Consider the following 130327-nt stretch of genomic DNA (forward strand, 5'->3'; position numbering starts at 1 on the left):
CGGTTAAATACAATTTTCTCAGCAGTATATAGCAGTCTTATGACTTCTATCAGTGTCTGGTTAAAGCTTGTAGGAGGAGTTTTCATTCTGCTCTGACTGTCCTATAAGGCTCCAGGCAGGCACATACGGAGAAACACTGGTACTAAGGCTACCTATAGGGTCATGAATGGATATCATGACTCTGAATGGTGTGTAACCCAAACCATTCTATAGCCTGCCTCCATGTATCTATTGTGGACTATTTGGAAGTATATAATCTGGCACCGTTTGGCATGCTCCCTATTCCTTAGTAAGGCGGACACTACTTGTGAGTTGGACGAATGCGTCCCTAGGGCAGCAAACAAACTATAACACAAGAGCCCAGTTATCACGTTCCCCCTGGCTCTGTGAACCAGGAAGAGGAAATAAATCCCTACAGAGGACAGGATTGTATGACTGTCACCACAAGACAGGGGTTCCATATTACCCATTTAGGAGAGCATTATAGACAAAGCTCGACATCTGTGTTTGTACACCTGATCATAGGGACTGCGATTCTCCCTACCTGTCATCTAAACCTCCATATACAGCAAGAAATATCGGTATTGCTCGGTCTCTCTGGCCCTGACGAAGCCTGATGCGAAACGCGTTGGCTCATTGGGACCCACAAACCGAATATCATCAAAGACTTGTATCAACATCAGCTTGAAGCATGTATTCTTCCCTTAACAGGGATTTAATTCTGTGCTGTTGTTTTTAACATTTGTCCAATATATGAGGGATGTCATATGTGTCTCATTATACATCCCTCATTGTATATAACCTTCTTTTAAGATATATCAATAAATTATTTTATTTTAATGGTTGGTTCTCTGGTCTTCCTTCTCCCAAATTAGCCTTGAAACCCCTACTTTGTCTCTAGATTTTTGTTTTCTGCATATATATTGGGGCATGTCCTATAAGGCTCCAGGACCCCTGACCCTCTGTCTGGACAGTGCTGATTGGTCCTTTGCTGATCACATGCACTCTCCCAAGAAAAAATAAAACTCACTAGCAATACACACCAAACTGAGCATGTACAGCGTGCCCCCTAGCCTCTGTTCTATTCAGAGATGGTTTGGGGACTGTGGAAGAAGGGGAGGATCAGAGAAGACAGGATCAAACAGCCTTTGATGGCTGTACAGCTACCAGATCCCTTCCATAGACCCCGGTTGTATGATTCCCACAAATGACCCCCCACCCGCCATGTTTCCTGGGCTCCATTATCTCACCTGTGTACTGGGCCCCCCATGGTGTGTGTCAATGGTATAGAGGAAGGAAAACATTAACCACTTCTGGACCGGAAGGTTTTACCCACTTAATGACCAGACAATTTTTTGCAATTCGGCACTGCGTTACTTTAACGGACAATTGCGCAGTCATGCGACGCTGTACCCAAATAAACTTAATGGACTTTTTTTTTCACAATATTAGAGCTACCTTTTGGTGGTATTTGAGCACCAATTTTTATTTTTTGCGCTATAAACAAAAAAAGAATGACAATTTTGAAAAAGAAATTAAACATCTCACTTTTTTTTATCATTTTAGGTCAATTTGTATTCTGCTACATATTTTTGTTAGAAAAATGCCAATAAGCGTATTTTGATCGGTTTGCGCAAAAGTTGTCGTGTCTACAAACTAGGGGAAAGATTTATGTCATTTTTATTTATTTATTTTTTTTACTAGTAATAGTGGCAATCAGCGATCTTTAGCAGGACTGCGACATAAAACAATGAAAACAATAAAACATGCGAACAGATCGGACCCCTAACTGACATTTTTGACACTTTTGGGGATACCAGTGACTTTGCTACAGTAAACAGTGCTAAAAATATGCACTGTTACTGTAATAATGACACTGGCAGGGAAGGGGTTAACCCAGGGGTGATCAAAGGGTTAAATGTGAGCCTAGGGGGTGTTTTCTAACTGTGAGGGGGATGGGCTTATTGGATCAACACAGGGACCTGTGTTCCTAAATAGGAGGAACACAGGGGCCCTGTGATGATAACTGACAGAACAGCGGTCTGCCGTGTTTACAACAGCGGTGTGCCGTTTTTAATTAATGAAAGTGTTTTCTTTTTTTCTTTTTTTTAAATTGTGTTTGAAAAATTGTTGCGCAAATACCGTGTAACATAAAAATTTGCATTGACCGCAATTTTATTCCCTAGGGTTTCTGCTAAAGTCTTTGAGGGTTCTGAGTAATTTTCTAGCAAGAATGTACATGTAGGAGAGGAATGCCAGAATTTGCCCGGTATGGAAGTGGTTAAAAACTAGTCAGTACATGCTTTATTACATGCTGTTCATACACACTCAGTCACTATGGGGTTCGTTTTCTGTATTCTGTAAACAAACCTGTTTGATTCTGCTGTTCACTGTCCCTCCCTCCTTGCCTGTGTCCCCGCTGCAGCCTGAGATTGTGTAGACCAGCCGTTGCCACATCTACTGAGCATGCTCCAGTTTCAGTTCCCTTTTAAGCTGTTCATTTCCTCCTTTTTCTTGTCTGTGCAGCCCACATGACTATAGACTCACACATGTGGTGGGTGTATACAGACTAGATGACAGCCCACTCTCTCCCTCCACCTCTATGCCCGCTTAATGGCCAAACACAATGGAGGTGGGATATTACATGTTAATTGATGGAGGCATCACCTCCCAGTAATTCTTAACATATACGAACAGCAGACACAGGCTGGGAGGAGGTGAAACAGTCCATGATTGGCAGATACTCCCCTAGATAGCCCAAACCATGTTTTTGCACAAAATAATAAAGATTTGAGTTCAAATACTTATTTGTATGACAGTTTAAAACATTTATTTGATATTAAATATGCATTTTCCCTCTTTATACTGAAGGCTGTTTTTGTTTTTAAACATGTGACCAGCAGCGGATGACTAGAACCTCCTCCCTCTGATGTTTCCCTGCAGACAGGCTGGGAAAGATCTGGGTCATTGATATGGAAAATAGGTACTTAGATTTTCTATTAAAATAAATACAGTCCCATCATCCATCTACATAAAGAGAAGGGACAATGTAAATTAAACAATGTATGTTTAGTATCACTTTAAGTCATTTCCTGGCATGGCTGTCACTTTTCGAGGCCACTGTGGCCTCACCAGGGAAGAAGCTAATGGAGCACGATCTGTGTACCATTAACTTCAGAGGAGGGCAGGTGAGACATCAAGCCCCTAATGTCATACTAAAGAGAACCTGTCATTGCAAAATGCTATCACATGGGGGACTTTTGGTCCCCTATGTGATAACAATAAAGTGAAAAAAGTGAAAGAAATGAAAAAAAAAATTAAAAAAAAGTTGAGCCTTTCCACCTTATCTACTTTTGGACAGCAATGTATAATGACTTTACACTGCCCTTTCAATCTAATAAAAACATTGAACAAGAAAATAATGTTTGTGTGCCCTAAAATTAACTTTAGTGTATTTTTTTTTTCATTGAAAAATTCTTATATTGTGTGACATACAAAATTTGATCTATCACCAATTTATTTCCCAAGGTGTCTGCTTGGAAATACATAATATTTTGAAGTTTTAATTAATATTTAGGCCAACATTTCTTTTTAAACCTGGGTGCAAAAAATGTAAAAAAGGCTTTGGCAGTAAAAAAATGAAATGCACCATGTGAATGTAAACATGTAAATGAGTCAATTTCTTCTCTGTCTACATGAATTATATAGTGACATCATGATTACAGGACTCTCAGTGACTGGCTTTGTTCATTCATTGTATACTTGATAAATGATGTAGGATGTAGCTATTGTCTGCCTGTTTTCAGCCAAATACTTATGGCTGTTAGATCAGAGAGAATTCCCACAATAAATGACTTTTAGATTTTTTTTTAGTTAGCACATATACAGAGTGCGTGGATGGCAGAGATACATGATAAACAGACACATAGCAGGGTGCATCTACCATAACTAGAGGTTAAATAACCTAAGGCTCCGTTCACATATAGGCGTTTCAGATCACAGGCATAATTGCCGCGATTCTGCCCGTGACTTGCAATAGCACCCCAAATGTGGCGCGACTTTGCAGCGATTGTCGCCCAAAGAATCGCGGGGCGCCTGACGCCCAAAAGAAGGTCTTGTACTTCTTTTGGGTGTCAGGCGTCCCGCGATTCTATTTGCGAGATTTTACCGCGATTCGTCGGGCCACAATTGCGGCAAAATCGCGACGCATTTGGGGTGCCATTGCAAGTCACAGAAATCGCTCGGGTGTCCTGTGACTTGCAATAGTTGATGAATATGTGAATGGAGCCTAAAGCCTAGATATTGGGTCCCATGATTGGCTACTGTTATACTGTTACATTCGTGGCAGTGGCATCACTCGGATTGGTGTCATCTGGTGCGGTAAAATGTGGTGTCACTCCCCCCCCCCCAGACTCGGCATAGAATGTACCATATTAATATGTGGGGGGGTTGATAGATGGAATGTACTATGTCAGTAGTATGTCAGTATGTTGGGGGGTTGATTAAATATACCATTTCAGTATGCGGCGAGGGTGATGGATGGATTGTATAATGTTCGCATTCGGGGGGGGGGCTATTATTGAGAGGGGGTGGGGCAGGGGATAGATGTCTCCCCCTGGTGGTAGAGGAGGAAGTACACAGGACACTCACTGACCTGCTGTTTCTCTCGCTTTCTCTCTCTCTCTGGTCTTCTCTCTAAACTCCAGCACACAAGCAACGGAAATCTTTATCCCATCCTCTTCACAAAACTTTGACCCCAAGTCTACGCCTCCTATCCCCGCTTCATGAGTGCTGCCATCTTTCTGGCTGCCCCTATAAGCAAGATTGGGGGTTGGACTCCGGAAACATGGTGGCTCATCCCAGCCAGCCAGGGGCGGAAGCGACACTGGACAGGTGTCCCCTCTCTGGCAGGTATCACTTGGGTGCAGTCTGCGCCCCCATAGTGATGCCACTGCTTCGGGGGAGTTTTTTTTATTAGACTCTAGTAAATGATCTTTCCCATTCTCCTTGTATAGGAACATTCTATCATATTGTTCATTGTCGGGACACATTGTGCATGAAGTAGAGCATGATTTGCATCCAATCCTGCCCCTCTCTCTCCAACACAAGTGTTACCCAAGTGTTACAGAAATACTCCGGAAATTCACCTTTTCACCAAAAAATGGTAAACTCCCGATATCCTGGCCATCGGTGTTAATTTAGTTGACTAAAATTTGACTAAAATTAAAAGAATTCAGAAGACTAAAATACAACTAAAACTAAAATGTTATTTTATTCAAAAGACTATGACTAAAATAAATTGAAATTTTACATCTGTAGTGCCTGTTCAAACCTTAATACCATAAATAATAATAATAATAGAGTTTTACTCCAGGAGTATAAAGTATAAGGAGTTTGGAAATTCTAGAGAAATGCTTGAATAATGCATTATAATTTAACTAAACCCATTACATTTTAGTCGACTACTACAATGTACTGGTCGACTAAAATACGACTAAAACTAAATCAATTCAGTTGACTAAAATATGACTAAAACTAAAATTACTTTTAAGTCAAAAGACTATAGGGTTTTAAAAAACGGAAAGTGCAAAATCGAGTGCAGCTGTGCATGGTAGCTAATCAGCTTCTAACTTCAGCTTGTTCAATTAAGCTTTGACAAAAAACCTGGAATCTGATTGGTTTCTATGCAGAGCTGCGCCAAATTTTGCACTCTCAAGTTTTAGTAAATCAACCTCTATGACTAAAACGAAATCAAAACTTTACGTCAATTTTAACACTGCTGGCCATCCCTCCAGACCCCTCTGTAAATAGCGGCCTTGATGCCTGTGCACATAGGGGGCTCTCTAAGTAGGCTAATTAGGCGGTCGCCTAAGGCCTCGCGGACAGTGGCGGAGTGACAACATTTAGAAGGGCGCAGTCAGGGAAATCTCCCAAGTAAAAGATTGTTTTAAATCCTCGGATATAAAAGTTGCAGCAGTGTGCTGCAGTCCCTTCACTGCGGCTGCCAGGTGTCTGTTGTCCGCTGACACTTATCCCGCCTTCTCTGCCTGGGGATTGGCCGTCTGATCATGTAATCCTAAGATGTGGAGGAATCGGTGGGCGTGTACCTGCATCAGTAGGAAGTGACTGCCCGGTCAGCTCACTCTATCATCGGTTGTTGCTCTGGGAGGAGAGCTCTGCCCTGGCCCAGGAACATACAGGTAACCAGGCCCCCGACTTGTCACTCTGCAGGCTGGTCATAGATTTGTGGTGTCTACTACGCAAAGGGGGTGAGTAGCCCCAGGGAAGTTGGAAGAGTCTTAGAATGGTTGGTGGAGGAGGAGGAGAAGAAGAAGGCCCTGGGTGGCTGGGGGAGAAGGAGATGGCCCCTGGGTGGCTGGGGGAGAAGGAGATGGCCCCTGGGTGGCTGCGGGAGAAGGAGAGGGCCCCCTGGGTGGCTGAGGGAGAAGGAGATGGCCCTTGGGTGGCTGGGGGAGAAGGAGATGGCCCCTGGGTGGCTGGGGGAGAAGGAGATGGCCCCTGGGTGGCTGCGGGAGAAGGAGAGGGCCCCCTGGGTGGCTGGGGGAGAAGGAGATGGCCCTTGGGTGGCTGGGGGAGAAGGAGATGGACCCTGGGTGGCTGGGGGAGAAGGAGATGGCCCCTGGGTGGCTGGGGGAGAAGGAGATGGCCCCTGGTTGGCTGCAGGAGAAGGAGAGGGCCCCTTGGGTGGCTGAGGGAGAAGGAGAGGGCCCCTGGGTGGCTGGGGGAGAAGGAGAAGGCCCATGGGTGGCTGGGGGAGAAGGAGAGGGCCCCTGGATGGCTGAGGGAGGAGGAGAGGCCCCCCGTGATGCCAGAGTCAGTTGCCAGGGAAGAGAGTGGAGCTGAGCCAGTATCTGACATCAAAGCCAAACATAGTGGAGCTGGAGCCCTTTGCTCTCCACAATGACAGCACCCGAGGTGGAAGGTGAGGGGTAGCGGGGCTGTGACATTATATAGCATATGGACTCTGTACATTATTGGTAGTTTTTGTTGGAGTTGTCCTTTAGATGTTTAACTCTGTTTTTTTCCCCCCCAGCTGTGAGGGAATGAGGAATGACAGCCCACTATGCTGGGACTTATAGTGCCCAAGAATGTGGAGGACTGAGGAATCCTCAGTCCCTCACAGAGGGCACTACAAGTTCCAGAATAGCAGGCTGCCATGCCTTAGTCCCCACAGAGGGCACTAGAAGTCTTAGCATAGCAGGCATTAGTTCCTCAGTCCCCTACAGAGAGCAGTACAAGTCCAAGCATAGCAGGCTTCCATTCCTCGGGGAGGAATGGCAATACACAATACTGGAATTTACAGTGCCCTCTGTGGGGACTCAGGTATGGCAGCCTTCTCCAGTGGGACTTGTCGTGCTCTAGACTGTGGCGGACTGAGGAAGGGAAGTGTAAGGGGGTATCTGGAAACTCTGATGCAAGGGGGAGCTTTGGTGACCACAGAGTTCCCATTTACACCAGAGTCCCCAGCTTTCCCCCTCAAATCAGGGTTCCCAGAACTCTCCTTACATCAGAGTCTCCAGCATTCCCCCATAAATCGGGGTTCCCAGAACTCCCCTTACTTCAGAGTCCCCAACATTCCCCCTTAATCAGGGTTCCCAGAACTCCCCTTACTTCAGAGTCCCCAACATTCCCCCTTAATCAGGGTTCCCAGAACACCTCTTACATCAGAGTCTTCAGAGTTCCCTCTTACAGTGTAAGGGGGAAACTCTGGAGACTCTACTGTAAAGGGGGCTCTGTGAAATTTGATTTAGGAGGGGGACTCTAATGTTAAGAGGAATTCTGTGGACTCTGATGTACGGAGGAGATGCTGGGGGGAATCTGATTTAAAGGAGAACTCTTATGTAAGGGTTGACACTGAACTCTGATGTAAGGAGGGATTTAGGGAATCATGACCTATAGGGAAACGCTGGGGACTGTGATGTAAGAGTAGACATATATATATATATATATATATATATATATATATATATATATATATATATAGATACATACCCGATGTTTAATGATCTTTGATTAAAGAAGAATTGGTTAGAGAACATTCTAGAAACTGTGAATTCATAGTACAAAGGTTAAGGCTCTTAATATATGCAATTTATACAGTTAATTTTTATAGCTTGAATTATTTTTCCCATTATGGGTGTGAGTGGGGCCTCATATCCAAGTTTTGCCTTAGGCCTCACAAAGCCTAGAGCCGCCTCTGCGAGTCCCATCCGCACACGTACACAACCCCAGAGTGAATATCAATCATTGGTCAGCATGCCCACGGGACCATGATGACCAATAAAAAGCATTTCTTTCTTTTGGGACACCTTACCAGAGGAAGAAGTCTGGGATGCTCTTATCATTAGTCAGCATGGTCACGTGGATGCACTGATCTAAGAGCGTTTACCATTATGAGCACTATGATGGATACTCACTCAGGGTCTGTGTATTGGGGTGTATGGTCTGCTAAACCAGCAGCATGGGGCATCAGGACCACTAGATGCAGTGGGGTCCAGAGGGGTGGCCCGGACATCGGGAGTTTGTCCACATAGTGTTTGTATTTAAAATTGCATATATATTACATTTTTATACAACGACTTGAACTGGTGTCTTTATATATCCGCTTGGGTTCAGCTTTAAGAAATTAAACTGAGTGGTCAGGGTTAGTGTGTACACACATTCTCCACCTGTGTAATAAATTAACTACTGCAGTGAATTTCCGGCTCAGTGTAAGTTGCATCTGGTTATCTGACTCTTGCCATTTTCCTGACAATAGACAGACACCAGATATCCTTGTGCTTCAGTGTTACCATAGTGAAAAAAACCTGAGATCCTCTGTCACAGACTGTATCAGTGATGGGTCTTTGTGTCTGGACTGTCTACCTTTGCAGAATCCTCATAAGATGCCAGCTTAAGAACTATTATAGAACTATTTTTTTTATTTTACCTTTTTTATTATAAAAAGTTACTGATGAAGAATTGTGCATTTACTACAGAAGTCCATGGATTACTGAACCACATTTACAATCAAAAGTGGCAGACTTCTTCATACATTGACCAATATTGGCCGGTCCTTGCTGAGAAGGGCTCAGTTACTTAAAAAGGTTGCACACATGTAATTTTGGTCTTTTTGTTCATAGAAACATTCTACTATACCAAGGAAAATATGTTAAAGAAAATCCATTTAGCCTTTCATCCAAATTCCTGCAGTCGTGATCTTGTGGACAGTAACCCATCATACAATGGCACCCTATCACCGGTGCGCCTGGTCCGCAGCACTTCCATGTATGTGGTTGGTGGGGGAAGACAGACTTCAAGTGAGTCGCTTAAAAAGTACAAAAGTACCACCAATATTGAGGAGACCGGATGCTGCCATTTCAATGATGAGGACTCCGCATGGATGTTTGCCAAGACACAAGACTTCCTAGAATACCTCCAGGACCTGTTAGCACTTCGAAAAAAATATCTGAGCAGTCTCCATAACTTGAGGTATATGACAGGTGCCTCCGAATGCTCTCCATCCAGCAAGTCTCCCAAAAAGCCAACCTCCCATCAGACTGGTGACTGTAAGGTAAGAAGAGAATCATGGGATATGATTGATGCTTAGAAAAATGGGTGTGATTTTGCTTCACAATATACAATATAAACATACTTTTTTCCCAGTAATGGCTTACTGCATGTAATATATATATATATATATATATATATACACATACACAGTGGGTATAGAAAAGAATCACCTTCAATACAGTGCAGTTTAACCCCCTTCCTGCCCAGGCCAATTTTCAGCTTTCAGCGCTGTCACAGTTTGGATGACAAATGCGCAGTCATGCTACACTGTACCCATATGAAATTTTTATCATTTTTTTTCACACAAGTAGAGCTTTCTTTTGGTGGTAATCACCGCTAGGTTTTTTATTTCTTACAAAAAAAAAAAGTCAGAAAATTTTGAAAAAAAAAAAACGTTTTTTTATTTTCTGTGAGTAAATTCTGAAAATAAGTAATTTTTCTCCTTCACTGATGTCCGCTGATGAGACATCACTGATGGGCACTGATGAGGTGGCACTTATGGGCACTGATGAGGTGGTACTAATATGCCGCACTCATGGGCACTGATAGGTGGCACTGATAGGCGGCACTGATGAGCCCTGAGGTGGCACTGATGGGCACTGAGAGGTGGCACTGACAGGCAGCACTGATGGGCAGAACTGATGAGCACTGACTGGCAGCACTGATGGGCACTGATGGACGGCACTGATGGACACTGATGGGCACTGACTGACAGCTCTATTGGCACTGATTGAGGGCACTGTGGGCATTGATGGTGGGCACTGTTTTTTTACTTTTCTGTAATCAGGGCACTAATGATCAGTGCCCTGATTACCTGTCCTAGGCTTCCCTTTGAGGAGGAGCCGCTGATCGGCTCTCCTCGCCACACACTCTGACAGTGTGAGGTGAGGAGAGACGATAAACGGCACTTCCTCATTTACATGTGAACAGCTGTGATTGGACACAGCCGATCACATGGGTAAAGAGCCATGTCATTGGTTCCTTACCAAGATCGGGGCCGTGCCGTGTCCTAGCAACACTATCGCCGCACTGCGCGCCCCTGCGGACACGCGGGAGAGGCCGTTCTGGTGCACTCTCATATGAAGGTGTTCCAGAACAAGAGCCGTACCGCTCCGCCGTCATTTGACAGTGGGTGGGCGGGACGTAGTTAAAATAATCTCATTTTGTTACTTTTCAGCCTGAAATGAAGACAGACACTGTTTTTGTTTTAACCAGCGGTATTTATTCAGTACAACATATAACATCCAAATGAAAGATATAACACCAAAAGAAAAAAATTCAAAAACAATCACTGAGTTGGAAAAAAGATCACCCCCTTGTGTCAGTATTTTGTTGAACCACCTTTTGCTTTAGTTACAGCCTTTAGTCTGTTGGGCTATGTCTCTACTAACTTTGCACATCTAGACTTTTCAATATTTGCCTGCTCTTCTTTGTTGAACTGCTCAAGCTCAGTTAAATTTAATGGTGACCGTTTGTGGACTGCAGTCTTCAAGTCAATCCACAATCTTTCAATGGGGTGTAAGTCTGGGCTCTGACTAGGCCATGCAAGGACATTCACCTTTCTCCTTCAACCAGTGTGGTCATTTTTGCTGTGTGCTTTGCGTCATTGTAATGTAGGAAGGTAAACCTTCTTCCCATTGACAACTTTCTGGCAGAGGGCAGCAGATTTTCCTTAAGAATTTGACTTTATATTGCCCAATCCATTTTTCCTCCTATCCTGACAAGTGCTCCAGTCTATGCTGCAGAGAAACACCCCCATAGCAGGATATTACCATCTCTATGCGCTACTGTAGGAATGGTGTTATTTGGACAATGATCTGTATTGAATTTCTGCCAGACATAATGTTTGGTGTTGAGGTCTAATAATTGAATTTTAGTCTCATCTGACCATAACATCTTTTTCCATTTGGCCTCAGAATCTTCAAGGTGCGTTTTGATAAAGCTCAGTAATAACTGCATGTCTGTATGTGGCCTTTCTTTAGGAGTGGCTTTTTTCTTACATCCCTCCTTTACAAGCCACATTTGTGGAGAATTTGTGATATTGTCACATGCACGCAATGACCATTCTTTGCCATAAATTCCTGCAACTGCTTCAGAGTTGCTGTAGGCCTCTTGGTAGCCTCTGTGACCAGTTTCCTTCTGGCTCTTTCATCCAGTTTGGAGCGAGCGGGCTGTGTCTGGGGTGTGGGCTGTGAACAGTGGGCAGATGCCCATAGTTCTCTGGGCTCTGTCTCCATTGCAGGGCCATACGCTGTTGCGGGGGGCATGTCCACGCCTACGTGACACGATGGCCACACATGCGCAATGGACCGGCCGGGAGTCCTTGCAATACAAATAGGGTCCAGTTATGGACCTGAGCATGGCGGCGTATTCCCCATCCGGGGAGGGTGGCGTGTGTACGTTTGGAGTCTATTAGGTGAGCTTCTGCATTTACTTGATAATTCCCATGCACTCTCTATATGGCTGTGAGACCTGGACATGCTGGCTTAGCCATGTTCTGGTCCCACTTATAGGCCCTTTGGTATCTTCCATTCTGTTATATATATATATATATATATATATATATATATATATATATATATATATATGTATATATACATTTTTTTCCCCTCTTTGGGGTATACTTACCGGCCCCTCCCTTGATATATTTATGTCGATCATATTACCTGGCTACTAGCCTCTATGTAGCTACGTATCTCCTTACTCTGTGATACTTACCTGGTAGGTGAGTGAGGGCTAATTTTTGCTTTTTGTGGTGCTGGCATTACTAATCTTTGCATGCACTCACTGAGGTGGTAACCTTAATACTTCATATTCCCCTTTTTTCTTTTTCTTTTGTTTCTATCATTTTTTATCGGGCGGCTCCTCTGCTGTGATCATGTATTACAGTACTTGGTAGCATTACCATATTTGTCACTGGTGGTTATTTATCTGTACCTATTTTAATCATAATTATGTGCTAATTTTTCTTCATCTCTTATCTAATTCTCACTTGCTTTTGGTGATCTTCTTGGTACAACCTATTCCTCTCTAATACTCTCTTTCTGATACCTGGTGTTTTTTTTTTTTTTTTTAAACACACCTGACATGGTCTATGCTCTTTGAGATACAGTGCCTTGCGAAAGTATTCGGCCCCCTTGAACTTTGCGACCTTTTGCCACATTTCAGGCTTCAAACATAAAGATATAAAGCTGTAATTTTTTGTGAAGAATCAACAAGTGGGACACAATCATGAAGTGGAACAAAATTTATTGGATATTTCAAACTTTGTTAACAAATAAAAAACTGAAAAATTGGGCGTGCAAAATTATTCAGCCCCTTTACTTTCAGTGCAGCAAACTCTCTCCAGAAGTTCAGTGAGGATCTCTGAATGATCCAATGTTGACCTAAATGACTAATGATGATAAATAGAATCCACCTGTGTGTAATCAAGTCTCCATATAAATGCACCTGCACTGTGATAGTCTCAGAGGTCCGTTTAAAGCGCAGAGAGCATCATGAAGAACAAGGAACACACCAGGCAGGTCCGAGATACTGTTGTGGAGAAGTTTAAAGCCGGATTTGGATACAAAAAGATTTCCCAAGCTTTAAACATCCCAAGGAGCACTGTGCAAGCGATAATATTGAAATGGAAGGAGTATCAGACCACTGCAAATCTACGAAGACCTGGCCATCCCTCTAAACTTTCAGCTCATACAAGGAGAAGACTGATCAGAGATGCAGCCAAGAGGCCCATGATCACTCTGGATGAACTGCAGAGATCTAGAGCTGAGGTGGGAGACTCTGTCCATAGGACAACAATCAGTCGTATACTGCACAAATCTGGCCTTTATGGAAGAGTGGCAAGAAGAAAGCCATTTCTTAAATATATCCATTAAAAGTGTTGTTTAAAGTTTGCCACAAGCCACCTGGGAGACACACCAAACATGTGGAAGAAGGTGCTCTGGTCAGATGAAACCAAAATCAAACTTTTTGGCAACAATGCAAAACGTTATGTTTGGCGTAAAAGCAACACAGCTCATCGCCCTGAACACACCATCCCCACTGTCAAACATAGTGGTGGCAGCATCATGGTTTGGGCCTGCTTTTCTTCAGCAGGGACAGGGAAGATGGTTAAAATTGATGGGAAGATGGATGGAGCCAAATACAGGACCATCCTGGAAGAAAACCTGATGGAGTCTGCAAAAGACCTGAGACTGGGACGGAGATTTGTCTTCCAACAAGACAATAATCCAAAACATAAAGCAAAATCTACAATGGAATGGTTCACAAATAAACATATCCAGCTGTTAGAATGGCCAAGTCAAAGTCCAGACCTGAATCCAATCGAGAATCTGTGGAAAGAACTGAAAACTGCTGTTCACAAACGCTCTCCATCCAACCTCACTGAGCTCGAGCTGTTTTGCAAGGAGGAATGGGCAAAAATTTCAGTCTCTCGATGTGCAAAACTGATAGAGACATACCGCAAGCGACTTACAGCTGTAATCGCAGCAAAAGGTGGTGCTACAAAGTATTAACTTAAGGGGGCTGAATAATTTTGCACGCCCAATTTTTCAGTTTTTTATTTGTTAAAAAAGTTTGAAATATCCAATAAATTTCATTCCACTTCATGATTGTGTCCCACTTGTTGTTGATTCTTCAAAAAAAATTGCAGTTTTATATCTTTATGTTTGAAGCCTGAAATGTGGCAAAAGTTCGCAAAGTTCAAGGGGGCCGAATACTTTCGCAAGGCACTGTATGATTTGCCTTTGGCCATTTTTGATTCATACGTATTCCTCAAATACAGGCATAGCTTTTGGTGGGCACACGTCTGGGCCGCTGGCCAATAGTGACCTACAGTACGTCTCTGCCGATTTTTGATGATCTGGACTCATTCACCCTCCCCGTTATATGCTAATTTTTACTACTATTTTTTGTGAATTATTGACTAGATACAGGTAGGTGGGAGATAATGGCTCCTCTTTCTCTCTCCCCTCCCCCTATGTCTTTTTTCTTCTCTATCTATTCTTTAGTGACCATTGTCCATGGTTGTATTAGAACCACAGTTGGTTATGTTAATTATGAGGATACTTTGCTTGGACCCCCACGTTGTTTCCATTTTGCCCCCCCCCTTTTTGCCACGGTGATTGACCATCATAGTTACATAGTTACATAGTTAGTGAGGTTGAAAAAAGACATCAGTCCATCCAGTTCAACCTATGATGTGTGTGTGTGTTTGCTTTTAACCGTACATCGTATACCCCTGTATGTTGTGGTCTCTAAGGTGCCCATCTAATAGTTTTTTGAAACTATCAATGCTCCCTGCTGATACCACTGCTTGTGGAAGAGAATTCCACATCCTTACCGCTCTTACAGTGAAGAACCCCTTATGCACTTTAAGGTTAAACCGCCTTTCCTCTAGTTTTAGTGAGTGGCCACGTGTCTTATTGTATCTCCTTTCTCTGAATAGTTTGTTCCTTATGCTAGGGTCGCCAGTACAGTATTTGTACATTGATAGCATATCCCCCCTCAATCGTCTCTTCTCCAGAGAGAATAGGTTCAGTGCTTGTAGCCTTTCCTCATAGCTGATGTCCTCCATTCCCCTAATCGTTTTTGTTGCCCTTCTCTGGACTTTCTCCAGTTCCAGCACATCCTTCCTGAGGACCGGTGCCCAGAACTGGACAGCATACTCCAGATGTGGCCGGACCAGAGTCTTGTAGAGTGGGAGAATAATCTCTTTATTTCTGGAGTGAATCCCCTTTTTTATACATCCCAGTATTCTGTTGGCTTTGCTTGCGGCGGCTTGGCATTGCATGCCACTGCCAAGCCTGTTGTCTACCAGTACTTCCAAGTCCTTTTCCATCCTAGACTCACCCAGAGGTTCCCCCCAAGTGAGTAGTTTGCTTTCTCGTTTCTGGCCCCCAGGTGCATTACTTTACATTTTTCAACATTAAACCTCATCTGCCATGTAGTTGCCCACCCCGTTATTTTGTTCAGGTCCGCTTGCAAGGTTTCCACATCCTGCATAGAAGATATTGGCAAGCCTAGCTTAGTATCATCTGCAAATACTGAGATTGTACTAGATATCCCCTCCTCTAGATCATTTATGAATAAATTAAACAGGATTGGTCCCAGGACAGAACCCTGGGGGACCCCACTTTCCACACCCGCCCAATCCGAGTACTCCCCATTAATCACCACCCTCTGGACTCTCCCCTGGAGCCAGTTCTCTATCCAGGTACTCACCTTATGGTCCATACCTACCTTCCTTAGTTTGTACAGTAAGCGTTTGTGGGGAACGGTGTCAAAGGCCTTTGCAAAGTCCAGATACACCACATCCACAGGCTTTCCCTTATCTAGGTGGCAGCTCACTTCATCGTAGAAGGTTAATAGATTGGTTTGGCAAGAACAATTTTTCATGAATCCATGTTGATTACTACTTATAATACCGTTTTCATCACTAAAGTCTTGTATGTGGTCCCTTAACATCCCCTCCAAAATTTTGCATACTACTGATGTTAGGCTGACCGGCCTATAGTTACCCGGGATACATCTCGGCCCCTTTTTAAATATTGGTACCACGTTGGTTTTTTTCCAATCAGCTGGCACCATACCCGTATGTAAACTATCCTTAAAGATCAAGAATAATGGTCTGGCAATCACCTGGCTGAGCTCATTAAGAACCCTCGGGTGCAAGCCATCCGGTCCCGGGGATTTATTTATGTTAAGTTTCTCTAGTTTAGCTCTAAGTCTATCTTCTGTTAGCCATGGCGGCACTTCCTGAGGTGTATTATTTAGTTCGGCTTTACAAGCAAGGTTTGTGTAGCCCCCCGATTCTTTTGTGAAGACTGAAGAGAAGAAATTATTTAACACTTCCGCCTTTTCTCTGTCCTCAGTGGCCATATTTCCTTTATCATCTTTTATGGGGCCAATGTGTTCTAGCCTCACTTTCTTATTGTTTATATACTTAAAGAATTTCTTGGGGTTCTTTTTACTCTCCTCCGCTATATGTCTCTCGTGTTCTATTTTAGCCACCCTGATTTCATCTTTACATTTCTTGTTACACTCTTTGTAAAGCTTAAATGCTGCCAATGACCCCTCAGTCTTGTATTTTTTGAAGGCCTTTTCTTTAGCACTAATATACATTTTTGTGTTGGAGTTTAGCCACCCAGGGTTTAGTTTTGCTCTTTTAAATTTATTTCCCTTTGGAATGCACTGGCCAATCCCCTTGTTAAGTATGCTCTTGAAGCACTCCCATTTTTCCTCCGTGTTCTTTGTTCCCAGGGTTCTATCCCATTTGATATTTTCTAGCAGCGAGCGCAGTTTAGGGAAATTGGCTCTTTTGAAATTCAGTGTCCTTATATTACCCTTGTGTTTCCTATTACTGTAATTAATACTGAAACCAATTGACCTACTGTCACTGTTTCCTAAGTTGTCCCGTATTTCTATATCCGTGAGCAGGTCTGTATTGTTGGTAATCAGTAAGTCAAGTACCGCATTGTTTCTTGTCGGTGCATTCACCATCTGACCCATGAAATTGTCCTGCAAAACATTTAGGAACTGCCTAGCCTTGGCTGAGTGCGTGGTTCCTTCTGCCCAGTCTATATCTGGATAATTAAAGTCCCCCATTATAATGACATTTCCCATCCTAGCTGCCAATCCTATCTGTAAAATTAGGTCCGCCTCCTCCTCCTCCCTCTGGTTGGGGGGGCCTATAGCATACGCCCAATATTACCTTCCCCACCGTGCCTTCCCTTTGAAGCTCTACCCATAGGGATTCTGCCTCGTCCTTAGCTCCATTATTAATATCATCCCTCATATTTACTTGTATACTGTTCTTAATATACAGACATACCCCTCCCCCTTTTTTACCTTCTCTATCCCTGCGATAAAGGGAATACCCCTGAATGGTCGCCATCCAGTCATGGGAGCTGTCAAACCAAGTCTCAGTTATCCCCACATCTGGGTGGAGTTAATAGTTTTCCACAGGTGCAGACAGAATTACAATCCCTATTTCCCAATTATCAGTTGTTTTTTTTGTATGTATGATGATCTTAGTATCACTTGATTTTTTTATATATACATTTTTTTTTTTCATTTTTTTACTGTAAATATCTTTAGTTTTATCTTTGTCTCCTCCTGTTCTATGTGGACGGTTAGGAGTACTAACTTTGAGACAATTGATGAATGCATGTGATGCAACTGAACCTATTCTATCATCACCATATAGAGCATTGATCTATTAGCTCCAGAGGAAGCTTAATGCGAAACATGTCGAGCAACGCGGCTCAATGAATTATCACATCCATATGTATATACATCGTTCGATCTCCCTGGGAAGACAGTTTACCTCCCTTTCGCCTTCGGCAGATCGTCTTGATGTGAAGTATCAACCATTCTATAATGCCATTCCAATGATCTGTATCTGTTCATTACTAATCAACAATGTAATTTCTAGAATTGGTTATATTTGTATTTTTGTTCCCCCCTCCTGTTAGAAGGGGATGTTTGTGTTTTTGCTTTTCTTTTTGATGTTTTAATCTATGTGATTCAATAAAATGTTATATTTTAAGTATCCAGTGCCTTCAAAGTTCATGTTCCTCTCTACTCCATTTTTTTGTACGGTTTGGAGCGACGTCCTGATCCAGGGAGGGTCTGTGTTGTACCAAATACCTTCCACTTCTTAATAATAGACTTCACTGTGCTTCTAGGCATTGATAAAGCCTTTGAAACTTGTCGTATCCATCTTTTGACTTGTGCCTGTCCACAACTTTTTTTTTAAAGGAAAAACAAATGGTTTATTGATAATAAGCAAGAGGTTATGGCCAAATATATCCTGGATAATACAAAGTTCAGGATAATATAGATGGTTACATACAACTAAAATAAACAAAAATAAAAAAGACAACAACCCCCAATGTAAAATAGTAACAACAACAAAGGTCTGCCCAATTGGGCCAAAGGCTGGCAGCACTACAAGTAGATACATCCCCAAGTAATAAGAGAGATGTTTCCTTCCCATCCTAGCAGAGGTATGTAGCATGTACATATTCGTACAACTGTACAGGTCATCATTTATGGGTCTAGACCTCAGGTCGGTAAGAAGAAGTATCAACGGTTTGCAACCAGCGATCCCAAACTTTGTTATGCCTGTCCACAACTTTATTCTGGAGATCTCTTGACAGTGCTTTGCCACCCATAGTTGATTTTTTGCTTCAGTTGCACTACCAGGGACTGAAATGCTCCAGGAAAGCTCTTTACACATTGAGTTAACAATAATCAAAGCTAATCACAGTTGAAAGTCAAATGGCTTTGTGTGACTTTGAGAAGGTGATTAGCTACACCTGATCGAGTTTACAAGTTATTTTTAGGAGGGGGTGATTCTTTTTTTAACTGTTTTCCAACTGTGATCCAATTACAAAAGTGATTCTATTTTTGATTTTCTTATTTTTTTCTGACATGGTGTAATTTGCAGTGTGGTAATGCAAAAAAAAAAAAAAAAAAAAGACCCCTACCAAATGGGTAGACATTTTAGACAGAGTGGGACTGATACTTTCTCTTGGCTATTTCCTGTTTGTGACCTAACTGGGGTCCAAGAACTGGACCAATGTGGTCAATGCTGTGCTGACTTTGGACTTGAAAAAACACAGTGGACCAACACCAGCAGATGACAGCTCCTCAAATCATCACGGACTGTGGAAAATGTTGCATTTCAGTTGGAAATCGTGGTCCCAGAGTCTGGAGGAAGAGTGGAGAGGCACAGAATGCAAGGTGCTTGAGGTCCAGTGTGAAGTTTCCACAGTCCGTGATGATTTGGGGAGCCATGTCATCTGCTGGTGTTGGTCCACTGTGTTTTATCCAAAGTCAGCACAGCCCTCTACCAGGAAGTTCTAGAGGACTTCATGGTTCCCTCTGCTGACCAGCTTTATGGATATGCTGATTTCATTTTCTAGTAGGACTTGGCACCTACCCACACTGCCAAAATACCAATACCTGGTTTAATGAGCATGGTATCACTGTGCTTGATTGGCCAGCAAAACTCGCCTGACCTAAACCTCATAGAGAATCTGTGGGGTATTGTCAAGAGGAAGATTAGAGACACCAGACCAAACAATGCAGATGAGCTGAAAGCCACTATGAAAGAAACCTGGGCTTCCATAACACCTCAGCAGTGCCACAGGCTAATCGCCTCCATGCCACGCCGCATTGATGCAGTAATTAATGCAAAAGGAGCCCAGACCGAGTATTGAGTGCATACTATATTGTACAAGGACATACTTTTCAGAAGCCAAGATTTCTGTATTAAAAATACTTTTTTTTTAATTGGTCTTATGTAATGTTATAATTCTCTGAGATACAGAATTTTGGGTTTTCACTAGCTGTAAGCCATAATCATAAAAATTAAAATAAAGAAATGCTTGAACTATATCACACTATAAAGCAATCTGTGTAAAATGTAAGAGTTTCACTTGAAACTGAATTGAATTACTAAAATAAATTAACTTTTTAATGATATTCTAATTTTATGAGATGCACCTGTATGTCTAAAATAAAGCTGATCATAGACAAGTATATTAAAAAAAAAGGTTTCTAGTACAATTTTATAATATTCTTTAAAATATTTTGAGTGTAATTACACTTCATTTACCAACTGTCTCATCTCCATTAAAATCATCACATTGAAATACCAGCTCTGCAGCCTTGTGAGTGCTGCACAGAAACTTTGAAATCGTCAGTGCCAGGCCCACACACTTTTTTTAAAGCTGAAGTTTAGCTGAAAATAATATCTGCAGTTTTAGTGAGCTAACTTACTTCATACTGTAATGAAGTATGTCCCACATTGTACAGGAGGCTGGATTCTGTAGAAATCTTCTGTGCAGGGTTCTCTTTCTGCCTTTGAACTTCCAGTGCTGCTGGGGTTTATAGTCTTAGGTCTTCTGTACAGCTGCCATGAAACAGTACCCAATGAGGACCTGTCCCTATTAATAAGTCCAGTGGGCGGGGCGAAATGTATCAGCGTGTATGATTGGATAAAGACATGTAGGCTAAGGCCGTTCTTTATCGTTTATTCACCTAGGCTGGTCGGGAGTTGCGGCAATCCTTTCCTCTTTACATTTGCTGTTTTCTGTTTTCACTATTGCTTGATATCACCACTTGGGAGGTCATCTTCTCATATTATCTGCATTATGACTCAGGTCATATGAGCATGGAACTTTGTGATTTCACCAATTTTCTGGGTGCAGTTACCTTATTTTGACTTTGGAGATAACCATGTGGGCTGGTTTTATGTGATTTTATTGTTTTTGGGTGTAATAAAGTTTATTGTATAATTAATTTTTCCAATTATAGTGGTGCATACATTTTTGTTGTTAAGGGGTTGCTGCAGAGATGCATATTGTCTGTTCCCTTAACTTTCTGCACACTCAGTGGTGCTGGTTCGTTTGTCAGATGTGGTCAGGTTTTTATTGATATCTGTGTTCCCATTATGGAAACACACTCTCTCTTTTTGTTCCAGTAACCATTGTCGCTGGGACTGAAAGTGAGGGAAAACCCAATATTTATCCCCAGAACAGAAATAGAAGTAAAATCTCCTAATGGGACAATTGCCTAAGTGGGCATTTCCGTCACTTTGGAGTTGTTTCCTCTTACTACCTTTTGAGCAGTACCCAGGCTGCCTTGCACGTGGCCACTGTGAATAGCTGGTCTACCCCCAAATTTCAAAAGGTTCCAGGGCCCATACGAGAGACCAAACCCTTCCAACCACCTAACTGAGCTTGTTTAAACCCCTCACTCCCAGGGATAATCACCCGCTGAGTACAGTGCCTGTTTCCAGGGCTCTGAAACCAGATCTGGGCAGATAACACTCCTTCTGCTACACTTCCCAGGCATTGGCTGTGGATATACTTCCTATTCACATGTTTACACAGAGTCCAGATCCTAATTAAAAACCTGCTTTACTTAAAGGCTTAAGTCAGCAATACAATTATTTGAAAGGACGACATGAACATTATCCAGCAAATGGTAAAACTGATTACAGTTCTCAGTTGATGGTAATTAATGGTAGGGCAATTAATGGAGGGTCTTCATGTGGGAGGTATTTCTACCTTTGTAGTGACCAAGTAATTTGACTCTACCTAGGCCCTCTACCCATCCATGGCTGTACTGTACTCCTTTTCGCTCAATGCTACCTCCATATCTTCCAGGCCATCCACTGTGGGGACCCCTCTGCGGGAATCATCGGGGCCTGCAAGCTCCCACAAACAACAAGCAGCACGGGCAAGAAGCATGGTGCACATACCAAAATAAAGTCAACAGTAGAATCACCACAGATAGATCAACATACTGAGTAAAGTGTAATGCATGGAAAAAAAGAATATAAAAGTCTAGCTCCCTTTGCCCAAGGACCCATTGACAAGCTTATATCCTGTATAACTTTATCAGTATAAATGGAAAAAGACTAAAACAGAGATGGAGAAGAAAAGTAAACGGGGAAAGAAGGAACCAGAGAAGAGGAAGGGGAAAGAGAGAGAGAGAGAAAAAAAAAGGGAGAGGATAGGGGGTTAGGGAAAGGAAAAGTGTGTGCACTGCCTGAGTGGGGTTGGCTCAAGAAAAACTGTTGGGGTCAAAGGCATCACCACAAAAAGAACAGTCAATGGTGTCATGGCTGAGAGCCCAGAATATCCTGATATTTAGATGAGAAAGTAAATTCCATCCAGTAAAATCACATTTCTTGGACCTGTTCCTCTCTATGGTGTGCCCCAGCCATGAGATCTTCCATAAGATCAGGGGTAGGCAACCTTTTAGAGGTTGAGATCTACCTGGAAAACATGTAGGAAATTAAAGATCCCCAGGGGGAGGGGGCGTTGTCATTGTAACCCTTTAAAAAAAAAAAGCCTTCCGAAAAAAACATATTGTGCCACAGTAGTGTCTTATGTCCCGCTTCAAATCCCCCCCCCCCCCACAGTAGTATCCTCTGTCACACACCCCCACAGCAGTGTCCACTACCCCTTTCACATCATCACCCCAGTAATATACTATACCCTCCCTAGTGTCCTCTGCCCCCCCCCAAACTTACACATGGTAGTGTCCCCACACACACAATAGTGTCCTCTGACCACTCCAACAGTAGTGTCCTATGCCCCCCCAAAGAAGTGTCCTCTTACCCCACTTTAGTGCCTTCTGCCCCCCCCCATAGCAGTGTCCTCTGCCCCCCTGTAGTGCCCTCTGCCCCTCCCATAGCACTGTCCTCTGCATCCCCCCCACAAAGTAGTGTCCTCTGCCCCCCCTCTTTAGTGCCTCCCCATAGCACTGTCCTCTGCAACCCCTCCCCCCCCCCCACAGTAGTGTCCGCTCTTATGCCCCCTCCCTGCATAGCACTATCCTCTGCTTCTTCCACCCCTCAGTAGTGTCCTCCCCTCTGCCCCTCCCCTGCATAGCACTATCCTCTGCTTCTTCCCCCCAGTAGCGTTCTCCCCTCTGCCCCTCCACCGCATAGCACTATCCTCTGCTTCTTCTCCCCCCCCCCCAGTAGTGTCCTCTCCTCTGCTCCTCCCCGGCATAGCCCTATCCTCTGTTTCTCCCCCCCACCCCTCCCCCTTAGTGGCCTGTGCCCCTCTATAGGTGCTGTCCCCAAAGAAGTGTTAACAACACACAGCTGAAGGTAGCTCTCTCCTACTTTACAGCGGCTTTACATAACAGTGGAGTGATAGGCAGTACAGTGCTGGATGGAGGACGAGACCGGGAGCTGCTTTAGTTAACTTTTAATGTTAACAAGCTAATGATTGGTTGCTAGGGCCACCTAGCAACCAATCACCTGCTGGTTAACTTGCAAAGTTATCTAAAGCAGCTGCTGTGCTCCCCCCCATCCTCCACCCAGCACTGTGCTGCCTCTCACTCCACTCTGCTAGTAAAGGGAGAGTGGCGCCGGCAGAGACAGGGGGAACAGCTCAGCACAGACCTGATCATTATCTACCTGCCGGCTTCCCTCGATCGACAGGTAGATTGCGAACGACGGGTTGCCGACTCCGGCATTAGATGAAAATCCTTGATCTTGTCAAATCAAGTCCTAATGGAAGGGGTGTGGTTTGTTTCCATGATTGTGGAATACATGCCTTCGTAGCGTTCAGCAAATTAGGTAATAGGGATCGTTTGTAGCTTTGCCTTTTCTTTCTTTATCTAAAATAAAATGAAAAAAAGCTTTGGCTTAAGATTTACTTTTATAAGCATTTTTATCTTGGGTGGCACACAGCCATTACTCGCAGGACTGGAGTATTCCTATTTTGACAGGAAGAGAAAGAAATCCCCTCGGTAAGGACAAAGACACCAATAATAGGTCTAACCCATTCTTATGCTATCCAAAAAAAAAAAAAAAAAAAAAAACATTTTGGTTGAATCTGGGCTGAATAAACTTAAAAAGTGACCAGGTAGTGAGTTTAAGAATCTTTGCTCACAGGTCCAATGGGTGAAAGGCACTTTAAGGGAAACTGAACATTTTTACTTAAGGTACTGTTAGTTGTTAGGTCTTATTTAGTTGCATTGTAAATGCAAAAAAATTAGAAATTTTGAAAGCACAAAGGAAACATGTCCTATGGATGTATAGATGAAGCAGTTACTTACTTCCATATAACATGTGCTTATGCCACTGATATCGAATTGACTTTGCCTTGTGTGTGATTAAAGAATGTACAGACTCCAAAAAGCCTTTTGACTTGGCAGCAAGCAGCAACAATGTCAATAACCTCTGTACTGAAAGAGCTGTTTGAATACATAGAAGGAGGATTAGGAGGATTATGAAAGAGGACAAGGCCCTTGATGCCAACTGTCCTGGATTTGCCAGGACAAGCCTTCATCGCTGTCTTCTGTCCCGATGATGCTGTGTCTCGGGTTGTGCCCAGAGATCATAGCATCACCCTTATCTGAGTTACACAACAAGTGCGGTAACTCAGAAAGGGTATTAGCTGATTGAGAACATGGCTGCAAGTGGGCAGTTCCCTATAATCAGAGGCAGGACCACCCGAAAGGTGGACTTATCAAGTGTGGGACATAGGTGGGGGTCTTCTAAAGACTGGGATGAAGATAATAGTATGTATGTGTAGCGCTACCCCCCGTACGGGCTGCTGGTGTATGTGGTTGTCTCCCACCCTGCACAGCCAGGCACTTGAATTTCCACTCACTTCAGAGACAAGAAGCAGTCCCTGCAGCTTTGTTTGTTTTTGTTTTTTATTAGGGGAATTGAACTTGGATAGGGAAGGGTTGATATGGGATGTCCATTTGGTCAGTAGAACTCTTTAGGAACTTTAACTATATACATTCCAGTATATACTTCCTCTCCTCTTCTACTTCCGGCACAACTTTCTTGCAAACTGTTACTCCCAGGCAGGGCTGCTGATAGAAACTTCCTGATAGGGCCCCCCCCCGGTGGGGTTGGGGGGGCCGCACAAGGAGGTTGGATTAGTGAGGGACAACTGTCTCTTTCTCAGCAGATAAAAGCTGGCAGCAGTGAGAGGGGGAGAGATCAACTTTCAACTGCTGGAGGAAGATTTCTGTAAATGTCGTTCATCACTAATCCCCCTCCCTGTGTGCTCAGGCCCCCCTGTGTGCTCAGGTCCCCTACAAGAGGACTGCTGGTACCCCCCCTATCAGCGGCTTTGCTCCCAGGACCAGCTAGCACAGGTTTTAGATCCAACACAGAACTCAGCTGGATCTTAGCAGAATGCCCTTTGCATGCGGGCACCACGGGCCCCTCTGGTATAGCAAAAAGAGAAGTCTATGGTGCTAGCTGTCCTATCTGCAGCTACCACTCCCAGCACCAACTCTTCAGGCACTGCCAACCCTCCTGGCCGCAGCTGCCTCTTTCTGCCACCACAGTCCTCCTGACTGGCTCCGCGTCCAACCCAGACTGCTCCATCCCAGTCCTCTCAGGCATGCCTCCCAGTCCTTCTGACTGTTTGTCACTCACCAGCCCTCTTGGCTGTTCCTTTCTACCAGGAGACATGCCTGGCAGTGTTCTCCCGCTGTTCTCTCCTTGCTCCCGTGCCTCCTGGCTAGGACATCTTCATGTGTCTTGAGAAGGGTCCTTTCCGCACCCGAGCCCAGGTCCAAGATCACCTCCCACCCCTCCCCAGACTGGGGAGCTCCCTCTTAGGCCATGACAGCCGATCAATCCCTCTCCAGCTTCCACCCAAACTCCCCCCAGCTGGGCTGCGCCTGAGTATTTGAGGGGGCCTGCCCTCTGCCAACCCACTGTGGGGGATTGGTTAGAGCGCTCAAAACACTCCAGCTAGCTACTCCTAGATCCCTCCCAACTGCTTATGGAATCTTCTCCCAGTTTCCAAATAACAGGGGGAGTCACCAGAGAAGCTTCCGATGAGTTATCCAGCCTTCCTGAGTCACTCACCCGAACCAAAAAAACACACAAGATGTACCTACTCTAACACAACAAAAATCTTATCACTAGCACTCTAGCAATGCTAGGGGGTGCTACATATGCAAGGTCCTCTTATCCAGTAGCAATGAACTGGGCTGCTCGCTAAAAGTTATTCTGCTGCATTTTGTCTTCCTCTGAGTATCTTTCATAAGAAATTTAACTATAGAAAAGAGTTAGGTTTTTGGGGAATACACAGTTGACTACTGTTTTTTTTTTTTTTTTTTACACAGGTCTCAAAAGGAAATCCCAACAGTGACATCCACGATGCAATTGCTTATTTTGACTCAGTTATTGCAGAACTGGACACAGAGAGGAAAATAAGAACATTCCCAAGTGATTTCAAACATGCCGATGTTGACTTTGATGGTTTGTGCTTTTTATTAAATCAATATCGTATAAAGATGGTCTAAAAGTTGCCTACTGAGAGAAAACTGGGATAGAAATTGCTGATCTACTTCTGAACTGCTGATTACCTGACTTCAATATTTTCTGTGTCACTTGCCCCCGAACAAGTATGCAAAGCTAAAAGACTGTGTAAATTCTTAAAGTGTAAATTTCCTATAAGAGATATGAAGCTGCTTTTGCCGATCTCCTTAAAATTCTAGTTGCCTGGCTTTTATTCACACTAACTTCAAAATATTCTTAGCTACTGATCTGAAACAAGTATAAAATGCAAGAAAATCAGTAAAAAGTCAGAAATCCTTTTATGCTTCATTGGCCTGACTTAAAGTGGTTGTAAAGATAAAAGGTTATGTACCTTAATTCATTCTATGCATCCAGATAAAAAAAACTTTTAGATGCAGCTCCCCCACAGCCCCCCTAAATACACACCTGAAACTGATCTTGGTCCAGTGTTGTGCACGTCTGAGCTTCTCCCCTGAGCCGGGCTGTTTGCATCTATTCAGCTCAGGAGCAAGCACGTACGAGTGCCCCCATAGGAAGCAGCTTGCTTTGGGGGCACTCTGCGGGGAGGAGGGGTCCAGGGGAGGGGACCCGAGAAGAGGAGGATTGGGGCTGCTCTGTGTAAAACCATTGCATAGAACAGACAAATATAATATGTTTGTTATTTTAAAGAAGAAATCCCAAAAGGTTTACAATTACTTAAAGCTGGCTATAAAGTAGTAACATTTTGTTCACAATTTTTCATTTTAAGAACATTTGTTGGATTTTCTAATCATTAGTAGGGTCAAATCTGGGTCAAGTAGTGTTTTCTACCGCAGGGATTCGAAAAATGTGAACGAACAGGATGCAAAATTCTTCTCAAGTAAATGAATTTTAACAGTGTATGTGTTTTTTTTTTTTTTTTTTGGAAAGTCTATTCATTCTTAAATCAAATATTAAAAGCAAATGAAAATTAAAAGTAAATAGAAAAGAAATGTTGTTTTGAACATTAGCCAAATCTTCAAAGTTGTGTATAAATGTTCATATGAATTTTCAAGAAAGAAAATTAGTTAGAAAATATACTAGTGTATGGCCAGCTTTAGCAAATAAAAGTACTGCTGTCAAAACGTCAGCAAGACAGCCGGACAAGTAGCATTTACAGAAAAGATATCATCAATTGCAGCCTCCATGGAAAGCTTCCTTTTAAGGCTCAGTTTACATATATGCGAACTGGATGTGTTTTTTACTGCATTCAATTTGCATAACATGTGAATCAGGCCGGCTTTCAATAAAGCCGGTTCACAAATGTGCGGGGTGGCTGCGGTGCGGTTTTGCACTTGAACAGGTGAACAGAACCACACCAGACTGCCACATTGAAACCCAGTCTAAGAGCTAATCTGCATTCTTGTTCTGGGTTAGTGATTGAAGAAAGAGGGTGAGTATGACTGCCATTTATTTGATGAGAACACATCAATGTCAGCCTCTATATTTCCTACAGGAAATTCCAAAACACATTGTAACCTGTTTTAATCAACCTGTTCTAGTTCTCCAAACTGTGGCCTGAGGACTAGATGTGGCCTTTCGCTTGCCTTTATCTGGCCCTTGGAGTGCTCTTCCTCCCACTGACACCAGCAATGAGACACCATTATTTTTGCTGACACCAACAATGGGGCATTATTCTTCCTATTGACACTAATAATATGGCACTATTACTACCACCTATTCGAACATTGGGGCATTATTTCTCCTACTGACATCAACGATGGGGTACTATTCCTCATCCTACTGAACCCAGGTGTTTTTTGTCCCTCAGACCACCAAGTCTGAGGCATTGTTTACTCCCACTGATGCTAGGACTTTTTCTACTTCCACTGCCCACTGTCTGGCCTCCCTAAAGTCATAGGGACTTTTTTCTTATCTGCCATGAGTATATGACATTTAGCTCATATTGTTCACCCCCCATAAAAAAAGCTCATCTGCTGTATCGACAGGAATAACAGTCAATTTTGCAACATTTCCCAACTGACCATCTCCCGGGACCACTCATTGTGACCATCCTTGCTCCATTCATGTAGAGAGCGAAAGAAGATGAGTGAAAGAAAATGAGCTTTTAAGATTCAAACTGTAATGTGAACCTGATGTTTATGGTTTATGTACTTTTAAGTTGTAATTGTGTACATTACATTGATACAGTATTTTCTCTAAGGGTCCTTTCACACGGCCGCTCCGTGTGTCCGCAAATCATCCCATCCGTTTGCGGATGATTTGCGGACATAATGTAAGTGAATGGCACTGCGGGTGTCAGCGGAATACCATCCGCTGACATCCGATTTTCCTCCTTTCAGTTCTGTTCCGTTTTTACGAATGGAACAGAACCCCATTTTTTCTTCCGTGTAAAAAACGGAAAGGAAGTAAAATCGAATGTCAGCTGTGTCATCCTCTGACATCCGCAGTGCCATATACTTACATTATGTCCGCATATCATCCGCAAACGGATGGGATGATATGCGGGCACACAGAGCGGATGACAGAAATGTCATCCGCTCCGTGGAAAAAAAAAAAAAAAAGTCCCGCAGTGGACCTTTCACACGGAGCGGCCATGTGAAAGGACCCTATAGCTTTAATGTAGAGGTTTTATTTGTTTAGGTTGATTCATTTTTTTCTATCTTTTATAAACAATTTAGGAAAGTTTCATTCATTTGCTTTCAAGATCAAATCAATATTATTTTGATCCATTGTACTGTAATGTACAGTAGTGATGGTCATCTTCATCTTGTGGCCGATGTGCGCAATACTTAATTCTATGTAATCCCACTAGAGAATGCACTTGAGAAACCTCCAGAAACCTGTGAGGGGGCATTCCTAGGTTTTGACTGCCTAAAGGCCTCCCCAGAGTTTATTCCGGCACTATCCTTTGTCAGGAGAAGCTTCCAAATATCCACTCGGTGAAAAAAGGTCTCTGCACATGCAAGATTGAGGTGTGAATGTCCTTTTCATGGCATGGCGGCGCTTGACTTCAACCCAAATTATTGTAGCTGTGGTAGCTGCACACCTTAGACTGGTAGTAGCTACACGGTGAGGGACAAAATGTAGGCTTTATGCAGAGTTTACTTTATTTTACTTAAGAGTAGGATTAGGTGACCTGATATTATTTAAGCAAAAATAATATCTGATTCAATCTAGCCAGTATAAAGCCTTTTTGACTCTCAAGGCATATCCTCTATGCCTACTACCTATATTTATGCAATATGGATTTAGTACTGTTTGTTTTCTTTATGCAGTGGCCACCAGTAGCCGGGAACATAGTTTACATTCAAACTGGATTCTGCGATCACCACGAAGAACCACAGAAGAGATCATTAAAGCATCAGGCTACAGTGAGTCTTGGAGAAGTAGCTTCGGAACCACAAACATCAAGAGGATAGAAAGACATCCAATTTATTTGCCGAAAGCTGTAGAAGGAGCCTTTAACACACTGAAATTTAAACCTAAGCCTAAGGGAAAATAAGTGAAGTATAGACTGGTTAAAGGACTATGTTAATTTTAACCTAAATGCTTATGCATAAGGGCTAGTTGCCATTGTCACTGATGGGACAGATCAGTGGCATTTTAGGTGGATATGGAAAATTCCAGTTTGGAAATAACTGAAGGACGAATTAGTGTCAGTTCACTTAAAACGTCTCTTGTTTTGAGAAGATCATAATAATCAACAATCAATTTATCAGTATCTGTCAGAGGCTCAAGTGGTGTGTTATCTACACTAGAGAACTCAATTTCTCCACCATGCCACATCTATTAGGAGGGGATCTGAGTCACATTGGTGGCTTTTTACTTATACTGAACCAAGGAACCATGGGGAAATAACATTGCCAATGGACTCTACATAACACCAACTATTATTAGATATTCAGGAAATATTTAGTGAAAATATACCTTGGTTTGGATCACTTGATTATTATGATGATGTTACATGATTATTGATGAAGAGAATGTTATTCATTTTATTCAATTTCTGCTTTTCAGTTACCTATTTCATGCTATAGGACATTTAGAATGAAAGGATTTGTATGGGCATGACTCAAATTCACCCCCAGATCTCCCTCTCAAGCATATCCCAGCATTATTGTTTATTTTAACTTGTTCCTGTAGCAATTATAAATACCCTGTAATGTCATCAGCAGACCTATAAAACTCTTACTGGGGAAGCTGCTGGGAGGAATTATTGCCAGGATGCTCTAAGTCAGTTCCCAGACCTACATCTTCCAAGAGCCCTTTCCTGACACACAGTAAGTGGGCAGACTCTTGGGAGCTAAGACAGGAAAGTTTCATTGTTTTAATGTCAAACGATAGTTATACCTATAGAAAGGGACAGGAAGGGGGCAGGGATAAGTTGATTTCTGCAGCCCAGCCCATTAGGCAGGACTGAGAGTGCTGTTTGGGATTTCAGTGCAACAGAGGAAGCATTGTCAACCAACAACAGAAAGTTGGGTGCTTATTAGTTTTCTGGCAGGATTACCACATATTTGTCTATACTTGCAGTGTTTTTAATACCATTTCATATTTCAGCTAAAGCTCTCTTCAAAACAGAACATCAGACAAGGAGCTAAATTCAAAGTGGAAATACATATGCATGTTTTTTCTTTTATATATATATATATATATATATATATATATATATATATATATATATATATACATATATATATATATATATAGACAGTTCAACCAGGTTAGTGACAACACAACTTCTCATTGACCCTGATAATTGGATATTGATGAAGCACCAGCATGCTGATGGGGGTCATAATAGAGCCTTTGGTCAGCTTACCCCTGGTATCAGACTGACAGCTCTGGGCAATAATGTGGACCATGATTGGCTTAAAGGGCTCTGCTAGCCTGTGCCGATCTGAGTAGATTGCAAAAAGCGAATATAAAGATTAAATCAAGTATTTATATCAGCTATATTTGACATAAATGCAATGATTTTTAATAAAAACATTTTACCGGATTAAACAGTCACTTTTAACCACCTGCCAAGTGCTCACAGTAAACATACTGTGCGCTGGCAGCAGGTACAGGCAGGCACAATCACATACATGTACGTGACCAGCCTTCTTCCAAATTTGGAGTGCGTGCATAATTGGACACAGCACAAGTTTGGCAGCAGATTTAAGCCAATAATTTCAGCTAAAACCTGCTGATTGGCTGTGTCCAATCACACACAGAGTTCTGTGTGTTTACAAGCACACAGAACTTTTTGTGCATAGGAACAGCGATCTGGCTGTTTCTTCTCCCTGAAAAGCAGGGAGAAAAAACAGCCAAATCAGAAAGTAAAAGCAGCCCATATTACACATTGTTAGGCACATAGTTATTCCATTGATTACCCCTAGATGTTAACCCTTTCCCAGCTAGTGTAATTAGAACAGTGTCAGTGTACAGTATTATCACTGATCACTGTATTAGTGTCACTAGCAATGTCAGTGTCAGTTCCCTCCCAGATAGTGTATTTTAGCTCCAGATTGCCCACCACCTTATCACAGTCCCTCTATAGGTTGCTGATCACCGCCATTACAGTATAGCGCCTCTAGCTGCATAAATGCTTGTGTATATATACCATATTTTGTAGACCCTATACGTTTTGCATAAACCAATTAATATACACTTATTGGGATTTTTTTTTACCACAGACATGTAGCACAATACATTTTGGCCTAAATTTATAAAGAAATGTGATTTTCCTTTTTTCTATTATTGGATAGTAGAAAATATTGGGGTGTTCCCACAATGTATTGGTCTTTTTCCTTTTTATATAATAAAAAATAAAAAAAAACAGTAGTGATCAAATACCATCAAAAGAAAGCTCTATTTGTGTGAAAAAAACGCTGTGAATTTCATATGCGTACAGTATTGCATGACCGCGCAATTGCCAGTTAAAATAGTGCAGTGTTGAATAGCATACAATGACCTGGTCATTAACCACTTTACCACCGGAGGATTTTGCTGTCTTCCGTCCAGGCCACTTTTTGCGATTCGGCGCTGTGCGAATTCAACTGACAATTGCGCGGTCGTGCGATGCCGTACCCAAACGAAATTTACGTCCTTTTTTTCCCACAAACAGAGCTTTCTTTTGCTGGTATTTGATCACCTGTGCGATTTTTACTTTTTGCGCTATAAACAAAAAAAGAGCGTTTATTTTGAAAAAATAACAATATTTTTAACATTTTTTTATATGAAATTCCCCCCAAAAAAGATGTAAAAACCAATTTTTTTAAAAATTTTTGTCCAATTTGTTTTCTGCTACATATGTTTGGTAAAAAAAATCGCAATAAGCGTATTTTGATTGGTTTGCGCAAAAGTTATTGCGTTTACTAACAAAGGGAAAGATTTCTGTCATTTTTGGTGTTTTTTTTTTTAAAGCGTAATGGCGGCGATCTGCGATTTTTTTTGCGGGACTGCGACATTGCAGCGGACAGATCGGACCCTTGACTGACATTTTTGACACTTTTGGGGGTACCAGTGACATTACTGCAGTAATCAGTGCTATATATATGCACTGTTACTGTAAAAATGACACTGGCAGGGAAGGGGTTAATTTTATTGGAGAGGGAGGGGTTAATGTATGCCTGGTGCTTACTGACGTGTAGGGGGGGAGGTGACTGAGTGAGTCATGGACAGATCGGATGTCCAGCTATGCTGAACAGTCCGATCTGTCACTCCCTGTCACTATGGAGATCCGCCCACTGTGTTTACACACAGCGGGCGGATCTCCAGACTCGATCCCCGACGATCGGGTAAGAGCAGCGGCGATCGCCGCTGCTCCTCCCCTGGCCCGACTCCCGCTGTGAATGAAAACAGCGGGAGCGAGCCTCCGGCGGCACGCAAGCGCCGCCCAGAAGGGGGAGTGTCTGACGACGTAGTACTACGTCGTCAGACGATAACGAGCCACTCTGCCGCAGTAATATTACTGTGAGCAGAGGTAAAGTGGTTAAGGGGGGGGTCAAATCTTCTGGAGGTCAAGTGGTTATTAATCTGCCTGGGGTAAAGAGAAGCTCCAGGCTCCCCCAAAAGACGTAAAAGTCAGCAGTTACAAATACTGCAGGTTTTATTTGGTGGCACTATTTGGTGTTACCACTTTAAATGTGATCTGTAACCAATTGGATCCTTGCGTGGCCATGTATGTGGATATTAGGTGAACAAAGGATTGTATGATTGTAGGATTGTATGGCCAAGGATTGTAGGATTGTGAGATTGTATGTCCAAGGATTGTATGATTGTAGGATTGTATGGCCAAGGATTGTATGATTGTAGGATTGTATGGCCAAGGATGGTAGGATTGTAGGATTGTATGGCTAAGGATTGTATGATTGTAGGATTGTATGGCCAGGGATTGTATGGTTGTAGGATTGTATGGCCAATGATTGTATGATTGTAGGATTGTATGGCCAAGGATTGTATGATTGTAGGATTGTATGGCCAAGGATTGTATGATTGTAGGATTGTATGGCCAAGGATTGTATGATTGTAGGATTGTATGGCCAAGGATTGTATGATTGTAGGATTGTATGACCAAGGATTGTAGGATTGTGTGGCCAAGGATTGTATGATTATAGCATTGTATGGCCAACTAGAACAAACAAAGGCTAATTTTGTTGCTTCTTATATAAGTTGAACTGGGCAGTATGTAGAACACAAATATAAAAGTGCCACTTACATTGTAAACAAGCGTTTGCTACAAATATCTCAGCATGTATGATATGCAGAATGTCAGTAATGAAAATAGTGGTAATATATGAGACTGGAATTGGCAGGATATCTTAAGAAAGAAGAAAAACTCCTGTCACTGAATAGGATGTATTGTTTGCCATGTGCTTGATCAGTCTTCCATAAAAGTCAACTCACCATGAAATTGCATTGAATAAAACATTTTATATTTAATTTTTTTGTGTGTTTTTTAAATTTAATTAAAGAGGCATGTTTATTACTTTATGCTAATTAACTTCTATGGGTTTTTTTCAGTAGAGTACTGTACAATAAATAAAAAAAATCAATCGGGTTTCGTTTATTGAACTCTCCTCGTTTTTTTATAAAATGGAAGAGAGACAGACAATGCATGCAATGTACACTTTTTAGATTCTGAAAATTGTAACATGGTATATCAAGTTGTAGCACCCTCCTAGGTAGTTGCTAGAGTGTACATCGTTTTTGGGTTTCCCTGCTTAACAGGGGGACTTTCAGGCAAATTTAAGTACTCTCTGCCTTACAGGGAGCAGGGATCCATTGATAGGGTCTGCTCAGTGTGATCAGATGCTGCTCATGTTGTCTGCCTGTTTCACACTGATTTAATAGGAAGGGGCATATTCAACAGGGGGAGGAAACCTGACAAATGGGAGCATGCCCTGGCCATTGGCAGAGGAAGGTGTCTCAAAGCATGCTGCGTGACTGTATTTATACCAAGAGAGCACGTGTGCAAGGGGTCTTTGGCTGGAGAGCAGGGTCCTGGAGGGAGAGGGGGTCACTGCCCCCTCCTCTGTACAGGCTGCCATGCGGCCTCAGGTGATCGACCTGAGGGTCAGAGTCACAGAAGCTGTAACCCAGATGTCCTACAGAGATGACTGGGAGAGAGACACACCTTGAAGGATCTTTTCCTGGCTACTGTGAGTATAGACCTAAGTCTAGGGGCCTGTTCTGTGAGGGCCATCCCTTCAAGCTAATAAAGTTAGTGGATGGGTGCCAGCAAGGGGGATACTGATTAGTGTCCTGAAGAATCAGATTTCATTGAGTCTGCTGCAGAGCAAGCAAAGGACTTATTCTTCTATACAAATGCTGTATTGTTCAGCAGAGAGTCTGCTGTATTGTTCCGCAGAGAGTCTGCTGTTCAGTTCAACCAAGTGAGACCAAGTGAGAGTTGTCCTCATCTGTGCATAGTTGAAGTTGGAGTATCCCACTAATCCCTTCTCCTATCCAAGTTCTACCAATAAATACAGAAAAAAAAATGAATCCCCCTAGACTGGTCATTGGATAACGAGTGAATAAGTGTGCACCTGGCTGTGTGAAAAATACCCAAGCAACTGGCTGCAGGGAGACCTTAGGGAAATCTATAATCAGCAACCCCTACGGAGGCAGTGCTACAAAGTGATAATTGTTTTCAGTGGCAGTTCATTTATTGTGGCCATTTTAATGCATGCTGCTTGATATGGTATTGCTACATTATTTTACACCCTGAGCACTGGGTTTGGCAACATTGTAATCTAACATATATATTTAAGGAGTCTACTTATAAAAAAAAAAATCACAATACCTCAAGCATTTGCATAGCCATCACCAATAAACACTGTTACATGTCTAATGTGTTTATTTCCTTTGTTAGCCAGCTCCATCTAGTGGCTATAATGCAGCATTTTCCTGAATGCAGTATGGAGAAGCAGAAGATTGGTAAACTTATCTCTCTATGACTCTGCTCCCTCTTTCTATCAGCATTATCCTTGTTAACATGAGCACTGCAGAACAATTGACTGCTACTTCTCTATCTCCCAATCTGAACACTGCTATAAAGGGCCTACAAAAATATACTTTACTGATGTATTAATGAACACAAGGCTGCATGCATTTGTGTCTTTCATATCTGTCTGGAGTTTAACTTTAATATCATTGACAAGATTATTTATGTTTTAGCGAACCCAATGGCTCAAGTTCATAGAGCACCTCCAGGTAGACATATGCAGTTTGTTTCATTCCCAAACAAAATTTGGACAAATTTTTTATTATTCAGAAATTCAAATGTATTTGAATTTCTGAATTACAACAGTAACGAATTTAAACTAATCCGAAATAACGAAATAAAATTCTAATGAAATTTGAATTCAAATCGAATCAAACTTCAAAACTAATTTGAATTCGAAATCAAATTAGAAAACAAGAGTAGAATAACATAGAATACAAAATAAAGACATAGAAAATAATAGAAGAATAAAACAAAACAGAATAGAATAGAAAAAAAAATCAAATATAATAGAAAATAAAGGAATAGAATAGAAACAAATAGAAAAGAATATGAAATAAAAGAATATAATATAAAATAATATAAAATAATAGAATAGAATAGATTAGAATAGAAATTAAAAGAATAGAATAGAAAAAAACAATAGAACAGAGTAAAATAGAAAGAATATAACTGTCTCCCGAAATTAGAATTTCAAATAGAATAAATTGGAATTTGAATAGAATAGATTAGAATAGAAAATAAAAGAAGAGAACATAAGAGAATAAAATATAATAAAAAATAATTGATTAGAAAAAACTATGGACTAGAATACAACAAAATAGAAAGAATATAACGCCTTTCAAAATTTTAATTTTGAATAGATTAAATTTAAATTTGAAAGAAAAATTCAAATTTGAATTGCTGAACTTAAATAAAATTCAAATCGAATTAAAAAACAAGTAAACTAAAATAATTCTGAAAACAAATTTAACTAATGGCAATTATTAACATAATTAATCGAAACGAAGAGAAAAAAAACTTTTTCTGCACATGTCTACCTCCAGAGTTCGGAATTTGTGGTCAATACCGAAGGACACTTTAGTGGGTAAAGTGAGCGTATAGGGTTCAATTCAAGCTGAAGGCATTCACATATTTTTCTAGGAAACTTTATAAATATTATAAATTCCCTTTAATGGCCAATCAATGCAAATTTAAGTAGGGGAAATTGTTGGAGAAAGAATGTAACTTCTTTCAAAATTTGAATTTCGAATAGAATTAAATTGAATTTAAATGAACAATTTGAAATTGAATGCTGAACTCAAATCAAATTCACATTGAATTAAAAATGAATAAACTAAACAAATTCTGAAGACAAAATTTAACAAACTTAACTAACTGTAATTATTTAAATGATCAATCGAAATGAAGAGAAACAAATCTTTTTATTATGCACATGTCTACCTCCAGGGTTCAGAATTTGTGGTCAATAGTGAAGGATACTTTAGTAGGTAAAGTGAAGGTATAGGTTCAATTCAATCAGATGCATTCACATATATTTCTAGGGAACTTAATAAATATTATAAACTCCCCTTAAAGGCCAATCAATGCAAATTTATGGAGGGGAAATTGTTGGATAAGGAATTAAAAAAAAAAATGTCTTTCATGACGATATCCTTACTTTGCTGGTCTGCCCATCTGCAAATACTGGTAATTTCCAGAACCTGTAGACTGATAATTAATTTCCATGGCTGTTGGAGCTTCTTCTGTACCCCTCTAGGAAGCAGGACCTTGTGGTGACCAATTAAGGTGCAAACTATAGGGATCTGGACATTGGTTGGAGTTGAATCTGCACATTAGAGAATTGAGGAGACTACCCCCTACTCCATCGATTCCTGGGTTATGGATTTCTAGTAAGGAGGAAGTAATCCCTAAGGCATAATTTGTACCTATAGATAAGCCCATAATAAGGCTTACCTATAGCTACTGTAAACATCTCCTAAACATGTACCGTTTAGGAGTTATTTACATTACTTTCAGCCGATGACGTCATCAACGCATGTGTTCTGAAGGAATGGCCACCCGTGGCGTTCCTTCAGATACCTGTGCCGTGAATGATGGCTACCCTGTGCATTTGTGAGAGTGACGTCATCGCGGCTCCAGCCTGTCACACAGTCACAGGGTTCCCGGACCAGGAAGGAAGACCGGGAGAAGATGGATGCTACCTCCAGCGATTACATCGCATCACTGGAGGGCTTCGTTTTTAGGTAAATGTCACATCATGTGCTAGTATGCAATGCATACTAGCACATTTTGCCTTTACCTTGCAGGTCCAAAAAAAAAAAAAAACACCAGCGGTTTTTATGCTGTTAAATTTTACATATTTTAATCAGTGCAGTTACAGTTTTTTTCCTAGTTAGCCTAGCTTGAAATCCATATTATTTTTGTTGTTGCCATGCCTCTATTCCCACTGCCCCAAACAGGTTTGCTAAATGAACAGTAGCTGTATGTAATCTGCATAATCTTATTGGCACAGTCAAAACAGCGCAAAAGGGTGACAGAGAAATATATTTCACGAGTCCACTAACAAGTCACCTGGAGACAAGACAGCCACTCTGCTTTCCTCAGCTCAACCATGGTAGGTAAACCCTTCATCCGCATGCCTTTCTTAGAGGATCAAACAAACAAGATTTTATATAAAAAAAATTCATAGGAACTCTTATTGGGTGAAGTATAATTCTGTCCTGGTAATTCAAATATTTATAAAAAATATATTTGTGCCTTATTTTTAAATTCAGAAGGCTAAATTCTTATTTGGCACCCTAATATAATATATATTTTATATTGAATAAAGTTCATTAAGCATTTTAAATAATTATTGTTTCTCTGCATTTCTAGTATGGATTCATTAATACTTGTTTAAAATCACTAGTAATTGAAAAATTCGGGGATGATACATGGCAGAAATTGAAGTAAGTAGAAACAGTAAAGTCATATATTTATTTGACATTTTAGATGGTGGGTTGTTTTTGTTATATTCTCTTTCTTTTAGTTCTATTATTTTTTAATTTTTAACAGTTCTGGTTGAACTAGATGGACTTGGGTCTTTTTTCAACCAGACTAACTATGTAACTTCGTAACACAGTTCCTTACAGATAATAATTAGGGCTCTTTCACACGGGCGTTCCTTTTTTTTTGCCCGATCAGGTCCTTTTTTTTTTTTTGTAACGGACACGGATGACACTTGTGTCATCCGGTCCGTATGTCCGTTTTTCATCCCATCCCTTTGCGGATGAAAAACTGACATAATGCATGTCTATGTAAATACGGATGTCTGCGGATGACACAACTGACATCTGTTTTTGCTTCAGTTCCGTTTTTTGAAAGGAAGAAAAAATAGGGTTCTCCTCCGTTCAAAAAAACTGAACTGAACTGAACTGACAAAAAACGGATGTCAGAGGATGATCATCCGATGACATCCGTACTTACATAGAGATACATTATGTCCGTTTTTCATCCGCAAATGGATGGGATGAAAAACGGACATACGGAACGCCCGTGTGAAAGAGCCCTAAAAGAAGCCAGCTCACTACTAATCAGGGCTGCTGTTAAAAATCATGGGGCCCCGTACAGCCTACCTTGCAGACCCCCCCCCCCCCCCCCGAATATATCAAGACACTAAAAATACACTAAAATCATTATTAGCGGACACAAACATAAACAGAGAACCTGTGCGAATTAGCCCTTTTTAAATTGTGTTTTACATTTATTTTTTAATGTGTATATATATATATATATATATATATATTTTTTTTTTTCAATTATTTTATTTTACACGTTTTTTTATTTATTTATTACAATTCTCTATTTTTTTTTTCTTACAATTTGTTTTACAGGACAGGGAAGCCTGCAGTGCTGTGGGAGGGGGAGGTAGGCACACGGGGAGAGGAGGGGGGTGGGGGGGGGCAGGTACCAGAGGCATGCAGAACAGCGAAGGGGATCAGTGTCAGAGAGGCAACTACAGTAACGATGCCATGTGCTTGTGTCTCTCCCTGCAGCAGCTAAAAGCTAAAAGCTGGCAGAAGGGGGAGAAACTGACTTTCAGCTGCTGAAGAGAGCCGCACAGGGCTTCCTTCTGTAACTGCCCCTCCGCACCGATTCCCCATGCTGTTGGGGCCCCCTGTGTGCCTGAGCCCCCTACAGGAGGACTGGTGATCCCCCCTATCTGCGGCCCTGATACTTAGAATTTTTATCCGAAAACAATTTTTTACCTAACTTATAAGGGAAAACGTTTACATTTATTAAAATTAAACGGCCAAAATAAATAGTAAAGTAAATACATACTTAAATTTAAGACTATGCATACTGTATATGATGTGCTATGCCAGTATTTACTACAATTTACCACATATTTTTTAAAAATGTATTTTGCTCTGTAGAATACGATGGTCAACTGTATACTTAAAAGTATTTTGTTTCAATATGAAAATTATCCTTCCATCCAAGATAATTTTATTAATTAATTAATTTATTTAATTTTATAGGATTTCATATTTTAATGAATTCAAACTATGTGTAAATACAAATTAAAATAATATTCAGAATATGAGGGCCCAAACTTTTAAGACATAGTCCTTAGGATTACGTTTACATTGAAGGGAATCGCCAGCTTAAAAAATGATATCTTGGTCATCGCTGCAACTGCAGGAAAGCTTGTTTTGTTGAAAAACAACAGACTTACTGGCCAGATCACTAGGTAAAAAATAAAGGATAGTAAGAAAGCCTTAAAAAGAAAATGAACGCAGACACCACATCAAAAAAATGGTAAGCTATAAGCAGGGGAGGACTGGGCCAGGGGGCAGGGGGGCAATTGCCCCCTGGGCCACTCTGATGCCCCGTAAAAAGGATGCACCGCTTCTGCCACAGACATGCCTAAAGGATTCTTGGTGAAGAAAAGTAAAAAGTCCCCACTGCTGACCTACTGAGTGCTGGATGAAGACAAGACAAGCCCAGGCCCCATCCCCCCCCCACCCAGGCATGGATGGTGTAAACTGTGTCTGAGCAGAGGCCAGTTCCATGTCCCACTGGAGAATCTCCTCCCCCTGCCAGCCCCAACTGGGCTGTCTCAGCTCCCCCCTACTGCCCCCTGGCCGGATTCAGCCAGTAAGTAGAGAGTACCTGGAGCAGGGCTTCAGCCTGGAATGGGGGTCAAGGGGAGGACAGGAAGTGAGAGAGTGTGAGGGGGGGCCGAGTCACTGCACCATGGGCCTCTGGGGTTGTAGTTGGCCCCTGGGCCGAAAGTTGCCAGTCTGCCCCTGGCTATAAGTATAATAAATGTTTGCTTTTGGGTTTAATATCACTTTACTCAAATACACTTTGGGTAGATAACACACTGGAAAGTTTTTTATTCATCCTGTTCCATTTTTACTAAATCCAGTTGAAAAACTGAATATAGGATAGGAGTGACAGAGCCCAAGTTTTTGGATCCTAGAGATCATACACTACGCAAAATTCTTTCCTTCAACTGTTGCACCACTGTCTTCTCCTGGTAGGGATATATGGGGAGGGCAGGAGAAGCCGTCCCCGCTGGGAGAAGACAGTGAATATTGCTAGCAGCTATATGAGCCACTAGCGATAATCGTAGGTAAAACCCAGCATGCTGGTTGTACCCAAGTCGATCGATCAATCAGCTTGGTACATTCAGCCTGCCTGGTTCGAATCTTGGCCGGTTCAGCAGAATTCAAAACGTGTAAGGCCTGCCTAAGTCATCCTACGGGTGCCCCAGGCATTGCCTAGATTACATGGTTTTTGGCATTGTGGTGTTCAACTTTATTAGATACTGCAGAAAGTCTATTTTCTTCCTTTTCTGGCAGACTTGTATTAGGATAAGAGAATACTCAAGGAACCACTAAGCTAGGTTACCCATAAATTAATCTTTTTTTTTCTTCCTCCATACACACAAGGGAGGTGAATGAAGGAATCCTTCCCAATGTGCTATTGTATTCTGACAGTGGGGACTCCTCCCTCCACTGTCAGAATACATTCATCAGTGGCTGTAGCTGATCGCGACAAAAGATTTCCAACATTCCCATTCGACAGAAGTGGATCGTTAGATTGACTTGTGTCGAGTGAGAACAGCCATAGATGGATTGAAGTTCAGTTGGTGCTGTCACGGAACCATGAACCAGACGTACAACAACAGATAAGTGAAAATAAGAAAGCTTTATTGAAAAACAAGCTATAAAGCAAGAGTCCAAACGGATGGCAAAACCGATGCAGAGTCTTTGCGAAGCCAGGGATCAGGAACCAGCAGGGTAGTCAGACGAAGCCAGGAACATGAACCAGCAGGGTAGTCAGACGAAGCCAGGATCAGGAACCAGCAGGGTAGTCAGACGAAGCCAGGAACAGGAACCAGAAGTAGCAGCAGTCAGTGGCGTCGGCAGGGGGGGGCTGACAGGGGCTATAGCCCCGAGTTGGCCCCCAAAAAGCCCCGAGTCTCATATTCCTTTTTAAAATGATTAGCCCCGAATCACTCCCAAGGCGTGGGGTTGGTCGGGGCTAAATACTCAGCATAATGTCCATCCAGTGATTGGTGGGGCAGCTGCAAAAGGCTGGAGCTGTCAAAACGAAGAATTGATGTCGGGGTGGGCGGGGCCGAAACGTGGGGCTCCGCCCCCTTGTTCAGTTTCCCTTTTGCAGGCAGCCTGAGAGCCAGGGACTCAAAAGAGCTCCACCAGGGCACCGCCTCCTTGACCCCGCCCCCCTGAAGAGACGAGATAGAGCTGTGTAATGTTAGAAAAGCATACACACTCCTGCTGCGAGTTGCTTTGTGTCCTGTGACAGGGAGGTCGGCTGCACCAGTCACAGGGCTGAGTGTCTCTGTCTTCCATACACTGCACAGCCCCTACCAGAAATGCTCTGCCTCCTCCCGCCCCTCTCTCAATGTGCCCGCCCACACAGGAAGCCTGTGTCTCTGAGGTCTGTGAAGAGGATTGTGTGGGCGGGAAAGTTTGAACTGACAGTCACATCCTAAGCATGAAGCCTGCATTGCCTTTTCAAGTAAGTGAACTGTCACCACTCACCAGCCTCTCCTCCTCCCCCCTTCCTGCTCTCTCCCAAATTCCTCTTCCTTCCCCTATTTCCTTATCTGAAGCTAAGGAGTTCTATTTCAGCATTGTGTGCAGTGATCTGCCCCTATGTAGTGTGATTTGGCTGCATTGCTGCTGATGTCCCCACAGTCTTCCTGCATGTTTCCCCCAGTCCCATAGACTTCTATTAGGCTGTACATTTAACTGCTTGCTTACCAGCCACGCAGTTTTAGGGCTCTTTCACACGGTCCACCTCCGCAGGCAGATCCGTATTGCTCAGCGGGGATCGATCCGCGATCCCCGCTGAGCCGGCGGATGACAGCTCCGTCTCCCCTTGCAGTGCGGAGAGGGAGATGTCTCAGCCCCCGCTGCCCTCTATGGGGGATCGGATGAGAGCGGACCGCCTGTCCGCTCTCATCCGATCCGATTACTGAACGGATGTAAAAATAGGGTTTCCATCCGTCCAGATTTCAGCACAGGATCGGATGCGGATGGCAGCGGTTGTCAGTGGAGGTGTCTCCGCTGACACCCGCTGCCCCATAGAGCTGCATGGAGGATCCGATCAGATCCGCCTAAAAAACTGACAGACGGATCTGATCGGACCGCCCGTGTGAAAGAGCCCTAACACTATTACACAAAACGGCGTACCTGTATGTCGTTTTGTGTAATAGACAGCAGGGACATGTGCCAATTGGCCAGAGGGGAAGCCAATCAGCAGGTACTTCGGACGCGATGTGTGCCAGAAACCCACAATCGCTCCCCATGGAGACAGAACTGCAGGCTGCCTATGTAAACAAGGCAGTACGCCATTCTGTCAGTAATGAACACAAGGATCCTGTGTTCCTGCTATTTAGGAACACAGGTTTCTGTGTTCATCTAGTAAGTCCATCCCCCACACAGTTAGAAAGCACTACCTGGGGACACACTTAACCCTTTGATTGCCCCTGGTGTTAACCCCTTCCCTGCCAGTGTCATTATTACAGTAACAGTGGATATTTTTAGCACTGATTACTGTAGTAATGTCACTGGTCCCCCCAAAAGTGTCAAAAATGTCAGTTAGGGGTCCGATCTGTCCGCCGCAATGTCGTAGTCCCGCAAAAAAAACGCAGATCACCGCCATTACTAGTAAAAATAAATAAATAAAAATGACAAATCTATCCCCTAGTTTGTAGATGCGATAACTGTTGCACAAACCAATCAATATACACTTATTGGGATTGTTTTTAACAAAAATATGTAGCAGAATACATTGGCCTAAAATGATGAAAAAATTCAATTTTTTTATTTTTTTTTATTGGGAATGTTTTACAGCAGAAAGTAAAAATATTGTTTTTTTTTTCAGAATGGTCGTTCTTTTTTGTGTGTTTATAACGCAAAAAAAAAAAAAAAAATTCATCAGAGGTGATCAAATACCACCAAAAGAAAGCTCTATTTGTGGGGACAGAAAGGACATCAATTTTATTTGGGTACAGCGCCACACAACCACACAATTGTCAGGTAAAGTAGCGCAGTGCCATATCGCAAAAAATGACCTGGTCCTCAAGGGGGTAAAACTGTCCTTAAGTTGTTAAAATGAAGAAAAAGAGCTTTGATGCACTTTATAAAAAGAACTGCAGGAAAAACGCACAACCTAAAATAAATCTATGGGACTGCAGCTAAGGAAAACTGTGAGTACTGCAGCCAAACTACAGCGCACCATGTGAACCCAAAGGATTGTATGCATTTGCAGCAGGCACTGCCACTCTACTGAAAAGATCCATGCTCAGGTCACTTTTCAGAGGCATTTGACAGTCAGTAAGGAGGGGATATCACTTTTCCTCACTGCCTGATTTAACGTCCAAAATGTTAACCTCCCCAGGCAATGACGTGGTTCACTTCCAACTGCACTCCTCTCCATGTCTGACCCTCTCCTCTCCATGTCTGACCCTCTCCTCTCCATGTCTGACCCTCTCCTCTCCATGTCTGACCCTCTCCTCCCTTCTCCTCTCCTCTCCATGTCTGACCCTCTCCTCTCCATGTCTGACCCTCTCCTCCCTTCTCCTCTCCTCTCCATGTCTGACCCTCTCCTCCCTTCTCCTCTCCTCTCCATGTCTGACCCTCTCCTCTCCATGTCTGACCCTCTCCTCCCTTCTCCTCTCCTCTCCATGTCTGACCCTCTCTTCCCTTCTCCTCTCCTCTCCTCTCCTCTCCATGTCTGACCCTCTCCTCTCCATGTCTGACCCTCTCCTCTCTTCTCCTCTCCTCTCCATGTCTGACCCTCTCCTCCCTTCCCTTCTCTTCTCCTCTCCTCTCCTCTCCTCTCCTCTCCATGTCTGACCCTCTCCTCCCTTCTCCTCTCCTCTCCATGTCTGACCCTCTCTTCCCTTCTCCTCTCCTCTCCTCTCCTCTCCATGTCTGACCCTCTCCTCTCCTCTCCATGTCTGACCCTCTCCTCTCCATGTCTGACCCTCTCCTCCCTTCTCCTCTCCATGTCTGACCCTCTCCTCTCCATGTCTGACCCTCTCCTCCCTTCTCCATGTCTGACCCTCTCCTCCCTTCTCTTCTCCTCTCCTCTCCATGTCTGACCCTCTCCTCTCCATGACTGACCCTCTCTTCCCTTCTCCTCTCCTCTCCTCTCCATGTCTGACCCTCTCCTCTCCATGTCTGACCCTCTCCTCTCCTCTCCATGTCTGACCCTCTCCTCTCCTCTCCATGTCTGACCCTCTCCTCTCCTCTCCATGTCTGACCCTCTCTTCTCCATGTCTGACCCTCTCCTCCCTTCTCCTCTCCTCTCCTCTCCATGTCTGACCCTCTCCTCTCCATGTCTGACCCTCTCCTCCCTTCTCCATGTCTGACCCTCTCCTCTCCATGTCTGACCCTCTCCTCCCTTCTCCTCTCCTCTCCATGTCTGACCCTCTCCTCCCTTCTCTTCTCCTCTCCTCTCCTCTCCATGTCTGACCCTCTCCTCCCTTCTCTGACCCTCTCTTCCCTTCTCCTCTCCTCTCCTCTCCATGTCTGACCCTCTCCTCTCCGTGTCTGACCCTCTCCTCCCTTCTCCTCTCCTCTCCATGTCTGACCCTCTCCTCCCTTCTCTTCTCCTCTCCATGTCTGACCCTCTTCTCTCCATGTCTGACCCTCTCCTCCCTTCTCCATGTCTGACCCTCTCCTCCCTTCTCTTTTCCTCTCCTCTCCATGTCTGACCCTCTCCTCTCCATGTCTGACCCTCTCCTCCTTCTCCTCTCCTCTCCATGTCTGACCCTCTCTTCCCTTCTCCTCTCCTCTCCATGTCTGACCCTCTCCTCTCCATGCCTGACCCTCTCCTCTCCTCTCCATGTCTGACCCTCTCCTCTCCATGTCTGACCCTCTCCTCCTTCTCCTCTCCTCTCCATGTCTGACCCTCTCCTCCCTTCTCCATGTCTGACCCTCTCCTCCCTTCTCTTCTCCTCTCCTCTCCATGTCTGACCCTCTCCTCTCCATGTCTGACCCTCTCCTCCCTTCTCCTCTCCATGTCTGACCCTCTCCTCTCCATGTCTGACTCTCTCCTCCCTTCTCCTCTCCTCTCCATGTCTGACCCTCTCCTCTCCATGTCTGACCCTCTCCTCTCCATGTCTGACCCTCTCCTCTCCATGTCTGACCCTCTCCTCCCTTCTCCATGTCTGACCCTCTCCTCCCTTCTCCATGTCTGACCCTCTCCTCTCCATGTCTGACCCTCTCCTCCCTTCTCCTCTCCATGTCTGACCCTCTCCTCTCCTCTCCTCTCCATGTCTGACCCTCTCCTTTCCATGTCTGACCCTCTCCTCCCTTCTCCTCTCCATGTCTGACCCTCTCCTCTCCATGTCTGACCCTCTCCTCCCTTCTCCTCTCCTCTCCATGTCTGACCCTCTCCTCTCCATGTCTGACCCTCTCCTCCCTTCTCCTCTCCTCTCCTCTCCATGTCTGACCCTCTCCTCTCCATGTCTGGACCCTCTCCTCTCCATGTCTGACCCTCTCCTCCCTTCTCCTCTCCATGTCTGACCCTCTCTTCCCTTCTCTTCTCCTCTCCATGTCTGACCCTCTCCTCTCCATGTCTGACCCTCTCCTCTCCATGTCTGACCCTCTCCTCCCTTTTTCCTCTCCTCTCCATGTCTGACCCTCTCCTCTCCATGTCTGACCCTCTCCTCCCTTCTCCTCTCCTCTCCTCTCCTCTCCTCTCCTCTCCTCTCCATGTCTGACCCTCTCCTCTCCATGTCTGACCCTCTCCTCCCTTCTCCTCTCCTCTCCATGTCTGACCCTCTCTTCCCTTCTCCTCTCCTCTCCTCTCCATGTCTGACCCTCTCCTCTCCATGTCTGACCCTCTCTTCTCCATGTCTGACACTCTCCTCCCCTTCTCCTCTCCATGTCTGACCCTCTCCTCTCCATGTCTGACCCTCTCCTCCCTTCTCTTCTCCTCTCCTCTCCTCTCCATGTCTGACCCTCTCTCTCCATGTCTGACCCTCTCCTCCCTTCTCCTCTCCTCTCCTCTCCATGTCTGACCCTCTCTTCCCTTCTCCTCTCCTCTCCTCTCCATGTCTGACCCTCTCCTCTCCATGTCTGACCCTCTCCTCTCCATGTCTGACCCTCTCCTCTCCATGTCTGACCTCTCCTCTCCATGTCTGACCCTCTCCTCTCCTCTCCATGTCTGACCCTCTCCTCTCCATGTCTGACCCTCTCCTCTCCTCTCCATGTCTGACCCTCTCTTCTCCATGTCTGACCCTCTCCTCCCTTCTCCTCTCCTCTCCATGTCTGACCCTCTCCTCCCTTCTCCTCTCCATGTCTGACCCTCTCTTCCCTTCTCCTCTCCTCTCCTCTCCATGTCTGACCCTCTCCTCTCCATGTCTGACCCTCTCCTCCCTTTTCCTCTCCTCTCCATGTCTGACCCTCTCCTCTCCATGTCTGACCCTCTCCTCCTTCTCCTCTCCTCTCCTCTCCTCTCCATGTCTGACCCTCTCCCCTCCATGTCTGACCCTCTCCTCCCTTCTCCTCTCCTCTCCATGTCTGACCCTCTCTTCCCTTCTCCTCTCCTCTCCTCTCCATGTCTGACCCTCTCCTCTCCATGTCTGACCCTCTCTTCTCCATGTCTGACACTCTCCTCCCTTCTCCTCTCCATGTCTGACCCTCTCCTCTCCATGTCTGACCCTCTCCTCCCTTCTCTTCTCCTCTCCTCTCCCTCTCCTCTCCATGTCTGACCCTCTCCTCTCCATGTCTGACCCTCTCCTCCCTTCTCCTCTCCTCTCCATGTCTGACCCTCTCTTCCCTTCTCCTCTCCTCTCCTCTCCATGTCTGACCCTCTCCTCTCCATGTCTGACCCTCTCCTCTCCTCTCCATGTCTGACCCTCTCCTCTCCATGTCTGACCCTCTCCTCTCCTCTCCATGTCTGACCCTCTCTTCTCCATGTCTGACCCTCTCCTCCCTTCTCCTCTCCTCCTCCATGTCTGACCCTCTCCTCCCTTCTCCTCTCCTCTCCATGTCTGACCCTCTCCTCTCCATGTCTGACCCTCTCCTCCCTTCTCCTCTCCTCTCCATGTCTGACCCTCTCCTCTCCTCTCCATGTCTGACCCTCTCCTTTCCATGTCTGACCCTCTCCTCCCTTCTCCTCTCCATGTCTGACCCTCTCCTCTCCATGTCTGACCCTCTCCTCCCTTCTCCTCTCCTCTCCATGTCTGACCCTCTCCTCCCTTCTCCTCTCCTCTCCATGTCTGACCCTCTCCTCTCCTCTCCATGTCTGACCCTCTCCTCTCCATGTCTGACCCCTCTCCTCCCTTCTTCCTCTCCTCTCCATGTCTGACCCTCTCGTCTCCTCTCCATGTCTGACCCTCTCCTCTCCATGTCTGACCCTCTCCTCCCTTCTCCTCTCCATGTCTGACCCTCTCTTCCCTTCTCCTCTCCTCTCCATGTCTGACCCTCTCCTCTCCTCTCCATGTCTGACCCTCTCCTCTCCATGTCTGACCCTCTCTTCCCTTCTCCTCTCCTCTCCATGTCTGACCCTCTCCTCTCCTCTCCATGTCTGACCCTCTCCTCTCCATGTCTGACCCTCTCCTCTCCTCTCCATGTCTGACCCTCTCCTCTCCTCTCCTCTCCATGTCTGACCCTCTCTTCCCTTTCTCCTCTTCTCTCCTCTCCTCTCCATGTCTGACCCTCTCCTCTCCTCTCCATGTCTGACCCTCTCCTCTCCTCTCCATGTCTGACCCTCTCCTCTCCTCTCCATGTCTGACCCTCTCCCTCTCCTCTCCATGTCTGACCCTCTCTTCCCTTCTCCTCTCCTCTCCTCTCCATGTCTGACCCTCTCCTCTCCATGTCTGACCCTCTCCTCCCTTCTCCTCTCCTCTCCATGTCTGACCCTCTCCTCTCCTCTCCATGTCTGACCCTCTCCTTTCCATGTCTGACCCTCTCCTCCCTTCTCCTCTCCATGTCTGACCCTCTCCTCTCCATGTCTGACCCTCTCCTCCTTCTCCTCTCCTCTCCATGTCTGACCCTCTCCTCCCTTCTCCTCTCCTCTCCATGTCTGACCCTCTCCTCTCCTCTCCATGTCTGACCCTCTCCTCTCCATGTCTGACCCTCTCCTCCCTTCTCCTCTCCATGTCTGACCCTCTTGTCTCCTCTCCATGTCTGACCCTCTCCTCTCCATGTCTGACCTCTCCTCCCTTCTCCTCTCCATGTCTGACCCTCTCTTCCCTTCTCCTCTCCTCTCCATGTCTGACCCTCTCCTCTCCTCTCCTCTCCATGTCTGACCCTCTCCTCTCCATGTCTGACCCTCTCTTCCCTTCTCCTCTCCTCTCCATGTCTGACCCTCTCCTCTCCTCTCCATGTCTGACCCTCTCCTCTCCATGTCTGACCCTCTCCTCTCCTCTCCATGTCTGACCCTCTCCTCTCCTCTCCTCTCCATGTCTGACCCTCTCTTCCCTTCTCCTCTTCTCTCCTCTCCTCTCCATGTCTGACCCTCTCCTCTCCTCTCCATGTCTGACCCTCTCCTCTCCTCTCCATGTCTGACCCTCTCCTCTCCTCTCCATGTCTGACCCTCTCCTCTCCTCTCCATGTCTGACCCTCTCTTCCCTTCTCCTCTCCTCTCCTCTCCATGTCTGACCCTCTCCTCTCCTCTCCATGTCTGACCCTCTCTTCCCTTCTCCTCTCCTCTCCTCTCCATGTCTGACCCTCTCCTCTCCTCTCCATGTCTGACCCTCTCTTCCCTTCTCCTCTCCTCTCCTCACCATGTCTGACCCTCTCCTCTCCATGTCTGACCCACTCCTCCCTTCTCCTCTCCTCTCCATGTCTGGACCCTCTCCTCTCCTCTCCATGTCTGACCCTCTCCTCCCTTCTCCTCTCCTCTCCATGTCTGACCCTCTCCTCCCCTCCCCTCTCCTCTCCATGTCTGACCCCCTGTACTCCTCTCCATACCATACCTTGACTGAGGGGGGCATTGGGTGGAGCTTGGGCGTTACTTTTAAATGTGGGAGGAGCTTGGGTGGGACTTTCTTTAAAATGTGGGCGGGGTTATCAAATTTACCTTCGGGCTGAAGCCCCTGGTCTTTTTCCCACCTAGCAACGCCCCTGGCAGCAGTCTTAGTAGCATGTGAACACAGGAGGACCAAGCAGGGAACTGAAGCCACAGACCTCCTATATATATGAGCTAGTATCCAGCTCCTCCCAGTGGGAAGGAGGAGCCGCAGGGTGGGAGGCTACAAGAAACCCAGAAACCAAGATGGCCGCCAGCACATGTCAAACGAAGGAGAACAGCAAGAAGGTAAGACCATGACAGTACCTCCCCCTCAAGGGCCCCTCCTCCGCGGAGTAAAGAACGGTTTCTGAGGGAAGCGTGCGTGGAAGGCTCGGAGCAAGGCAGGAGCATGGACATCTGCGGAGGGAACCCAGGAACGCTCCTCTGGACCATAACCACGCCAATGAACCAAAAACTGCACCCGACCGCGGACCAGGCGTGAGTCCAGGATATTGCTCACCTCATACTCCTCACGATTGCCCACTCGGACCGGACGAGGCCGAGGAACCGAGGAAGTGAAACGATTACACACCAGAGGCTTCAACAGGGAGACATGAAACACGTTGGAGATCCGCATGCCAGGAGGAAGCGCAAGGGCATAGGCTACCGGGTTTACCCTGCGAAGCACTCGGAAGGGACCAACAAAGCGAGGCGCCAGCTTGGGAGTGGGCACTCGAAGGTTGAGGTTGCGGGTGGACAACCATACACGGTCTCCGGCCTGGTAGGAAGGAGCAGGCGCTCGTCTGCGATCAGCCTGGAGTCTCTGGCGCTGCGCAGAGACCTCAAGGGACTTCTGGATCTGTACCCAAGAAGCACGTAGGACGGAAAGGTGATCCTCCACAGCCGGAATATCCTGGGGAGAGAATACCTCCGGTAACACGGCAGGTTGGAACCCATAGTTGGCCATGAAGGGAGACGTCCCAGAGGAAGAGTTCACCGCTGTGTTCCTGGCAAACTCAGCCCAAGGCAGGAGGTCAACCCAATTGTCTTGGTGATCGGAGACATAGCAACGAACGAATTGCTCCAAGGCCTGATTGGAACGTTCTGCGGCCCCATTGGACTGAGGGTGGTAGGCCGAGGAGAAGGAGAGATGAATCCCCAACTGGGAGCAAAAGGCGCGCCAGAACCTGGACACAAACTGACTCCCCCGATCCGACACAATCTCCTTGGGCAAACCGTGCAACCGGAAGACCTCCCTGGCAAAAATCGTGGCCAACTCCTGTGCAGAGGGTAACTTCTTGAGAGGAACACAGTGACACATTTTGGAAAACCGATCCACAATCATGAGAATGACCGTATGGCCTCGGGATGCAGGGAGGTCCACAATGAAATCCATCCCCAGGTGTGACCATGGGCGCTCCCCGGTGGCTAAGGGTTGCAGAAGGCCCAACGGAAGGTGCCGAGGGGACTTACCCTGGGCACAAACGGAGCATGCCGCTACATATGCGGCGATGTCGGAACGTAGGGAAGGCCACCAGAACAGACGTGAAACAGCCCAGGACAGCTGATTCTTTCCAGGATGCCCCGCGGTCTTGGAGTTATGGTAGGTTCGCAACAACCGAGTGCGCAACTCCTCAGGCACAAAACATCTGCCGTTGGGTCTCCCAGAGGGAGCACCAGATTGAGCCGCCAAAATCTGCTCACCCAGGGGAGAGGTCAGGCTGGTGCGAATGGCAGCCAGGATCTGATTCGGAGGTATGACCGAAGTCGGAATCGACTCCTCCCTGGACAGGTCGGAGTACTGCCGTGATAAGGCATCAGCCCTGATGTTCTTGGAACCGGGTAGGTAGGAGACCACGTAATTAAAACGTGACAAGAACAGAGCCCATCTGGCCTGACGTGGTGTCAATCTCTTGGCCTCAGAGAGGTAGGTCAGATTCTTGTGGTCCGTCAGGATGAGGACCGGAACCACTGAACCCTCGAGCAAGTGCCTCCATTCTTTAAGCGCCTGCACGATGGCCAATAACTCCCTGTCACCAATCTGGTAGTTGCACTCCGCGGAAGACAGTTTCCGGGAGAAAAACCCACAAGGAAGCAGAGGACCCTCTGGTGTTCTACGCTGAGACAGAAGGGCGCCTACTCCCGTCTCAGACGCGTCCACCTCGAGGACAAAGGTCAACCCAGGGTTGGGATGCGACAGAATCGGAGCCGACACAAAGGCGGACTTTAGAGCCTCAAAAGCTCGGATGGCCTCGGGCGGCCAGACCTGGGAATTACTGCCCTTCCTGGTCAGATCCGTGAGAGGCTTGGCTAGCATGGAAAAGTCCCTGATGAACTTCCGATAATAATTGGCGAAGCCCAAAAAGCGCTGCAGGGAGCGAAGACCACTGGGCTGGGGCCACTGTAAGACAGCCGAAACCTTCTCAGGATCCATGGAGAACCCCTCAGCGGAAATGATGTAACCTAAGAAGGTTACCTGGGATCGGTGAAATTCGCATTTCTCAAGCTTACCGAACAGCTTGTTCTCTCGTAACCGTTGCAACACTCGTTTGACATCCAGAATGTGGGTCTCCATGGACTCAGAATATACCAAGATGTCATCCAGGTAGACCACCACACACTGCTGCAACAGGTCACGGAAAACATCGTTGATGAATTCCTGAAAGACTGCGGGCGCATTGCACAGCCCAAAGGGCATAACCAAGGATTCATAATGACCGGTCCTGGTGTTAAACGCGGTCTTCCACTCATCGCCCGCCTTGATCCTTACGAGGTTATATGCCGCCCTCAGGTCGAGTTTGGTAAAGACCGTGGCCCCTTTAAGGCGATCGAACAGCTCGGAAATCAAGGGTATCGGGTAAGCGTTCTTGATCGTGATGCGATTGAGACCCCTGTAATCGATGCAAGGCCTCAACTCACCGCCCTTCTTTTTCACAAAGAAAAATCCAGCCCCTGCCGGGGACGAGGATTTGCGAATGTGTCCACGTGAAAGCGCCTCCCTCACGTACTCCTCCATGGCCTCATTCTCCGCTACCGACAGTGGATAGACTTTGCCACGAGGAGGAACGGCACCAGATTGTAACTCGATGGCACAATCGTATGGGCGGTGCGGAGGTAGGGCAACCGCGCGCACCTTATCGAATACATCCCGGTACTCCTCGTATTCAGGGGGCAACAGAGAGTCCGAGGAAGTACACAGCAACTTGACAGGCCCATGGATGCAACTAGCCCCACACTGCGGTGACCACGAGAGGATCTCGGCCGATCTCCAATCGAAAATCGGATTATGCTTCTGGAGCCAGGGGTACCCCAAGACCACCGAGTAGTGTGGAGACGAAATAACCTGGAAGCAGACCGACTCTCTGTGGACGGCACCAATGGCTAACCCCACTGGAAGGGTCTCATGAGTCACGTGTGGCGGCAGAAGGGGTCTGCCGTCTATCGCCTCAAGAGCCAGAGGAGAACCTCGAGCCTGCAGAGGAATGGAATTGGCGGCAGCGAACACACTATCAATGAACAAACCACCAGCACCAGAGTCCACCAACGCCTGGGTCGTCACCGAGCCCCCGACCCAGGAAAGGACAACAGTGATCAGTGGTTTGTCAACACGGGAAACCGGGGACGAGGAGACTCCACCCAAGATCTGCCCCCGACAGGATCTCAGGTGCGAGCGTTTCCCTGGACGGTTCGGACATGCCAACCGAAAATGCCCACCGAGACCACAGTACATGCATCGGCCCTCGCGTCTCCGGAGTACCCTCTCCCCCTCGGACAGGCGAGCAAACCCCAGCTGCATGGGTTCACCCCCAGACAAGTCATCCCCAGGAGGCGTGGGAGGAGAGGGAGGCACGGGTGGGACAACAAAGGTAGGCGCCAATCTGTTAGGAGGCCTCCGCAGACTCTCCTTAAAGGAAGGTCTCTCCCTGAGTCTGGTGTCAATCAAAATCAGGAAAGAAATAAGAGACTCGAGCTCCACTGGTAGGTCCTTAGCTGCAACCTCATCCTTCAAGGCATCCGAGAGACCATGAGAGAAAGCAGCGACCAGAGCCTCATTATTCCAGCCCACCTCTGCTGCCAGGGTACGAAACTCAATGGCGTATTCAGCTACGGATCGTGAACCCTGTCTGATGGACATAAGGAGCTTCGCAGCAGAGGCAGCACGAGCCGGCACATCGAATACCTTCCGAAGAGAAGCAACAAAACCGGAAAACTCGGCAACCACCGGATTGTTGTTCTCCCATAAAGGGCTGGCCCAGGCCAAGGCCTTGTCCGAGAGCAGCGAGATTAAGAAGCCCACCTTTGATCTCTCAGTAGGAAAGGCATGTGGCAGCAACTCGAAATAAATGCCCACCTGGTTAAGGAAACCTCGGCACTGAGTTGGCTCTCCCCCAAAGCGCTGTGGAAGGGGGGCAGAACCGGACATACCCCGAAACACCGCAGGCGCAACAACAGGTGTCGGGGTAGACTCTGGCGCAACAACTGGAGCGGCAGTAGGAGCGGACCCAGGAGCGACAACCGACCCATCGGCAACGGGAGCGAAATGAACCGTGCGTTCAAGCAGGGTTTGCAACGCCACGGCGAACTGACCCAACAGGTGATCCTGCTGATCAAGTCTGGCAACCAGCATGGGTAGTGAGGATGGCCCTGCACCGTCAGAATTCGTGGCCTGGGGTACCGTGCGTTCAAGCAGGGTTTGCAACACCACGGCGAACCGACCCAACAGGTGATCCTGCTGATCAAGTCTGGCAACCAGCGTGGGTAGCGAGGATGGCCCTGTACCGTCAGAATTCATGGCTTGGTCCTAATGTCACGGAACCATGAACCAGACGTACAACAACAGATAAGTGAAAATAAGAAAGCTTTATTGAAAAACAAGCTATAAAGCAAGAGTCCAAACAGATGGCGAAACCGATGCAGAGTCTTTGCGAAGCCAGGGATCAGGAACCAGCAGGGTAGTCAGACGAAGCCAGGAACAGGAACCAGCAGGGTAGTCAGACGAAGCCAGGATCAGGAACCAGCAGGGTAGTCAGACGAAGCCAGGAACAGGAACCAGAAGTAGCAGCAGTCTTAGTAGCATGTGAACACAGGAGGACCAAGCAGGGAACTGAAGCCACAGACCTCCTATATATATGAGCTAGGTATCCAGCTCCTCCCAGTGGGAAGGAGGAGCCGCAGGGTGGGAGGCTACAAGAAACCCAGAAACCAAGATGGCCGCCAGCACATGTCAAACGAAGGAGAACAGCAAGAAGGTAAGACCATGACAGGTGCCTGCTGAGCCGGCTGAATTCTGATCCATCTATGGTCAGCTTAAGACAGACTTTGTCTAAGTAAAGAGCACCCAGTTAGGATGAATTAGGTAATTGAATAGTGTAATTGGTTCAGGCATTAGAAATAATTAGTGGTGTGGTCTACCTGCTCTCTTTCGGCAGCTTTTAAGAGAGGAATGTTCTTGATTATAACTGCATTATTCATATTTGGCCAGTGCCAATGGATAACGGATGTATATTTCTTTTGCAGAAGTCTGGCTGGTGTCCAGGATACATTTATGACTTATGAGGTTTATGATGATGTTGTTACAATACGAATGGTTAAAGAAGCTTGCAATATGCTTAGTAAGTGTTCTATTACTCGTATAGTATAACTAAAGACAAAACTTTTTTTTAGTTTTGGATGGAGTGGAGATGGATTAGAATACCTGTCAGTTTTTATTGCAGTCTGTGTCCCCATTAGGGAAATTCCCTCTCTCTATTTGTCCTTGTTACCTTTATCACCGAGAGTGAAAGTAAAAGAAAATCCCAAATTTTGGGTTGTCCCCAGAAAAGTAATAGAGTGGAAATCTGCCAATGGAGACACTAGTTCTGGTGATCTGGGTGTCCCCAAGGAATTGCCTTAGTTTGCAAGGATTTCCTCCCACTTCCTGTTTGTCTATGGGACAGGAAGTGAAGAGAAATCTCCGAAAAGGGACACAGGTGGCCAAAAAAAATCCGGCAGGGATTATAACCTTCCCTTGCTTTATCTAAAATGAAAAAAAAAAAAAAAAAACATTTTGCCTATAGTTCTATTTTAATATTACACAGGCCAACACACATTTTGGTGCCCCAAATATTAGACTTGTTCCTGGGTATAATTGACCAGCTGATTCCAAAAATGGCCCTAATTTTTAGTTATTAGCTCTAGTTTTTGAGATACAGCATAAATGCCGTATACCACTCCTCACTGGTCACCCGTCAAAAACCAGGATATAAATATAGCAAATTACGTTGGGATGACTCGGGCAACACCATCATAGCCGCAACCTCTACGGTGCTCCCTCTGCCAATCATAACTATAGGTAGTATAGGATACAGGTAACAGCTTACACTTTTGAACCCAATGTTTCAGATGTAAAATTACAGTTGGAAGTATGTAAACACTCTCATTATATCTGCTAACTTGTACACTAAAAAACACAAATTAGGAAAAAAAACCTGAAAAACAAGTTGATCATCTTTTCTTCAAAATGATATAAATGAAAATGAAATAAATTGACCATATCTAAGAAACAAGAGCTGATGCAGTCTATCCAATGCTCACCAGTCGATTCACGGAATGGCCATAAATTGCTGGTGCCATATAAAAGGAAAATTAACGTGAATGTAAAGCTTAAACATGTTTTTTTTTTTTAGTTTAATTTTTGTTTAGTTAGAAAAGCTAAACTGTGTGCCATAAAGAAGATTTCCCTTCATCTTCTGTCTCGGATGCCCAGCAGGAAGTGAGAGGAACCCCCTCCAAAGTAAGAAAGAAATCCCATCTTGGGCTGCTGTCACTAACATAGGTGTAAACAAAATGGAAATGGTGGCGCTATACTGGTAAAAGTCCAATGTGCTGTTTCAATAATGGGGCACCTGAGTATAGCTAGGGGTGAGGAAACATTTAATGAAGAATAATGTAATGTCCAAAAAAGGAGACGTATTGTCTCAAAGTCTTATAGTGGTATTATATATCCATCCACAAACGGCAGCTTCCTAGTTAAGAGCTTGAAGCAGATTCTAGCAGTAGCTAAAAGTATAATAGGGAGAAGTGCCTCTAAGTGTAGGAGTAAAAACTACTGCTTGATAGTTACTCTGTAGGTTCCCCCTGGTTACCTACCAGCACCCAGCCATAAGTAAAGACAATTCCTTAATTCTCCTTGGCTCACACTCCAACAATCAATTGGTTGTTTTTGATGTTTATTGTAAAATGGCAATAGGAGAAGGAAATAGTGGGATACTCCGACTTTAACTATTCACAGTGATTGAGGACTCCTATCTTCTCAGCTTCTCTATAGGTGTGGAACAGCCAGGCTGTTGATTCATCCCGCCACTTTGGATGAATGTAGATTAGGTCTCTTATCCTTAAGATGACTTGGTTAACAACTAGTTGACTTCAGGACACTCTCCCTAGTATCCTCTCTCTCTTCCTCCGCTGACACCTGTCCACCTGACTGTCCTACAAGCAGGGGTGGCCCCCCTCAGGTCAGGTCCCTTGACATGAGTCCCTGTACTCAAGATACTGCAGTCCCCGGGTCTCCAGTGTCTCCCCTCTTAGTCCGCTTCCCTGGAGCTCTGGGTTCAGCTCCTCTCAACCGCTCCTCCGGCCCTCAGGGCGACCTTCTGTGGCCTTGTGGCACCTCTACAGAGGAGGAGGCCACTGCCCCCTCCCTCCGGGACTCAGTTTTCCAGCCAAAGACCATGCAACACATGTGCTCCTGGCTTTTATACAGATTCCCAGAATGCACTGAGGCGACCTGCCCTCTGCCAATCATCAGGACTGTATCAAAAGCTTATGCACTGATTCGTCAGGTTTCCTCCCACTGTCCAACATGCCTCCCTATTGGACCAGTGTGAAACACACTTCAGACTGAATGAATCACATACTGAGCACACTGAGCAGACCTCACTAATAGATCCTGCTCCCTGGTAGGCAGAGAGCCCCATAGATTTACCTGCAGCTCCTGTGATAAGCAGACAGAGCTCAAAAAGATACTCTCTCACTAGCACCTACGTAGGAGGGTACTACATGAATAAAAGGACAATTGGCAACTCACATAGCAAGTAGATTAAAAGGCATATTACAATAGAAGCATTATGTGAAGCTGACATCATTGTCCATCAACCAAAGCACTGGCTCCCGCCATGAAATTCCTCCACGTGTTACCTGGAAGTCGGCCGAAAGATGGATGGATCAAAGAGAGGCTGGGGGCACTCGTGGAGCGTAGCGCGAGAGGTGATTTTGTCACTAATTCTGCGACACGTTTCCAGGCATGCGTCCTGTGAATGGAATGGCAGTCGCACTGCTTTATCAAACTCTTTTCCATCTATTCCATCTTTCAGCTGTCTTCCAGGTAACGAGTGGAGGAATTTCATGACGGGAGCCAGCGTTTGGTTGACAGACAGTGATGTCAGCTTCACATGATGCTTCCATCATGATATGCCTTTTAATCTACTTGCTATGTGAGTTGCCAATTGTTCTTTTATTCATTAAAGTGGTTTTTACTCCTACACTTAGAGGTGAGTCTCCCTTTTATACTTTTAACTGACATAGGCACACTTGTATAAAGTACTCGAAACCCATACTTGAGTAAAAGTACAAGTGCTCGATCAAAAAGTGACTTGAGTAGAAGTGGAAGTGCTCGATCAAAAAGTGACTTGAGTAGAAGTACTAAAGTATTCAACATTTTTTGTACTTAAGTATTGCACGTAGTTTTTTTTTTAATTTTGCTACTCAAGTACTGAAAGTAAAAGTACCAGTAGTTTTTAAAAAAAAATTGCTACTCAAGTACTGAAAGTAAAAGTACAAGTACTGTGTTATGTAATTATTAAGGAAAGAAAAAAGTTTGAACATCAGATTGTTTTTTATTATTTCAAATGATTAACCTAAAGGACAATCACAATTCCTTTGGCTGCTGTAACTTTTTGTAAACAAAAACAGATAAAATATGTCCCTCCCTTTCCCCTTTAAAGCATCCCTCCTTCTCTTCCCTGCATGTTTTTTTTCTCCACAGCTTAATGGTGCGCAAAATCATATATAAACCAATGTGATATACAACAATATATTCCAATAATGAAATAAAGGAAGAGTGCATGAAATCAAAGTCAATAAAAAGTCCATATATATAATGCCATAATACCATATATATGTGACAAAACAAGATGAATATATTTTCAAAGGTGCAGGAATCAAACAGGTGCTATTCCAAATAATAGGTGCAGACTCCCCCCACCTTGTGGATTTCCCCCTTACCCAGCGGATGAATGTAAGTGCAAAATAATATCCAAAAATACTCTTCCAGTGAAACAAAACTGCAAAACCTGTGCTCTCAACTTCCAGTGAAAAAAGCAAAACCAGCCTCTTACCAGAAAAAAGGTCTATGTACGCTTGTGACTCTCCTTGGTTGGGGGAGGTTCTCTTTCCCCTTAACAGCAGATATGTAGACCATTTTATTTATACATACAGTAGCATTTATTTTCGTATGCGCTGATTTACACATGACATTTTTCTGGCAGTGGTAATTTTTATAATTGTAATGAGTAACTATGCAGCACAAAAAAAAAATATTGGAGTAGAAGTATTGAAATCATCGAAAAAATGTAGTGAAGTAAAAGTGAAAGTAGGAGAAAAAAATTCTACTCCAGGAAAGTACAGATACCGCCTTTCGGTACTTGAGTACAGTAGTGAAGTAGTTCTACTTAGTTACTATACATCTCTGGACATAGGTGTACTTGTTGGCAAATTTTACCCCTATTCACTTCCCAGTGACATCCATTGGACACAGCGTATTACAATAATTGGTAACTGGGTATCATGTGATCAATATGATTAGGCATGGATTTCCATTCATAAATAGCTTGCTTAGAGTTGTGATCTGCGATTGACCCACAGCAATCACATAGTACCTGGCTACCTGTACCTTGTGATTAACTGTAGCCAATCACAGATCACAACCGTAATCAAGCTGTTCATGAATGTTAACCTACTGTATTTATGACAGCTAAAGCTATTGCTTATAAAGTAATCATCACTGTTAAGCAATAACAGTGTAAATAAAATCCCTGATCCCTGATCAAATTGTAATGTAATTTTGTTTTTGTTTTTTTATACATACTGTCAGCAGAATCCCTGATCACTGCACACCAGTCATATGATGATGCTGTACTGCTCTGGTGAAAGTAAAAAAAACAATTGTAAAAAAAAAAAAAAAAAAAAAAAAAATTTAATTTCTCAAAAATGTTAGGAAAAATGACAACTTCAAAGAAAATCGCAATGCCTCATACTAAATGCTTTAGACTGTCTACTTTCCAAAAGGGGGTAATATGGGGGGGGGGGATTTGTACTGTCTTAGCATTTTAAGAGCCTCAAGAAATTAGATAGGCTGTGAGTACATCAGGATTGATTGATTATTATAGGATATACAGTATATACCATAGTTTGTAGACACTAAAACATTCACACAAACTAATTAATATACACTTATTGGGGTTTTTTTTATTTTTTACAGAAGACATGTAGCAGAATACAATTTGGCCTAAATTTATGAAGAAATTTGTTTTTTTTTTTTAATATGTCTTAAAACAGAAAGTAGAAAAAACAAAACCCAGTGGTTAACAAATACCACCAAAATAAAGCACTATTTGTGTGAAAAAATTGATAAAAATGTAATTTGTGTACACTGTCGCATGACAGCGCAATCGACAGTTAAAGTAGCACAGTACTGAATAGCAAAAAATGACCTCGTCATTAAGGGTGTAAATCCTTCCGAAGGTTAAGTAGTTAACTCTGTAAATCATACTGAAAACTTCATAACTTTTAACAGTATAAATGTATCATTGGATTTTCAGATGTATCAGAGGAAGAAGTTTTAAAGCTATTTGGAGAATATTTCTTCTCCTTTTGTAAGAAATCTGGATATGACAGAATGTTAAGAACATTGGGGGGAAATCTAACAGAATTTATTGAGAATCTAGATGCCCTTCACAGTTTTCTGACACTCTCTTATAAGGTAATGCCTACTATAACATTTTACGTGGTATTTATTGAATTCTATAAATAATGTTGATCTTATTTTTTTTTCAGCATTTTATTCTCATTGTACCTAGCTCTCATAATGGGTTCCTGTATAGAGAGTCCCAATGTGGAGTTCAAGGAGCACACTGTCCCCACCCAATTATCTGCAGGTTTAGTCCAATATGGTAGCTCTGACAATAAAGAACGTGGCATGCAGCTCAGTAGATTGTTTTAAAAAGAGCTGGATGCATTCCTAAATGCACAAAATATAACCAGATACTAACATTTATAGGTAATAACGCCTGGGGGTAGTTGATCCAATATCTGATTGCCTTCTAGGGGAATCAGGAAGAATTTTTTTCTCCTGCTAGAGTAAATTGGACCACAATTTTTTTCCCCTTCCTCTGGATCAAGTGTAGGTATAGGATTGTGTGAATGGTGGTTTTTCTCTTTGGTTTTTTTTTTTCTGTTGGTTGAACTAGATGGACATGGAGGATGGTGACTGCTTTTATTGGTGTAGTAGTCATCTGGTCATAACCTGAAAAAGTCTGGTTACTTGACATGGCAGAAAACACTGTCCCCACCACCAAAAATGTTAGTAAGCTTATGTTATGTGTCCTTAACCACTTGCCGACTGCTCACAGTAATATTACTGCGGCAGTGCGGCTCCCCTGGGTCCAGTCATGTAGTACTACGTAACAGGAGGGGAAGGGGTGCTCCCGCTGTGTTTAGACACAGTGGGAGTCGGGCCGTGGGAGGAGAGGCGGCAATTTCCTCCCTCCCACGATTGTCCGGTAAACGGAGAGAAGACCTGCCTGCTTATGTAAACAAAGCAGGGGGATCTTCTCAGTGACAGGCAGCTATGCTGAAACTGCGATCTCTGTGCCTGTCACAGAACCCCCCCCCCCCCCCCACACACACAAGTCAGTAAGCATTAGGCATACATTTAACCCCTTGATCACCCCCAGTATTAACAGTCCATATTTTTAGCACTGATTACTGTAATGTCACTGGTCCCCCCAAAAGTGTCAAAAATGTCAGTTAGGTGTCTGATCTGTCCGCCGCAATGTCGCAGTCCTGCAAAAAATTGCAGATCGCCGCCATTACTAGTAAAAAAAAAAAACGATAAAAATGACATAAATCTTTCCCGTAGTTAGTAGATGCAATAACTTTTGCGCAAACCAATCAAAATACGCTTATTGTGATTTTTTTTACCAAAAATATGTAGTAGAAAACAAATTGTCCTAAAATGTTAAAAAATTTTGATTTTTACATTTTTTCTTTTTGAGAATGTCCTATAGCAGAATTTGAAAAATATTGTTTTTTTTTCAAAATTGTCACTCATTTTGTTGTTTATAGCGCAAAAAATAAAAATTGCATAGGTGATCAAATAACACTGAAAGAAAGCTCTATTTGTGGGAAAAAAAGGACGTAAATTTTGTTTTGGTACAGCATCGCAGGACCACACAATTGTCAGTTAAAATAAGGCAGGGCCAAATCGCAAAATAGGGCCTGGTCAGAAAGGGGGCAAATCCTTTGAGGGCTAAAGTGGTTAAAGTAATAATAAAGATAAAAGTTGCCTAGTACTAAAGAATGCAGAAAGCATCAGTATGTCTATGGGAAATCGCATTAAACCACATACCTCAACAAACATGTATACTGTCCTCAGAGAAAATTCTATGAGCAGGGTTAGATTATTTTAGCCTATTGTTCCCCAGCGATGAATGCACACAGACAGTGTTCACTTGTTTAAAGTTTCTTGTGCCTTACTGAGTGCTGACCAATCATTTGTAAATATGATGTTAATAACCACCTATATTCCATAGGAAATGAATGCACCATCTTTTCGAGTGGAGAAAAGAAATGATGGCGCCATGTTTCTTCATTACTACTCGGATAGAAGTGGATTTTATCATATAGTGCCAGGTGTGGGCATATCTAGGCTTTCTCCTGTATTTGGTATGGTCAGAAAACATAAGAATGTTGAACTAATAGTGGCACTGTGCAGTCCCAGATTGGCTAACTACTAAATACATCAAATGCTAGAAGAGATGTACACTACGGTGCAAAAGTTTTAGGCAGGTGAGAAAATGCTGTAAATTAAAGTGATACTAAAGTGTCTTTTTTTTTTTTATTGTGTTAAAAATAACAAACATGTCATACTTACCTACTTTGTGTAGTTGGTTTTACACAGAGCAGCCAAGATCCTCCTCTTATCGGGTCCCTCGCGGGAGCTCCTGGCTCCTCCCTCCAGCTGGGTGCTCCCACAGCAAGCAAGAAGAGAGAAGACCGGGCGCCGATCTAAGTGTAGCAATAAAACATTTTATTAGCAATAGCAGGAGTACTACTCACAGGAGTACGTTAAAAACAGGAATCTCGATGGTGGGTGTGCAGAGTTCGTCCGGGGGGGTCCTCCAAAAGTCCTGTTGGAGCTGGTGCTGCGAGGGATAAGCTGCGGTCTCCTGGTGCGGGACGCGCTGATCGCTCTGTGTTGATCCGGCAGCGTGAGTCCGTAGGACACAGAGCGATCAGCGCGTCCCGCACCAGGAGACCGCAGCTTATCCCTCGCAGCACCAGCTCCAACAGGACTTTTGGAGGACCCCCCGGACGAACTCTGCACACCCACCATCGAGATGCCTGTTTTTAACGTACTCCTGTGAGTAGTACTCCTGCTATTGCTAATAAAATGTTTTATTGCTACACTTAGATCGGCGCCCGGTCTTCTCTCTTCTTGTTTTGGGTCATACAGGGTTACTTCACCCTTCACTGGAGGCAGCCATCAAAGTGTTTAGCAAGCCACACCGGACTTTGTGTACCGAAGCCCACCTTGCCATACCTTGCTCTATGCATAGAAACTGTATACAGTTCTGACCATCTGTTTGCGCCAATCTCTCCTCTCCTCCCACAGCAAGCAGCTTGTTATGGGGCATCGGAGCTGCTGGTCTCGGTGTCCATTCAGACACCGAGCCGTGGTTCAGCCCCACCCTCTCTCTCTCTCCTCAGTGGCTTCAATGACTATGACAGCAGTTGGTGCCAATGGCACCTGCTACTGTGTCTCATCCAATCAGGAGGGAGAGTCCCAGATCAGCCGATTCTCTCCTGCAGCGTTGCTGGATTGAGATGGGGCTCATATAAGTATTAGGGGGCTGCTGCACATAGAAGGTTTTAACTTGATGCATAAAATGCATTAAGATAAAAAAAACAAAAAAAAAAAACCTTCTGCCTTTAGAACCACCTTAAGAATGCACTCAGAAATAGAAATGTTAATAGTTTATTTTTTAACAATTAACAAAATGAAAAGCAAATGAACAGAAGAGAAATCCAAATCAAACCAATATTTGGTGTGACCACCCTTTGTGTTCAAAACAGCATCAAATCTTATTGGTACACTTACACAACGTTTTTGAAGGAACTCAGCAGGTAGGTTGTTCCAAACATCTTGGAGAACTAACCACAGATCTGTGAATGTAGGCTGTCTCAAATCCTTCTATCTTTTCAGGTATTCCTAGACAGACTTGAGAACAGGGCTCTGTGAGGGCCAAAACCATTACTTTCAGGACTCTTTGTTTTTCCTATGCTGAAGATATTTCTTAATGACATTGGCTATATTTGGGGTCATTATCTTGTTGCTGTGCTCAGTCTTGCCATGGTGTAAGACCCATGGCATGAAACTGTCTTCTACAATCTTACGTTAGCAGAGTTTGGCTGTTCCTCACCCAGTTTAGCTTCCTACACAACTGTTTTTGTTTCAGTTGATGACTGTGTTTCAACGTACATATGAAATTGATGGTCATTAGCACCTGGCTGCTTGGAATAAATGGATAATCATATACCTGACACTAATCCTACAAAACCACTGTGCCAGTGTACAAAGTGTGCAAATGTATGAATTTATACTGGTTTGAAGTCAAGTGGTAATCACACCAAATATTGATATGATTTAGATTTTTCTTCTGCTCGCTCACATTGCATTTTGTAAATTGATAAAAATACTGTAAACAGTTACAAAATATATTTTACAATATATTCTTACTTTACAGCATCTCTTAACACCTGCCTAAAACTTTTGCACAGTAATGTATGTGTGAATCTGTCAATCTAAGCACACATGAACCACTTGCGGACCGCCGCAAGTACATTTACTGCGGCATTTACTGCGGCAGTCTGGCTCTCCTGGGCAAACCGATGTAGTACTACGTCGCTCGCCCAGGAGCCTGCAGGGGGAGAGCACGCGCCGCCGGAGGCACGCTCCCGACCCCGCTGTTTTTTTTTGGGAGAATTGGAAAAAAATGTGAAAAATATTGTTATTTTTTCAAAATTGTCTCTATTTTTTTTTTGTTTATAGTGCAAAAAAAAAAAAAAAATTGCACAGGTGATCAAATACCACCATAAGAAAGCTCTGTTTGTGGGAAAAAAGGACGTCAATTTCGTTTAGGTACAGCGTCGCACGACCGTGCAATTGTCTGTTAAAGTCACACAGTGCCAAATCGCAAAGTAGGCACTGGTCTTTGAGCAGCCAAATCCTCCGGCGCTAAAGTGGTTAAAACAATAGTGTAATAGTGTTAGTGGATCATCTGCACTTGGCACTATAATTTCATTAGGAGAGGTACCAGCACATCCATACAATTGTATTTTGTTTTTTAGCTGGTGGCAAATTCAAGTTTATTAACACACATAAAGTGTAAATCCAATTGCTGAATTCACACTCTAGCACTCTAACAGTTACACAAGTGTTATTGTACAGAAAAAAAGAAGAATGGGGAAAGTAAGATCAGTTATGTTACTGAATGCTGATTACTGAGAGCACTAGGTCTTATGCTGGCCATACACTACTAGATTTGCGAATTAGAGTTTGTCCAAAGAAGGTGTACAAACTCTCAGTACATTTGATGACCTGACGAATTTCGTTCTAGAGTACTTTAACATTTTGTTTGCTTTTAAAATTTGATTTTGAAATGACTGCACTTTCCTCATCCTGCTTCTTCAAAATTTGTAACCACTGTGGTCAAAAACAGAAGTCGATTTCAATCTACTAATGAATAGAAAATCAAAGAAATGTTTGCACAATTAAACATTTTTAATGTAATTCTGCTAGTGCATACCCAGCTTAAAGTGGTTCCATAGGCCCAAGGTTATTTTCCTTTGTGTAAAAAACCTTCTGTGTGCAGCAGCTCCCCCAGTCCCGCCTATTACTTACCTGAGCCCCATTGTGATCCAGCAATGTGCAGGAGAGCAGTGGCTCTCCAGGGTCTCTGCCTCCTCATTGGCTGAGACAGCAGTGGGAGCAATTGGCCCCCACTACTGTCAATCACAGCCAGTGAGCCAATGAGAAGAGAGCAAGGGCCGGGGGCAAGCTGCACTCTGTGTCTGAATGGACAGACAGAGCAGCTGCTGGGGAGCAAGCCTGCTCAGGTGCCTCCATAGCAAGCTGCTTGCTCTAGGTGCACCCGGCAGAAGGGATGGGCCAGGAGTGCCGGCGGGGGACTCAAGAAGAGGAGGAGTGGGGCTGTTTTGTGCAAAACCACAGCACAGAGCAGGTAAGTATGACATGTTTGTTATTTAAAAGAAAAAAAATAAGCCTTTAATATCACTTTAACTGGTGCCCTTTAGACTGCACTGTATATTAAGCCTATTAGATAAGTGGAGGTAAGACTATGGAAATGGTGGTTGCTAGAACAATGTCCTAGTTGGGACCCTTACTTTTTAATATCTTTATAAATGATATAGGATAGGATCTGGGATTAAAAGTACCATTTCAGTCTTTGCAGATGACACCAAGCTTTGCAGTGGAATAACTTCTTTACAGGATGTCTCCAGCTTACAAGCCAACCTCAATGCACTGGCAACTCAATGCACGGGCAACTATGTGGCAAATGAGGTTTAATGTTGATAAATGTAAAGTTATGCACTTGTGGGCTAAGAATATGAATGCATCATACATACTAGGTGGAGTAGAACTGGGGGAAATCATAGCGGAGAAGGATCTGGGTGTTCTGGTAGATCATAAGCTTAATAATAGCATGCAATGCCAAGCTGTGGTTTCCAAAGCAAGCAATGTCCTTTCTTGTATTAACAGAGGCTTGGACTCCAGAGAGAGATATCATTTTGCCCCTGTACAAATCATTAGTATTACCTCATCTGGAATATGCAGTTCAGTTTTGGGCAAAAGTTCTTAAAAAGGATATCGGGAAACTGGAGAAAGTGCAGAGAAAGGCAACCAAACTGATAAGAGGCATGGAGGAGCTCAGCTATGAGAAAAGATTAGAGGAACTGAATTTATTCTCTCTTGATAAGAGGAGATTAAGGGGGGATATGATCAACATGTATAAATACATAAGGGGTCCATATAGTGAACTTGGTGTTGAGTTGTTCACTTTAAGGTCATCACAGAGGACAAGGGGAAAACAGATTTCGTCTCCAAATACGGAAAGGTTTCTTCACCGTAAGAGCTGTGAAAATGTGGAATAGACTCCCTCTAGAGGTGGCTCTGGCTACCTCACTAGATTGCTTTAAAAAAGGCCTGGATTCTTTCCTAGGTGTACATAATATAAGTGGGTACTAATATTTATAGGTAAAGTTGATCCAGGGAATATCAGATTGCCTCTCGGGGGATCAGTAAGGAATTATTTTCCCCTGCTTTAACAAATTGGATCATGCTTTGCTGGGGTTTTTTCGCCTTCCTCTGGATCAACTGCAGGTATAGAACTGTGTTTATGGGATTGTATGGTTGGGTTTTTTATTACGGTTTTTTTGTTTTTTTTATTGGTTGAGCCAGATGGACTTGTGTCTTTTTTCAACCTGACTAACTATGTAACTATGCAACTATGTAATGTCCATCTGACTGCATAGGCTTTTCTGTAATTTCTGTTGAACTTTAATCTTCTCCCTGTTTCAATTGCCCTGATTGTTTTATCTGCTTTCACAGGGATAATAGAATCTGTGGCAAAAGATTTCTTTAACAGCGAAATAACCATGAGAATTGTCTATCAGACGGAGGAGAAGGATCGCACTGGGAAGCGTGAACATGTTATATTTGAAGTTCTCCAGAATACAGAAGGTCAAAAGAAAACAATAAGACCGAGGCAAAATATAGAAGATAAAAATTGCTTTCTTCAAGATCAGGTAGCAATTTTCACCACAGATGTATTAGATTTTATTTAAAAAAAAAACAAAAAAACAAAAAACAACATTTTTAAAGTGGTCTTAACATTTTAATAAGGCCTCTTTCACACGGTCCGCCTCCGTAGGCGGATCCGTGTTGCTCAGCGGGGATCGATCCGCGGTCCCCGCTGAGCAGGCGGATGACAGCTCCGTCTCCGCTTGCAGTGCGGAGAGGGAGCTGTCACAGCCCCCGCTGCTCTCTATGGGGGGGCGGATGAGAGCGGACCGCCTTTCCGCTCTCATCCGATCCGATCACTGAACGGATGGAAAAATAGGGTTTCCATCCGTCCAGATTTCACGGACAGGAGCGGATACGGATTTCAGCGGGTGTCAGCGGAGGTGTCTCTGCTGACATCCGCTGCCCCATAGAGCTGCATGGAGGATCCGATCAGATCCGCCTAAAAAACTGACAGGCGGATCTGATCGGATCGCCCGTGTGAAAGAGCCCTAACACTTTTTGAGCTTGTCTATTAGGGATACAGGGCTTGACTATCTAACAGTAAGACTAATATTAATGTAAACCTTAGACCATACAAACTATGATAGAATTCCAGCAGCTTACAGCATGTCACCTTTTTTTCAGCAATGAGATTCTCCAGTGCCACCTGGAGCCCCCTACAGTGTTTCCATTTGGTGGTAGACCATGCATGTCCCATGAACTCATCCCATAATGCAATGAGTAAAGCTTTGGCATTGCAAAGTTGGGGAGTCATTTTGTCTGTGGATATGTAAATAGAGATTTTAAAATGGACACAGATAGGGAGATGTCTCATTTATGACAATGGGTAGAATGGTGAGACATTTGCTTTTTTCCTGCTCACCCTAAGAGCACAGCAATCAGCTGTAGTTTTTTTTTTCCAGTCAATTTGTGTTTGTTTTTTTTTGTCTGTGGGTTGAACTGGATGGAATTATGTCATTTTTCAAGCAGATTAACTATGTAACTATGTATTTGAACACATAAAGATGTAACAAATGACTGCGCCTAGGTGGTGATTAGTCTGCTGCTATCTTACTGAGAGTACCTCAATCACAAAAAGGCAAAACAAATTGACAGCGCTGTATACAAGTGTACCCGAATAAATGCTTTGCTAATCCTTAAAGTGGAGTTTCCCCCAAAAGTGGAACTTCCACTCATTTGCTTCCTCCCCCCCTCAGGTGTCACATTTGGCACCTTTCAGAGAGAGGGGGGAATGGGCACCTGTTTTTGACAGGTACCCTTCCCCACTTCCGGGAGACAGCGCCACGGGGGCATCCACCCGAAGTTCCATCCTCCTTCTCCTTCCCCCCGCCGCTGAGCCTATGAGAATGTGCAGCGCACTTTACGAATGTGCAGTAGGGAATCGGCTGTGAAGCCGAAAGGCTTCATTGCCGGTTTACCTTAGAAAGAATGGTGGCGGCAGCACTTGGCAGCCAATCTGAATATCGGCTGCGGTGCTGACATCGCGGGCTTCCTGGTCAGTTAAGTGTCTATATATTTAAAGTCAGCAGCTACAGTATTTATAGCTGCTGACTTTTAATTTTTTTTTCTCCAGGCGGAACTCCTCTTTAAAGTGCTAAAATGATTGATCCCACTGTGTTAATGTAAAAAAAAAAAAAATGCTAAACCAATATTGTATCAATAAAGCATTTCAACAAACATGACTTGTAACAGAATGTGATAAAAAAAAAAGCGCAATAGTGTGTCCACAAATACTCACATGTAAATTGTGTCAAACTATTTCAACAAACATGTAACAAATGTAACAAGAAACAGCTACAGTGCTTCCACAAATACCCACAAATACATGGGATTGTAGGCCGCACCTTCAGATCAAATATATATCCTTAGCAATATTTGAAATAAACAGACACAAAACAAGATGGTATTAAAATGGCTGCGGCACCTTTATTGGTATAAATGAATCCAATAAAACTTTATTAAAACATAAATAAGAATAAATAGATAATAAACTTTGAAATTCAAGCCTTAAAAATTCGCTCAGTCATAGAACTCGAACGATAAACAAATAATTCATTCAACACCCTTGATTCAAGGGTGACAAAACCACATAATGGTGCCACGACAGGGTGGGGGGTGAGCTAACTAAGCCGATCCAGGACAAACTGCGGGAAAGTCAGTCACGCAGGGCTTTATATATCCTACAACATGAACCTTCCAGAAGCTCACGTTTTTCCCGCCATAACTCCCCGTGACCAGCTCCTCACAGTAATTAAAGCTACACTGACCCCATTAAAGATTTATTTATTTTTTTTAAATTGAAAGAGCTACCTACCCTAACTAACACATATATAAATTAATTAACCCTAAGGCAGCCTCACTCGCTTGCCCTGTGCCCTGGAACTTGCCCACTTATCATTAGTGTTCACAGTCCAAAAATTATAAAAAGATTTTTGTTCATATAAAAACAAAGTGCCCAAAATCGTATGAAGTTGATGTGAAGAAATAGTGTATTCCTCTTATCTTTCAATGTTGTTACCACATCAAGTGAATGATCCACCACCACATATGTTAAACTCACTCACCAGGTGAAATGGCTGGTAATATGATAAGCCAGCAAACAGGCGCTTTTCTTTACAGGGAGTGACAATCTGCAGACCTTGTGATCAATCATTTAAAACCCTCCTCTCAATCTCAATGGCTATTCCAAGCGAGGAGAAAATCAATGAAAAAGAAATAAACTCGGCATAGCATAAAATCCTTTAAAAAAATGTTCCCACTTTATTAAAAAGATTATGCACTCGTATTTAAAAGTGTCTCCACCGACACAAGTATAAATGGCATTTGGTTATGTGCGGGCTGGCTACAACCCGACTCAATGTGATAGCAATCTCTCCAGCTCACACCTTACGTATGTTTCCTAAGATAAGAAAAGAGGAATACACTTATGTTACATGTTTGTTGAAATAGTTTGACACAATTTACGTGTTGGTATTTGTGGAAGCACAACAGTGAACCCCCCTCCATCGTGGGGGTTACGTTGCGGACCCGCCCGCGAAAAGTGAAAATCCGCAAAATAGAAAGACCCTGTTTAAATAAACTGTAGGCACGTTTTTATAACTTTTAACTGTACTTTTAAAAGCATTTTAAGGTCTTTAAAACACACTTTTAAAACAATAGAAACACATTTAAACACATAAAAGATAGTGAGAGACAGAGCAAGAGCAATGGAAAACACAAAATGATTTAATTAACAATGATTTAATTAGTAAAATAATATTAATAGGTCCACAGAAAAAAAAAAAAAATGCAATATACTGGGACCGCAAAATCTGAACTGCGATATAACGGGGGTTTACTGTATAGCACTTTTTTTTATCACATTTTGTTACAAGCCATGTTTGTTGAAATGCTTTATTGATACAAAATTTGAACACATGGTGCTCCTTTTTATCTTAGGGAGTTCTTGGCAAACATTAGAAAATCTCAGTGTTTGGTAATGAATCCTGAAAAGATTCATAAATACTCGTTGTTGCTTTGAACCCTCCAGTGATAGTTGTCCATTCATTGTGGTACTTATTTCAAAGGCATTTCATGCAAAAGCTGGGTCACTCGTGGCCATCGTAATTTAGGATCACATTAATGCCAAGGGTCATTTTAGGGGAGCTGGCATTTTTTACAACCAGAAGAATACATCCTGCACAGTACCTTTAAATGCTTTAGGGAGGGTGCACTGCCAACGGTAATACCGTGAAATCCAAGGTAGAAAAATGGCCAGCATAACAATGGGTAAAGACCTCAAAACTTTACTAACATCTGTCACTTTGAGAAAGAAAGCCACAGTCGGTGGTTTTTGATGCTTACCAAGTGCTAAAGATCCTGTTATTGCAACTAAAGTTTTGAAGTCGGTACTTTTTGGTGTGCTAATCATTTTTGCACTTTAGTTTTTATACCTGGCCAGTGGCCACTACTTGACAAATGTGCTTGTAGAACTTTATAGAACATGAGTTTATAGGAAATGACCGTGTTTAATATTTCTAATGTTGTGCAATGTTTTAGAATATTACACAGCTACCCATTCTTTTTTTTTTTTTTTTTTTTTACACCAACAGGATTATAACAATACGGAAATAAGCACAGATGTAAATAAGATATTATCTTGCTGTCCCGTAAAGAAGTCCCATTGGGATATCATAAGGAATGTGGTCATGTTCGGAAGAGGTTGGTGACCTGCAGTTTGTAAGATCTCCTACTGCACCCAGCTCACATCTATCAACATTACCTATGAACCTAACACTGATGCTACATAGGAAATACCTCCAGAGATTTTAGATTCGTTAGAAGTATGGCAGTCTTAAGTTATATGTATATGTAGTTTCTACTGAAAACTCAGGGTTTAGATTAGTTGATCCTCCCTTTCACAAGTATACTTTTTTTACATGAAGGTATTTTTTGTACATTCAACCTCTAGAGCAGCCTTTCTCAACCTTTTCAATACAGAGGAACCCTTGAAAAAAATTTCCGATCTCGGGAAACCCCTGTTAAAAATTAAAAATCTACAACTCATGATACATTAGTGTGACAGTGAGTGGGAAGAATTCTCCTTACTCTTGTCATCATTGGGCAGAATTACCCCCTTACAGACAGCTAAAAGGAACAATGGTGTTATTGGAAACTTATCTGAGAGGCAGAAGTTGCCTATTGCTTCAAGAACCCCTAGCAACCTCAGGAAGAACCCCCTAGGGTTTCATGGAACCCTGGTTGAGAAACCCTGCTCTAGAGGATATCCATGTGACAGACACCAACAACATGGTGTCAAATTTGTGGGAGGCCTCTGATCCTTCTAGGGCAGGGGTGTCCAATCTATGGCCCTCCAGCTGTTCAGAAATTACAATTCCCATCATGCCTAGTTATGTCTGTGAATGTCAGAGATTTACAATGCCTCATTGGAAGTGTAGTTCCGCAACAGCTGGAAGGCCGCAGTTTGGACACCCCTGTTCTAGGGGATAGTAATTAGATAGATTATAAAATTGCAATGTTGGCTTTTGTTTTTCTCAATAAATTTGCAGCAGCTTATTGCTCGTAGTTCACTGGCAGCTTTGAGGACTGTGGGGTCAGCAGAGACAGAATTACAAGTTTATGTAGCACTCTGCAGACAAGTTAACCCCAGGAAAGTCAGATTGTGCATACATAAATAATTGCCCCTTGCGTCTACATCTGTAGTCAGCCTAAGGTAACTATTGTGTAACAGCTGAGATTAAATTAATAACATCATACAGAGCAAGTGTATTTTTTTCAGACAGGCTAAAAGACGTATAATAAATTGTAAGGTTCAAACACAATGTAGGCTACTAAGGAAGAACATTAAACTGATCTCATTACCATAAATATCTAGAAAACAAAGTTTAGTAAAAATCAGTTTTTATGAATTGTTTCCTTTTTGCTTACTTCTCTTCAGGAAGTTTGCTAAACTCTTTCCAACCAGTATATCCAGACAGATTGTGGATGGATGAGAAGGCATTTTGTAATGAATTTCCTTTCCATATTGTGTTTGATAAAGAGGTAAAAGCAAAACTATTTTTTTTTTTTTTTTTTTAAGTAGACTAGGAGAGTGTTATTAGTGCTAATGCACTAATCTGAGCCAAGCATGTGCTACCGAAGCTGGTATAGGCTGGGACAGGCAGCTATTTGTTTACCAGATTTGGAATATGGGATGATTGCCAAATTTGATAGAGGTGAAGGTTCTAAAATAATCTAAGCACCCAATAATCAAGACATATAATCATGTAGCATTACTAGTTATAATTGTCTCATGTTTGTTAACCACTTTAGCCCTGGAAGTTTTTACCTCCTCAATGAGCAGGCCATTTTTTGCAATACGGCACTGCCTTATTTTAACTGACAATTGTGCAGCCATGCGACGCTGTACCCACATAAAATTGATGTTCTTTTTTCCCCCAAAAATAGAGCTTTCTTTTGGTGGTATTTGATCACCTCTAAGGTTTTTATTTTTTGCAGTATAAACAAAAAAAGAGCGACAAGTTTGGAGAAAAAATTATATTTTCTATTTTCTGCTATAAAACACATCCAATAAAAAAAAAAAAAAAATCTAATTTCTTCATCAATTTAGGCCAAAATGTATTCTGCTACATATTTTTGATTAAAAAAAAAATCCCAATAGGTGTATATTGATTGGTTTGTGCAAAATTGGTTAACCCATCTACAAACTATGGGAATTTTTGATGGCATTTTTATTTATTGATTTTTTTTTTACTAGTCATGGTGGCGATCAGCAATTTTTAGCAGGACTGGAACATTGCAGTGGACAAATCAGACACCTTACTGACACTTTTGACACTTTTTTGGGGATCAGTGACATTGTTACAGTGATCAGTGCTAAAAATATGCACTGTTACTATATTTTTGACACTGGCAGGCAAGGGGTTAACATCAGGGGTGATAAAAGGGTTAAATGTGTCCATAGGGGTTCTTTCTAACTGTGTGGGGGTTGCTCTGACTGGGGAAAGACAGAGATCCATATTCCTGCTGGGCAGGAACACAAGATCTATATCTTCTTCCCTGTCAGATCAGCGATCTGCCTAGTTTACATAGGCAGATCGCAGTTCTGTCTGTCTCAGGAACGGTCGCAGGTGGCCGCCGCACATCGGGTCCGCCTGGATCCGCTGATTGCCAGACATCGGGTCTGCCTGGACCTGCTGATTGCCAGACATCGGGTCTGCCTGGACCCGCTGATTGCCAGACATCGGGTCTGCCTGGACCCGCTGATTGGCTCCCCCTCTGTCCAATCAGCACTCGCACCCGCCACTTAGTGGCTACTGTATGAAAGTATGTACAGGTACGCAATTTCGCGCAATAGAGCCACTTTGCCGCAGGAAATGTACGTTAAGCAGTCGGCAAGTGGTTAACAGTTTAAGTCAGTAAGCACTATTGTGCAACAAATGTACTGGCACTGGTTGAAATATCTCATAACCTAGCCAAACAATCCATCGCTAAAACATGGAAGAAACAATATGTATACTTCGCATAAGTTAAACAATGCATGGACAATTTTTTTTAAAATGACAACTCTTAAGAGCACACTTTTGGATACCCATAAGAAATTCCTCAATGTGTGTTCCCCAAGGAACCAATACACCAATGCCCCACTTCTGATTGACAGTCATACTGCTCTATAAAAATTGATGTTAGGAGGTGTGCATTAGAAATTTCCAACAACTCCTTGACTAAGTGTGATGGTATCGACGAGCAAAATACTTTCCTGGCAGTCTCCATGGCAGCCTACGTGTGGGTTAACCCCGCCTCCTCTCCAATGGTATAGGACCCCCCTCTATAAATTTCAGCTTGCAGGCACAGCCAGTGTTCCTTTTTTGTCCTCCTCCAAGGACCAACTATTTGGATTATTTCCTGTTGGAATTTGGTCGGCTTACCTCAGAATGAAAAGTCGGTGTCTATGTCCAGGGCCCAGCCACGGGCGGGTGAGTGACATTTCAAAATCCCCTTTGGCTGATAACTGTGCGGTGCTTCGGATGGCCGACGGATATCCTGACAGGGTCTGAAGATTTGTCTCCTCCATGGCAGTGTTTTTGTTATGTTTGTTTGTCTCCAAACTATCTTTCTTTGCTATCCCTGGTGGCCCAATGGCGGCTGGAACGCTCCGTGCGTTCCAGCCATCTCCTTCCTGCTTCCCCTCCGCTCAGTCCGGCGGACGCATGCGCTGTATGGTAATGGAGCTCCGCTCGCTGCCTGCGCATGCGCACTTCGCCGCAATCGGAAGCGAGGCCTGGTCCGCGCATGCGCTCTTGCGATCACGGCCGGCCATCGCTGACGTCATCCTGGCGCGAAAATTTAAACGCCTGTCAGCTCCAGAGCATTTGGGAATGCACTGTGGGCATAGCGACGTCTTCCCGGTACCTTGTCCGTTTGTTTACCAGGTATGTGGGGACCGGATGCTGCATACCTTTTTGTGGTATGCAGGGGGGGGGGAGAGCGGTTGGATGCATATTAGGACAACACCTGAATGTTCCTTATTGCTTTGTAGTGATCCCTGTATGCTCTACTTCCTAGTGAGTTTGTGGTTTTGCCTGAAACATGGATCCTGCTTCACCGCCCTCTTGTGGCCAGCCCTCTCACAACAGGTGAGTGCTGGTACATTTAGAGGGATATGAAGGGAGGGATGCTGGCTCATGATTCATGGCTAAATCCTGTGTCTCCCTGGATTTCTCTTTCTCCCAGCTCCTCCAGGTCTGGTCAAGAAAGAGACCCTGTCAGGCCACGAAGAGAATCATCTTCAAGGTCAAGACGCCGTGAGTCTCCATCAGGGAGCAGACATGAGAGGAGACGCTCACATTCCTCCTCCAGACACCGCACACACCGCCACAGTAGCCATACGGCCCAGAGAGCCTGTTGGGGTTGTGGGGCGCATGTCCCGGAGGACAAGTCCCTTTGCGAGCCCTGTTTCGCTCGTGCAGCTGGTGAAAGAGAGTCTGAAGATCAGAGATTGGAATCCCTGGTGAAACGGATTGTCCAACAATCCATGAAAGAGTGGAATGCTAGTCCCACACCTGGATCCGCTACTCCCAGCTCTCCTGCTGATGCTCCTGAAGAGCAAGGTCCCTCTCAGCCAAGCTTCACTTCCGGGAAATCCTCAGAGAGCGATTCGGAAGAAGAGGAAGGTGCAGTTGGGGGTTTTGATTTTGCCCTTGTTGCACCTCTCATAAGAGCAGTCAAAGAGGCTCTGAAATGGGAAGATCCCAGTACCCCACAAGTAAAACAGAGAAGGTTTTTCAAACATTTGGGGAAAGAGCGGCTAAACTTTCCGCTCCTGTCAGAATTGAAGGATGTCATCCTAGAAGAGTGGAGTAAAGGGGACAGCAAGACCTCCTTATCCTCCAAACTGTCCAAGTTGTATCCTTTTAAATCGGAAGAAGTCAGTCACCTGGAATCAGCTCCTCTGGTTGATGCTGCAGTTTCCAGACTGGCTAAACACGTTACACTCCCGCTGGATAATGCGGTGTCCTTTAAAGACCCTCTGGATAGGAAGATGGACTTGGATTTAAAAAGAATTTATGTCACAGCCGGTGCGGCTTGTAAACCTGTGCTAGCACTAGCAGCCATGTCTAAGGCCATGGAAACCTGGGTTTCCGATGTTGAACTAAAATTAAGAAGTGTGTCTGAAGATGCAGTAGAGAACTCTCCTGTTCAGGAACTGAAGTTAGCTTCTGTGTTTCTTGGAGAAGCATCCATTGATGTGTTACGTCTCTTATCCAGATCCATGTTGGCTTCTGTCACAGCCAAACGGGCCCTGTGGTTGCGTCCCTGGCTGGCAGACCCAGCCTCTAAACAGGCTTGGTGCAAAATCCCTTTTGAAGGTTCCTCTTTATTTGGAAACAAATTGGATAATGCAATTACTAAAGTGACGGGTGGAAAGTCAGGTCTCCTTCCCCAAGATAGGCGCCTCTTTGGCCCTAAGAAGCAGCAACCAAGAAAGCAGTTTGCAGAGCGATCAAAGGATGCCCGCTCATATAGGCCTGGGCGAGATTACAGGAGAAATTGGAAGAGCAGCCAAGCATCCTCTCGTAAGCTGGTCAGAGGCTCAGCACCTTCCGGTCAAGAAACCTCGAAGTCCTTTTGAGATTGGGCCCGTTCAGACATGCCAGGTGGGGGCACGCCTGCTCCGCTTTCAGCGTGTCTGGGCGGCCTCAATCTCAGACTTCTGGACCATCAGGACAGTGTCCACAGGACACACATGGACTTTCTCAACAGATCCCGTGTCCAGATTTATTCCCACTCGCTTGCCTTCTCAGGACGAGAAAAGAAACGTTTTGCTCGACTATGTAAGCACTTTGGTAGCTCAGGGCGCAATAATTCCGGTGCCCGTGCAGGAAAGATTCCAAGGCGTATACTCGCCCCTCTTTCTAGTACAGAAGAAGAATGGATCCTGGCGCCCTGTGATAGATCTCACCTATCTCAACAGGTTCATCAAGAACGAAAAGTTCAAAATGGAAACCTTATCTACTATCCAGAAAGCAGTACTTCCAGGAGACTGGCTAGTGTCAATAGATCTCAAAGACGCGTATTTCCATGTGCCTATAGCAGTAAACTTCCACAAGTACCTTCGTTTCGCGGTAGAACATCAACACTTCCAGTTCATCTGCCTTCCTTTTGGCCTGTCCACATCCCCAAGGGTGTTTTCCAAGGTCCTTCTAGCTGTGGTGGCTCTAATCAGAACAAAGGGTGTACGTCTACATCACTACTTGGACGATCTTCTACTGTTGTCACAAGACCGGGATCAACTTTTGTTCCACAGGGACCTGGTCACTACAACTCTCATGGAGTTCGGGTGGTTGTTGAATCTTCAAAAAAGTCATCTGGAGCCCTCTCAACATCTGGTCTATCTAGGGGCTCAATTCAACACCGTTCAGAATACACTTTCTCTGCCTCTAGAGAAAATCCCGGTGGTTCGGGAGAGGATCCTTCCAGCCCTCTCATCCTCTTTTCTGACGGCATCCCAGTGTCTCAAGATCATCGGCACAATGGTCTCGACGGCCCCTATGGTCAAGTGGGCACTGTGGCGAATGCGGCCCTTTCAGAGGGGCTTCCTTCGGCAGTGGAATCCGGAAGATCACGATCAGCATATCTTTATTTCCCACCGCATGAGGAGCAGCTTATTTTGGTGGCTCCAACGCAAGAACCTGCTCAATTGCCATTCTCTAGTCCCCATCACATGGGTCATCATTACAACCGACGCCAGCAACTCTGGCTGGGGAGCCCATTGCATGACAGAGGTGGCTCAAGGGAAATGGCCCCCGCAAGCCCACTCCCCGGTTTCCAACGTCCTGGAGCTTCGTGCGGCTTTTCTAGCTCTTCAAGCTTTCCATCATCTAATAGAAGGCAAATCCGTACTTCTTCGAATGGACAACACCATGGCAGTGGCTTATGTGAAAAGACAGGGCGGTACCAGGTGTCTCTCCCTTCTTCAAGAAGTAGACCCAATCATGACATGGGCCCAAGCCCATCTGTCCAACATCTCGGCGGCCTATATTCCGGGGCCACAGAATGTTCAGGCAGATTTCCTTTCCAGAGTTCAGTTGAATCACAACGAGTGGTCTCTCCACATAGACTCATTCAAGTGGATTCTGTCCCTAGGGGTCTCTCCAGAAGTAGACCTGTTTGCATCTCCATGCAACCACAAGCTAGTCCGGTACTTCACACGCAGCAAGTGTCACCAAGCATGCGGAACGGATGCTCTGACCGACAGATGGGAATTCAGCAGGGCATATGCTTTTCCTCCATTTCCCATCATCCTCAGATTTCTTCAGAGACTCCAAGCAGAAGATGTGGAGATCGTCATGGTAGCCCCTCACTGGCCGAACAGGCCCTGGTTCCCACTTCTCCTGCAACTCAGCTATCGGAGCCCGATTCCCCTGCCCATCAAACCAGACCTTCTCTCGCAGGGAACAACATTACACCCCTGCCCCGCCTTGCTCAGGTTAACGGTCTGGTTCTTGAGAGGGAGAGGTTGGAGTCACTCGGATGCCCTCCTGGGGCAATCCCTACTTTAATGAACTCTAGGAGACCTAGCACGAACAGAGTTTACTGTAGAGTCTGGTCTAGATTCTTGGTATTCACGTACCCAGAGGGAAATCATTCCCTGAATTTCGGAGTTCAAGAAGTCCTGAAGTTCCTTCAAGCAGGTCTGGATAAGTCCCTATCAGTTGGGACTCTCAGGGTGCAAATATCAGCCTTATCGGTGTTCTCAGGGTTCTCCTGGGCCAAGCATATACTCATACAACAATTCTTCAAAGGTGCGGTCAGACTCAGACCTCAGAGGAAGCTAAGGTTCCCAAAATGGGACCTTCCCCTTGTCCTTAACGTCCTTTCAAGATCTAGTTTGTCGGACTCCATTAAAGATCTTACCATTAAAACAGCCTTTTTAGTAGCAATCACTTCAGCTAAAAGAGTTTCTGAGATCAGTTCTCTTGGTTATAAAGAACCTTTTCTCACGTTTTTCCCGGACCGAGTAGTCCTAATTCCGATGCTCAATTCCAATCCGAAGGTATCATCGGTTTTTCATGAGAACCAGGAGATTGTACTTCCTACCTTTCGTTCTTCAGAGGATAATGAACCTCATCCCTTGGATGTAGGGAAAACTCTTACGGAATATCTCCAGTCAACGTCTTCTTTCAGACAATCGGATAATCTCTTCGTCCTTTTCTCAGGCAAGAATAGAGGGAAACGGGCCTCGTCAAGGTCCATTGCGGCCTGGATTGTGTCTGCCATTCAGCGAGCTTACTGTGTAGAGGGTTTGGCTCCTCCGGAGGCGGTGACAGCCCACTCGACGAGAAGCATCTCAACGTCCTGGGCGGCTTCACATCATGTTGCACCAGAAGTAGTCTGCAGAGCAGCTTCATGGTCTTCTGTAAATACGTTTATGACACATTATTGTGTGGAGCCAGCCTCCTTATCTTCAGTTAATTTTGGCTTGACTGTTTTGTCTGCTAATAATTTGAAGTAAAATTTGATTTGAAACATTCCCACCCGTGTGGTTTGGGCTAGTTATTTCCCACACGTAGGCTGCCATGGAGACTGCCAGGAAAACGGAAAATTCCTATCATACTTACCGTAATTTTCCTTTCCTGGTGGTCTCCATGGCAGCCGGAGTTCCCACCCTCTGGTCTTGGATTCGGCTAAGATATGGAACACTGGCTGTGCCTGCAAGCTGAAATTTATAGAGGGGGGTCCTATACCATTGGAGAGGAGGCGGGGTTAACCCACACGTAGGCTGCCATGGAGACCACCAGGAAAGGAAAATTACGGTAAGTATGATAGGAATTTTCCGTTTTCTTGTAAAATCTTATTTCATAGAAAGTTTTACCTATCAGCAAGCACAAATCCACAAAATAAGGCCTTACTCTTTATTTAAAGAACAAATAACCATCCAGTAATTTTTTTATTAGAAAGCTTTATCCGATTTACCTGTCATCAAGCACAAATCCAAAATATAATGAGCTAAGACAGCCCATAGATGAGTCAGTTTTGTTCATTCAACCAGCAGGTTGAACAAAAAAAAAAAAATTTGTCTGATACTCCCATCCACACATTGGAGGTGGATGGGAAAATCCTCTCGCTGAGCTATTGTATTCTTATGTTGGGAAAACTTCCCATCTGTCAGAATTCACTGATCAACCCTGCCAGCTATAGCCAGTGGTGCTGATCGAGCTGCATTTATACAGCAGGCTGGTTGTACAGAAGTTGACTGACTACTGTATAACCAGCCTGCCTATGCGTGGATCAAAATTCAACCAGTCCCTGCTGGACCAGCAGAATTTTGATTCATGTATGACCAGCCAGCGTTATTCCATATTTTTGGAATTGCTGCAGACTAATAGAAACAATGGCCGTGACCAACTGTGCAGGCTTGTATTTAGAAATGATGTGCCTTTTGTGCTGGCTTTGTCTGTTTTGACATGAAGCTTTTTGCAACGTTCATTCAATTTTCTAAAGGTTAGCAGGGTCAAATTAAAGTTTTTTTCAACCATAGTGATGAGGAAATTTAAAGAAGCAGGATGGAAATATTTTCTCCAATAAACAAAATTCTTACTGTGAATGTGGTTTTTGTTCAGGAAAAGTCATTCATAATGTAATGAAACCTGGTAAATACGTCTAAGATCCCATTCAAATAGCAAATCTGGATGAAACTGTAATGGCTTTGGGATGAAGTTGACTCCATGAGGTTGGTTTACTAAAGGGAAGTAGAGTGTTCTCTTTGCAAGGGCAGTTGCACTTTGCATGGGAATTTACCCCAGAGCTTACTGAATGAGGTGAAAATCTGCTGACTTCCATCTAATCGTGTTCAAGCAAAAATTTGTTTTTTTTTTACACTATCGGGTAATTCTTGATGGCAAGAAAGAATGTCCTGATGAATGGTTTTTCAGAATTTCTGTATAAACGTACAAATGAAAATTTAACTGTGTATGGTCAGATTTATTTCTTTGATGCCTCTCAAGAGCCCCTTTAACTCTGATAAGGACTAGTTTTTCCCATGTCCAGTGGCAGGCAGAAAATGACAAGTATCTAGAAAACATTGTGGTTTGGTGCTACATCTCTAAGCCCAAACAGACATGTTTTTAATGCACTTGTAGGCAAATAATCATTTAAGTCGTTATGCAGATCTGCAAATGAGAGTTGATCTCTTTAAATGTTGGGTCTCTGATGACAATGATGCCTTCTCCGTTACTAAAACAGTCTATATGTTGTGTTATCTTTTCATTGTATAGCTAAGAGTGAAACAGTCTGGGGTGAACATACAGAAATATGTCCCTGGAATACAGTCAATAGACATCAGGCTGGATGAATATTTCACAATTGTGCATCCACAAGTCACATTTACCATTGCCAACATTCAGACCTTTACCAACAGTCAGTTTGTGTTGAGAACAAAGCAGGAAATGATGCCAGAATCCTGGAAGAAGCAACCAATGTTGAAACTTAGAGGTATGTACTATTGTATACAGAGTTCCTTTGTTTTTGTAATACTTTATTCAGACACCACTGCTTCTTATACAAATCACATTAAACAAATACCGTAAATAATATATAAGGGAATTTATGATTATTAGATTCAGCCAAAGTAGATGGTGGCCAGATTTCTGTAAGCAATCTTATTGCAAGATATTCCCCCATCCCCTTGATAGAAATGTGGTATACACACTTGTATTTTGTAAGCATAAGGATCTATAAACTTTACACTAATACTGTTGGTTGAAAATAAAATCCACCCATGCAACAATCTACCAAAGTTAGGTCTGCTGATAGGACCTTGTTTCATCAATTTCTGTAGGACTGGATGTATCTATGGACTATGGACTATGTATCTGCAAGTAACTTGGGTAGTAGGGCTGCATTATTGCAATTTTTTACATTGTGTATTTTTAATCATACCTGCTTCATGGAAACTGGCCTACGTACTGGCAAAAGCATACCTACTTTGCAAAAATGAATGACCCCATGTCATAGGTAACCAGACATAAATTTCAACACCTTTTTTAAAATATGGCTTAGAGAAGAGAGATTATTTTATACCCCAGAACCCTAGGGCAGCATTAAAAAAATTGCTCTCAGTTCCCCATCCCACTGCAAAATGCCATGACGTACCATTGTCATTCTCATTTCTCCAGTTAGGGTAGAATACTTAAATAACAGACCAGGGAGGTAAGGTTTAACGCAATCTTAAACAGCAAAAACCGAGAACACTTTGAGGTGAAAGTCCTCCTCAAGCGTAACAAACCATGCACACAACCATTGGTGGCATTTTTGATCAGTAGATGTTAATTACTACACAGGAATAATGTTTTGCAAAATCCTGATGAAAGCATTCCCAAACCTTCCTTCTGTTCAAAAAGGTGAAGGAGAAAAGCACTGCCTGCACTTCAGTTAATGTCAAGCGAAAATCATGAAATTTCAGGGATTTAGATCAAGTATGGCCAGATATTTCCCTGTCCTTTTATTCTGAGGTAGATATTTTCACCTTTAAGCTGCTGGTAGGTATCCCAATGCTAGTCCAATCTGAGCACTCAACACAATGCTTCTGCGAGGGTCTATGATCTCTTCAAACCTTTTCTCTTTTCACAGAAGATATCAGTTTGGGGATTTTGTAATTTACCATTTATACATTTCAACACAGAATACTTTGAAAGGAAACATGCTATATAACTGTATAACTGACATTACAATTCTCCACATAATATGTGGTGGTATCTCTATTTTAAAACAATACATTTTACAAAATCGTTATATTTATTCAGACTACATTGTTTTATAAAAATGTCTCTGACCTCAGTATATCATCACCATTTAGATGTTCATTGATCATTAAACTGCTCTAAACCTTTCCATTTCCAATCTAACATTTTACAAGGGTACATGATTTGGATGGAATCCATACAATGCATGATCTACATGTGTTCTCCAAAGCTACGCAGCCTACAGGAACTAGAAGAGAGAAAAATGCACATTTCTGATATTGCAAAGCATGATGTAACAAGGGACTTGATCCTACTGAACCACCAGAGACTGGCTGAGATAGAACTGTCCAACCAGCTGGAGAAGAAGAAGGAAGAGTTACGTATTCTGTCTAAAAATCTGGAGATCGAGAAGAAGAAGACAGAGACCTTGCTGTATGCCATGCTTCCCCCTCATGTGGCCAATCAGCTAAAGGAAGGCAAGAAAGTCCAAGCAGGTATTTCCTTCAATAATTGATGTTTGTACTGTCTTGTCCTCTTTATTATTAGAATGCTAATATTAATTTGAGTAAAGTGATTTTGCCACTGACAATAGTTAGTCCTGCCTCTCCTGAGCGGAAGTTCAAAAATCTTTTCTTAGGGCCTGTTCACACTTTTTCCTTCAGTTCCCACGTGTAAGCTGCAGCTCATATTATTTCATTATAACTAGGACTTGTAAAGTTTTTGTGTGCCAATGCATGTTGAGCGGGCCCATTTAGGTGGCAAATGCCCAAAACTATATGTATCATGCATTTATGTAGAATTTTAGCGCATGTGAAGCATAAAAATCTACATTTTAAATGTTGCTCCCTGAGGTTGCTTTACCCAGTAACAGAAATGAGCATTACCATGCATTTAACACACACAAATACACAGGGGCAGACTGGGGCAGGAAAAATCAGAGGCTCATGGTGCAGCGACTTAGCCCCCCTCCCACTCTCCCTCTTCCCATCCTCCTCCTGACCCCCATTCCAGGGTGAAGCCCTGCTCCAGGTACTTCTACTCACTGGCTCAATCAGGGTATCCCAACCTTGCCAATAGGGGGAGGTTGGGGGAGCTGGGACAGCTCGGTTGGGGCTCAAGTGGGGCATGGAACTGGCCTCTGCTCAGACACAGTTTACACTATCTATGTTGGGGAGGGAGGCCTGCGCTCTGTACTTGTCTTCAACCCGCACTCAGTAGGTCAGCGGTGGCGACTTTTTACTTCTCTTCACCAGGAATCCTTTAGGTATGTCTGTGGCAGAAGCAGTGCAGCCTTTTTACAGGACATCAGAGTGGCCCAGGGGGCAATTGCCCCCCTGCCCCCTGGCCCAGTCCTCCCCTGCAAATACAGTAAATGCATATGATATGCACACAGTAATATATTTCATGAGTCCTACTTCATTTGCATAGGTAAGAGAGGGACCTTGAGACAGTGTTGGACATACATGTGTTTTAAAAGTACTCAGTTTAATCTTTGAATAATCAAACATTAGAGATATCACACAAAACTTGCAGGTTTGACAATCCATGGTCTAGAGTAGTTGGATCACTAAAGTGCTTACCTGCCTGCACTTCATTTCCTTCATTACTCTATTAGAGAAAAAGACCTAGAGCAGCCATTCTCAACCAGGGTTTTGTGGAACCCCACAGTTCGTCCAGAGGTTGCTAGTGGTTCCTTGAGTTGTGGCTAAGTGACCTAACTTGCTGGTGCTTTCATAGATCCAGGTTCATCACCCCTTGGGAGAACCTGTAGCACGATACCAATGATCTTTAAAGCTATCTGTAAAGGTGGTATTCTTACCACCACAGTAAAGAAGGCATTCTTCTCACTGACCACCAATGTGGCAGGCATTTTCCTAATGACCTCCAATAGACTAATCTATGCAGAAGTTCCCTGGGACGTGAAGTGTTCTTCTGGAGTAAAAATGTTGAAAAAGGCTGACCTAGAAACTTAAAAGTGTGATCATCAGCATGTATTATTTAACCAGCACCTAGGGGGCATAATGATTAAAAATAGAGAATTTTAGTGTGTGCCTGCTAGCTTGCACTTTAAATTGATGCTCTAGTCCAGTGATAGCGAACCTTGGCACCCCAGAAGTTTTGGAACTTCATTTCCCATGATACTCATGCACTCCGAAGTGAATTTGAGCATCATGGGAAATGTAGTTCCAAAACATCTGGGGTGCCAAGGTTCGCTGTCACTGCTCTAGTCATTCACAGTTCTCTATATTTTATAATGCTATCAGTTAACCTTCCTAGCGGTATTCCCGAGTGTGACTCGGGGTAAGATTTTAGTGCCAAAAGCGGTAACCCCGAGTCACACTCGGGGTAGCGCTAAGAAGATCGCTGGATGCTGGAGGAGGTTTTACTTACCTTTTCTCCGGGATCCAGCGAAGACTGCGAGTGGTGTGCGGCGGCGGAGCTTCCTCCCGATCGTCTGCGAGCCCCGGCTTCCGTCTCCGGCGACTCGACGTCCGCCGGGGGGTGGAACCGGCGGCAAATTCGAATGTAAAATGCACCAAACACACTGATACCGTTCAAAATAAAATAAAATCACATTACATTACCCCCCAGTGCCCTTTCCTGCAGTTTTACTGTACTTTTTATGTAAATATATGTATATATATATATATATATATACATATATATACAGTATATATATATATATACGTATATATATATACACATATACATATATATATATATATATATACACACACATATTATATACATATATATGTATATATATATATATATATGTATATATATATATATATACACACGTATATATATATATATATATACACGTAATTCTTGTGAATGAGCAGCCCAAACCAACTGTATACATTATATATATATATATATATATAATATATATATAATATATGTATATATATATATATATATATATATTTATATATATATATATATATATATATATATATATATATATATATATATAATGTATACAGTTGGTTTGGGCTGCTCATTCACAAGAATTACATGCTTTCAGCACCTAAAATAATGGTACCGCCTTCAGCACCTAAAATCCAAAAGAATCATACCGCCAGGGAGGTTAAAGGCAGTGAGGTCTAAAATTCCTATTAAAACAACAAAGCTGAATTCTGATAGATTCCAATTAATATTGTATAGTGCTGACTTATGAAAGCATAGAGAATATACCTCAATTGTTTTAAATGCTTACACCAGAATTATAGAATAAAAAAGCCAGTAAGTCTTAAGAAAATCATGTATTTCCTAGTATATATATATAGTATATAGTATATACTATGGTATTTGCTAGTATACTGTGGGGAGGACCAGGGGACAGAAGGCTGGGAATCCGATAGAGAAAGTAGGATCCAGGAAACTATCAGCTACAAAGCTCATCTACAAAATTTAAGGTGGAACAAAATGCTGAACTTGCCAGCACTCTGTTCTATCAAGCGAGCATATTTTTACAAAAAACGCTTTGATTTCATCACAAAAATACTATTTTTGGAAAAATATTATTTTATATTTTAAATGTTTTTTAAACCTTACAGGCTTACTAGAGACTCACACAAAACAGAAAAAAGAAACACGGTTAATTTAGTCAAACTGGAGAGTACAAAATCTGGTGAAGCTGTGCATGTCAGCCAATCAGCTTCTAACTTCAGCTTGTTCAATTAAGCTTAACCTGGAAGCTGATTGGTTTCTATGCACAGCTTCACCAGATTTTTGCACCCTCCAGTTTTATTTAGTAAATTAACCCTACTGATTCATTTTCAAGATCCATCATCCATTCACCTCATGAGCACAGGACCAGTTTCTCCCTTAGCACTCCTATACAGCTATACAATGGGGTTGGTTCATTAAAACTGGAAAGTGCAAATTATAGTGCAACTCTGCATAGAAACCAATCAGCTTCCAGGTTTTCTTTGTATATCTGAACAAGCTGAAGATAAAAGCTGATTGGCTACCATGCACAGCTGCACCAGATTTTCCACTCTCCGGTTTTAGTAAATCATCCCCAGTATGTCTTAAGCCCCGTACACACGTACCGATGGTCGGCTTACAAATGTTCCTCTTTTCTCCCCGGGATGTCGGTGTCTGCTGAAAAGTGCAAAGACAGCACAAGGACAGCACAAGAATTTTGTCCGCCGACTGCAGAAGTGATGTCATGTAATGGTTAACTTTCCCTGTGTTTTCTATTTTCTGAGCATGCCCAGTCTTGCAAATCTGCGGTCTGTCGGCCGAATTGTGTACTGACAGGCGAACAATCGTCCGTTCTGGTGTCGGCATACAAATATTTTCATGTTTGCACGAAAGACTTTTGTCCGCGGATTGTGCGCAGACATCTGTCGGAGGCACCATACTAACACGCGTACAATCGGCAGATCCTTCGTCCACCGACGTTTGTATGCCGACGATCGGTACGTGTGTACGGGCCTTCATGCCCCATACACACGTGCAGATTATCTGCAGACTTTTGTCTGCAGACTTACCTTTTCTATGTAGTGCAAGGGCCTGCCGGATTGCATACAAATTGAAAGTGTTTAGGTTTGACCTCATATTATATGGTTTTGGTAAGTCTGCAGACAAAAGTCTGCAGATAATCTGCACGTGTGTATGGGGCATTATTGTATACTAACCGATCATTTGCCCCATGCAGGAGAATTTCCAACTTGTACAATACTCTTCAGTGATGTAGTGACATTTACCAACATATGTTCTGCTTGTGAGCCCATCCAAATCGTCAACATGCTCAATGCAATGTACTCAAGATTTGACCGTCTTACAAATGTCCATGATGTATACAAGGTAAAGCTTCATAATTTAAATAAACCAATTAAAAATTTACATATATAAAGAAAAGAAAAAAAAAAAAAGAAAGAACCTACCTTTCTGTGTAAAAGACTCCCTTTCGGCCCCATTCACACCCCATTTTGTAGCTTAAAGCTCAAAGTTCCAAAATGCTGGAGGAGATAAAATCTATTAATTTCTATGGAGACGGTTCACATCTCCACTCCACGTCGCCTGAAGCCAAACGCCTGAAGCTCAAAAAAGTTCTGGAGCTTTTTTTGTAGCTCAAATCGAGCACATTTGAGCATTTTTGATGTGTTTTTATTCCCATAGAAATAAATGGAAAATGCGCCATTTGTGCATTTTTGTGCGCATTCGAAAGTTTTGTCATTTGTATTTGCACAATTTTCTGCTTAAATGAAAAAATGTAAAAAAAAAAAAAAAATAGTAATAATATATGAATAAATAAATGTAAAATAAATAGAAAAATAACAAAAATCAACATAAATAAATAATAAATAAATGAAAAATATGTAATCATACATAAATAATAATAAACCCTTAATCGTAAAAAAATTTAATGAATTGTTATTATTATTATTAATATTATAAATAGTAATAGTAACAATAATAATAAAAATACTAGAAAATAAACACTCAAACCCAAACAAAATAATAAAAGGTTATAATAATAATAATTAATTTTGTTTAAAGGTTAGGGTGTTTAGCTATTTATTATAATTATTTTTATTATATATATATATATATATATATATATATATTTTTTTTTTTTTTTAAGGGTTAGGGGTTAAGGTTAGAGGTTCATTATTTATTTATTATTACTTAGAATTCATTTATTGAATTTATTTATGATTATATTTATTTATTTGTTTATTTATTCATTTAATATTAATATTATTAGTAGTACTATTAACACCCTAACAAAAAAATAAAGATAAACAAAAAATAACCCTAACCCTTAATCTTAACCCTAACCCCAACTCCTAGTCCTAACCATAATCTAACCTTAACTCTAACCTCTTACCCTAATGAAAACAAAATAATAATAAATTAATAAGAATAAAAAAAGAAATAAAAGCTAATAGAAAAGCTAAAAAGCTGAAATGCCTAGCAACAAGTGATGCAACAGATGACAGTTTTCTCTGTTGGCTAATAAAAAACACCAAAGCTCAAAACCGCTGTATAAAAACACAGATTGCGCACAAAAACGTGCCAAAATCGTGTATAAAAAATGTGCAAAAGAAAAGCCGGAAAAATGCTCAAAGACACTACGCCTAGGTATAAATGCAGCCTCAGTATCTATACTTACCTTCTATGATCCTGTCTGAAGCCCCAAATCCCTGGTATTACAGTCCTTGCAAGGATCCTTTGTCAATACGGACCATACCCTATGATTGGAATTTGTAAGCCCCTCCAGTCCACATATGAACTCTGTCGGGCAATTGGCCACTCAGGCACTGAGCACTGCATTGTGGGAAGGCAAGGACCATGCATGTGTGCCCCAAACACAGAAGCATTGGTTTCCTTTTAATTCTATATGAAAGATTATTATGATAAATGATACACAATAATAATTTAAAGATTATTTGTTAATGTTAAAGTGGATGTAACCCTTCACATATGCCCAGTGAAGTGAACAGCCTCAGATGATACACAGAGAAGAAACAAATCTCCCTACATAAGTTTTATTTGTATATCTGTTGTCTTCAGCTTTATATATTCTTTAGAAATTGCACATCATGTTAGAAATGTTCTCTTCCTGTTCAGCGCTGGGAGTGTTGTGTTGGTATACACTGTGTGACAGCTGATTGGAGGAAAGCCACACCCCTCCCCCCTCCACATAGGCAGAAACATGAAGAGCTGTGCTGTGAATAGACCACCTCTCTGCTAATCAATTTATAGAACCCACCCGACACCAAATTCAGCCTGGTTTTATCTCAGTTGATGGAGAATTTGTCAGAAGTTATCATGCTGATAGCAGAAAAACGGAGCAGGATAAAGACACGGGACTTAGGGCTTTGGAGAGAGATTTAAAAATACTGCAGATATATGTGCCTGGGTCAAATTTAATGAATCAGGTTTACATCCACTTTAAACTAAAAATGTCTTTATGGTTTCTTATAAGTTATCACAAATAATGTAGATATAGAATACCTTGGACTAAGTACATCCATAAAAAAAAAATAGAAACCCCACCAACTTCTTTCTTGTCTCTTTTACAGGTAGAAACTATAGGGGATGCATATATGGTGGTGGGAGGAGTTCCCGTTCCTGTGGAAACTCACGTGGAGAGAGTTGCAAATTTTGCACTTGGCATGAGAATTGCAGCCAGAGAAGTTATCAATCCCATAACTGGAGATCCTATCCAGGTGACTGAAATGTTTAGCGTTTGTATTTCCCCTGATGGCAGACACAGAAAATTACAGTACATGCTACCAAATTCTAACCTGTCCATTTAACATATTGACCATAAATATATCTAAAAAATCCTTAAAGCGGTAAAAAACCAAAATGTATTATACTGCAGCTTACCAGTTCTTAGATGTGATGGCTGCATTCGTTTTTTAGGCTTTATTTCCTTTATTTTCACCTGGTGATCTGGCCAATAAATCTGATGTTTTTCAACAGAACTAGCTGTCCTGCAGATGCAGCAGTTACAGGATTGAGACAAACCATTTACTACGGACACGGTGCTTACAATGATCAGCTTTTTTTTTTTTTTTAATATAAAAACTTTATCCCAAAAAGAAAAAAAATGATTTGCTGAAACTGCTTTTAAAGGGCAACACTTGCCTTGACTTCAAAACGCATTAAAGCACTTACCGCTTCAACATGCTTTGATGTTTTTTTGATGCTTCTGTGATGCCTTTTTGAAGCTTTAATGAAGCTTAGCAGATGCCCTGTGTGTGTGTGTGTGTGATGATATCTCATACCTGCAATACCACCAAAACAAAGCGCAGCTAAAGCTGAATAAAAGCCTCTCAAAAGCTGCAGGTGCTGTAGAGCGAGCTTTGTCATAGACTTCTATGGAGGCTTTGAAGATGCTTTTAAGCACCATGAAAGCGCATAGGGTCACTTCATGGTGCTTCAAATCATCTCTAAAGCCTCCATAGAAGTCTATGACAAAGCTCTTTTACAGCACCTGACACTTGTGAGAGGCTTTTATTCAGCTTTAGCCAGAGGCGTAACTAAAACCCTCAGGGCACCGATGCAAGAAATCATAAAGGGCCTGCCTGACCACTGGTCCCGGATCTTCCCTCCAAGTCCTGGGCCCTTCCCACTGATCTCAGGGGTCTTTAATTCCATCAGGGGGCCCTTTATTATGGTCCTGCAGCGGGACCCTTTCACACACGAAACACTTTAGCGGCACACAGCTAATCTTTTTGTAGTATATATTATACATATATTTTGTCAAAAAAAAAAACTTCTTAACATATGGATTTAATCACAAGAGTCCCCCCTTAGATCAGAGTCCACAGAGCCTCCCTTACATCAGTGTCCGCAAAACCTTACATCAGAAACCCGCAGAGCCCCCCATTACATTAGAGTCTGTAGAGCCCCCGTTACGTCATAGTACGCAGAGCCCCCCCCCTTACATCAGGCTACTCCTCCTCTCACCCCTTACTCTAAAGTAAGGGGTCCTCTGGGAACCCTGATTAAGGGGCGCTCTGATGTAAGGGGGAACTCTGTGGACTCTGATGTAAAGAGGAACTCTGATGTAAGTGGGTTTTTGCTCATCAAAGCCCCCTTTACATTAGAGTCTGCAGAGCACCCCTTACATTATTGTACTGATTCAGAGGAAGGAGAGAGAAGGGAAGGGGGAGACTTCAGTCACCATGGATGATGATTTCACTCCACACCCCAGGACGGAAGGAGGCTCATGCAGTCTGCATATCCTCCACGTTCATTCCCCCTGTTGTTCCCAGCTGCTGGGCTCTGCCCACTGATCCCCTTTCTGAGCAAAGCGCTGGAGTGTGGGCAGAGCTGCAGCACACATGGGAAGAGAAGGTTGGGAGGAGGAGGAGCAGGTCCAGCTTTTTCTCTCTTCACTCCCGTCCATGCAGAGAGGGGAGGGGCTGTCAGTGCTGGGTCTGGGCAGTGTAGGAGAGAGTGTAACACACACTCTCTGCTTACAACTGCAGCCAGCAACCCGACCGCGGATCCACAGATCGGGCTTTTGGGGCCCCCCACAAGAAAACTTGCAAACAGTTTGCTGAAGACAAGCAGACTTATGACATGGATTATTGGAACCATTGTTTTGTGGTCTGATGAGACCAAGATAAACTTATTTGGTTTAGATGGTGTCAAGCGTGGGTGGTGGCAACCAGGTGAGGAGTACAAAGACAAGTGTGTCTTGCCTACAGTCAAGCATAGTGGTGGGAGTGTCATGGTCTGGGGCTGCACGAGTGCTGCCGGCACTGGTGAGCTACAGTTCATTGAGGGAACCAGGAATGCCAACATGTACTGTGACATACTGGTGCAGAGCCTGATCCCCTCCCTTCGGAGACTTGGCCGCAGGGCAGTATTCCAACATGATAACGACCCCAAACACACCTCCAAGACGACCTCTGCCTTGTGAAAAAAGCTGAGGGTAAAGGTGATGGACTGGCCAAGCAGGTCTCCAGACCTAAACCCTATTGAGCATCTGTGGGGCATCCTCAAATGGAAGGTGGAGGAGCACAAGGTCTCTAACATCCACCAGCTCCGTGATGTCATCATGGAGAAGTGGAAGAGGACTCCAGTGGCAACCTGTGAAGCTCTGGTGAACTCCATACCCAAGAGGGTTAAGGCAGTGCTGGAAAATAATGGTGGCCACACAAAATATTGACACTTTGGGACCAATTTGGACATTTTCACTTAGGGGTGAACTCACTTTTGTTGCCATCTGTTTAGACATTAATGGCTGTGTGATGAGTTATTTTGAGGGGACAGAAAATGTACACTGTTATACAAGCTGTACACTCACTACTTTACATTGTAGCAAAGTGTCATTTCTTCAGTGTTGTCCCTTCACTTCATTCCTTAAAGTGGTTGTAAACCTTCAGGTTTTTTTTGTTAAAATAAAAAGCATGTTATACTTACCTGCTCTGTGCAATGGTTTTACTCTTCAGGGATCCCTTTCCATGGGGGCACCTGTGCGTGCTCCAGTAGCAGAACTATCAGGGTCGCAGCAGTCGCGCTTGCGACCGGGCCCTGGAGTTCCGCCACCTGAGGGGGGGCCCACCAGCCCCTGTTCTCTTACCGCGGTCACAGCATGAGGGGGCCCGTCCGTCCGCCTGACTGTTCTGGCTAGTGGCTACTACTGAGTCTGTAACTGGCTGCCGCCCTCCCCGATCATTGTGCGTGGGGGGGGGGGGAGGAGGTGTCTACAGCGGCCGGTTGCTAAGAGGAGGCTGGCTGGGCTAAGTTTTCTGTAAAGCAATCTGCTGCTGCCTGCACCGCCCTCAGCCCTGCCAATCCTCCAATAAACAGAGAAGGCAGTGAGGCAGGGGTGGACACTGAAAGAAAGTCAGCTGACCAGCTGACACCAATAGAGTGCAGGGGGAGGAGGAGTTCTCCCCTCTCCGAAGAGACCACATGCTGCCCGCTAGAAGCGTGCCTGCCTGGCTGGAGCTGCTGAGTGAGGGGGAATCATCTGACTCTGACCGACTCAACTGATAATGTAAGTGAACTTGCCTTGAAGAATTTTGATCTCAAACTCCACCCTTGCTGGCTTGCTGCCTCTTAATGAATCCATGCCTGGCACAGAACAGATCTCATCCCTATCTACAACAGAGGTGTTGGGGGGGGGGGGGTGTAGGGATGAGATCTGCGGTGGTGGGGGGATGGGATCAGTAAGACAGAGGTGGTGGTGGTGGGGGAGGATGACACAACATCCCACCCCTCCTCCACCCCCCTCCCCACCATCGCCCCCACTGATCCATCTCCACCACCGCCATTGATCCCACCCCCCTCCCAACCATCACCCCCCCTCACCACCGCCATTGATCCCACCCCACCATCCACCCCCCCTCATCACCACCACTGATCCCACCCCCCTCACCATCGCCGCCACTAATCTCACCCCCCCCCTTCACCACCATCACCACCTCTTATCACACCCCCCTCCCCACCACCGCTGCCACTGATCCCACCCTCCTCCCCACCATTGCCGCCACTGATCCCTTGCCTCTCCCCACCATCACCGCCTCTGATCCCACTTCCCTCCCCACCACCGCCACTGATCCCACCCCCCTCACCAACATTGCCGCCACTGATCCCAAGCCCCTCCCCACCATTACCACCTCTGATCCCACACCCCGCACCACCACCAATGCTGCCACTGCTCCCACCCCCCTCACCACCATCGCCATGGTGCACTATTACTGATCCCATTCCCCTCTTCACCAGCCCTGCTGCTGATCCCATTCCCCACTCTCCCCACCAGAACTATTTTTGATCCCATTCTTCCTCTCCCAACCAGCCCTGTCACTGATCCCATTACCTCTCAACCCACCAGAACTATTGCTGATGCCATTCCCCTTCTCCCCACCAGCCCTGCCACTGATCCCATTCCCCAGGTCAGATTTAACCAATCCTAAGGAGGCAAATCAAGGAAATTCATTGTTGAGGTTCACATTCACTTTAACCACTACCCACCCGTGCCATAGCCGAAAGACGGCTACAGTGCAGGCCTTATTGCAGGGAGGGCATAAATGAACGTTCTCCCGTGCATGAGTGTCAGGGTGCCAGGAAACCAGACCAAACGGAAATGCAGGTAAAATGATGTTTATTGAGAAAAACAACAATAATAACCGCACAGGTTAAGAAAGAGCAGGAACAAGCCAGGATCCGGTTTAGGGATCGATGTATGGTTGTGCTAGCCAGGGTCAAATCCAGAGCGGGTAGTCAGTAGAAGCCAGTTGTCTGCCAAAGCGGGAACGTCAACCAATGCCGAGATGAGAGCCAGAAGATACGCAAGCAAAAGCCTTCATGATTCCTTGCACCGGGGCCCTGAGAAATCTAGTTACGCCTCTGGCGTGCTCCCTCCAAAGAATGCATTTAGGTGAAAATCCTTAAGGCTTTAGAACCACTTTAATGGCTAAGTCCACTTTTCTGACTATGTCTCATGTTTATATCATATGTTATATTTGATCAGATATACTGTAGGTGTACATTCAGATTGCGAGGATTCTGAAGATGTTTTTCAAAAACATTTAACAAGTAGTTTTCATCTTGTTTATGCAAATGACATAAAAACCGCATGCTGCTGGTAACATACACTTACAGCACAACCATTGAGAACTTACTTTTTTCATTTTAGATCAGAGTTGGGATTCACACAGGACCTGTACTAGCAGGAGTTGTTGGTGATAAAATGCCCAGATACTGCCTATTCGGAGACACTGTGAATACAGCTTCCAGGATGGAGAGTCATGGGGTTCCTGATAAAATCCACCTTAGTCCAACAACTTTCCAGTAAGAATGCATCATAAAAAAAAAAAAAATCTAAGAATATAATAGGCTATTTGTAATATATTTTTGCAGCATTTAAGGAACACAATAGCTGAATGCCCAGACCAAAGTTAGGCCATATACTAAGCAAATTTGCTAGATTTCCCCATCAACGCAAACAGTGTTGTTGCGGGAAACCCTCCTGCTGGGCCATTGTCTTTTTCCGGCGGGGACGGATTTCCCTGCCTTCGAGACATTGTTTATCACTAACGGTTATAGCAGCCATTAGCGATAATTGCAAGAGAATCCAGCAAGCTGGCTGTACCAAAGTTGATTGATTGATCACCTTGGTACATTTAACCTGCCCATTAATGGTTCGAACCATGCATGGCCAGCCTTAGCAGTTTCAGTATGTATAGGTTAACCTGACAATAACCCTATGACTAATTTTCACAACATGTCAACAGAAAGCAAGCTGTCATGAATAAAAAAAACATTAATGACAGTTCAAAACATTGCTGTTACAGTGTTCATCACTGTAACAGCAATCACTGTAAAAAAAAAAAATAAAATCTGTTTAAAAATTAAATAAAAAAAATATTTGTCACCAGTCATTATCCCTGAACACCACCGCACCAGTCATTTTTATTTTATTTCATTTCTTCATTTTCCAAAAAATGTGACAAAAAAAATTACAATCTCAAAAAACTCACCATTCCTCTTATGTAATACCTTGGAATGTCTAATTTCCAAAAAAGGGTCATTTTGTTTTTTTTTGTACTATCCTGGCATTTTAAGGGCCTGAAGAAATGTGACAGGCCATCAGTACATTAGAACTGATCAATTTTTAAATATATATATACACTGCTCAAAAAAATGAAAGGAACACTTTGAAAACACATCAGATCTTAATGGGGAAAAATATCATGCTGGATATCTATACTGACATGGACTGGGTAATGTGTTAGGAACGAAAAAATGCCACATCATGGAAAGTGAAAACTATCAACCTACAGAGGGCTGAATTCAAAGACACCCTGAAAATCAAAGTGAAAAAATGTTGCAGCAGGCTAATGCATTTTGCTGAAATTTCATTGCAGCAACTCATAATGGACCTCAGTAGTGTGTATGGCCCTCACGTGCTTGTATGCATGCCTGACAACGTCGGGGCATGCTCCTAATGAGACGACAGATGGTGTCCTGGGGTATTTCCTCCTAGATCTATACCAGGGCATCACTGAGTTCCTGAACAGATTGAGGTGCAACCTTGTGGCTTCAGATGGACCAAAATATAATGTCCTAGAGGGGTTCTATTGGATTAGGTCAGGCACGCATCGGGGCCATTCAATAGTATCAACTCTTTCATCCTCCAACATGTGGCTGCATACTTTTGCCACATGAGGCCTAGCATTGTCGTGCACCAGGAGGAACCCAGGACCCACTGCACCAGCATAGGGCCTGACAATGGCTCCAAGAATTTCATCCTGATAACTAATGACAGTCAGGGTGCCATTGTCTAGCCTATAGAGGTCTGTGCGTCTCTCAATGGATATGCCTCCCCAGACCATCACTGACCCACCACCAAACCATTCATGCTGAATGATGTTACAGGCAGCATAACGTTTTCCATGGCTTCTCCAGACCCTTTCACATCTGTCACATGTGCTCAGGGTGAACCTGCTCTCATCTGTGAAAAGCACAGGGTGCCAGTGGTGGACCTGCCAATTCTGATGTTCCATGGCAAATGCCAATTGAGCTCCACGGTGCCAGGCAGTGAGCACAGGGCCCACTAGAGGACATCGGGCCCTCAACCCACCCTCATGAAGTCTGTTTCTGATTGTTTGGTCAGAGACATTAAAACCAGTGGCTTACTGCCCACATGGAAGAAAAATATATTTAAAATATATTTTTAAAAAACATTTTTTATTTTTCCCAAATATATTGGAAATATATTTGAAATGCTACAATTTTGGCCATATTCAATATATTTCTAATTTTTTTTCCCCTAAATATATTGGAAATATATATTTTTTCCATATGGGTGGGGGTCATATTGTAGGGCTCTGGCAGCGCTCATCCTGTTCCTCCTTGCAAAAAGGAGTAGATACCGGTCCTGCTGATGGGTTAACAACCTTCCATGGCCCTGTCCAGCTCTCCTAGAGTAACTGCCTGTCTCCTGGAATCTCCTTCATGCTATTGAGACTGTGCTGGGAGACACAGCAAACCTTATGCAATGGCACGTATTGATGTGCCACCCTGGAGGAGTTGGACTGCCTGTGCAATCTCTATAGGGTCCAGGTAAAGCCTCATGCTACCAGTAGTGACACTGACCCTAGAACTAGTGAAAAACAGTCAGAAAAGATGAGTAGGGATAAAATGTCAGTGGCCTCCACCTGTAAAACCATTCCTGTTTGGAGGTCGTCTCATTGTTGCCCATTTAGTGCACCTGTCGTTAAATTCATTAACACCAAAGTAGCTGAAATTGATTAACAACCCCATCTGCTACTTAACTGACCAGATCAATATCCCAGGAGTTTATTTGAGTTGATTCTATACTCTGATTAAAAAGTGTCTCTTTTTTGAGCACTGTATCTATCCCATAATTTTTAGACATTATTGGGTTTATTTACTAAAGCTAGAGAGTGCAAAATCAGTCTCACTTCTGCATAGAAACCAATCAGCTTCTAACCTTAGCTTGTTCAATTAGGCTTTGGCAAAAAAACCTAGAAGCTGATTGGTTTCTATGTAGAAGTGTAACTGATTTTGCACTCTCTAGTTCTAGTAAATAAATCCTGATAGCTTTAAGGCAAACAAAATATATATTCTTATTGGGATTTTTTTTTTTTTTACCAAAGACATGCAGCAGAATATATTTTTTGTCCTAAATTTATGAAGAAATTTTATTTGTATTGGATAGGTTTTATAACAGAAAGTAGAAAATATTGGGTCTTTTTTCTATATTTTCGGTCTCTTTTCTTTTATATAGAAAAAGATAAAAAAAAAAAAAAAAAATGAAGTGGTGATGAAAATACACACAAAAGAAAGCTCTATTTGTGTGAAAAAATTATATCAATTTCATTTGTGTACAGTGTTGGAGGACCGCACAATTGAAGGTTAGAGTAGCACAGTGCTGAATAGCAAAAAATGCCCTGGTCATAGAGGGGGTAAAACTTTCGAGAGGTCAAGTGGTTTCAGAGACTATGTTATTTTCTGAAAACATTTGTACCCGCAGTACCCCAAAAGATAAGGAGCATTATACTCCCCTCCACTGTGACCTGTGTTTCCTACCTCCTGTTCATTCCAGCGCTGCAGCCATTGTCAGTCTCTTTAGAATTTTAGGAGCCCTGCACCACAGGCTATGGGCTCCTTCTACTGACCCTTATGTCACTATGAGATGCAGCAGTTACATAAAGGTCAGATGATGAGAATCTCAGCACACATTGGGAGACAAAAGCATCTGACACTCCAGGAAGTAGAGAATCCCAAAGCCATTGAGGGATGCTGCAGCACTGCAACAGGGCAGAGGTAGAAGACATGGGCTACTGGAGGGGAAAATACTGTATAATACCCAGGGCTGCTGATAGGGGGGGCCACCAATCCTCCTGCAGGGGGCCCGGGCACACAGGGGGGCCCCAACAGCACAGAAAATCGGTGCGGTTGGGCAGAGGGGCAGTTACAGAAAGAATACCTGTGCAGCTCTCTGCAGCAGCTGAATGCCAGTTTCTCCCCCTTCTGCCAGCTTTCAGCTGCTGCAGAGAGAGAGACACAGACACCGGGCATAATTCCTGTAATTGCTTCTCCTGCTCCTGCACTTGTAGTCAGGGTCGCTGATAGAGCGAACCACCAATCCTCATGTAGGGGGCCCGGGCACACAGGGGGGCCCCACCAACAGCACAGGAAATCAGTGCGGTTGGGCGGAGGGGCAAGTATAGAAGGAAGCCCTGTGCAGCTCTCTGCAGCAGCTGAATGCCAGTGTCTCCTCCTCCTGCCAGCTTTCACCTGCTGCAGAAAGAGACACAGACACAGGACATCGTTCCTGTAATTGCTTCTCTGACACCTCCCTGTTCTGCCAGCTTCTGACACCCCTTCCTGTGTGCTTCCCTGTCCTGTAAAAAAAAAATAACAAATTTTAAAAAATAATAACAATTAATTAATTAATTAAAATTGTAATAAATAATTAAAAAAAAATGTAAAATTAAAAAATTGTTAAAAAATTTTACATTTAAAAAAAAAAATGTAAAAATCAAATAAAACACGGGTTTTTATGTTTGTGTCCGCTAATAATGATTTAGTGATAATATTATCTTGATGAATTTGGGTAGGCTGTACGGGGCCCCATGATTTCTAACAGTAGCCCTGATAATACCTCTTTACTTGCAGGGTGTTGGTGGTACGATTTTTTTTAGGGTCTCTTTATTAAAAAAACAAAAAAAACTTTTATTTAAATCCTTCTACAGGGCCTTGAAACACAAGGACTTTGACATCGTGGACAGAGGAATTATTGATGTAAAAGGCAAAGGGAAAATGAACACATATTTCCTAATAAAGAATTTACATCTAACTGAAGAGGAAATTATGGGCATGCCATGTGAAGACCCTCAGGCAGAACATAATCTGTCTGCCGGTAAGTGACGGCCTTTTTATTCACATTTTGTAAATTTTTTAATTGAAGCCAATGCAAGCCAATTGATAAGTTTTGCTTTTACTTTTCCACTTTTTGGGGAGACTTTTCTTCACTTCGTCCCAATAACAGTTGACTATGGAAAAGGAAAGATCAGGGAATTTCGCCAACAGGGATCCAAAATAAACAGCAGGGATAGCAATAAAGACATTTTTAGAGTGGGGAAGGGTTACGTCCTCTGATGGGTTTTAATTGCTGTCCCTTACTTCTTGTCCTGGTCACAAGTAGTTTGTGGAACATGATGTGAAGGGCAGGAAGAAGGGAGAGTGAGGAAGGGTAAGAACCTTTGTAAAGTAGGTACTGCTGTTTTGAGAATTACAGTGGCGGCTGGTGCTCAAAATTTTTGGGGGGCGCAAAAAGAAAAATGTGATAGGTATTGCTTCGCGCCAAAAAACGCAGTAAAAAATTGCGTGACTTTGAAGCTGTGCCCCCTTCAATGCAATGAACACTGTGCTGTGCCCCCTTCAATGCAATGAACACTGTGCTGTGCCCCCTTCAATGCAATGAACACTGTGCTGTGCCCCCTTCAATGCAATGAACACTGTGCTGTGCCCCCACAATGCAGAGTTCAGCGTGCATGCCCCTTTCAATTCAGAGCGCCACAGCATTGTCCCCAATCACTGCAGAGCGCCACAGCATTGTCCCCAATGATTGCAGAGTGCCCACAGCATTGTCCCCCAATGATTGCAGAGTGCCACAGCATTGTACCCCAATGATTGCAGAGTGCCACAGAATTGTACCCCAATGATTGCAGAGTGCCCACAGCATTGTACCCCAATAAATGCAGAGCGCCACAGCATTGTACCCCAATAAATAAAGAGCGCCTCAGCATTGTACCCCAATAAATGCAGAGCGCCACAGAATTGTACCCCAATGATTGCAGAGTGCCACAGAATTGTACCCCAATGATTGCAGAGTGCCACAGCATTGTACCCCAATGATTGCAGAGTGCCACAGAATTGTACCCCAATGATTGCAGAGTGCCACAGAATTGTACCCCAATAAATGCAGAGTGCCCACAGCATTGTACCCCAATAAATGCAGAGTGCCCACAGCATTGTACCCCAATAAATGCAGAGCGCCACAGCATTGTACCCCAATAAATACAGAGCGCCTCAGCATTGTACCCCAATAAATGCAGAGCGCCACAGAATTGTACCCCAATGATTGCAGAGTGCCACAGAATTGTACCCCAATGATTGCAGAGTGCCACAGAATTGTACCCCAATAAATGCAGAGTGCCCACAGCATTGTACCCCAATAAATGCAGAGTGCCCACAGCATTGTACCCCAATAAATGCAGAGCGCCACAGCATTGTACCCCAATAAATACAGAGCGCCTCAGCATTGTACCCCAATAAATGCAGAGCGCCACAGAATTGTACCCCAATGATTGCAGAGTGCCACAGAATTGTACCCCAATGATTGCAGAGTGCCACAGCATTGTACCCCAATGATTGCAGAGTGCCACAGCATTGTACCCCAATGATTGCAGAGTGCCACAGAATTGTACCCCAATCATTGCAGAGTGCCACAGAATTGTACTCCAATGATTGCAGAGTGCCACAGAATTGTACCCCAATGATTGCAGAGTGCCACAGCATTGTACCCCAATGATTGCAGAGCGCCACAGCATTGTACCCCAATAAATGCAGAGTGCCCACAGCATTGTACCCCAATGATTGCAGAGTGCCACAGCATTGTATCCCAATAAATGCAGAGCGCCACAGCATTGTACCCCAATAAATGCAGAGTGCCCACAGCATTGTCCCCCAATCAATGCAGAGTGCCCACAGCATTGTCCCCCAATCAATGCAGAGTGCCCACAGCATTGTACCCCAATAAATGCAGCGTGCCCACAGCATTGTCCCCCAATAAATGCAGAGTGCCCACAGCATTGTCCCCCAATCAATGCAGAGTGCCCACAGCATTGTACCCCAATAAATGCAGAGTGCCACAGCAATGTACCCCAATAAATGCAGAGTGCCACAGCAATGTACCCCAATAAATGCAGAGTGCCCACAGCATTGTCCCCCATCAATGCAGAGTGCAGCGTGCGTGCTCCCTTCAATTTAATGCACTTACCTGGCGGCGGCGGGTTCTTCCCTCCTCGATCCAGTCCGGCGGCGGCGGCAGCGGGAAGGAGAGCGGCTTCTCCCTCGTCCTCCGAGCGGCGGTGACGGTGAGTGACTGACTCACGCACCGGCACCGCCCCCATTGTGACGTCAGGGATCGGATGTCTTGGATGATGATTGGTCCAGGCTGGAGACTGGACCAATCACAGCCAGGATATCCGAAAGTGGGGCTGTCCAATCGCAAGGACTTGCGATCGGGTTACGCCCCCAGAAGGCTGCCGATCGGCGCCTCTTCTGGGACGTAACCCCACCCCCCCCTCTAGCCACCACTTCCATTACAAAGGCCGGCGAACCCAATTTTTTTTTTGTAAAACTTTATTTGTTCGCTTTGTCATTTTTTTTTTCTTTTTTTTTTTCTTTTTTTTAGGGGTAGGGGGCGGCGCCCTGGCGCCTGCTATGCACGGGCCGCCACTGGAGAATTATCATTTTTTTTTAATGCTTTTTAGGTACACGTGTACATTTGATCGCTCTCATGTACAGTAAATTATAGTTCTTCATTTGTACTATTGCTTTCTCTTTCAAAGCAAACACGATGAGGCAGTATAATTATGCAGGTTCTGGTGAGAAGGGACCAAAGAAATTATAAAATCCCTCCAACCGAATCAGTGCATAGCGCAGTAAAGTCTTTTTAGAACAGAAGATATTCATGTCTCATTGCATTACATATACCCTTGATAATATAAATATTCATTTTTTCAGGACAATGGGCAGTGCAAAGCAAGTTATTCCTTTGCACCGCATCAGCCAGATACGCATCCATAACTGCTGGTCTATCATGCTAATTTAGCCTAATATTATAAAGACATTTATTTCAAATTGCATACAGCTGTTTCAGGCTTTTTGTCCATCAACGATGCAATGTATGGATACTATGGCTTCTATGGAGTGGGGTTTTGGGACCCCATGGGATTGTACAAACATACACATTATGGTGAGAAGGTCTAAAGGAAATCAAAAAGCCCTACAACAGAATCAATGAAAATTAATCCTCTTAGTTTTGGGATATGCGATTTCCTTGTCTTCTAAGGAAAGGGCCTTCCCCAAACTGTTTGGAGAGGCACAACTGTCTAACATAACTTTGTACTGTATGCTGTAGCATCAATAGTACCTTTCACTAGGAACACATAAATTAAATAATTCAGAGGTTTGTTCACATAATCCTACCCATAAAATCTTCTGAGAAAATGAAAAAATATTTTTATTTGAAAATTAGGTTTTCACAGGTGAGGATGAAACTTTTTTGTGTGTTTTCAAGAGAAATTTAAGGATGTACTGCAAGAATACCAACATCAAAGAAGATGTACTAGAGTGAAGAGTCCTGGCTTCAGTCCCTAAGAATTTGAGGAGAGTAACATTGTGTGTAACCTCTTGGATAGGAAGATTTTGAGCTTACAAGGTTGCTCATCTATATTGTTTCTGTGGTGGAGGGTTCCATTTTTTAAATTTCTTATTTGTGTTGTTGCACATTTTCTGTTGATGAAAAGCTGTTTCCTGGCATTTGCCCCCTTTTCCCATGTTAGAATTGATTCATTCTGAAGAATTTCTACCATGACAAAAGAATGTTGACAAGCCCATGGATCATGTACTGTTGCTAAAAACAAAAATGGCTGTGTTAAAAATAATAGCAGTGTGTTTTAAAAAGTGAGTAAAGCTCAAAATTGTTATAATATCTTTTTTTTCCATAAATGCAAATGTATTGGGAACACTGCACTGTCTAATCCAAGTCAAAGCATAAAGAAAAAAGTTTCACATTTGTTATTATTTAACAGAAAGTGAATAAAAGGGAACAGAGGCGTAACTAGAACCTTCAGGGCCTTGGTGCAAGAAACCATGAAGGGTCCCTAAGACCCCTGGCTGAGGCCCTTCCCTTCAAGTCTGGGGCTCTTCCCACTGATCCTGGGGCCCTTTACTCTCGTTTCGGAGTCCTTTATTACGGTCCCACTGTGGGACCCTTTCACAAGTTCTGCAGTGGGCCTCCTTCCTGCCATCTTGGGGCATCCCCACGGTGGTGGAATGCCAGGGCCCGATTGCAAGTGTGACCTTTGCGATCCTGGAAGTTCACCCACTGGTGTCAGTAGTTTTTATTTTTTTGGTATTCTAATTGTATTATTTTTTATCATTTTATTTTATTTTTTTTACAATGTCACTGACTATGACTCTGTCTATTCAGAAAAGGAAGGTGCTGGTAAATTACATATTTACCGACCCTTCCTGGTTCTTTATTGTGACACATCCCCTGCAGCAGCCAGCAGAAGAGGGAAGGGAGCACAGGGGGGGGAGGGGGGCACAGTAGGGGAGGGGGGACCAGGGGAGCACAAATTCAAATTCTTTATTGAAATATTCAAAGGCAACAAAAAAAAAAACAAATGCCACATACGGCAACATTAGAAAGTGCAGCATGACAGAAACAAAACTGACTGTAGATCAGTGAGAAAAGCATTATCAAGCAAAAAACTTAAACCAGCAACATATCAAAAGGAGAGACAGTAAAAGGAGGGCAGGAAGGTTTTTTATCTAATGTATTCTATGTGTGTATCAACCTCCCCAGCACCCCCTAATACTTACCTGTGCCCCCTCTCTGTCCAGCGATGTCCACGAATCCCTCGGTCTTCCTGGGACTCTCCCTCCTGATTGGCTGAGATACAGGCGTCATTGGCTCACACAGCTGTCAATCAAAGTCAGTGAGCCAATCAGGAGAGAGAGGGAGTGGGGTCGAACAGCTGCTCAGTGTCTGAATAGACACACGGAGCTGCAGTTCAAGCTGCTTGCTGTGGGGGCACTCGATAGGAGGGAGGAGCCAGGAACAGGAACGGGGGACTGGAGAAGAGGAGGAGCCAGGCTACTTTGTGCAAAACCAACTAAACAGAGGAGGTAAGTATAACATGTTTGTTATTTTTTTATTAAAAAAAAAAAAAAACAAGACTTTACAATCATTTTAATCTTTTTGGTCTGGAATCAAGATGCTGCTCGCTTACTGGTGTGTTTGGGTCTTGTTGAAACATTAATTTCAAGGGCATTTCCTTTTTGGCATAAGGCAACATGACCTCTTCAAGTATTTTGATGTATTCAAACTGATTCATAATCCCTGGTATGCAATAAATAGGCTATAACTCCATAGTATGAGAAACATCCCCATATCATGATGCTTGCCCGACCATGCTTTACTGTCTTCACAGTGAACTGTGGCATGAATTCAATGTTTGGGGGTCATCTGACGAACTGTCTGTGGCCCCTAGACCCAAAAAGAACAATCTTGCTTTCATCAGTCCACAAAATGTTGTGCCATTTTTTTTTTTTTTTTTTAGGCCAGTCAGTGTGTTCTTGTGGCAAATTTTAACCTCTTCAGCACGTCCTTTTTTCAACAATGGCACTTTGTGGGGTCTTCTTGCCGATAGCTTGGCTTCACATAGGTGTCTTCTAATTGTTACAGTATTCCCAGGTAACTTTACATCTTCTTTCATCACCCTGGAGCTGATCATTGACTGAGTTTGCTATTTTGGATATTCTTCGATCCATTCGAATGGCAGTTTTCCATTTTCTTCCACGTCTTTCTGGTTTTGGTTGCCATTTTAAAGCATTTGAGATCATTTTGGCTGAGCAGTCTATCAGTTTCTGCACTTCGTTATATGTTTTCCCCTCTTCAATCAACTTTTTATTCAAAGTGCGCTGTTTTTCTGACCAATGTCTGGAACGACCTATTTTACTCAGATTTTCAGAGAGAAATGCACTATACCCAGCATTTGCTGCCTTCATCCCTAACCACTTAAGGACTGCCCCACGTTCATATACTGTGGCAGGGCAGCCATTAAGCGCAAATTCACTTACCTATACGTCATCTTCTTCTTTGACTCTAGGGTGCGCATTGCCGGAGCCCCACTCCTGCTGTGATTGGATACAGCGGGAGCCAATCAGCGGGTCCTGGGGACATGATGTCTGCCGAGAACCCAGGGAGTATATAGAGAGGCAGAACGGTGGTCTGCCTATGTAAGCAAAGCAGACAGCCTTTCTGCCAGAGAGGAAAATGGAGATCTCATGTTTCTGCTAAGCAGGAACACAGATCTCTGTTTTCCTTTAGTCAAAGTAACTTCCCCACAGTTAGAAAGCACTAATAGGTAACACACTTAACCCTTTAATTGCCCCTGGTGTTAACCCCTTCCCTGCCAGTGTCATTTATACAGTGGCAGTGCATTTTTTGTAGCACTGATCACCGTATTGGTGTCACTGGTCCACAAAAAGTATCACTTAGTGTCAGATTTGTCCGCTGCAATGTTGCAGTCCCGATAAAATTGCTGATTGGCCACCATTACTAGTAAACAATATAAGAAAAAAAAAAGTCACTAAATCTATCCCATAGTTTGTAGACGCTATAAATTTTGCGCAAACCAGTCAATATACGCTTATTGTTTTTTTTTTTTTTGCCAAAAATATGTAGCAGAATTGGCCTAAATTTATAAAAAAAAATAGATTTTTTTTACAATTTTTTATTGGATATACTTTATAGCAGAAAGTAAAACATATTGTTTTTTTTTTTTTTCAAAATTTGCAGTCTTTTTTTGTTTAAAAATAAAACCTGCACAGGTTATTAAATACCACCAAAAGAAAGCTTGATTTTTGGGGAAAAAAGGACATCAATTTTATTTGGGTGCAGCGTCACATGACCATGCCATTGTCAGTTAAAGCAACGCAGTGCTGTATCGCAAAAAATGGCCTGGTCAGAAAGGGGGTAAAACCTTCCGGAGCTGAAGTGGTGAAATAAGGGCCACCTGTTTTTTCACAGACTGAATGACCTCACTAATTAAACTCCACCTGCTATTATTTTGAACATGTCCCTGTCAATTAATGATTCAATTACACACAATCACCAGCATGCATGTCATGACTGTTGGTTTTCTATTAGGCCCCTTTCACGCGAATGATCCGATCAGATCCTCCTGTCAGTTTTTAGGCGGATCTGTTTGGATCCTCCATGCATCCCTATGGGGCAGTGGATGTCAGCGGTGACATGTCTGCTGACACCCGCTGCCATCCGCATCTGATCCTGTCTGTGAAATCCGGACGGATGGAAACCCTATTTTCCATCCGTCCTGGGGATCGGATCGGATGGGATCGGATGAGAGTGGACAGGCGGTCCGCTCTCATCCAATTCCCCCATAGAGAGCAGCGGGGCTCTGACACCTCCCTCTACACACACAGTGCGGAGACGAAGCTGTCATCCGCCTGCTCAGCGTGGATCGGCGGATCGATCCCCACTGAACAGAGAACGGCTCGCAACGGACAGCAGACCGTGTGAAAGGAGCCTTACTCTACTCTACACCTACTAGTAAATTATTTGCCATGTAGAAATAGAATTTATACCAAAAACAGTTATTGATCTGGTTTGCATAGTAGTTGAGGTTGAATAAAGACAATAGTCCATCCAGTTCAACCTGTGTAGGTGTGTGTGGCCGTAATCATCTCTCATACCCCTTAATGTTCTGATCCTTGAGATGTACCTCCAAGAGTCTTTTGAAAGCCACCATACTTCTCGCAGAAACTACCTCTTGTGGTAGAGAATTCCACAATCTTGTAGCCCTAACAGTAAAAAACCCCTTGCGTTGCCTGAGGTCAAAACGCTTCTCCTCTAATCACATTGTATGTCCTTGAGTTCTCATGCAATCCTTGCTACTGAACAGCTTTTTTTCTATGCTGAGATCACCATTGAGGTATTTATAAATTGCTATCATGTCCCCTCTCAGGCGTCTCTTCTCCAGGGAGAATAAATTAAGCGATTGTAGACGCTCTTCATAATGGTTAGTGATGTTGGACTGCTATTATTTTGAATACAACTGTATAACAAATGTTCTTTATTGCAGTTTTGGATCACCTAGAAACCATAGAGGATTATGAGATAAATGGAACAGAAGATGAAGTTGCATTAGACCAGAAGACCAGCGATACAAACAATCAGCCCACAACCACTGCTACTTCAAGAACATGCCGTGTTCTATAGACAAATTGCAGATGACATTTTTACAATTTGGCAAACATTTTGTTTAATTATATATATTCATGAAACATTTCTTCTCAGTTCTCAGTAAGTGCAATATATTTTTTGACTGAACGTTATTTTAGAACAAATAGTACAAAAATAATCAGTGTCTATCTCTACAGGAAGGAAAAATTGCACTATTTTCCAGCTAGTACTGTAAACATTTCCTTGCATTCTATTTCCTTGGTTTTTTAACTTTTACAGACAGGCTTCAGAGACATCTCTTCCTCTAGAAGGGTCTTCAAACTATGGCCCTCCAGTTGTTCAGGCACTACAATTCCTATCATGCCTAGCTATGTCTGTGAATGTCAGAGTTTTACAATGCCTCATGGGACGTGTAGTTCCGCAAACATCTGGAGGGCCGTAGTTTGAGAATCCCTGCTCTAGATGGTAATAAGCTGTTCAGTGACATTGTACACTGCTAAAAAAAATTAAAGGGACACTTTGAAAACACATCGGATCTTAATGGGGAAAAATATCATGCTGGATATCTATACTGATATGGACTGGGTAATGTGTTAGGAAGGAAAGGATGCCACATTGTTTGATGGAAATTAAAAGGATCAACCTACAGAGGGCTGAATTCAAAGACCCCCTGAAAATCAAAGTGAAAAAATTATGCAGCAGGCCAGTCCATGCTTAAATTTCATTGCAGCAACTCAAAATTGTACTTAGTAGTTTTTATGGCCCCAAAGTGCTTGTATGCATGCCTGACAATATCGGGGCATGCTCCTAATGAGATGACAGATGGTGTCCTGGGGTATTTCTTCCCAGAGCTCCTGAACAGTCTGAGGTGCAATCTGGTGGCGTCGGATGGACCGACACATAATGTTCCAGAGGTGTTCTATTGCATTAGGTCAGGCGAGCGTGGGGGCCATTCAATGATATAAATTCCTTTATCCTCCAGGAACTGGCTGCATACTCTCACCACATGAGGCGGGGCATTGTCGTGCACTAGGAGGAACCCAGGACCCACTGCACCAGCGTAGGGTCTGACAATGAGTCCAAGGATTTCATCTCGATACTTAATGACAGACAGGGTGCCATTTTCTAGTCTGTAGAGGTCTGGGTGTCCCTCCATGGATATGTTTCCCCAGACCATCACTGACCCACCACCAAATCAGTCATGCTGAACGATGTTACAGGCAGCAGAACGTTCTCCACGGCTTCTCCAGATCCTTTCATGTCTGTCACCTATGCTCAGGATGAACCTGCTCTTATCTGTGAAAAGCAGAGGACACCTTGCCAATTCTGCTGTTCAATGGCAAATGCCAATCGAGCTCCACTGTGCCAGGCAGTGAGCTAGATGATGTCGGGCCCTCAGGCCACCCTCATGAAGTCTGTTTCTGATTGTTTGGTCAGAGACATTCACACCAGTGGCCTGCTAGAGGTAATTTTGTAGGGCTCTGGCAGTGCTCATCCTGTTCCTCCTTGCACAAAGGAGCAGATACCGGTCCTGCTGATGGGTTAAGGCCCTTCTATGGCCCTGTCCAGTTCTCCCAGAGTAACTGCCTGTCTCCTGGAATCTCCTTCATGCTCTTGAGACTGTGCTGGGAGACACAGCAAACCTTCTGGCAATGGCACGTATTGATGTGCCATCCTGGAGGAGTTGGACTGCCTGTGCAACCTCTAAAGGGTCCAGGTATTGCCTCATGCTACCAGTAGTGACACCGCATCCAATTCGCACATATGTGAACCCGGGCCTTAGTGTATTATCTGTTTATGCACAAACAAAGATGTTTTCTTTTACTAGTCATCCATTACTGAGTGAATAAAGGGATTGAGCCCATTCGTTCCAGCGCCGTGCAGGACCCCAACGGCACAAGCTGCTGACTCTCATCTCATTGGACTGATTGATAGCAGCAGGAGCCATTGGCTCCCGCTGCTGTCAAACAAATCCAGTGACAGGGGAGCAGGGGGTGGGGCCGATGTGTCAGATGAAGAGGAGGAGCACCACTGGGGCACCCCCACAGAGCAGGTAAGTATTACATGTCTGTTATTTTTATTTTAAAAAATCCGAACCTTTACAACCCCTTTAACTACACCTGTCCCTATGACAAACATGAAGGCATCTTGTAGTGCACATACACATCTTCCTAAGCACCTTCAGATTCTCAAACAGGAATATTTAAACACTCTCAAGCAATGCTGGGATCTGGGGTGCCACCTCCCACACCTTCTTTTTAGCTAAAAAGGCCACCGATTATGGACTGTCCAATACAAAACAGTGAATGGGTCAGCTTTCAACACCACTATCTAGTCCCATGAAAAATATGAAAGCACCATGGGGAGTTTTACAACACTCCTACAAGTTTTCATTGTATGTATAATTTCTCTTCCTCCCGGTGATCAAAGTTACTGGAACGGCAAGTGTAATATTATCAATGGAAATTGTGCTGTGTGATCCTGTGAGGTTCAGCTTACAATAATGGTTTTAGGTGAATAAAGGATGAGAATATTACTATACCAAGGTGTGCTGGTGAAGATTCCTGTTTTTTTCATTATATGAGGTGAACAAGAAAAGCAAAGCAAGTGGAGATGAAGATAGTAGTGGTGATAAGGAGAAGCCTGAGAGTCACTGAGAACTGTTGGCAAAAGTTAAGGAGGAGGTGGGGAGATGTTGCAATAAGGTTCCTTTCACATGGGCTTTCCGCCTGGCGGACTCTGTTTTGCTCAGCGGGGGATTGATCCGCTGATCCCCGCTGAGCAGGCAGACGACAGAGATGGAGCTGTCAGAGCCCCGTTCTCCTCTATGGGAGATTGGATGAAAACGGACCACCTGTCCATTTTCAACTGATCTGATCCTCCAGATGGATGGAAAAAAGGGTCACCATCCGTCTGGATTTGGCGGATGGGATAGCAGCGGGTGTCAGCGGACATGTCGCCGCTGACATCCGCTGCTCCATAGGGGTGCATGGAGTGTCCAATCAGGTCCGTCTGAAAAACTGACAGGTGGACCTGATCAGAAAGCTTGTGTGAAAGGGGCCTTAGGGAATACACAGATAAGAAAATGGAAAGTAGATGGTGCAGATGGAAAGCAAAAGCACAGTCCTGGTCTTCACACGTTTCTTTATGCTGCAGGCAGACCGAATGAAAACTAAGCAGTGTTTAAATTGGCTTAGGCTTGTGATCACCAAAATGACTGAAAGCATTGAACTCTAAAGCCCCGTACACACGCACCGATTGTCGGCCGAACGATCGGCCGTCTTTTGTCCAGTGTTGTTGTTTTGGTTGAAATGTGCTCTAGACTGCACACGAATTTTGTCGGCCAACAACCAACTGCAGAAGTGATGTCATGTGCTGGTCTACTTTTCGTGTGTTTTTTCTTCTCTGAGCATGCCCAGTCTTGCTCATCTGATGTTTGTCGGCCGAAATCTGTACTGACTGACGAACAATCGGCAGTTCTGTTGTTGGCCAGCAAACATTTTATAGCATGCAGACCAGATTTTGTTCGGCCGAAAAGTCGCAGTCGGTTGTCGGAAGCATCATACTAACAAGCCGACAATCGGCCGATCGGACGTTGGCTGAACATTTACGGCTGACAATCGGTACGTGTGTAAGGGCCTTAAGGCTAGCCACACATGCATAGATAAATCCAGGCCATGCCCAACAGTGAGTGTTTTCTGGGTATTGTATTCAAACAACTGCAACACCCGTGGCTGCATGAATACCCAAACAGTGACTACATCTGATAAGGGGTCCATTTAAAAATCAATGGTCTATCCTTCAGTCAAAGGGTTCTCTCTGCTGCATTAAGGGATGCCTGTAACACACAGAAGACTGTACATTGTGGCCTGTATTTTATGAGTGGGCTTTAAAATGCAGGCTGCAGGAGTATAGCACATGTGGATAATATCTGCTCTCCCTTATAAAAGTCCTAGTGTTTATCAATCAAGGCAAGAAATGGATGCTTTGTTTTATCCCAAACCATAATATTATTTGGTATTGCTGGCATGTACACAAAGGATAAGTTCACTTTTTGTAACATGTTACACCCATATTTAGGGTGTAACATGTTACGAACAGGCCAACCCCCGCCCCTCCCCCCCAAATCTGACAGCTAATGAGGAGCTAACCCCCCCCCCCCTCGCTAGCTGTCACAATAAAAAAAAAAACACTTCAATCATTCACAGTCCTCTGTGAATGGAAAACGACAAGTCCCGACATCCTTTTCGGCTTTCAGCTTGTAGTTTTCAATGAACTACCACAGTGCTGTGATATTTAATTGAGTCAGATGTCAGATCAGTCCTGTCAGATTGTATCTGTTTATGGGCACACAGATATACTGACAGGTATGCAGGAGACCTGCGTGGCCCCAGCGATCAGCACATCGTAATATGCAATGCTTTGGCCCCAGAAACAAGAAATAATAAATGCATATTTTTTTCTGCAAAAAAATGTGCATTTATTATTTTTTGTGTAAATGTAAACTTATCCTTTAAAGCTTGTGAATTCTGGTTCAACCCTTCTGGCTCCAGGTTGTCAAATTCTTGCACGATCATATGGGCTCCCCATTACAGTTGGACCCAAGGGTATGTCTCCTGGGTTTATTCCCCGATTCGGAAATAGATAAATTCCTCTCTACATTCCTTTTGTGCCCGTAAGCTGATAGCCAGAACATGGATGCGGCCCCCAACCTCCTTTTCAGGCATGGAGAGCAGACGTGAATTCCACCCTGTTATATAAAAAAACGGATTTACCGCCACAGGGGGTTGTCCTGCCAAATGTGAGAAGGTGTGGGGGAGATGGTTGGAAAATGCTGCTAACTGCTCCGATTAGACTTCCCTCTTTATTGAGTTGTTGCACCTGTCTCCTTTAGTTTTGACTTTGTCCTTGTTGTCTCCCTTACGATTGGCCTATCACAATGCACCTTAATCCTGTTATGTTCCTGGATAAACCTTGTGTGCCATCAAGTGGTCTGTACATTTCCCTTTTGAATATGGATGCTTTTAATTCTGTTTTGAATGTACCATTGCCTTTTGGCGTTTTCTTCCTTTATGTAATGTAATGCACTGTTGCAATTGTTTTCAATAAACTTTGTTTTAAGAGGAAAAAAAGCTTGTGAATTCTAAAGTGTGGTCTACTTTGGGACAGGGAAAAATAAACTTTTGTGTAATTGCAGTGTACAAAAAGAGCTTTTTTTCTGCAAGATTTTTCAGCAAGGTGGAGTACAATTAAATTTTTGGATATGCTCTCTAATGAGCAAGCAAGTAAGCAGTTTATCCCTGAGCGGTCACACCTGTTCCTTCAAGGCAACAGGTGATAATTGCCTATGTGGACACAGGGAATATGGCAATTCCCACACACGAGCCTCCAAGTTTCACACCTCATTATCAACAGAGCTGAGCCTAGATAATCCCTAGATGTAAATACTGCTCTGGACAGAAAACATTACAATTTTATGAAAACCAGAGGCCTCACTTTTGGCCTTGGTCACAGTTGATCTGTGGTAGCCAGCCATATAGTTGTGGTGGGATTCTACTGATTAAATGTCCTCCAGGTGGGTAGTACTTAGATTATGGATATCTATTCTCTACATCACATGTGTCAAACACAAGGCCCACGGGCCGAATCTGGCCCTCCAGGCCATTCCATGTGGCCCTTGCACCTCTCCTGCAGCTGCTGCATCTCCCTCATTTCCGCCCCCACCTTGTCTCAGCAGATGGCAGCAGAGAGGACAGATCTCCTCTGCCAGATCCTGTGCTTCCCCCTGTAGCTGCATAGAGGACCCCCCCCCCAACTTAGCACTTGGCAGCAGAGAGGAAGACACAACTCCTCCTACAGATCCTGCACCTCTCTGTGCATCTGCAGCACCCCCTCCTCTCCAGCTCCACTGGTCTCAGCATTCAGCAGACTCCGGAAGCTGACTCCAGCCCTTCTCCAGACACTGCAGTTGCTGCTTCCCAGCTCTGCCTCCAGCTTCTTCCCAGCAGCAGCGCATGGTAAAGGGAATACACTGTGAAATAAGGGATGAGGGGGTGGGGGCTCTGGAATTCTGATAGTGCTGGGCTACAGATAGAACTGGCCCTCTAAGGGGGACCATAATGGGGATGCGGCCCGCGATGAAATTGAGTTTGACACCTCTGCTCTACATGGTAATTAGAACAGATAAAGCAGAATCAATGCAGATTTTAGAAAACAGTTTTACATGCTTAGATGTCCTAACACCTATAAAACTGCATCTACACTTTGTTAATCAGGTAAATGTATGCAAAAGTTCCCATACAAATGCACCATTACAGTCAATTAAAAAATTGTGATTGAAAGCAGTTATAGTAGTTGACTACAGTATAATGGCACAAAACTAATGAATTTTAGTTGCATTAAAAGTGTAAATAGTTCCAAAACCTTTTTAGTGAACTATCCTATAAGGATTTTTACATATATGTTCGTCATGTCCTCTCCTTGGTATCTTGGGCTTAATGTACTATCACAAAGGATATTTTGCAATTCTACAACCATCATAAACCACCAGCAAAAGGGATTTTCTGTATTTAAAAAATGCCTCTACAGCCTCAACTTCAGAATAAAAACTTTCCTTAATGGGAAGATTCTCTTCATTACTCAATATCACTTGCACAATGGCACCAAGCAGTTTGAAAGCACATTAAGTTTTCCAAATGTGGACATTGGAAATCCCTTCTAAAATTATTGCACAACTGGTATTATACCCCCCAACAAGCTATCAAAAATCGTTCCTTCTCTATCTCCCAAATGCTGGAGGGGTTTTGGTATTGATGGGGCTCCACTCTATATCTAGTGGGAGAGTCCTTGCATCACAAACTTTTGGAATAATATCAACTTGTTTATCACCTTAATTAAAGGTTTTTGTTATTATCTTACCTCAATTGGCCCTACTGGAATAGGGATTGAATTATGGACTAATCTACTACACTCATGTATTAATTGCCACTCGCTTAGCTATTTCCCATAATTGGAAAAGCAATATCCCCCTTCTCTTTAACAAATTATCAATATTCTTAAAGTGGTGCTCCAGCCCCCCCCCAAGGAAAAATACATACTGTAGCTGCTGACTTTTAATATTAGGACACTTACCTGTCCTGGAATCCAGTGATTTTGGCAGCCCAGCTGATGTTTCCATTGGCTCTCAGGTGCTGCTCCCACCAAAGCCTGTAAGGGATTCCCTGCTGCACGTGCGCAAAGGGCTTTGTGTTTTTTGAATGGCCTGGTGGCGGGAAAGGAGGATGGGGGGTGCAAACTTCTGATGTACCTTGCCACGGCGAGGTCCGGCGGAAGTGGGGATGGGTACCTGTCAAAAACAGGTACCTAGCTCCCCCCCACAAAAGGTGCCAAATATGGCATGGGATAGGGGTGAGCAGACAGATAAGCAGAGCTTCCACTTTTGGGTGGAACTCCGCTTTAATGATTATTCTCTCTTAGAACATACATTTGCCAAAGCCCATTTACAAATCACTAAATTCCACACTATTCGGGACATTTGGATAAAAGTTCAAAATGAATGCCTCCATATCCTGACTACCTAGGCCACCCTATCCTCACACAATTAGCCGCTAAATCTTTATATGGCATACTTCCCTATTCCAAGAAGATTTAAGATTCATTGTATACTCTTGACAATATCAAATACACCCACCTGCATCCGCTATCCCTTATATATTAAGTCAGCCTTGTTACCCCTTCTATTTTTCTTTCTTTTTTGTGTTTCTGTTTTACTCCTGAGTCCACCTGGATTCATGTATCCACTCCCTGCTCACTTTCTAAACCAGTTTAGAAGATTTGATGGTTATTAGCCATTTTACACCATATGGCCCTCTATGATGTACTCGCATATACCATGCCAAAATAATCTATTTCCGCTGGGGAGTGGTCCTTTATGCTGCATTAACCCTGCTTCTTTGTTTTTTGTATCTACAGTTCTTCTATACATACACATATTTTTCAATATTTCCTACATGTACCCTGTATGGCTCTAAATATATAAATTAAAAAAAAAAAAGACATATGGTTTAAAAAAAGTGTCAACAGAATTAAGAGTTCAGTATAAAAACAATGATGCACCATCAATGCTAGATTAAGATAAAGGGCCCTTTTACACGGGCTTTCTGTTCAGGTCTGCCTGTCACATTTTCTGGTGGACATGATCGGACCCCTCCATTCACCCCTATAGAGCGGCAGATGTCAGCAGTGACATGTCCATTGACACCCGCTGCTATCCGATCCGGACAGATGGTGACCCTATTTTCCATTTGTCTGGAGGATCGGTTTGGAAGAAAAGGGACAGGCGGTCCGCTTTCACATGATCACCCCATAGAGGAGATCGGGACTCTGACAGCTCCGTCTCAGCATAGTGAGCAGGGGCGATCCTGTCATCCGCCTGATCAGGGGATCGATCATCAGGGAGCAAGAAAATTCTGTCAAAAAGATCCTCCCAGTGTGAAAGGACCCATAATATGGGGTCAATTCACTAAAGGATTCTGCATGAAATATGAAGGTCACATGACTCATTTGTCAGAAATATCACATTCATCAAAGTAAAATATTCAATGTAAGATAAATCAATAAAGTCAGTTCACTTAGGGCCAGTTCACACCACATGCAGTCCAGTGCATTTTTTTCTGCATCAGAAACGCATGGAAAGTAGGTTAAATGGTTTCCAATGACATAGTTTACACCATTGCCTACAGTTCCAGTGCATTCCAGTTCCAGAAAAAAAAAGTAGAACATGCTGCATTTTTTCTGCACTGAACTGTACTGAAACGCTGTAAAACACATCAAAAACACACTGGAACACACATATCCTTATTTAAGTTTAAGAAAAAAGAGGGGGGGGGGGGGAATGCACTGGACTGCATCAAAAACGTGCATGCAAAGCATCTGGAACGCATCCAGACTGCATTTCTATGCTGTGAACTTGCCCTTAGGCTCAGTTCACATACAGTATATGTGGTTTAAAACGCATCCAATTCGCATAACATTTAAACCGAACATACAGTATATGTGGTTTAAAACGCATCCAATTCGCATAACATTTAAACCGAACCGCTTTTCAATGAAGCTGGTTCACACATATCCAGGCTGGCCGTGGTCCCTTTTTGAAATGGAGCCTCTGCAATTTTCGGTCGGGTTTAGGTGTGAATTTAAGTTCAAATTTGCACCTGAATCGGTGAATAAAACCGCACCGGACTCCAGACTTGAAACCGCAGCCAGAAATGTGTGAACCTAGCCTAATTCCTAGTACACACAATGAGATTATCGGAGAAATGATCTTCTGTTTTTTTGCATGCTAACCTCACGAAAAATGAAGATTTTGCTAAAGGTATGAAAATTATTGTATGACAGAGTAAAAATTCTGAAGTGATGTAATGTGTTGTAGTGTATTTGTATTGCATTTTAATGAAAAAACTGTACTGATTAATCGAAAATCGTACGATCTGGTATAGTACGACAAAAATGTTCGCGCTTGTCCGATCAGATAATATCGGATGAACTGTCATGCTCGGCTTCCCTGCTGACAGAACATAGGTAGACCGCCATTCTGCTTCTCTTCAGAATGATCGGTTACCACTGTGTCCAATCGTACGTGATTCTGCGCAGAGGAGCTGCCGCCCCACAGTAAATGAACGTGGGGCGGTCAGCAAGAGTTTAAAAGCAGTAGTAAACGTTGAAGGGAAAAAAAAAAAAACCTCTTACCTGCAAGGTAAAGGCATAATATTTGAGTATGCATTACATACTAGAACATTATGAAATTATTGCCTTGAAATAAAGCCCTCCACAGGCGCATGCTGTCACCGCTGCAGAGGCTTCCATCTTCACCCGGTCTTCCTTCTGGGTTCAAGGGCTGTGACATCACCGGCCGCTGCTCACTAGAATATCTTCAAAATGGTGCACGTTTAGGGGATATTCATTTAACCTACAAGTAAGCTTTATTATAAGCTTACCTGTAGGTAAAAATAAAAAAGTAAGTTTACTATCACTTCAAACTTCAAAGTGACACTAAACTCTGGTTAAAATGTTATATATATATATATACACAGTATATTCTATTCAAGTATGCATTCTTAACTCAAAGTCCTTACTATTACTGGCAGCCTCCTCCAAATTCCTTTTGTGATCAGACTTCCTGTTAGAGGGGGGACTACTTATGTTCTCCATGGTCCCACTGTATGTAGGAACATAGCCACCCTCTCCTACACGCTCGCGAGATGCAGTGATGGCGAACCTTGGCACCCCAGATGTTTTGAAACTACATTTCCCATGATGCTCAGGCACTCTGCAATTTAGTTGAGCATCATGGGAAATGTAGTTCCAAAACATCTGGGGTGCCAAGGTTCGCCATCACTGGGCTATGGGATGCGAAGTGTGCATAGAGCAGTTATGTTGCCTCCTCCCCTCCTGTTTTAATCGTGTGCATTGCATGCAGGTACTGCCTACTGAGTGGGATGGGGAGGACAGTTTTTGCCTCACCCTGATGCAAAGTATCATGCCTGCAGCGTATGTACACCCCGGTCTGCTGTCTTTGCAGCTTAACCACTTGCCGACCGCCACGGCAGTCTGGCTCTCCTGGGCAAACCAACGTAGGGCTACGTCGCTCGCCCAGAATCCTCTAGGGGGCGAGCGCGTTCCCTGACATCCCCGTGCGAGTGACCGGCGGCTCTGATGTCCGCCAGTCACTCGCGATCTCCCACTGGAGAGGGAGAAAGGCAGGCGGCTGATGTAAACAAAACCTTCTGTCATTCCCCCTGATCTAACTGCAGAGACTATAAGATCCTGCTATGTAGGATCGTATGTCTCTGTGGTTACATCACTAGCCACGCCCCCCCCCCCCCCCACAGTTAGAAACAGGCCCCTAGGGATACATTTAACCCACTGATCACTAATAAAGTTAACCCCTTCCCTGCCAGTGTCATTTTTACAGTAACAGTGCATATGTATATATGTATAGTAATGTCACTGGTACTCCCAAAAGTGTCAAAAATGTCAGTCAAGGGTCCGATCTGTCCGCCGCAATGTCGCAGTCCCGCAAAAAAATCGCAGATCGCCACCATTACTAGTTTAAAAAAAAAAACAATAGAAATGACATAAATCTTTCCCTTAGTTAGTAAACGCAATAACTTAACAAACTGGCCTAAAAGGTTAAAAAAGTTTGATTTTTACATTTTTTTGGGGGGGAATTTCATATAACAAAATGTGAAAAATATTATTTTTTCAAAATTGTCGCTCTTTTTTTGTTTATAGCGCACAAAAAGTAAAAATCGCACAGGTGATCAAATACCACCAAACGAAAGCTCTGTTTGTGGGAAAAAAAGGACGTCAATTTAATTTGGGTACAGCGTTGCAGGACCGCGCAATTGTCCGTTAAAGTCAAGCAGTGCCGAATCTCAAAATAGGCCCTGGTCTTTGAGCAGGAAAATCCTCCGGGGCTTAAGTGGTTAAGGGGGAGCAATAAAAACACTGCTCAATAGCATATTTTTTCCAGCCTCCCAACTGCAATTCTAAACAAGGACTTAGGCTTTTTTATTTATTTGATGATCTGGTTAGTAACATTTCCTGTCTCAGGGTGTCTGCACAATGGATGTAGAAACAATGAAGTAACCTTTGGAAAACAGCAGCATTTTCAATCTGGGAGAAGGTAGAGTTAGATGCACTAGATTTATATGTGATCTATCAAATTAAATCTGAACTCCAGCTAACGCTTTTTAAGCAGTTATAGGATTACATAAATTATTCACTTGCCGACTTGCCACAGTACATGCACTGCGATCACCTACATATACATCATCCAGCCTAGGGATTGCAACGCGCCGCTCCCACTATCTCTCCTCAGGACACCATGGATTGTGGCTCCCAATACCCAGCCACTTTGAGCAGGGATCATGTGTATAAAAAAAAAAAAAAACCTGATCACTCCCCTAGAGTAGCAGTGTTACTATGGTGACACTGAATTACTCTGATGAAAGTATGTAAAAAACATAAAAATCAAAATTGAAGAAAAAAAATTATTAAAAAATAAAATAATAAATAAATAAATATATATATATACACATACACACACAGTATCTCACAAAAATGAGTGCACCCCCCACATTTTTGTAAATATTTTATTATATCTTTTCATGTGACAACACTGAAGAAATGACACTTTGCTACAATGTAAAGTAGCGAGTGTACAGCTTGTATAACAGTGTACATTTGCTGTCCCCTCAACACCAGCCATGTCAAAATCGTTGACAAAAGAGAATAAACCCTTAAGTGAAAATATTCAAATAGGGCCCAATTAGCCATTTTCCCTCCCCGGTGTCATGTGGCTTTTTAGTGTTACAAGGTCTCAGGTGTGAATGGGGAGCAGGTGTATTAAATTTGGTGTTATCGCTCTTACGCTCTCATACTGGTCACTGGAAGTTCACACATGGCACCTCATTGCAAAGAACTCTCTGAGGATCTGAAAAAAAGAATTGTTGCTCTACATAAAGCTGCCCTAGGCTATAAGAAGATTGCCAAAACCCTGAAATTGAGTTGCAGCACGGTGGCCAAGACCATACAGCGGTTTAACGAGACAGGTTACACTCAGAACAGGCCTCGCCATGGTCAACCAAAGAGGTTGAGTGCACGTGCTCAGCATCATATCCAGAGGTTGTCTTTGGGAAACAGACGTATGAGTGCTGCCAGCATTGCTGCAGAGGTTGAAGGGGTGGGGGGGGGGGGGTCAGCCAGTCAGTGCTCAGACCATACGCCCCACACTGCATCAAATTAGTCTGCATAGTTGTCGTCCCAGGAAGCCTCTTCTAAAGATGATGCAGAAGAAAGCCTGCAAACAGTTTGCTGAAGAAAAGCAGACTAAGGACATGGATTACTGGAACCATGTCCTGTGGTCTGATGAGACCAAGATACATTTATTTGGTTCAGATGGTGTCAACCGTGTGTGGCGGCAACCAGGTGAGGAGTACAAAGACAAGTGTGTCTTGCCTACAGTCAAGCATGGTGGTGAGATGTCATGGTCTGGGGCTGCATGAGTGCTGCTGGCACTGGGGAGGCCAAGCATGTCTTCAGACCTAAAACCTATTGAGCACATTTAGGAGATATTTGCACTGCATGCAGCCGCTGACGCGTTAACATCCACCAGCTCCGTTATATCCTTAACGAGGAGGGGGCCTTTGACCTGCACATGGAAGCACATGCTTGTTGCTGCAGTAACCAGGCTCAAAGCAATGTGGAATCTCTTCTGTGGCACTGCAGCGACAAATGCTTTTGAGGTGCCCATCAAGGCTAACCTATTGCAACACTGAGAAAACATATGGAAAAACTGGAATTGCATACCTGTCAGGCACAGCAATCCACACATGGGAGTTACATATGCAACTGTGAAGTGAATACATCCACATGGTCCATGAGCTAGAGCCAAGCCTGTGAGATATCCGTTTTTGAGAATCTTTGCACCAGACATATGGTTGAAAGCGTACCCTCTATAAAAATCTGGTAAGAAGCAATCGTTATCACTGGGTGACACTTGAAATGTCAGGCCATCACTCAGATTGGGATTCTTTCGGTCACTGTATTATTTATTGGAAGTGGATTCTGGTAAGGGGCCACTCCTTTTTTCTGCAACTGGATCACATGGTGTTGGTTTATCAATTTTTTTCACAGTTGTCACTTTGGTGGTTTATATACATTCCACAGTATTACTGTTGATCAGTATTTGTATGATTTATTTATGCATTTTTATTATATAGTTTTTTGTCGAGCGCACTATTTCTCCTATAAACATTTTCATTCTAGTGCTGCCACAATTCTTTAATTTTTTGGTTAGCGCACCCTATATTTCTTTATTTAAACCTATATCCTTTAGCACCTGGCTTTCAACAGTCAAGCCATCAAAGCCAGCAATTGTAAAGCAGGATGGAAGATTGGCCCTTGGGACAACAGAGCCTCCCTGAGAGGCAGTCTCCAAGGGACGTCAGCGACCGGCCCTATCAAGACCGACGAGGCCATTCCGGGGCCACTAGAATGACTGGAATCCCTTTTGCGGCGATCCTGCGCAAGAGCCTCGGCAGAAGCTTGAGGGGAGGGAAAGCGTAGGTCAGATGATACTGGCCCCATGGGGCCACAAAATGTCTGGGGCGTCAGCCAAGTTTTCTGTTGAGCTGGGACGCCAACAGATCCACCTCCGGGGTGCCCCACCGAGAGACATATCTGATGAAACATGTCCAGGTGAAGGGACCACTCCCCTTAGTCTAATGCCTGCCGGCTGAGAGAATACGCCTGCCAGTTTTCCACTCCTGGAATGTGCACGGTGGAGAGGGACAGAACAAAGCGTTCTGCCCACCGTAGAATTCCGGCTACTTCCAGAGCTGCCAACAAACTTCTTGTGCCCCCTTGGTGATTGAAATAACCCACTGCCGTGGCATTGTTCGACGGAATCCTCACTGGTCCCTCCCCCCTGAAGACGATCCGTCCAGTGATCCAGGCACAGCCTGAACACCTGGAGTTCCAGGGCATTTATCGGTAGTCTGGACACTTCCAGTGTTCAAACAACCTGAGCAGAGCTCCGACCTAGGACACCTCCCCACCTGAAAAGAACGGCATCAGTGGTGACCACTGTGCAATACAAGGGGAGAAAGGACTTTCCCTATCGAAGAGCCAGAGAGTGAAGCCACCAGAGCAGAGACCCTTTGGTTTCCTCGTTTCAGCCAGATCTGATTGTCCAGAGACTTCGGACACTTGTCCTATTTGACCAAGATCTCCCTTTGTGCAAATGGAATCGCCTCGAAGGGAAATACCATCAGGCCAAGCACCCACATGCAAGTCTGGAGGGATGACCATCTGCTGGACAGCAGGAGATGAATGGCAGCATGCAACTTTTGGAGTTTGTGCAGAGGAAGGAACACTCTGGCCAGAGCTGAATTCAGAGTCAGACCTAGATAATCCAATTTCCTGAATGGAATTTGAGCAGACTTCTGGTAATTCAGAAGCCATCTAAACTCCCTCATTGTCTGTATAGTGATCTCCACATCGTCCCATCAGAACCGCAGAGGACTCTGTTTGCAAGAGGGGTTCGTCCAGGTAACCCAGTATTGCAATTCTCCGCTGACGTAGCAATGCCAGAACTGGGGCCAACAATTTTGTGAAGACCCGAAGGGCCGAGGCAAGACCAAAGGGTAATGCCACAAACAGATAATGCTTCTCTCCTACAACAAAGAGGAAGCGCTGGTGTCAGGCGCATATTGGAATGTGCAAGTAAGCATCCTTGATGTCTATAGAGACAAGAAAATCCCCCTGATGTAGGGATGCCACTACCGTGCAAATGGACTCCATCCTGAACTTCTGTATCCGCACAAAGCAGTTCAGGGCCTTGAGATCCAGAATCGGACTCACCTTGCCCTCTTTCTTTGCAACCAATTTGAATAAAACCTGTAGGATAAGAACGAAACTCGATCATTTAGCCAGACCGTATCACTTCGAGGACCCATTTATCCAGCGCCAAGGAGGTCCACAGGCCCGGAAACCAGCAAAGACATCCCCCCACCCCTTGTCTGCTAGTCTAGAGAATTATGCTTTTTGCTAGCCAGACCAGGGCCGCTTGGAAACTGTAGAGGAGGACTTGTTTTGAACCCTTGTCAGTGGGCCCTGAGCGATGAAAAAAAACTTCTTGTGAGCCGAGAAGGACGGGCCACGTCTGCGCCAAGGTTCCTTACCCTTGCCAGCCTGGGGAAGAAAAGTACTCTCCCCCCCCCCCCTCAATGTGGCCAGGGGGAGAGGTAGGCGGGAGCAGGGCAGATAGCCAAGAGGGACTGCTGCCCCACTTGTCAGGCGTAGAATTCAAAGTGAGAATGTTATGGGAAGATACAGACTTCAAACTGTCGGATCTGAACATGAGAACTAGAAGAAGGGTAGGGAGGAGAGGGTAGAAACACAGTCACGAAACTGCAGTGGGGTATTTGGATGTTCACGGAGGACGAGAACATGACCTCATAAGAGGCATGCGTTTGAATGGTATAGTTTCAGCAATTGTGGGAGGGCTAGGGTCTTTCCAGTTTCGGAGGACAGTGAGATGGGACGCTAACAGGATATGGACAAGAAGTGTCCGTAGATGAGGTGGTATGAGCTCAATTCCCAGGGAGCATATCGCTAGGGCCGGTGTTAGGGACATACGAAGTCCCAGTACTGCGAGGATAAGGGAGGAAACTGCTGACCAAAATGGGGCTAGTTTGGAACATTCCCATAACACGTGAACTAGTGTGCAAGTGTTTCCACACCCCCTCCAACAGAGCGGAGACGCCTGGGGAGAAAATCTGGCTATTCGCTGTGGGGTGAGGTACCACCTAGTGGCCTGAAATGTGAAGGAGAATGCTTTTTGCCATTGTGAGGTGGAGAAGGAGCTGCCAAAGTCCCTCTCCCATTGTACATAAGGAGTAGATTTAAAGAAGGTGGTCTTATGATTGAGAAAACTATAGAACACGCAGATACCTTTAAGTTTAGGGGAGGATGAGGTGAGATATTGGGCCACCTGCCAGGGGACGTAGAGAGGCCTGTAATCAATTGACTTTAGGAAGTGGCATATCCAAATATAATTATAGTATTCCCCGGGGGAAAGATCGAACTCGAGTTGGAGGGAGCAAAAGGTCTTCACCGCCGGTCCATTCGTGAGGTCGTCTAGGCGCGTAATGCCTTTGGATTTCCACAAGGAGACATTTAGATCGGGAATAATAGCTGTCAAATAGAAACGGGGAGGTGAAAGGGTGTCAGAGGGGCCAAATGCATCTCGTGTAAGGCTAGAGTTTGCCATGTGGAGGTTATATCCAGTATAGTCAGGGACATATGGAGTTGTGTACTGGAGATATACTTATAAGCAAGGAGGTAATCCAAGAGATTTCCTCCAGGTACTTGCGCGGCTTCTAGTGCTGCCTAGCGGCTACTAGAGTTGGCTTGAAACCAAGCTCTCGCTTGCGCGATAATAGCCGCTGTTTGATAGTCTTTAAGAAGGACATGGCCCATGCCTTCCGCCCGTCTAGTGGGGAGCAACTTGCCAAAGGCGCATCGTGCTCTTTTGCCCTGCCATAAGTAGTGGTTGAGTAGAGACTGTGCTTTCTTGAAAAAGGAGATGGGCACTGGAATAGATATGTGAAAAAGGAAAATAACTGCGCTAAAGGTAAATAAACAAAAATTATAGCCGCAACTTCAAGTGTGACCACACCCTAAAAACAATATATATAAATAAGTCGCGCTAAATGATGTAGAACAAATCAATGTCCAAAAAACGTAAAGTCCCAATGTGTAATCGTGAATGTATTGAAGAGTGATGTAAATCTTGATCAGCGCTCTAGCAATCCAGAGTCTCTTAGGTAATGTGCTTACCGAATAGGCAATCAATAATTGCAGAGATTCACATGCAGGGCTGACTTGATTGTGGAAAATCGTGTGTTGGACACTCAAAATTTGGTGTCATAAATCATAGAAAAAAGAGAAAACTCCATAGCATAATACCGTAACACTAAGTGTTAATGATAAACACCTTAAACCAGGAAACAGAGAAGCCCAAACACCACATGTGAAGGGAGGCAAAACAGAAGCACTGCAGCAAGGAGCCTGTCTGACCTGCTGGAACATCCTCTAACCTGACTCTGGTACCTGAGACTGCCTGCTATTAGTGCTGTATGCTGGAGGAGCATATTTGGCCAGATCCTATCTTGAGCGATATACTACCTTGGTCTGGTAAGGGGCTCAGAGTTTCATTGTTGGCGTTCCTGGTGTGTTTAGGATCCTTCTTATTTCTGCCGTTTTTATTCTTAAATCTGGTAAGAGGCTATTAAGTCGGTGGTGGTTCTCCTTCCTTCTTTGATTCTCCAACACTGGGATTGTCATTTATGTCCTTATACTATATATTTCTGGTAAGCAGTTTCACAACTGGTGACGAATACTCACACCTGCATGTGGTGTAATTTTTAAGGTGTTTATCATTAACACTTAGTGTTACGGTATTATGCTATGGAGTTTTCTCTTTTTTCTATGATTTATGACACCAAATTTTGAGTGTCCAACACACGATTTTCCACAATCAAGTCAGCCCTGCATGTGAATCTCTGCAATTATTGATTGCCTATTCGGTAAGCACATTACCTAAGAGACTCTGGATTGCTAGAGCGCTGATCAAGATTTACATCACTCTTCAATACATTCACGATTACACATTGGGACTTTACGTTTTTTGGACATTGATTTGTTCTACATCATTTAGCGCGACTTATTTATATATACTGGAATAGATATAGCAATTGTGGGAAAAGTAGCATCTTAAAAGACGCCAATCTCCCGAACCAGGTTAGTTCAATTTTAGACATATTTTGAAGTTTACACTTCAGGGTATCCAAAAATGGAGTGTAGTTGACCTTAAACAGGTATCGAGGGTCAGGGGTCAAGGTGATGCCTAAATATGATATTTCTGCCTGCGACCAGTGATAGGGGAATGAAGACTATAGCTTGCGTTGCATAGCATGGGGAACTCCCAGTGGCAATATGTGTGACTTAGTGGCATTAACTTTGTAGTAGGAGATCATGTTAAACAGGGACAGAGCGTGATGGGTTGCTGCAAGAGATTTTTCTAAGTCCGTTAAGATAAGGATCACGTCGTCACCCTGGACCAAGAGGCCTGAAATGGCGGGGTGGGAACGAACGTAGATAGCTAAGGGTTCCATTAAGAAGTCAAAAATGAGCGGGGAGAGAGGGCACCCCTGCCGTGTACCATTAGTAATGGGGAATGGATAAGACAGGGCTCCTGCTGATAGGACCTGTGCAGAGGGTGTTGTATAAAGAGCCATTATTGCAGAGTAGATGCGGCATTGGAAGCTGAAGGCTGATAGGGTGTGAGCCAGGTCTGGTGTGAGGCCAGACTAGGGTGACCACTGGATCTAGATTAGATTATCCAGCCCATTGCCCAGTCTGGCAGTTGATTGTAGATCTCGCAGAGGAAAAAAAACAGGGAGGAAAAAAAGCCATTTAAAAAGTAAAAAAATTGCCAGGACCAGAAATTCAAGCAAAAACTGACTATGGCAGAGAGGAGGGGTATACCCCCTGGGATTGGCCATAGGCGTAGTCAAGTTATTTTTCTACCTAGTGTCCTACTCCTGTAGGGGACAGTATAACCCATTGGTCAAGAAGAAGACAATACAACTTCAAAAAAACTGGCCATGCCTCTTCCCAAATACCTCAGGCTGTCTACTTTCCAAAAAAAGGGGTCATTTGTGGAATATTTGTACTGTCCTACCATTTTGGAGCCTCAAGAAATCAGACAAACTGTCAGTACAGGATTGATCAACTCCAAATTATATATATATATATATATATATATATATATATATACATATACACACACACACACACCATAGTATGTAGGCGCTAAAACTTTCACATAAACCAATATACACTTATCAGCCTTTTGTTTTACCAAAGCTATGTAGCAGAATTAATTTTGGCCTAAATTTAAGAAGAAATTAGATTTTTTGACTTTTTATTGGATATGTTTTATAAACCGAAAGTAAAAAATATTGGCTTTTTTTTTATTTTCAAAATGTTCAGTCTTTTTTTCATTTATGTAATAAAAAACCCTGGGGTGATCAAATACCACCAGAAGAAAGCTTTTTTTTTGGGGTGGGAAAAAATTATTCACAGGATTCAAATGGTTCGTTAAAGGAAGTTGAAAAATAACTTGCTGGCTAAATCACCAGTTGAATATAAAACGGAAAAAAAAAAAAAAAAAGGAAAAAATAAGGCAACAAAAATATAGAAGAGTTGGTAAGCTGCAATAGAACGGGGGTCAGCAACCAGTTGAATGCATTCTACCTTTAGATCACAGCCAGGTGACTGGTAGATCAAAGTCTGGGCTTGCTGACCTGCCATCCCAAAAAAACCGAGTGCAATGCAGAGGGAGTACTTGTAAAGTTGGAGCTGTAGTAGGGAGCAAGAGCCGCATAAGCCGATGCCTCCTCTGTAGTGCCGGCTCCTGTACCATACGGAGTGATACCAAGTATGGTACACCTCTTATCTCGGCTAGCAGTCTCCAGAGTGGTGCCAGCAGCAGGAGAGAAGAGATCTTCCAGGTCAGTGTGAAGCAATACACTGTGCATAATAGTATAGGGCTGCTTTCACACTGATGTGTTGCAGTTCACCCGCACCGCGGTAGGTGCAGTGTACCTGCAGCTTTCCTGCGGGTATTCTGCGATTAGCCGTAGACTTCTATTATATCCTGCGGGTTTGGTGAACTTTCTGAATGCAGGAGTTTTTGTGTGCTTTCAGAAAGTACACCACACCTGCAGGATATGATAGAAGTCTATGGCAAAGCGCAGCTAGCCCAGGAAAATCGCAGGTGCAGGTAAACTGCAGCACATCAGTGTGAAAGCAGCCTATAGGGGGCTCAGAACAGTAAGGATTAATTTACATTTGTAGTTTGAGAGGTGGTAAAACCCCACAGTTAAGATGTTTCTTTACCATTGCCATCCCAACTGCATCCCCTTTAGCTGCAGTGGCCAGGGGTGTACACGTCACAGCATGAGTTATATGCCCTGTCATGGTTGGTGGGTGTAGCACCTGCCAAGCATGACCCATTAAAGTAAATGGGGCCACTCTGCAAATGCCCTACAACCTTGTGCATCACAGAAAACAAGGGGTTAAAGCAGGCAGGGTTGTTTTACTTTTTCACCACCTGCTTTAACCCCTTGGACCCCGCAGAAGCATGCAGTTGCAGGGCGCTCGAAGAGTCGTGACTAGCAGGCAGCAGCACCCACCAAAAGCAACAGGGGGTTAATTCCTGCTGTGGCGTGTTAACACCTTTGGCTGCTGCCTCAGCAGCAAAAGGGGGTAGGGATTGGGGGTGGAAAAACCATGACTCAACCACAGGGTTTTACCACCTCCAACTTCAAGTGTTAACGATCCTCAAGGGTGCTGCTGCGGAATGCCACCAAGGGCTCATTCACAAGTGTGGCAGGCACTGTTGCTCCTCTGAAAAGTGAGGCGAGTG

At 43.7% G+C, this 130327-nt stretch overlaps 2 protein-coding genes across 2 annotated transcripts; both read left to right on the top strand.

Moving 5' to 3' along the window:
- Positions 1 to 9169: 9169 nt before the first annotated feature.
- On the top strand, positions 9170 to 30196 carry LOC309545560 (uncharacterized protein C13orf42; the record flags this gene model as incomplete). Its single annotated transcript, XM_082244770.1, has 3 exons — positions 9170 to 9574; positions 26209 to 26344; positions 29641 to 30196. 3 exons carry the CDS (start codon positions 9170 to 9172, stop codon positions 29865 to 29867), a joined length of 768 nt encoding a protein of 255 aa, XP_082100896.1. The 3' UTR covers positions 29868 to 30196.
- Positions 30197 to 38741: 8545 nt separating this feature from the next.
- On the top strand, positions 38742 to 109302 carry LOC309548228 (guanylate cyclase soluble subunit beta-2-like; the record flags this gene model as incomplete). The annotated part of the gene is made up of 14 exons (XM_082248180.1): positions 38742 to 38809; positions 55872 to 55966; positions 61211 to 61371; positions 63203 to 63302; positions 68302 to 68498; positions 72588 to 72700; positions 73938 to 74037; positions 82773 to 82989; positions 84413 to 84733; positions 88912 to 89060; positions 91286 to 91432; positions 96367 to 96521; positions 100955 to 101121; positions 109166 to 109302. The coding sequence occupies exons 2-14, from the start codon at positions 55900 to 55902 to the stop codon at positions 109300 to 109302; spliced, it is 2031 nt and encodes a 676-aa protein (XP_082104306.1). The 5' UTR covers positions 38742 to 38809; positions 55872 to 55899.
- Positions 109303 to 130327: the final 21025 nt, after the last annotated feature.

The sequence above is a fragment of the Pelophylax lessonae genome (assembly GCF_965119305.1).
Source record: "Pelophylax lessonae genome assembly, chromosome: 2".
Taxonomy (NCBI): domain Eukaryota; kingdom Metazoa; phylum Chordata; class Amphibia; order Anura; family Ranidae; genus Pelophylax; species Pelophylax lessonae.